This window comes from Telopea speciosissima, chromosome 3, assembly GCF_018873765.1.
Source record: "Telopea speciosissima isolate NSW1024214 ecotype Mountain lineage chromosome 3, Tspe_v1, whole genome shotgun sequence".
In the NCBI taxonomy this organism is placed as follows: Eukaryota; Viridiplantae; Streptophyta; class Magnoliopsida; order Proteales; family Proteaceae; genus Telopea; species Telopea speciosissima.
Genome location: NC_057918.1, coordinates 17622237 through 17742472, shown reverse-complemented (window position 1 = coordinate 17742472; position 120236 = coordinate 17622237). Strand labels below are relative to the sequence as shown.

Here is a 120236-nt window from a genome sequence, read left to right as displayed (position 1 = left end):
TTTGGAGACAGTAAACTAAAACCATAGCATAACAACAGTTTAATTTTTTTGTATGTTTCCTGTTGGGAGAGAGCTCAGCTTCTGCTCTGATTGTTGTGTCCTGCTGCATTTGATACTCAAATCCCAAAAGATGCTTCAAACATGAGGTACTCAGCTTTCACCTGGCCTGCTGTACAGACCTTAGAATAGAATCAAATCTCATCTGTTAAATTTAATATTTAATTTTGGTTCTATTCCAATGATTATTTAAACTATAGGTGCTTGAGCCAATTCGTTTGCCTACTTTTAAAGTTGATTTTTGAAAATAGGTTCTGTGTTCTAGGAGTGTCAACTAGTTGGATTTGGTCAGCCTTAGCCGTTGCACATCTGCCTTAACCGGTTGCACATCTGAGGGTGAAGACCAAATCGGTTAAGAATTACTCAGTAGGCCATTTTTAAATTGATGGTTCTTATTTCAGTCTTAAATAATTGGGTTTGTACCTTCAGTCTTAAATTCCTAATAACCATTTAATAAATTGTTGGTTCGGTTTCTATTTTATTCGGGTGGTCTCGCTCAGGTCTGTTTGTGCAGGCCTAGAAATAACAACCCTACTGTGTTCCGAAGTAGAGCCCAGTTGTAGCAATTTAATTTACTGAGTTAGACAATGATCTCTCAAGTTTCAATTGATTTAAATGCTTATTTTCTACAAATTTCTAATCAGGTGTTGGCTTTATAGAACCAGTTCAGATTAGTTTACTTCTGGGGGTGAATGTTGGTTAACCTGTTGTTGACCAATTGAAGTGACTAGTTTATGTTAATTGGGTTGTTACCAAGTTTAGAATTCCATCTTATAATTCAGCATGTTTTATTATAGTTTACCCTTGAGGGAGAGAAGGGTTTTATCTGTTTCAGCACTTTGCTTCTGCTGCTATGTGTGGAGCATCATTTAATGTCAATTAGGTATTCTTACTTTTAGTTGTGTAGGCCCAGCAGTTTCAATCTTTACATACATGCATGGATGAGTCAACCATTTGATGAATCTCACATCTAGGAGACAAGTCTGTGAACAACTTGATTTAGCGACATAGTTCAATGAAGTTTCTTTTCAATAATCTAATGGAATTTATTTCAGTAACATGTCCTTTTTTTCCCCCTCCTACTGTATGTGTTGGTTTAAAATATGGAAATATAGCTCTTTGTATAACGGAGCATGTGGGAATTTGGATTATCCACCATCTATATCCTTCAACTTGCTACTTGATCTTCCTCATAATTCTATATTATTAATGAACATTGTACAAGAAAATAAATCCAGCCACAACTTACTGCCCACCTTCAAAAAAATAAGTATAAAAGAAAAAGGAAAGGAGAGTCACCCATCAGGTTCAATCTTGACATTGCCGATCACCAATGAGAGGAGCCACCAGACTGTTTTAAGTCATTTCAGCAAACAGTGAGACTATTGGAAGTAATACCTTAAAAAACAAAAAAAACAAAAATATAGAACTTATGCAACAATGTACTATATGAGAGTTTTATATACAAATCAAATCACGAACACTTGATGGGGCTGAGTCATGCCAACGGTCTCTCTCCTTAAGATTATAGTTGCCCATATGGTCCAATATGGGTTCTTACGAATCAACCTTCAAGATGAAACAACTTCATCTTTACGTCAAAAAAACATTATGGTGCAAAAGGCCTTAGAGGCAAAAAGAAAAACCTATCCAATATTAACAAGAAGAAAATCGAATACAAGAAGCCCGGCCACCAACAAAAAGAAATCACACACATACAAAATCCAGGCCACACCACGACCCAGCTTGAAGCACCTAGCGTGTAAAAATAACCCCCAGAACCTTACCCTTGCAATTTCCATTATACTACTTTACTCTCTTTTATTATGCAATATGGGACTAAAGATTTTCCGTTTTACAAGAAACGACATCGAGGAGGTCTTCCGTTCAAACCTCATGGGAGAAAAAAATTAAGGAAAACCGAAAAAAACATTTTGAAGCTTATGTTTAAATAGGAGTCAACTTCAAATTGGATAATGTATCCAAATTCATTCCTTCTTCGTCAGAAGGAATACGAACGCCTTGGAATCCGACGAATGAAGCAAATAAGATCGATACAATTAAAGGCAATACCATAGTATTGTCGGAGGGGAATACTGAAAAGCCTTTTACTCTCAAGATGAGTATTAATAATAAAGGGTCGTGTCATGCTTCTTAAGATCGTAGATTATTTTTTTCTTAGCAGAAATCGGAAAACACATACCTGTGGAGACAAGAGGATTCACAATTCATGTGGAGCGGTGATTGATTGACCTGATTCTTCCTCTCAGACTGAAGATTAAAAATATCACTTAGCCTTGAGTGTAAATTCCCATAGCCAATCAGTGAGCAGGATAAAATAACAAAAGGAAATATTTTACTTATTTACTCTTACTGGAGAGCTTACCTGAGTAAAATAAGAATCCTTATACAACCAAGTGACCAACAGTCCAATACCTCTCAAAACAAGGATTGCAGAAGATCATATCTCTGGGTGTTGATTCTTCACTTTGGTTTGCGGAAGCACGTCCTCTGCCAATTCAACTACAATCATAGAGATATTGGAAATAGCAGGGGGGGGGGGGGGGAGGAGGTTCTCTAGATCATAGGTAAATTTAAAGCTGACCTAATTGGCCATCATAAAATGCTGGCATTTGCAGTGTGGCATATCACTTCTTAAGGGAAGATCAAAATCTTATGAAAGCTGTTTTACTTAATAGAGAGGTAGTCAAATAGCTGTAGGGAAATGTGAAAGAACCTGGCCCCTGGTGCTCAACTGGATCCTCAGTTCTTACTCTGGTAGGGTGCAGCTTTTGGCAGGTTTCTTGAGACGGATTGTTTAGTGTGCAGTAACTAGTTTTGGCGAGTTCTTTAGAAAATGTAAAAGCTTTATATGAAATTTCTACTTTAGCCAAGAACTTGATGGCTACAATAGGATGATTAGAAAGTGTAAGGAAAGCCTGATGGTGTAGTAGGAATTTTCAAATGCTACTCAATCCATCCATCAAACAGCTGACTGGCCATTAAGGGGCAGAAAAATCATTGAGAATCATGTTGATGAATTGTTGGACCTTTTTATTCTACCCTAAGAAAAAAAATTTGGACTTTTTTTGAGGTTGATATGGTGGTGTACGTTTGGAGCATAGTTGTCAAGGCGACTAGGCAACCCAAGGCATTGGAGGGGCATCTAGGCGGCAAGGTGTCTGCCTAAGTGTTGCCTAGGCGTGCAATATGTGACTATATATAATATAACAATGATAACTTTATATAGGGGAAAAGAACACTACCTGGTTGCGTGGCCCGCGTGGCTCCTGCGCCTAGACACAGAATTGTGTGAAAGTACCGCGCTGCCCCCACGGAAAGGTGGAAATCCCACCCAGGGCGATGCTTGCGCGCGCTCTCCTATTGGCCAGTGCATGCGTGCAGGCTCTAGAGACCCAGGCAGCGATCCCTTGCCCTTTTATATAATTATACTAATATGCAACACAGAATCCATATCAATACAATATGATATAACTATGCTGGTAATGACCTAATATGAGAAAATCAACATATAATAAACAAAATAAAGGATATAATATTAACATATTCATTTTAAAACAAAGCAATAAACATAAATAAATGTAAACTCGTGTAGCGTCAACAAGGCGTGTTATCGTCTTGGACCCAAGAAAGAGCCTGGACGCTACCACCTAGGCGATGCCTTGACAACTATGGTTTGGAGAGAAGCAAAGAAAGCTATTAAATTAGTTGTATCTTATTCTAGTTCCAGTGATAATATAAGTCCTAGGTGCTTGAACCAATTGTATGATGGTTTACCAAGTTTAAAGGTGATTTTATGACTGATTTCTGTGTTCGTACAGTACAGGTCAGATATGGGAATTTTCTACAGTTCAATTGAACCTGCAACTTTTGTTTCCTACGAGGGTTACAAGTTAGTCATAATCTCCAAAGTTCAAATTAATACAGAATGTTGGATTTTCAGCAATTGTTCCACTTTTTGGTAGAAAAGAAAATAAAGGATAGCACTAAAACCAAGAAAGAAGATACAAACACCCAAAATGTCAGATAGTCTTAGTACTCCTAACTGTCACAGGTAACCTTTGAGGTGGATCAATATAGGTTCTATCCTTTTTAACAATACATACCTTAATAAAAGACTTCATTACTGATTTGATGTCTAGCAAAACAATAAATACATCCCATGGCCACTGATATGAGCTTTGAGTCACCCAGTTAACCAGCTACTCACAATCAATCCAAATGTCGATATTGTCGACTCCTATAGACCTTGTTTTTTGCAACCCCATGTGCATTCCCCGTGCCTCCTGTGCATTCCCTGCATACCCAAAATCCATACAAGCAGCAATAATATTTTAACTGCAAAATATAATTGATCCCCAACCAGCCCTGTTTGTATCCTTAATAAAAATGCCATCACAAACAACTGTAGTACCAGAGTGTGTAAGCTCAAGGTAATTGGTGAAAAGTTTTTATCCATATGCTGATTGAAATTTGAAATCCACCATAAGTACGGATGAACACATGGTGAAAAGTTTTTAGCCTTATGCTGATGGAAAGTAGAAAGATGAAAGGTTTTGGTCTGATTTCCATAACCATATGGAGCAATTGTTCCATTGGTGCTCCATAATGTTGCAGATTAGTTTTACCTTTTTGACAGCAACTTGGTTGATCTTCATGATCTGATAAATTTTGTGAATGGTGAGCGGAAGTATTGGATGGATAGCTCCACTGGTTGGGTGTAGGAAGTTTACATGAAGGCAGCATCGGTCCATCCTCCATTGACAGCCACAGTGGTTTGTAACTCAGGATTCTGATGGATTTTGTTTGGAAGTTAGGGGAAGTTACATTCAATGCCTCCAGAGATGAAACCTACACTTGGGAATCTGAGCAGGAATCCAGTTCAGAAAGGAGTTAGGCTTACAGTTTTATTTCTGAGACGATTCAATGGGGGCTCTCGACCGTACCTATTCATCCAAGAAATAAAAGAGAGAAGTTCTCAAGGACCTGTATTTGGTCTGGTCTTGGAGTATATACCTATATTACATGATTGCATGGTTCTGTTTAGAACAAAAAATATTCCTTTTGAAGGGAAAAAGAGACAGACAGAAAGGAACTAGTAATTCTGCAAGATTGGGTTGGGACCCAAACTTCTCAAGACGGGCAAAAAGAGAACTCACAACACAAGAAAAATTGTATGTATTTGATTTCTTAGTGAATCTACAATTACCATTGAAAACCAGAAGATAGATTGGTGGTTTGGCCACTCCAGCCTTCAGCATGTTTAAAAAAGAATGCTCTCTACAAGATTTGACATAAGAATACCATCAAACCCCAAACAGTGATGCTGTAATGTTGAAAAGAGAACCCAAGAACAAAATCACGCAAAATGCCACAAAACGAGATATCATCTTCTTATCTTTCTGTTTCTTACTCATAAGCTTTCTCCCAATCATCCACTACTTCAGACAACTCAGCATCATTAAGCACTCCAGGCTGCACTGTGGAACTTGAACCTGACGTGTTTGTTTCCAGTCCTGAAGTGGAAGAACTTGCCACCCAATGGTTACCTGTATCATCAGTTCCAACAGAAGAGGTAGCAGCAGAATTAGAAAATGCATCTGAGTCAAGAATGCCCCATCTGTTCCTTGAAGGAGCAAATGGAGCTTCCTTCCCTTTCCATGCAGACACAAGCACATCAGCTGAGGCACCAGGCGACTCTCTGCCACCCCAAGAGTCATCCCTCCAACTGGATTCCTGTACAACAGACTTTTTCCATGGATTACCCTTATGGGTTGTAACTACACTCCCCTCCTTTGCAGCCCCAGTTCCCCATGCATTGAGACCAGAAGATGTAGGACCACCATTCTGAAGAACTACAGCAGCACCATGATACACCGAACCATGATCTAACCGCCTCAGAGCAGTTGCTGCTCGGGCAGGATCACTAAATACTGCTAAAGCATTCTTGTCATTCAACCAGACCAGTTCACACTCTCCACCAAACCTCAGGACTAAAGCGCTTATATCTGCATCCCTTGGCAAATCCAAAAAAGCCACAACTAGTCGTGGATCCATGTCGACCAATGGATCAAAAACTGGCTGAGACATAGCAACAGTCACAGCACCCTTGGCACCAAGAATTCGAGATGGAGCTTTAGACTTGGGGGTGACATGAACCACAAGGAACCGCTTTGGCTCCCACCCAGCTGCATGAATTGCAAGCTTCCATCTCACTGCAATTTGCCTCACAGCATCTCTCTTCTCCTTAACCATTGGACAGAAAACATGAACCCTGAGACTACTCGAGGTGCCTCCTCTACTCTTTCCAATCACCAGAAACCTGAATCTCTCCTCAATAGATAAGACCCATTTTGGATCTCGCCTATATAGATCAGCAAGCACATCAGAAACTGTAGAATTCTCACCAAAATGAAGGGCATCCAAGTTTGGCGGAGTAATATCAAAAGCATCCGCAAGAACTCGTCTGCGCTCCAATTTCGTGCACTCCTCATCACAGGCGAGCTTTCTCTGTCCAAGCGGGACCTTCTTGCCGGTTGCTTCTACAGGATGAAGTGGAACCGGCAATTTGTGAATAACAGATGCTTCGAAAACAGTATCGACATGACCACTGCCTCCGGCATCACAAGGGACTGTGGCAGTAATCCGACCGCAGGAACATGTGATTGTCACAGGGAAATCACATCTCAGATCAGGACAAGGTGATGATGGATGACAAGTAGCAGTACATGTGTGCCTACAATCTCTCCTAGGAGAACTACATATTTGCCCACAAGAAACCTTCACACCAGAACCAGACCCAGACTCAGACCCACTGTTAGAATCACAAGGTGGAGGATGACAAGTCCTTCCACAAGCATGCATACCACACTGTCGTGTCTTGCCACAGAGCTGATTACATCGAATGTCCCTCGTACCACAAGGTATGTTCCTGAGAACGACATGCTCACCAATGCATTCCTTCGCCACCGGAATTGAACAAGGTGGGCAATCACCAAAATGGCAACTGTGAGATGGTGGATGGCCACAGGGCTGGGGAACTGAACATGGGTGTTGACAAGAAGGAGGAGGGGTACCACAAGGCTGAGGAGGGGGTATTGAAGTTTTCCCACAAGCACAGGCCAGGTCAGTGAAGATGGTTTCAAGGCAAGGTGGGCAATGGCCGCTGTGGCACAGTGACCCACAAGAATGCTGCCCACATCTGAGCTTCTTCCCACATACCATCGAACACAAATGAGGGTCCCAATGGCCCAAAACTTGGTTGCTGGAACCAGAGAGAGGGCAACACCTCTCACTGCACCTGTGCCTCCCACAGCTCTTTTTTCTCCCGCAAGGTTTATCACAGACAAACTTATCCATCTCGTCCACTGTTCTGTAACACTCAACAGTCCGAGAAGAAGAACCACAACGGCATTTCTGGTTGGCCGGAACCAAACAAGTAGGACAGTCCCTAGCATGGCACGACTCCTTACATTGGTGAATCCCACAAGGAAGAAGCTTACCACAAGCCTGCGAGCAGGTCGGAATTGTATCCAAGCAACTCCGTCTTTCATTCTGTATCCTCGTTTTGCCACAGTAGCAGGTCTTAATCCTCCAAGGCGTCAACTCGCAATCCCCACATGGACCAGGATGGCAATCCTCGCCACAGAAATGATTTCCACAAGCAAGCTCCTTGCCACAAGTGGAGTTACACGAGAAAACACCATCCATCTGTCTCACATTCCCTTTAACAACCATCTCTCCACAGAGAAGGATCTCTACCTTCTTCTTGCAGAAACACGACGCTTTGATCATAGCCCCACAAGGGTCACATGGTCCCAGGTGGCAAATTCGCTCACACCTGTGACGCCCACATTCCAGAATCTTCTTACAGGGCTGCCCACAAGTAAACAAGGACTTCCGATCAGAGCATCTCGTCGTAATCGTCTTCTTCCCACAAGGGCACCTGCGAGGGGGAGCAAATGCTTTACAAGGAGGACATGGACCCGGGTGACACTGCAAGACACAGACATGGGGGCACCGATCATCGTCATTGCTATCGCCACCGCCAGCAACCTCCCTATCCAATGGCTTCCCACATGGCTCTCCACAAGAATGCGGTGTCAGATACAAATCAGTAGGAGGGTCTGGTCTCTTCCCACAGAAGCAAAGATATTGAATTTCCTTCGCCGTGAGCAGCTGCACAGACTGGCAACCAGGGCAGCGCCAATTCCCTCTCTGATTCTTTTCCACAGACAAGTCAACAGAAGTCGGTGCCCTAGCCCATTTCTTTATACAATTGAGATGGAAAATGGAGTAACAGCTCGAGCACGACCAGATTGGGGCAGACCTCCCCACCATATCATAACAAATCATGCATTCAACCGCTCTTTTTGCTAGCTTATCTTGAATTTCTTGCACAAGTTGCGGGACATCGAATACCATCGGCTCTAGAATCTCCGGGTCGTTCTTCGGATGCGCAGGCGGCGCCGTGTATCTTCGCCGAGCGAAGCCTCCTCTATGCCGATTCGAAGGAGGGGCGGAACTGTAATTCGAGTCTCCACCATTTCCGTTGGGATTTGAATTGAAGCTCGAAGGTGGATTCACAACAGTGGCAATGGATCCTCTAGGAACCCACTCTTGACGGGCAGTACGAGCAGGAACCCGAGGTCCCTCCCTTCGGTCACTGCGCTGTTGGTAGCTCATTGTCTGAAGGATTCGAAACAACTGAACCCTAAATGAAATGAATCAAAGCCCAATCGAATAGAGTTGAATCGCAAAAGGGGTAAAGGGTGGTTGAAACTGAAACCCTAGCTTTGATTCCTATTTCAGAATTAGAAAGAACAGGCGAAGGCACCAGAGGAAGAGAAAGACTGAGAAGATGAATCAAAGAGAGAGAGATGATTACGGGCAGAGCATGTTACCAAAAAAAAAGATTACGGGCAGAGCAAACATTCAGAGAATCGTACATCACGATAATCGTAATTAGACCGGCAGATATCCCATGACACGTGTGTTCATCTTATAGAACGAATTCTTGATTCCAAATCGGTGTAACGGTACAGATCAAGGGTACAATGGTTAAAAAAGAAAGAAAACTAGGGGCAAAATTGTTCGATCCCATATCGAGACGTCGATCCATTTCCAATCTTGTATCGTATGCCTGTAAGTCATCCACATGGAATCCAGATAATGAGTGGATTCCATGTGTATTGTTGCAGTGTAGCAGAATAGTTCTTGTACGGAAACCTGATCCAGGCTCACACTGGGGGTTCCAAAAACATGAGGTCGGATACTAAAAAAGAAGAAGGGCGTATCCAATGCACGAGGCTCCCGTCACTGTGGGGTCTTAGAAGATAGGGGTGTCAATTTCAGGCTTGGCCGAGCCCACCCTTTTAAAGTTAAGATCGGCCCAGCTCGACACGTTTAGTAATCGAACGGTCCCGATGTGGGGTCCTAGCCCGTCGGGTGCTCGACTAGACCGATCGATTCCAGGCCCGATCTAGACCGCCTGGTTACAACACGACCCTTTAACTTATAAACTTCCCCTCCCCTTACCTCCTAATTTTCCTTTTTTTTGTTTGTTTCTTTGTTGATCTTTGACATTTATTGGCTAGATAGTGCTTCTATTCGGTGTTGTGCTGCTATTTTAGACTTTTAGTGGGAATAAATTTTATTTGACTTTGAGTTGAGGGATATCATGACTGCCCAATGATATGATGGTTTGAAATTAAAATTTTGGTTGCATGTCAATTAGTAAGCCCACACCGTTTAGAGTTAAATGGCTCACTAGCCCGTTTTGGATCCGATTTAGGTCGGTTCAGCCCGAATAAGGTTGCCCCGATTAAAGACCAAACACCAACCAACCGAAATGAAACCGTATCATGTCCGCCCAAGGCAAGCCTGAATGCCTAAACGATCGGACATGATGCAGCCTGTAAAATTGGTGAGGCCCGACTAGCCCCGACCGGTTGACACCTCTATTGGAAGGTCATACTGTAGGCAACCTTGGCCCTTGGGTACTAAAAAGGAAAGTGGCATAAATACGTACATAAATAAATAAAAAGATATTAAACTTTAATATTATGTCAGAAAATTTGGCATAAAAAAATCACGTGGTAATACTATTCTATTTGAAATATGAGGGCATAAATACCGCCATTAAATCGATATGCAATAGATGTATATATCATTTTTTTTTTTGTAAAGATGTATATATCATTCAACAAACACTTAGTATCTATATTCAATGGAAACTTAATGCTGAAGGATTATTTTGATTGCAAAAATTCATACATACGTATATTAAAGATCGTGATAGAAATATCAGATTTTAAGTTAAATTATCTAAACATTTATTAGAAGGCATAGAATTGATTACATTCTTGATAACAATGGACATAAATTGACTTCTACTTTATCCAAAAAAATAAATCACTTTTACTTCAAATATGGCTCTTTTTTTTTTCTTTTTTTTTTTTTTGGTAAATCTTTAAATATGGCTCATGAGTTTGCACAACACCTTCGTTAGATCTACATTATTTCCTACCTACTAGATCCATCGTTTGTTGAAAGTCTGTTCACTCCAATTGTCTAACGGTCATGTTGTTGCTTCGTCTGGGTTACTTAGTGATGATGAGATTAAGAGAGCTTATTGGATTTTTAAATGATGGTTCAAAATATTAGTTTTATTTTTTAATAGGTCTATTAGAGGGTGATGTTTTTTCCTAATAGCTACCTATATGACCAATATTTGTGACTATTGGAAGCCATGTTTAAATGGTTCAGATTTGTCTTGTTAAAAAAAAAAAAATGGTGTTTGGGCATGTCTTTTGGAGACAATCTTTAGTGGTCTTTTTCTCTCTTATATATATAGAGATGAAGTTTAATCAATTTCTCTAACAATTTTGAGTGAATCACAAATTCTATTTTCGTTTGATATTGGTTTCATTATTCCTAGTTTTGTTATATCTAATAGAACACATATTTGAAATATCCCAATATGAAACGATAAGCGACTGCAACGACTATTGAAGGAACTTGATGGTTGTTTTATCTTCAAAGTTGATTCGTAGAAACCTAGTTTGCACAATATGAGACATCTATAATCTTAAGGAGAGGGAATGATGGCACGACTCAGCTCCAACAATTTCTTAAGGCCCCGTTTGTTTGTCGATAAAAAAGGGTAAAAACTTGTGAGGGTGGATCTCACATGTTGTGAGTTGGGTTGACAAGGAAAAGAAATGAAATAATAGAATATGCACTTTGCAGTAAGGTGGGATTTAGTGGGAGAGAGAGGAAATGGACATGTAAGGGATTCCATGGGAAAGAAATGAAATAGGAAGAAGAGAGAGATAGATTCAAAAGTAACTTTTACATAAATAGTGCCAAAGTTCTACCAATTTTGATAGGGCTTTGAAATGAATGAGGTGGGAAAAAGAGGGGTGCTATCTCATCAGACAAGAATAAATGCATTTAATGAGCTTGTCTGGAAGTTTCCCGTCCCATGAATTCAAACACATACATCCTTGGTATTTTGTGAGTAAATAGTACACTTTTTCCACCCCTTTTTGTATATCCCACTTTTATCCGGCAAACAAACGGACCCTTAGTTTCTCCATGTGTTTTCAGATTTGTGATGTTGGATATGATTGTTGAGCTTGCGTCAACAACCACAATTTGATTACAGTTCAGATTAGTATTCTATTTCCCTTGTTAAATGTGTTAGCATATATGTTTTGAATGAACTATATACCTTGCTGAATATTATATTTCCCTTAATGCGTTAGCATTCTATTTACTTCTTTTAGTATTGGTGTATAAGGCCCTGGTTGTTAATGGTTTTCAACTTTTAAGCTTGTTTTTATCAATATTTATTGGATTTGATTAAGTGTTATATAGTTCATTTTGTGGGAGATTACTTTTATTCTCACACATTAGAAAATAATAATTTGATTTGTCTAATACCTAAGATACCAATTTCTATTAATGTAGAGGATTTTTGTCTAATTAGCAATGTCTCTCATAAAATAATTGCAAAAACCTTATCTAACCAACAATTTTTTTTTTTGTTAAATAGTTATATTTCACTATTTTGTTCTAGGTGGACAAATTACGAATAATATTTTAAAGTACAAAAAATTTTCTATTCTTTAGTATAGCAGAAGTGTAAGATTGATTATGTAGCTATTAAACTAGACATGTCTAAAGCTTTATGATCATCTTGAATGGAAGTTTATTATGGCTATTTTTGAGTTTTTAAGATTTAGCTTAGTCTAGAGTGATTTGGTAGTTACTTAGTATCCCCTGGCTTCCTATTCAATTAAGTTAGAGGATAGTTGTTTTGAGAATATTGAGGCTTTTAGGGGAATACGGCAAGGATGTCATTGAGTTCTTTTATATATATATCACTGCAATGGAGGTTCCATATTGATTTTTAGTAGTATATAGAGATTTGTGATTTCTCAGGCCTACATATTAACTAGGAGTGGATTGTATTTTAGTATGACTGTCCCATATGAGGAAAAGAGGAGGTTAAGTAGCATTTCAGGTATAAAGGAAATAGTCAAAGATTCAATGTATCTAGGTACTAATTTATTCCACCCTCATTCTAAGGTTTAGGACATAATAATTTTATTGACAGGGTATGAAAACGATTAGCCTCTTGGAAATCCCACTTGCTACCCTATGTTGGCCGTGCTGTGTTGATTTAGTTTTTGTCTTCCATCCCTTCTTATCTTATGTCATGTTTTCTTTTCCGCAAGCTTGACTCTATTAGTTCTTCGTTTTTCTTTTTTTTTGGGAATGGAGATAAAGATGTTAAAAGGAAATTGAGTCTTATGTGGTTATGCCTAGGGGTACTCTGTGCTCCCTAAGAGTATGGGGGCCTTGGTCTGAGTCTGAGAGATGCTTCTACTCATAATAAAGACCTTTTGATTAAGCTTGGGTGGAGGTTGTTAATGATAATCATACCATATGGGTAGCTGTCCTGAGGACTAAGTATTTTAATAATAAATCTTTTTTTGATCAAAGTATGATGTCAAAGAGGGGCTCTTGGACATGGAATAATATTGTTGGCATTTTTCCACATCTTAAAAATTTCTATGTATTCGTATTGGTGACAGTGAGAATACTTGTATTCGGGGTGATCCATGGATACATCGTTGCATAATTTTTGTGTTCTTATAGCAACTAATAGTCACTCAGAAGGCAACCATCATCATCAAGTTGCAAACTTCATCAATCCGTGGCTGGTAGAATTGTGGAAGCTTCATCAAATCCTTTTTTGGAAGATGCTTGGAGAACAACTCCAGCAATCTTGTCTTTTGGCCCGTGTTTCAGAAGACGACCATTAACATCAAGTTGCAAGCTCCATCAATCCATGGCTGGCAGAGTTGTGGAAGCTTCATCAAATCCGTTTCTTGGGAGATTATGCGATTTGATCGTAGAATAGTTGTAGTGTAAATACCAAGTTGTAAACCTCATCAATGTCGGGTTTCATAAGTTGTACCGACTCCAATAGGATACAGACTGCAAGTAAGCAACTTTGATTTTCAATCTTCTTCCTTCGCTTCGTCCATCGTAATTTTCTTTCACTCAAAAGACCTTAGAGCTACTCAGGCACGGAAAGATCCCATTTTCATACTGATTAGAAGTCATAACAGGCCATTTCCGGCCTCTTAGAACAGGTCTTTTCGCCAGTTAGAACAGGTCGTTTCGTCCTGGCTGAGCAGGCCGTTTCATCTTAGAACAAGCCGTTTAGTCATCTAGAACAAGCCATTTCGTCCTGGTCGAACGTTGGAACAGGTCGTTTCCAGTTCCGTTTGGGCCTGCGTCAAAGGCTCTGGCACTCCCGCGTTACCTCCACTACGTGCGTTGTGCCTCTATGTGTAAGTGTTGGATTTTCTACCAACACATTTTTGGCACGTCCGGTGGGACTTCAGAAAGCGAAATCGCGATGGTTCAAGGAAGAAGAAAGCATGCCGACAATGCAGATGCTCAACAAGGGGCAAATTTTGCAAATCATGCATCACAGGTGCTCAATAAGGGGCAAATCCCTTTGTAAACGACCATTGAGAAGCCGTAATTCACCGGATATTGGTCAATATTGACCAAACCAGGGGGCACGGTTTATTTACTAGTCTTGTCGTTGGTGTTTTGAATGGCCAACAGTTTATTCTTCGGCCATTACTCGACACCAAGCAAGGGGCAAAGGGCGGCAGACAATTGCCGTAAAGCCACTCTCTTCTTGAAGAGAGTGGGCTGTGTGTCAACTTAAAAAAAAAGAGAAAAAAAAAGAAAGAAGAGAAAGAAGTCTGAAATATACTCGGAGCAAAATGCTTATTTGTTCGGTGAAGAAGGGTCTTTGGCAATGAAGAAATTAAAGTCGTCATTCTTTACGGCTAAATTTTTGCAGTAACAAGGTGCCATGCTCGACCACGGCTATCATACATGGTGGAGTACGAGACACAGTGAGGCCAACTTCTTACATGTTGTTTCTGTTCCAATAAGTGGTGTTACCAGCTTGATTTCTTGCCGAATTCATCTTTGTCATTGGATGTGTTCAAGGGGCAAGTGCGTGTGCATGAGGTACGTGAGAGATTGTCGGAATTGCCCAACGACTACTTAGTAGTTTTGGTGGTTGACATGATCATGGAAGTGGCCCTGCCACGTGCCAGTTTTTTTTTCGTTAACCGCTTCGATGGGGATATGGCTGAGTCGCATAATTTTTGAAAAAACCCGTTATTATTTTGGGCGTTTTTCTAATTAGAGTTTTCTCTTGCGGGGATCATCAGTGCTTGTTACCGTGTTTCAGTATCTCTCTGAGTTTATTTTCGTGTTATGTTCCTTCTTTCCTCTCTCATCTCCCCATTATCTTTCTCTCTCTTTCTGTAATTCCCTCCACATGCCACCCATGATTCCCCTCTCTCCTAAAACTCCCTCTTCCCTAAAATCTCTCCCAACTTTCTTTCGTTTCATCTCCCCATTATCTCTTTCTCTAATTCCCTCCACATGCCACCCATGACCCCCCTCTCTCCTAAAACTCCCTCTTCCCTAAAATCTCTCCCAACTTTCTTACGTTTCTCTCTCCCATCTCTCTCCCTAAATTATCTCCCTCTAATTCCCTCCACATGCTACCCTCAACTTCCATAACACTCTCCTATTTATTTGCTTCTCAACAGTCGCCATTCCTCTGCCACAAACAAAGAAAAAGTTGCTGAATGAGTAGATGGTTATCCGTTAATTGCCTATCGATGCCGGTTGCCTCAAAATCGGTGAACTTCACAGTAGTTTCAAATGCAGATGATTCATGGGTATAACTGAAATCTCCATGGTGGCGGCTTGAAAACGAACTCTTTTAATGAAGCGAAGAGAGATATCAAGAGAGTTCTCGAGGAAGCTAAAGAGAGTGCAAAGAAAATCTAGAAGAAGTAGAAGTGGCAGCAGCAGTGGCGAAACTCGTGATCCTTTCACGCTTGTTACTAGCCGACGGCACTCACCTTCGCTTATTGTCTTTGCCGTTGAAAAGGGTAGAGAGGCTTATGGACATGCGAGCAAGCGGGAGCAGCGGCTCATCGGGTCTACCACAATCGTTCTCTACCTACAAAGGACGATCTACGAGAATCATGTCTCTTGGGGTTACTAGAGCGGTGGCCTTCTCCAATAGCCACTTCTTTCTCGTTCCTGATGCATATGCCAAGGAGCCATTTGATTTAGAGGGAGTCGTGGAAATGAACCCCATAATTCAAAGAGAAATCAAGTGGTCTTATTTTAAGTGGAGCATTTGTTTATTAAATGGAGCATTAAAGAGGGCAGATTTGGTGGATTGCATTCATTGGTGCAGCATAAATTGAAAACATGCACCACTCATGATGTTGTTCTCTAGGCTGAATGGTTTTTCAAATTTAGAATTACCCCTTCTGGATCGACCTCATGGTGGTAGTAGTGGCGCACCCGAGGGGCTTAGTAAGGTCTTGATAGAGGAATTCTCTTGTGTAGTGCTGCTTGTTGCTCTTAGCTCGAGCGTTCCAGTAGATCCACCATTTTCTCAATTTGAAAGGCACCCCCGCACTACACTGCTTTAATGGCTTCAGAAGTGAACCTGAGAACCCATTATGGGACAGCTCTCAGACCGAACATTTTTCAGTCAAAAAGATTGAGAACCTCATTGAGGATAACTCCACCCCTCACATGGGCACGGCCCTGGCCTCCCTAACCGAACATGGCCAGTTGGATGTGAAACGTCTATAGGGTAGGATCGGTTTCTCAGTATAAATCGGGATGATGGTGATAGTACGTGAATGAATGAATGGTGATGTTGTTCCAATCGATCTTAAGCCAGAATCAGCGAAAGGGGACCGAGCGAGTAGGGTCAGTGGCACCGAATTTCGATCAACAAACCGAACTTAAGGCTATAAAGGCGTATCCACAATCCCACTCGAACTCGTGTGGCCTCGTTCAAATGGGATTGTGAGGGGCATTGTTGGTTCCCACTTGTAGCCAAGGGTAGACCAGGAAACATGGCCACGTGGCTGAAACGTGAGAGGGGAGGCTGAGATAAATTGCATAGGTAGTTGGTTATTGGAAAGGGGCCCACCACACTAGGAAGCAATCTGAAAAGTAGGAGATGCAATAGCGGGAATTACTTCACGAAGGGGTCTATATGCAAAATCAGGGACACGTGGCGCTAGAACAAGGGGATTGCAGATACATGGGTGCGGCGGTTATGGCAACTACCAAATGGGAGCCTTTATGGGATCCATCTATAAAAGGTAGAAGTCTCCATTGAAGGAGGGACACACAATCAACAACACAACACTCTATTATCTTTATTCCTTTTTTATCTTTCAAGATGTAGTCTTTCATCTTTCCCTGTAATTTTTGCTGGAGTTGGTTTCCAGCCACCAATGCCTCATTGGCTTGTGTTTCAAGGGGTATTCATGTAGGTCTTGCTTGGAGAATAACTCCAGCAACCATGTCTTTTGACCCGTGTTTCAGAAGGCAACCATCATCATCAAGTTACAAACTTCATCAGTCCGTGGCTGACAGAATTGTGGAAGCTTCATCAAATTCATTTTTGGAAGATGTTTGGAGAACAACTCCAGCAATCTTATCTTTTGGCCCGTGTTTCAGAAGACGACCATTAACATCAAGTTGCAAGCTCCATCAATCCATGGCTGGCAGAGTTGTGGAAGCTTCATCAAATCCGTTTCTTGGGAGATTATGCGATTTGATCGTAGAATAGTTGTAGTGTAAATACCAAGTTGTAAACCTCATCAATGTCGGGTTTCATAAGTTGTACCGACTCCAATAGGATACAGACTGCAAGTAAGCAACTTTGATTTTCAATCTTCTTCCTTCGCTTCGTCCATCGTAATTTTCTTTCACCCAAAAGACCTTAGAGCTACTCAGGCACGGAAAGATCCCATTTTCGTATTGATTAGAAGTCATAACAGGCCATTTCCGGCCTCTTAGAACAGGTCTTTTCGCCAGTTAGAACAGGTCGTTTCGTCCTGGTTGAAAATTAAAACAGGCCGTTTCGTCCTGGTCGAAAGTTGGAACAAGCCGTTTCCAGTTCTGTTTGGGCCTGCGTCAAAGGCTCTGGCACGCCCGCGTTACCTCCACCACGTGCATTGTGCCCCTGTGTGTAAGTGTTGGATTTTCCACCAATACCTTGTAGTCCTCCAAGCCCTCAGCGAATTCTCAATAAGTTCATCCGCGACAGTAGATCAGGAAAAACCATTCCCTCTACATTACAATTAAACATGAACTCATCTACTTGATGGGAAACAGATTTACCATCCAATCATCTCCAAATCCAAAAACTAAGCAATTTTGGACTTCTTGATGCAACCAAAAGATGGAACAGACTCATCATCGTTCTTCCCTTGGAAAGTTTTGTAGTCTTTAATTCAATTATTGATGGCTCCTTCGAAAGGAATCCATAAAGTAGTGGCTTTGAGGAGCTAAATGATCCAGCCCTACCTGGAAATGACCCAAACACCCCTATTTTGGCTGGGCTGGATCCTCCAGCTCCCGCCACGGCTGGAGGAGAGCCAAATTGGGAAATTTTATTCATGAATGAAAATCACAAACATCAGTGGGTTGAGTAGTGCCACATGTCACTCTTCTTAAAATTGTAGTCGGTCCCTGTGGTGCAATACGGGTTCTTGTAAATAATTCTACAATATGAAACAACCCCTTAGGCATTATAGTTGTTGTTCTCACTTACTGGGCTACGTTGTTCTCAATTAACAAGAGGAATGAAACTCAAAAAAACTTTCAAAACAATAAAGAAAACGGCAAACAAATAGAGTACATGAATGAAATAAAGGGTCCAAAAGATGTGTTCTCGGAGAGAGAAGACACAAGAAATTAGTTGTTGTCGATGTCCAATGCAATATGGATGACGTACAACAAAACATCTCCGACGTTAACAACGCACCAGACAATGTTCATCTAACATCAGTAGAACTTCATTACACATCAAACAGAATTTCAAGTATGTCGGAATGTTCCTGATAAACACCAATGTAGAACATGCTTTGGCCAATATTTGATCACAATAACCAACGTCGGAAAAAAAAAAAAAAAAAAAAATCCGACGTTGGAAAAACCTTATTGACATCGATAAAGGAAATATGGATATAAGTCCGGTCGCTAGCAAAAAAGGGATCACACACATCAAGGCATAGCCTTGTTTGCCAAGCCATGTGACACCACACCATGACCCCACCCGGCCCAGCCCAGCTCAACGCATGTATGTGAAAACAAACGCCAAACCCCCCCGAAGATAAGAGAGCATACTAAAATTTTCTTTCATGGAACCCTATCCTTGTAGTTCCCATTATACTCTATTCTCTTCCGTAACTAATGTGAAACTAAAGATGTCCCACTACTTTGCTTCATTAAAAATGATATCGGGCGTATAGGGTGTGGATATTGAATTTTGTCACTCCAATATATCCCCTCACTTGATGCTAGTGACTTGCACCCAAAATAGCTCTCATGGATTTTTTTTAGAAAATGACCATTTTGCCTCTAATCTACTTTAATGCTCAAACACTATCGAAATGGACTGAAAAATATATGGACACTATACCTTCATGATATTTAAGCATGTCCTAAAATTTGGTGCAAATCTGACAATGTTTAGCCACCCTTTCATTAAACCCTAATTTTGCAGGTCCCGCCTACTTTGGAATAGATCTGACTGTGTCGTCTCTAGCAAAATATTTGTTGGATATTTCATCATTGATTATAAAATTTTAAAATTCTTTCATTTGATATGTGGATCATCGAAATCTGATTGTCAGATCTCCCAGAATCACTCTCGAAAGTCTACTAGAAAGGGTATCGCACTGCAGGTCCTCTCGCTTCGGGTACAGTCTGACTATATTCCCCCCAAAATATGTGGTGGATCTTTACATCATTATAATTAGACTCAAAATTCTTTTCGAATATGTGGAACACCAAAATCTGACGGTTGGATCTCCCGGAATCAATCCCCAAACATCGTGAAAAATGTAATCAAACATAGGCCCATGGGAGGCCATTTTAAGCCCATATAGGGCTGCCATGTCGCAGCCCCTCCTTCCAAGGTTGGGCAGCACCGCCCGACCTTGGCCATAGGCTTTAGAGCGTCCAATGAAGGATCTGGTTTCTTGACCTTTTTACAATAAATAGGGCCTTAGCCCAGGTTCAAAATGACAAATTTCCTTTCGATATTCAAGTTCTGAGCTCCGTGCTCTCTTTGGCTTAGTCCTTCGATAATCTCTTGGAAAATGGGAAAACCTTGGAGAAGGCCTAAAATGCAAGGGAATCCTGCAAAAACAAAATCCAACGAGAGCCAAAATTCTGCAAAGGAGTCCGAAAAACGGAAAAATCTTCAAGACACCATTGAAACCGGAATTTCGCAAGGATCACAATAATGTATATCAGAATTCTGAAGTTCTGACTTGAAAATGGAATCATATGGAAGATAAACAATGTTATGAGAACTGTGAAGATTAAGAAAGCAAAGCCAATGGCATAAAGACAAACAAAGCTGATAGCAGCGACAATGAATCAGAAAGCAACAATAAAAGTGAGTGTCGTGTACAGAATTTTGATTTTCTTCCAGATTATATGGTCCCAACGCCTATTTTCAAACAAAGTACTTCAGTAGGTGAAACGAAAGATCTCATAGCAAATTGACACCATAAGTAAGTGATCTATTGGAGCTCATGTTTTGGACCATAGAAGAGCTTTTTAGGAGTAAAGTTTATCATTGTAGTTATTACAGAAGGATTCACTAGAATTAGAAAAGGAAACCATATTCAAATTCAACATAGGATACAATTTGAGATCAGAAATTCAATGCAAAATATTCTGAAGAATCACAAAAGGGATCAGATTTAGTTGGTTGAAAAATAATTTGATTTCTTTGAGTCCAGAGAAAGTAAAGGGATATAGCCATAATACCAAAAAGGAAAAAAATTAGATCCAACTGAGATAAAGATCCAGATTCAAAGAACAAAAGGAACAGATTTAGCAAAGAAGCACTCCGCAAAAATTCATTTCTCAACCCCAAGAACTCTGCATCCCATATTCTTTTACAATACTACCCTTCCTTCATCTTCAACATTGGTCAAGGGTAGTTTAGGGATTTAAATTTATTTAACTGGCTGACATCATCACTTAACAACATAAAACTAACGGTAAGGATTAATTTGTCATATTGGGGTCTAAACCAGGGGGTGATTTGAGTTTTTTCAAAAATTAAGGGGTGATTTGAGTTTCGTTTGAAAACCAAGGGGTGACATGTAATTTATCAAAAAGAAATTGAGTCTTATGCCTAGGGGAGTAGGGGTACTGTGTGCTCCCCTTAAGAGTATGGGGACCTTGGTCTAAGGGATGCTTCTACTCATAATAAAGATCTTTTGATTAAGCTTGGGTGGAAGTTGTTAACCGACAATCATAGTATATGGGTAGCTATCCTGAGGGCTAAGTCTTTTAATAATAAATCTTGGTTTGATCGAAATATGATGTCAAAGAGGGGCTCTTGGACATGGAATAATATTGTTGGCATCCTTCCACATCTTAAAATTTTCTATTTATTCGTTAGGGGTGTCAATACCCAACCCGATCCGATGAAACCGGCCCGAACCAGCCCGAACGAGCCCAGACCACACCGGACCGAACTCTTAATGGTTCGGTTCGGTTTGTGGATCTAGAGAGGCAAACGGTTTGGTTTGGTTTGGGCTAGCCCGACGGTGCACCGGTAGCCCGAACCGTTAGGCCCGAACCCAAACCGAACCGACCTAACCCGATAAATGAGTAAATCAGTAAATGCCTAATGCCCCATTGCCCCCTAAATGTGTTGTGATAGTTTCTCACTTTATCTCATATCCTTTGTTAGTGATTACCCAACCAATTGTATCCATAGGCCATAGGACATAGGATACAAAGATGCATTGTATTTGAAATATTTTATGTACTTAAAAGAGAAAGAGAAGAAAAATTAGTACTAACCGGACCTTACTAGTTATATAAAACCGATACCAAACCGAATCCAAACCTATATCAACCCGTTATCATAAACCGAAACAGACACGAAACCAAACCGCACCAAAATCGAACATTTCTTAATGGTTTGGTTTCGGTTTCTATAAAAGTCACACCGAAACCGAAAGCCCGAACCGAAACTGGCCCGAACCGGCCCGTTGACACCCCTATTATTCGTATTGGTGATAGTGAGAATACTTGTATTTGGGGTGATCCATGGATACATCATTGCATAATTTTTGTGTTCTTGTAGCAACTAATAGACACCCTATGAATAAAAAGGTCAGTGATATTGTAAAACGAAGCTAGAATATAAGCTTGATTTCTAGTTCTTATATTGCTCATGCCGTTATGAAGATCCATCTTTCTACCATACCATCCTCTTGTCAATGTTAGTTTTTTATCTAAATCTGATTCTTTGACCACTAAAATTGATGTTGTTTCTCTTAGGAGTGTTTTTAGACCCCACTCTTCTAGCTCTAGGGCTCCTATTAGGGGGTGGAAATTCATGTGAAAACTAAAATATCCATCCAAATTTCTTGGCTTTCCTTTGGAGATTTTGGCATAAGGGCCTCCCTTTTAGAGATCGTATGTCCAAATAGTTTAACATGGAGGATCATTGTGTCATTTGTAACCGCATTAGTGAGACCTTATGACATTCATTTTCTTTTGTGAATTCTCTAAAAGAATTTGGGCTATAGGGCCTCTTGGGTTGAGGATTGAGACTATGTCCAGTGCTTCCTTAGGCTACGTTTGGTAAATGTCTGAACGACGTTCAAAACCGTTTTTCCGTACTTTGAGAACAAAAAAACATGAATTTATGTTTGGTTTGACGGTTCGTTTTTCTGGTCTTTTAGAATAGACCGGAGGAATCTTTCATGTAAAGAACAAGAACGAAAAGTTGTCGCGATCAATCGTCAAAACCCGTGAGCACTGCGGTTAGAAGGCAAGCTTGCGATAGATCTGGGGAAGAGAAGTAGCAGGCGAAAAAGGTAAACCAGGTCGATCTCATCTCTCTCTCTCTCTCTCTCTCTCTCTCTCTATCCCTCTCTCTCTTGCTTCCTCTCTCTGTCTCTCTACCGCTCACTCTCTCTGTCTCGCTCTCTCTCACTCTCTCTGTCTCTCTCTCTCTCGGTCGTTGTTGGGATGAAGATCTGACTAGATCTGAATTTTTTTTCTCCCATGTGTCTCAGGAATTGGAGCAACATCCCTAAAATTTGAAGGTTTCTGCCGAGCTCCGCACAACCCTCTGCTACATCAGCTTTCCTCTCTAGCACGACCCCTCTGCAACTGAACTTGACAACAACGAAGGTGACTCTCTCTCTCTCTCTCTCTCTCTCTCAAGTAGAATCTCTAAACCCTGAGATTTCAGGGAGTTTTGGGTTTCTTCCACGGAAAAGAAAAAGAAATCCAAAACCTGCGATCTTTCTTTTTTTTCTCTCTGGAAAAGAAAAAGAAATCCCTAAAAGAAACTCCCTTGCGTTCTTTCTTTATTTCTATCTGAAAACCGCTACCTGAAATTTTCCAAAAAAACTCTATTGAAACTGGAAAATCCATAACCCAAGAAAAGAAACGAAGAAGAAAACCCTGCCAAACTTTCTGATTCTATCTCTCTTTCTCTCTACATAAAAAATAGAAGATCGCAAGGTTGCAGGGGAACCCTAAAAACCCAAGAAATACCATACGATTCCTTGCAATGTCATATGATTTCTTGCAATTATTTTCCTAACTTGAACTTATGGGATTTGATTTTGCAGGAAAAACTAGAGAGAAAGTTGGATCAGCAGTGAACCAAGTTTAGTTCATACCTGCAATCTCCAAAAAGTGAGTCGATTTTGGTGTTTACCTTTGTGCATTTTTTTCTTATCTTCTTTCATGTTGCTTGGTTTCCATTCGACCTTCATAGTTAAAATAATATCTATTGATTTCTGGTCTTAAGCCTGAGGTTAATCTTTCATATATTACAAGTTCAAACAACTGCTCTGTTACTTGAAATATTCAGTTGCAGGCCTATTGCACCAACTAGAGTTACAGGAAACATAATATTTTTAGGTTTGAAAAAGTCGCCAGGGCGGGACTATACTGTTGTTGAAGTCCCTGTCTAGTTTACTTAATCTTTGAGAAGTTACAGCTCTTGTTTCAGCCTTCTAGTTCACCATCAGTTATCCTTTTTAATTTCTGAAAGTGTTTGGTAAATCCAGAATAATCCAATTTCTGGAAACTACATTAAATTTATGGAATCTGTTAAACTTCTCAGTCTTCCTCATTCCACCCAATTGATCCAGGTTACTACTGTGGTTTCAGAACTTCATTGTGATTCTAAATTCCATCAACAGTTAGATTCAATGATCTTTGTTCAGTGTTGTGATAAAGTCATGCAGTTGTATAATCCCTTATTTTGACACAACTGTGGTGCATCTCTGTCATTTGTTACATGCATATAAGAGCTTCATCGAATTGGATTCAGTTTTGTGTTTATTGTCTTCTGTATATCATCTTTGTGTTTATAAATCGCTAACTGTAGTGTTGAGCAAACATAATAGCAATACCATTTTAATGCTTGCCACTGGATGAGTAATGTTATCAATATCCCAGGACTGTATAATCTAATAATAGTCCGACGTATTATTTGTGGCACTGCTATGCAAATTTTTTGGTGATTGGGAGTTTAGGTATGTGGTTTTGCTTGTAAGGGATGTCAATAAACCTCTGGTCTAGTGTGTTTTTTTTTTCACTGAGTTAATAAACTGCCCAGAATGGATGAGGTTTGGTGTACCACTCTCAAGCCATGGCTGCAAGGATGCCTGAATTTAGGAGGGGAAGGGTTGGTGTACCACTGTGGGTATAATGACAGCATAGCTTGAGGTTCCCTTCCTCCTATTTATCTTTCCCATTTCCATTGGTCTTCATTGAGATTGAGGCAGTACAAAGTTCAGTCATGAATTACAGACCTGTTGTGTGATATTTGGCGGGTGGGAAAAGTGTGTTAAAGGTGGAAATGAGTTTACTTGCTGTTGTTTTTCCTTGATTGTATTGCTTCAATAGGGAGAAATACCCTTTTGTCTCCACTGATTGAATACTACTTGATGGGTCTTTAGCTCAAATTGGTAGAGCACTTGGAACATGAGCATGGTCCAAGAGGATGGTGGTTCGAATCCACCAAGGCCCTCTTTATTCAACTGTTCATAGCATAGTCAATTATGCCACTAATCCACACAAGAACCCAATTTTAATGACATCTTTGAAATTTGACATATTTTTATACTTACTTTGGTTATGTTAATGAGATATTTTAATTTTATGCTAAGGTTGGTAAGCGAAAAAGATTTTACAAGTCTTTTTTTGGTATAATTGACAAAGAAATGGCATTATTGTCATTAATATCAAATAGGGAAGAATATGTTTTACCAAATACCATTTTCGTTCTGAACGGCGTTCTTGAGACCGTTACCAAACGGTCATTCTCGATCTCAGAACGCCGTTCCAGACCAGAAACACCAAAAAACGTTTCTAGTCAAGAACGGACGTTCTTTGTTCAGACATTTATCAAACGTAGCTTTAATTTATTCTTATTCTAAACCCAAACTGTTATATCTTCCCTTCCCACCCACCTTTCCTTCTAAAAAAAGAAAAAAATACTTTAGTACGAGACATGCATCTTCATGATGAAAATTTGTTGTTAGAAACCCCACATGTTTTTGTGAGTTTTATAAGTGAATACAATATTTCTATTTACGAGCTCTCACCAATATGAATAAATACCTATTTACCAAAAAAAATATTTCTATAATTTTACTCGTTTTTTTTTTATATTTTTATGAGATATAATTATACTCGTTAACAAAGAAAAGAAGTGTATCCACCATACAAGTATTTATGGCTTTAATTACTTGACAAACAATCAGCCGGAGGCAGCAAAGCCAGCGAAGAAAGCCGGAGTAGAGGGTTAAAAGTTGCATTTAGTTTAGGATGGATAATATTCATATTTGGAATACTTCATAGGATTTACAGGACAAGATTCTAGTATTCTCTCACAAATTGCTTATTTTACTCAAAATAGTAATATTTTGTAAGGATGGGGACAATATGATTTGCTCTTTTTTAAATATGTTAGCGTTAAAGGCAGTGAGAACTAGTCATCTGTTTCTGTATCTGGAGCTTTGGGCAATTTAATTTCCATCCAATTTACGTTTGAACATGACCCTGATCAGACTTTTTCCTTTCAAATTATATTATATGGTCCCCCACCTTCTTTGAGCATTTAGTATGCAAAAAACTCTTGACATACGCGTTCTATTGAGGGGCCCATATTGAAAGATGGAAAAGGAAAGATACCATGGCGAATTAGCAAATAACACCATACGCGTTCTATTGGGGCCCATGTTTTGGGGCCTATGTTTTGAAAGATGGAAAAGGAAAGATACCATGGCGAATTAGCAAATAACACCATACGCGTTCTATTGGGGCCCATGTTTTGGGGCCTATGTTTTGAAAGATGGAAAAGGAAAGATACCATGGCGAATTAGCAAATAACACCATACGCGTTCTATTGGGGCCCATGTTTTGAACCAAAAGTAATAATTTTTTAGGAGAAAGGTGGCTATTTTAGAGTCCATGAAGGGGAATTTTCAGATCCTCATTGAGTTTTTGCTAGTTTCTGATATGTTTATGAAACTTTTCTTTCATGTTATATGATTAAGGGAAAAAAATCTCTACTTATGTGACATGGTCTCTACACTCTCTCACAAGGCACTGTAAGATGATGCCTCTGTCCCCTGGGTAGATACCCAGGCGTGCTCACCCATTGGTTCAGACGCTTGTGTAGAGACCATGCGACCAAGTAGAGATCTCTTGCCTATCGATTAATTACATGACTTCCTAAATAATTAACTGAAAAGCCAGCTCTTTCATAGGCCCTTACTCCTTATGAATGCAAAAGAGAGAACTTGATCCAGGAATCCCTCTCAATCTATCAATGGAATTGCGGTCCGACCCAAGGGAATTTAATTAAAACGGTCAGCTCGAGACTCAGCCCTTAAACTAGATCGATGGCAGTTCCGGTTTCGATTAGTCCTTAAAAAAACATATTTGCATTCCACACACTTGATTAGAGCAATTTTTATATGCTCATCCGCTAATTCCCTTGTAAGTTGTAACACCTTGTAGAAGTGTAATGTTACTTTAGATACAGAAAGGATAAAAAATTCATCCTCCAGTGTGTCGTGCTTTGAACTCAGGATAAAATACAATTATAGATGGAAGTATTGGTATTTCTAATCAATCACATGAATAGATCCCATATGGATTGAGGAACACAATGAAGAAATAAACATAAACAACATACCTTTTTTTATCTGATAGCTGTAGTTGATCCACAAGCTCTAAAAACCTTCTCCAAACTCTTCCATAGTCTTTCTCTTGGAACTCCCGTGAACAGAAAAATTAATAATAATCCAGTGACGACTGTGGGGACCTTGGGTTGAATATATATATAATATTCACTTAATCCTAACACACTCCCATAATATGTTAGGATAGAAATACCTTTGACTTAAAACCTAAAGTGGATATCTTTTATTATTATGGATCCAATAATTAATGTACATTAATGAAGCCCAAAACCCAGGAAGACCCCAAAAAGTTATTGGGTCAACCGCGTCAACACACCTTCTGTGAAACCACCAAGAAAGATTGAAGACTAATCAATCAATTCCTCAGTAGTCATGGAAGAAAGCACCCTCGAAGCTGAAGAGAAGCGTCTCCTCCTACTTCAATCAACTACTCTTTCTATTGCAATTTAAATACCCAGAATAGAAAGAGACCTGATCAACAAACACCTCAAACCATGGAATCTCTCAATTTGAAGATGAAGAAATGCTTCTCCTCACTTACCAACTCGCAGTTGCAGCCATGCCAACAAGAAGAAGAGCCACGTTTGGGCATGTTCAATTTCTCTTCATTTGATTCATTTGAAGTAAGAAAAGCATGGGATCTTGTCCAGACAAGAACTACCGGAGCTGATGCAATGGCAACCCGCAACAAATACATAGAAGCAGTGAAAAAAGTAGAGGAACAAGCTCGAAAAATCTATAGAGACGACACCCGCGCTCCAGTCCCTAGTGGCGACGATTTCGTGGCAAAAATGATCGATCAAGGCTGCTTCGTACTTCAAGTGGCCTTGTTATCATTAGGTGGTGCTTCAGAGAAGTTGAATCAGAATTGGAACAAGGCTTTGGTTGAAGGTTGGGTCCCCTCTCTATTTAGAATCTCAAGCCAGCTTCCCCTTGTAATCCTCAAGAAGTTGATGAAACAGAGTTTCTTCCAAGAGGTATTGAAATCAAGAAAGCAGTGGAATCGGCCCAAAGACATGGCGAGGATGATTTTGTATGAGCAATTGGTGGAACCTATGCTTGAAGGCTCAGGTCAGAAAGTGGATTTCATGAACCAATTCGTCAATGGCCTTATCAACAAAAGCATGGGTTTTTCAGATCAAGAACCGCCTACCCTTCTCCATGCTCTTTGGCTTCATCAGACTGGGCCAGGCGCCATCATCGGCTGCAACGTAGGAGATGAAGATGAAGATGAGAGTAGCAATTCGTGGAACACGGTGCGTAGTGCGACAGAGTTGCAGATGGTGGGGATTACCTTCAAGAGTAACCAGGGGAAATTTAGCAGAGGAATAAAATTTAAAGAGAAAATGATCGATGCAGTTATCTGTTTTCCTCCCATCACAATTGACTCCAACACAAAGACCTTGTTCGATTACTTGATCGATTATGAGGTGGATATTGAATTGGGGAAGACCCAGCGTGAGGTTTGTTCCTATTTGAAGCTGATGGGTGAGCTCGTCCGTACACCTAATGATGCCAAAGTGCTTGCAATGCAAGGGATTGTGAATGCAGATCCTGAGGGAGAAGAAGGTGTACCTGTAATGTTACAGAGTCTGATCTCGAGACTGCCAGATGAGGTGGGAGACAACCAGCACATGATCGATGTCCGGGGTAAGATTCGTAGCTATGTGAAGCCAAGCAATTGGGGGAAGGTTATGAATCTTATCGTCATAACGGTTTTCCTCACATTTCTGCAGACCTTCTACGCCATGCTTAGGCAGCTTAGCTACCATTATCCTAAAAAGTGAAACTTTTATTCTTAGACATTAGTTGATTTGATATTCCATAGTGTTATGGTATCAGTCTCATTATTTCACCAATTGCTTAGCTTTTTGGGAATGAATTTCTTCTTCTGTTCCATTTCTGGATCTCTTAACGAAATCTCTTCATTCTTATTCTGATCACTAAACTTCTCAAGAGTGCCCTTTTGTTTTAGTTTTGCCTTGTAGTCCTCCAAGTCCTCAGCGAATTCTCAATAAGTTCACCCGCGACAGTAGATCAGTTAAAACCATTCCCTCTACTTTACAATTAAACATGAACTCATCTACTTGATGGAAACAGATTTACCATCAATCATCTCCAAATCCAACAACTAAACAATTTTGGACTTCTTGATGCAACCAAAAGATGGAACAGACTCATCATCATTCTTCCTTTGGAAAGTTTTGTAATTTTCAATTCAATTATTGATGGCTCCTTCCAAAGGAATCCATGAATAAAATTTTCGAATTCGACTCTTCTCCAGCCAAGCCATGGCGGGAGCTGGAGGATCCAGCCCAGCCAAAACAGGGTGGGGCCTACCTGAAAATGACTCAAACACCCTTGTTTTTGCTGGGCTGGATCCTTCGGATCCCGCCATGGCTGGAGAAGAGTCGAATTCGAAAAATTTATTCATGAATGAAAATCACAAACACTAGTGGGGTTGAGGAGTGCCACATGTCACTCTTCTTAAAATCGTAGTCGGCCCCCTATGATGCAGCACGGGTTCTTGTAAATCATTCTACAATATCAAACAACCCCTTAGGCATTACACTTGTTGCGCTCACTTACTGGGCTACATCAGAATACAGCTGTTCTCAATTAACAAAAGGAATGGAACTCAAAAAAACTTTCAAAGCAATAAAGAAAAAGGCAAACAAATAGAGTACATGAGTGAAATAAAGGGTCCAAAAGATGTGTTCTTGGAGAGAGAAGACACAAGAAACTAGTTTTTCTTGACGTACAACAAAAATTCTCCGGTGTTAACAACGCATCGGACAATGTTCATCTAACATCAGTGGAACTTCATTACACATCAGACAGAGTTTCAAGTATGTCGGAATGTCCCTAATAAACACCAATGTAGAACATGCTTTGTCCAATATTTGATCACAATAACCAACATCGGAAGAAAGAAAGAAAAAAAAAAAAAAAAACATCCGATGTTGAAAAAACCTTATTGACATCAATAAAGGAAATATGGATACAAGTCCGGCCGCTTGCAAAAAAGGGACTACACGCATCAAGGCATAGCCTCGTTCACCACGCCATGTGACACCACACCATGACCCCACCCGGCCCAGCCCAGCTCAACGTATGTATGTGAAAATAAACGCCAAACCCCCCTCCCCAGAAGGCAAGAGAGCATAGTGAGATTTTCTTTCATGGAACCCTATCCTTGTAGTTCCCATTCTACTCTATTCTCTTCTGTAACTAATGTGAAACCAAAGATGTCCCACTACTTCGCTTTATTAAAAGCAATATCGGGGCGTGTAGATACTGAATTTTGTCACTTCAATATATCCCCTCACTTGATGCTTGTGACTTGCACCCAAAATAGCTCTCATAGATTTTTTTTAGAAAGTGACCATTTTGCCTCTAATCTACTTTAATGCTCAAACACTATCGGAATGGACTGAAAAATATATGGATAGTATATCTTCATGATATTTAAGCATGTCCTAAAATTTGGTGCAAATCTGACAATGTTTAGCCACCCTTTCATTAAACCCTAATTTTATAGGTCTCGCCTACTTTGGAATACAGATCTGACTGTGTCTGTAGCAAAATATATGTTGGATATTTCATCATTGATTATAAAATTTTAAAATTCTTTCAATTGATATGTGGATCCTCGAAATCTGATTGTCAGATCTCCCAGAATCACTCTCGGAAGTCTACTAGAAAGGCTATCGCACTGCAGGGCCTCTTGCCTCGGGCAAAGATCTGAATATATTCCTGCCAAAATATGTGGTGGATCTTTACATCATTATAAATTAGACTCAGAATTCTTTTCGAATATATGGAACGCCAAAATCTCACGGTTGGATCTCTCGGAATCAATCCCCAAACATCGTGAAAATGTGATCAAACACAGGCCCATGGGGGGCCATTTTAAGCCCGTAAAGGGCTTGCCATGTGGCAGCCCCTCCATCAAGGTTGGGCAGCACCGCCCGACATTGGCCATAGGCTTTAGAGCCTCCAATGAAATTTACAATAAATAGGGCCTTAGCCCAGGTTCAAAATGACAAATTTCCTTTCGATTTTCAAGTTATGAGCTATGTGTTCTCTTTGGCTTAGTCCCTCGATAGTCCCTTGAAAAATTGGAAAACCCTAGAGAAGGCCCCAAATGCAATGGAATCCTGCAAAAAAAAAATCCAACTAGGGTCGAGAGTCCAAAAAACTGAAAAATCTTCAAGACACCATTGAAACTGGAATTTCGCACAGATCACAATAATGTATATCAGAATTCTGAAGTTCTGACTTGAAAGGTCGGAAATCGCACAACAAACCCATTTTGGATCCCAAAAAGGTCTTTTTCTCTCACTTTTTTTTTTTTTTAACATACATTTACTTAGTCATCGACAGGGACACTTCCCCATCGTGATTCAACTCCTAAGACATCTTAACAAAACCCATTGACTTGGGTCATCACAATCTATCTAATGAACATAAAACCGTTTTAAAAACAAACAAAGAAAGCATTCATTGCAGAAAACAATATATATATATATATATATATATTAGATAGGATTTCCATCCATTGCTCCTACGCTTTTGTCATTGCTAGCTAAACCGGTCTCTCAGTGGAGAGGGTGATGATAGCTAAGGGCAGTGTATATGGTCTGCACCAAGGTAAGAAAAACACCTATGGCAACAAGATTCACTATCTTTGTCCGGTTGCTTGGCTTCACAATCTGACACCAAATGGCAATAAGATTGTGGCTGTTTCCTGAGTTTCAGAATATTTTGGAAGAAGCTCTGTTTCATCAACACCTTGAGGACTAAAAGGGGGATTTGCTAGTGTCTGGTCAATTCCTTGTGTCATCTGTTCTCACTGAAAATGGAATCATATGGAAGATAAACAATGTCATCAGAACTGTGAAGATAAAGAAAGCAAAGCCAATGGCATAAAGACAAATAGAGCTGATAGCAGCGACAACAATGAATCAGAAAGCAACAACAGCATGCATGAGTCACCCAAACCCAAGTTCCTCCACTGAGACGAAGTGAGTGTCGTATATAGAATTTTTATTTTGTTCCAGATTATATATATGGTCCCAACCCCTGTTTTCAAACAAAGTACTTCGGTAGGTGAAACGAAAGATCTCATAACAAAATGACACCATAAGTGAATCTATTGGAGCTCATGTTTTGGACCATAGAAGAGCTTTTTAGGAGTAAAGTTTATCATTGTAGAATTTATCAAGGGAATGGTACTATGGTATATATATATTCTGTTACATGACTTCCTAATTAGCTGACTAAACAAGTTCCTTCATTGGCTTTAAGAATGCAAAAGAGAGAGCACTTGATCAAGGAAACCCCTCAAACCTATTGATGAAATTGCAGTCCAACCCCAAAGAATCCATGTTCATGCCCAATTGTTGAACCAGTCAGCTCGAAGCCCCACTCTTAAACCGGGTCGATGGCTGTTGCGGTTTCGATTAGTCTTCAAAAAAACAATCTTTACATTTCACACTTGATTATAGGAATTTTTGTATGATCATCTAACAACTGATAATCTGTTCAAGCTTCTTCTATTTGGCATCCTACTCGGTGTGCTGCTTTGAGTCCCTGTAAAAGCGCCTTGGCCTCTGCTTCAGCTTTGCTCCTTGTCATTCCATAATCCATCCCCATAAAAATAAACCGAGCTTGACATAAAATACTAGAAGCCTATCCAGCTTCATTAGTAAGGGGATTAAAACAACCAGCGAAGATAAGGACCGGATGATTAACAGTGGGCAGTATGGGAAATCAAAGTTATTACAGAAGGATTCATTAGCAATAGAAAGTGAAACCATATTCAAATTCAACATAGGAGATAATTTGAGATCAGAAATCCAATGCAAAATATTGTGAAGAATCACAAAAGGAATCAAATTTAGTTGGTTGAAAAATAATTTGATTTCTATGAGTCCAGAGAAAGTAGAGGGATATAGCCATAACACCAAAAAGGAAAAAAATTAGATCCAACTGAGATAAAGATTCAGATTCAAAGAACAAAAGGAACGGATTTAGTAAGGAAGCACTCGGCAAAAATTCATTTCTCAATCCTAAGGACCCTGCATCCCATATTCTTTTAGAGCAGTCACAAGAGAAAACCATATGCCAAACTGATTTGTTATGAATAAATACAAACATTCTCTGCGGCTAACCATTTTGCCTGGCAATCCTTAACCGGATTACCATTATGCAAAAAAACTCCACAGAAACATTTTAAATTATCCATAAAAACTTCCACCATCTAGAAAGCCTCCTGGAATGGGATTGATGAACAAAATTATAAAGTCGCATGCTTCCTCTGCACCCAAAAAATGAATTTAGCAGTTATCTTGGTGGTCAGCCTCCCAGTTTTAGAAATGGGGCAAAACCACCGGTCTGCAGAGGGTAACCTGGGTATTGGGATCTTCAGAATTGTTGGGAAAACAGACTGAGGTAAGCAACTAGAGATCAAACTTATATTTCAACTACCACCAACCATTAAATCACTAAACTTCGAGATCAGTGGATGTCTATTTAGTCCTTCAGGAACACAATAGTGAGGTATATGAGGCCCTTTTTTTGTTTTTTATTTTACTTTAGACACACTTGTATCTCAAATGTAACAGTTCAAACCTTGATACTACCAATGCTATGTAAAGCATTGTCGGTAGCTTAAAATATAAGAAAATTTATAAAATAAAAGATTAGGCTACAGGTTGAATTAGGACTCCAAATTTCATGGTATCAGATTAGACATCCATCACAATGTGGGGGCAAGGTCTCATTTTGTTACAGAAGATTCAGAGGTTTCTCTAGCTAAATCTAGGAAATGGTGGAGCAGAAGGCAAGTGTACACTTTCTCTCAACCCATTTGGCCTCAGACAGGATGTTTGATTGAGCACACTATGGGAAGGGTGACATAGCTTCAAGATGTCTTTCCAATTAAGATGGTTAAGCTGTATTAATTGGGGTTGTATTAATTAAACCCCCTACCAAATGTTTACTATAACCAATTGACTTGGTCACATTCTATCCAATGTACATAAGCCATTTTAAAAACAAGCAAAGAAACATTCAGTGCAGGGAGGAATAAACAGAGAAGAAGAGTGGAACATATATAACAAATATATAGGATTCCATCCATTGTTCCTTTGCTTTGTCATTGCTAGCTAAACTAATATCAATTAGTGGAGAGAGTGATGATAACTAAGGACAGTGTATATGGTTTGCACCATGGTAAGAAAAACACCTATGACAACGAGATTCACCATCTTTGCTCGGATGCTTGGTCTCACATACCTACGAATCTGACGTCGAATGGCAACAAGATTGTGGCTGTTTCCCACCTCAAATGTGTCCAAGCTCCATAATTTACCAGGCAATTCATTTTCAAAGTCAGGATTAGTATCGATGATTCCCTGTGTGACAAGGACTTTGACATCGTCACGACTACGGATGAGCTCTTTCATGAAGCTTATATATGCAGAAATCTCACGCCCGTTTGTGTCCAAATCAACAGCAGTTTCATAATCTATCAGATTCTGGAACAAAGCCATAGTGTCATGTTCTATGTAGATGCAGGGGAGGTAAAGATGGGCATCTAACATTCTTTTCTTGAACTTTATCTGTCTCGTGCCCAATCCTTCGGCGCTCTTGAAAGCGATTCCCGCTGCTTGCAACTCCATAATACTTCGTACTGAGGACAAAGTGGTATATAGGTGATCATCCTCATCTTCCTCGATATGGTTGGCTTTACCTCGAGAACCCACTGGTCCAGTCAACAGCAACCAAAGAGCATGGAGTGGAGTAATGGGTTCTTGATGGAAACGACGGCTCCTCCTGTTGAAGAAAAAACCCAGAAGTCTCCTTATAGAGCTTCTTTGGTTCACTGGTTCATCTAGCATTGGTTCTACCACGAAGTCATACAAAGCCATCCTGGCCAAGTCCTTGGGCCGCTTCCATTTTCCAGATTTCAGTACCTTTTGGAAGAAGCTCTCTTTCATCAACTCCTTGAGGATTACAAGGGGGATTTGACTCTTGATATAAAAGATAGACGTGACCCAGTATTTGATCTGTTCCTTGTCCCATCCTCTCTCGCCAAAACATGGATCATCTGGAGGATAACCCAAAGGTTTTGGACCACCCAAGGAGCATAAGGCTACTTGTAGTATGAAACAACCTTGCTGTGTCATTATTCGCAAGAATTCATCCTTACTGCGTGAGTCTCCTTCCACATACACAGCTCGGGCTTGTGTCTCCACTCTTGCCACCGCATCCTCATATAATCTTCTGGTGTTCGATTCCTTACCGCCGGTTTCTTTTAACACATATTTCCAGGCCCGATCTACCACATCCTCAGTTTTATCTTCCAAATCAGGAAAAATCCTCCCATGATCAAAGTAACCAGAAAAACTGTAATTCGGCAGGTGCTTTGATTCAACTTTTGGCTGCAATGAATCGTCACGAGGACAGCATATCCCCAACATTTGGGTGAAACAAGCACAGATCGATCGAGAGGATATTCAAATTTTGATGTTTGTTCTCCCTCATGTACTTAATTGTTGAAGCTCGATCCTTCTCTCTGCTTGTATAGATAAATAATGATAAAGACTTTTCTTGATAAACAGATAAATAATGGTAGACACAGATAAGGTTGTGTGGCTCAAAAAAATCCATGTCCTCCCTCTTTCTCCACATACAGATAATACATCAAGCACGGTTAATTAACTTTTTGACAGGCGGGTCACGGGTGTGAAAACAGTTTTTTAACGGTTGACACCTTTACAGTAAGAAACACCCATGTCCTTTATCGTATACAGAATTATGATTTTCGTTCTCCAGTGAGATGAGTGTCGTAACAGAATTATGAAATTTGCTTCCTCCACTGCGACTTATTTGTGTCGTATACAGAATTTATGATTTTCTTTCAGACTATAAGTTCAGACTATAATAAGTGATCTGTTGGGGCCCATGTTCTGGACTTTTCATTGTAAACTCTTTGAAGGGTATGGAAATATGGCATATGCTGCTTCTTGGTCATTATGATACAGGAATTTTCAGGTCCCAATTGAGTTTGATTCTAGTTTTTGGTATCAAGTGTTGGAATTGTTATTTGCTATAATTTCAATTTATAAGCTTATGATTATGAAAATTATCTTTCATGTTACATGATTAATTAGCTGAATAAACAAGCTTCTTCAATGGCTTTAGGAATGCAAAAGATAAAGAGTACTTGATCAAGGAAGCCCCTCAACCTGTTGATGAAATTGCAGTCCGACCCCAAGGAATCTATGTTCATGCCCAATTGTTGAACCGGTCAGTTCGAAGCCCAGCTCTTAAACCAGGTCAATGGCAGTACCAGTTTTGATTAGTCCTTAAAACACATCTTTGCATCCCAGATTATAGGAATTTTTGTATGATCATCTGCTAATACCCATGTAACACTATAATGTTACTTTAGACAAATTTATTGATGAGAAAAGAAAATAAAATTAAACAAGAAAATAAATTAAAGACATTGTTCATCACATCCTTAGTAGCTACCCTAAGCAGCTTCTCCATCCTGGCTCTACCAGCCAACCAGTAACACATTCTTACAACCAATTCTTCAGACTTAAAAAAATACAAACTTGTAATTTTGTTAGAAACTAAAAGAAAAATATTAAGCTGTATAGGAAAAAAAATCCCATGGCCACGCACTGAACTTCGATTTAGGAATCAAGTCAACCAACATCACTGCTGCAGCTTTGCTCCTTGTCAATCCACAATCCATCCCCATAAAAATAAACCTATCTTGACATAGAGTACCAGAAGCCCATCCATTTTCATTAGTAAGGGGATTAAAACAACCAGCGAAGATAAGGACCGGCTGATTAACAATGGGCAGTACTGGGAAGTTAAAGTTATTACTTGAAGGCTTCATTAGAAGTAGAAAGTGAAACCATATTCAAATTCAATATAGGAGATAATTTGAGGTCAGAAATCCAATGTAAAATATTCTGAATTATCACAAAGCGATCAGGATTAGTTTGTCGAAAAATAATTTAATTTCTATGAGCTCAGAGAAAGTACAGGAATATAGCCATAACACCAAAAAAAACAATTTAGATCCAACTATGATAAAAATCCAGATTCAAAAAAACGGAAGGAACAGATTCAGTAAAGAAGCACTAAACAAAGATTCAGTTCTCTAATCCCAAGGGCTCTACAGCCTATATTCTTTTAGAAGTTACAAGAAAAAAATAGACACCAAACTGATTTGTTATGGTTAATAACAAACACATAATATTCCCTATGGTTAACCATTTTGCTAGGCAACCCTTAACCGGAATACTATTATGCAAAAAACACCATAGAAACATATTAAATTTGGGATGGATCTTAAGCTTCCATAAAAACTTCCACCATCTAGAAACCCTCCTAGAATGGGATTGAGGGATTATAAAATCGCATACTTCCTCTACACCCAAAAATGAATTTGGCAGCTATCTTGGTGTCAGCCTACCAGTTTTAGAAATGGGGCAAAACCACCAGTCTGCAGAGGGTAACCTGGGTATTGGGATCTTCAGAATTGTTGGGACAATAGAGTGAGGTAAGCAACTAGAGATCAATCTTATATTCCAACTACTACCAACCATTAAATCACTAACCTCAGAGATCAGTGGATGTCTATTTAGTCCTTCAGGAACACAATAGTGAGGTGGAGAAGGTGTCCGGCGGTCGGTCCAAATGCAGGTATTCCTACCATTACCAATACTGATACAAACCAATTTTTTGAGATGACGTAAAATACTGGATATACTATTCCAAGACCAGAAACCCATTTTTACGATTACCTTTTTATCAAACAAAGACATATTAGCCAAATATCTGGCCCTTTTTTACTTTAGACACTTGAATCTGAATGTCACAGTTCAAACCTTGATCCCACCAATGCTATCTAAAGCATTCTGTATGTAACTTAAATATAAAAAAATTATAAAATAGAAGATTGAGCTATAAATTGAATTAGGGCTCCAAATTTCACACTTAACCAGAACAGGGTATCTCTTCCAATAAAATGTTTCAGATTTGTTCAATTGCTATGCCACATGGTCAGCATTAGGATGCAGCTTGCTTGGTAGCATGCTTCATGGCCCTATGCTTTCTTTGAAAACCAGAGCAGATCATATGTTTGTACCATTGGAATGGTCAAGCTGTCTTAATAGGGATTGGTGTTAATTAAACCCCCCTACCATATGTTTACAATAACCTATTGACTTGGTTACATTCTATCCAATGTACATGAGCCATTTTAAAGACAGGCAAAGAAGCATTCATTGCTGAAAGAAAAAAAAAAAAGAAGAATGAAACATATATACCAGATAGAATTTCCATCCATTGTTCCTTTGCTTTGTCAGTGCTAGCTAAACCATTCTCTATCAGACGTGTGGGTGATGATAGCTAAGTGCAGTGTATATGGTCTGCACCAAGGTAAGAAAAACACCTATGACAACGAGATTCACCATCTTTGCTCGGATGCTTGGCCTCACATATCTACGAATCTGACGCCGAATGGAAACAAGATTGTGGCTGTTTCCCACCTCCAATGTGTCCAAGCTCCATAATTTACCAGGCAATTCATTTTCAAAGTCAGGATTAGTATCGATGATTCCCTGTTGGACAAGGACTTTGACATCGTCACGACTACGGATGAGTTCTTTCATGAAGCTTATATATGCAGAAATCTCACGCCCGTTTATGTCCATACCAACAGCAGCTTCATAATCAATCAGATTCTGGAACAAAGCCATAGTGTCATGTTCCATGTAGATGCAGGGGAGGTAAAGATGGGCATCTAACATTCTTTTCGTGAATGTTATCTGTCTCGTGCCCAATCCTTCGTCGCTCTTGAAAGCGATTCCCGATGATTGTAGTTCCATAATACTTCGTACGGAGGACAAGGTGGTATATAGGTGATCAGCCTCATCTTCCTCAATATGGTTTGCACCACCACCACGACGGGAGCCCACTGGTCCAGTCAGCAACAACCAAAGAGCATGGAGTGGAGTAACGGGTTCTTGATGGAAACGACGGCTCCTCCTCTTGTTGAATAAAAAGCCCAGAAGTCTCCTTATAGAGCTTCTGTGGTTCACTGGTTCATCTAGCATTGGTTCTACAACAAAATCATACAAAGCCATCCTGGCCAAGTCCTTTGGCCTCTTCCATTTTCCAGATTTTAATACCTTTTGGAAGAAGCTTTGTTTCATCAACACCTTGAGGACTACAAGGGGGATTTGACTCTTGATATAAAAGATAGACGTAACCCAATATTTGATCTTTTCCTTGTCCCATCTTTTCTCACCGAAAAATGGATCATCTGGAGGATAACCCAATGGCTTTGGACCACCCAAGGAACATAAAGCTACTTGTAGTATGAAACAACCTTGCTCTGTCATCACTCGCACAAATTCATCCTTACTGCGTAAATCTCCTTCCACATACACAGCTCTGGCTTGTGTCTCCACTCTTGCTACCGCTTCCTTGTATAATTGGCTGGTGTTCGATTCGTTACCACCAGTTTCTTTTAGCACAAATTTCCAGGACCGATCTACTACATCCTCAGTCACATCTTCCAATTCCCTTCTATGATCAAAGTAACCAGAAAAACTGTAATTCGGAAGATGCTTTGATTCATCTTTTGGCTGAAATGAAGCGTGACGATGACAGCATAACCCCAACATTTTGATGAAGCAAGCAGATCGATCGAGAGGGTACTCAAGTTTTAGTGTTTGTTCTCTCACAGGTACTTAGGAAATAAGCAACTTTCATATCCTTTTCACAAAGTGGGGTATTTAGTTGTTGGTGCTCCTTCTCTCTGCTTGTATCGATAAATAAAGATAGAGACAGATACCTTGTGTGGCTGCAAAAAATATCTGTCTTCTTTCTCTTCTCCACCTACAGGTAAAATGCGTCAATCACGGTTAAATCACGGTTAAATCAACTTTTAGGACAGGCTGGGTCACGGCTGTGAAACACAGTTTTTTTTTTTGTTTTTTTTGATAGGTAGAGGGATGCAGTATCAGGAGGCTTGAAGTCAAGCCCTCTTGATGATAGCAATGGGCCATTACGCACCACTAGCTATTAAATGCTCTAGGCACTTGACCGCAGCAAATTGAATTATCACTAGGCTAGGTTACTAATTGAAACACAGTTTTTTAACGGTTGCTACTGGATAACTTCTATTATAATAAGAAACATCCATGTCCTTTTTATACTAACTGGTAATCGAATTCGATTCGATTATCCGTTAAGAGAGCACTTTCGAATTTAATTGGATTACTTAATCGAATATTCGAATATTATCCAATTCGAAATCGAAAACATTCTGCTCATCTGATAACCAAATGGATGTCCACTGTTGGCGTTAATTATACTAACTGTTATGGTGCGATACCAGAGATCTGAGGATCACCTTCTTCCGGTTCGATCCGTAGATTCCCTCTATTTTATTTGCAGATACCGGTGAAATCTGTGTCTAAGATCAGAAACAGAGATTTTAATCTCCATAAATGGTGGTGCTTCGGTTACTCAAAGACAAACAAGGGAGAATGAAAGAGAAGAGACGGCAAGATAGGGAGGGAGTGACAGATCTGAGAGGGCGTGTGTAAAGAAAGAACGAGAGAGAGAGAGAGAGAGAACTTACCTACGCTCAGCCATATCTCGGTTGCAGTGGCAGGGTTGGTGAGGAAATGATTTTGAAATCCAAAATAATGAAACAAGTACCGAAACAAAGCAATCCCAAGCAAAGGAAAACTGTAATCGTCTCTCCTCTCCATCTCCACCTCCGTTCTACGGACACCACTGACTGACGACGGGCCAGCGGTTGTCGGTTCCCCCCTTCGTCTCACTCACTCTCTGTTCCTCTTTATTCTCTTTTGTTTTTTTTATTATTTTTGGTAAAGTCCTCTTTGTTCTCGAAAACCCTGAAAGGCAAATCCTGTTGATTGCTTGAGAGTTGAGACAACTTTAGTCATACGGGGCGCTGCCCCTGCGCTTGTACACAAGGGAAACGCAAAATGACCGCCGGATCCTTGGAGTTTTCTACCTTTTCATGTGGTGTGACGGTCATTTCATGTACAAATCCATATGTCTGGCACGGGGCATCACACAGCATGTATACGCCCAATTAACATTTTTCTTGTTTTTTTTTTTTTTTCTTTCGGTAAAGAGGTATTTATTCCTCGCATTGGGGTAGAGTTTTGTTGTTTCCAGGAGATTCTCCAGGGAGCCTTCTTTTAATGAAAGTTTTATCCTTTTGATCCAAAAAAAGATCAATTGGTCAGTAAGGATAGCAGTTTTGTGAGATCCTTAAATATAAGATGCCACCTCTTTGCAGTCTGACTCGATCATGATATTATAGTCCACATATGGTTTTAAGTATCAGTATTGTATCGTCTATTTAATTAGTCAATAATATCGATATATAATATGGATAAGAGGTAAAATGATCAAAAAAATTATTTTTTAAAAAAACTACAGGATAGTTTTGTTCAATACAGCCAATCTAAGACGATATTGTATCGATATCATATTGATTTTACGTGTTGGCAATACCCATTCGGATATCATGCACTAAAACCATGAGTCCACACGCTCTAAGCGAGCCTCCAGAATGCCCAAACGAATAGCAATGGTTTCTCCTTGGATAATGGACTGGAACTTCCCTAACCTCAAATTTAGCAATAATAGAACGACCACTGTGGTTCATTTCTTGTGATGAGTAGACCAAGAAGCGTCGCAATTCAGCTTTTGGTCACAAGGATAAGGAGGTGGGTGATTGGTGTTGGACGCCAAGTTGAATTCATCACAAGAATATTATTGCCAAGAGAAAGTCTTTTCTGGTTTCCATTAAGAGCATGCAATGAAACAAGAATGGCTTACAGCTTCTGTTTTCTGACTTTCACCTCCCTGTTCAAAACGATGTCAGTCGTTGACAACTTTATTTATTTGCCTTTCATTGTTTTTCAAGTGCAGCTCGGGCTCTTATGAGAACCATTCTTTTACGGCCAGAGCTGCACAGATGGAATCCAAGAGAGGTGTGCATACAGGGTGTGTCATGTGTGTTTTGTCCTTTGTTTTTTTTTGAAAAATGGATTTTTTTGGTCTGTTTTACTTCTATTACGTATCGTTTCACTGATAATATACAATATCGGAATAGGTGGCTAGCGATACTGATAGTTTGATATAGATATCTCAAATCATGAGGGTGTCAAAACCAATCCGAAATTCGTTTTCTAAAATCGAATTTAGGCGTTTACACCAGAACCGCAAAACTTTTAAGTAAATGGTTTGATTTTGATTTAAAAAATGAAATCGATAAATTTTTATTTATGTATTAAACAAATAACACTTTCCCAAACCTTTGATATCCCATGGTCACTTTTCCACATTGACGAAATTGTAAAGCAATCATTCAAAATTCAAAAAGATAGATTATATTTATATTTGATACATCATATTTTATCTATCCAATTCGTGCTGGACACGTGGAACGATTTGGATTACAAGTAACTTGGTCTACAACCAGAAAAGGTAAGACCATAATCGAAACGGTTATACTGGTCTAGACACATCAACAAGATCAGTTGAGAACTTCCAAGTGGATGAAGGTTGATAACCGTAATTTACGTGCAAGAAGATTCAGGATCCCGAGATCTGAGGAGAAGATCCCTCTTCTTGGTAGGGTTTTCTAATCCGAGCACAAGGGAACCACCTTACCAGGAACAAAAGCCCTCTGGCGAATCCAAGGAGGATTAGAAAAAGGGGGATAGGAAGAAACTTATATAAATAAGGGTCTATGCACCCCTGTAATCTCATTTTTTTATCAATAGAGAAATCAAGAAACACTAAAGAGTAGTCTTCGTTCTCCATAATCTCTTCTTGCCCAGGTTAACTTGAAAGTTGCAGTGTTTGAAGACCTTTCCTCGCGCATCATGCTTTGTGCAACAATATTAAATAATTACTTTTACATTTTTCTATGAGAGCATGTTTGTCTTTTCTATGAAAGTATGTTTTTTGGTGTGACAGTTTCTATCAAATCATTTAGAAACCTTATGATTGTTTAATAATTGGTTCAATTTTATTGCATGGAACCATTTAATAGACGGTTCAATTTTGGTTTCTACCTCTTACATCATCAACCATACCATTAACCCAAACCGCACTATTTAAAACCCTTACTAGGGTCTATTGTCTCACTAATGTTGTTTTGTTTTCAATATTTCAATGAAAGATGCATCTTGTTGTCACTACAGTGATAAATGAAAAAATATTAAACTTTCTCTAATTAAATGCCCCACAAATTATTAATATAAGGGTAAAGAAGAGTTCTCAAAATTATATTAAAGTGACTTCTAATCATGTTATTATTAAAAATACACATTTTTTAAATAAACAATTGAAACAACAGGATCTACAATCATTGGAAAAAAAAAAATGTATTGTATCAAAGGGAAAAATAGTAAAAAATTATGATTTTTTCTTTAATCTTAATTACAACAAGATTTTCCTTTTTATCAAATACATATATTTAAACGAATCAAATAATATTCAATTCAAAACAATAATATTTATATTTGTAATTTTGTATTCAAATACATATACCTCTAAATAGATACAAATATGAATCAAATTCAGATTTTCAACTATCCGTTCATGTACTTATCTTAGTCATTTTTTTCTACATATTTTGTTCTCTTCAACATTTTGCTATGAAGATGTGACCCATACTAGTCTAAGTCAGAAGTGAAGGTATGTTTGTATAATCACATACTCAAGTTGTCGGTCTTACTTCTTACCAAAAAAAAAAGAAAAAGTTGTCAGTCTCACTTATTCATAATCATCGAACCTAAATCTTCTTAATTTGATGACGTTGTGGCGTTGTAGCCGCATTCCTTCTTAGTTGCATAACTCCCCTAATTACTTACACCGCCATCATACGTAATTTACCATAATTTATCCTTTTCCATTGTTTCATATAACTTAACTAGTGCATGAATGAATAGCCTTATTTCTATCAAAAAAACATCAAAAACTTCTACGTGAATGTGCATTCTAACACCTCATGCATACGTAACGGCAACCTCATGCCTACCCGTAACACAATCATGAAAATCCACCAATTTTCCTATTTGTCATCGAGCACAATCCTGGGGTGAACCGTGACATATCAAATTATATGGTCCCCCACCCTCTTTTCCCCGTTTAGAGAATGCGTTTAGTATGCAAACTCAATGATTCACAAAGAGACTTCTGAGTTCTGTCCAAGAAGCAAAGTCACACCATGTGTTGTCGTTGGGGCCCATTGATTTGGACAATTAAACGACCTAATTCTGAGGAGAAAAGCTAGCCATTGGTTTTTCTCGTCTCACGTTCTCTCTGTAAGTTTTTGTAAGTACTCCTTAAAAATGTGACATCTGTCCATCTTCACAAGTAAAGATATTTTAAAACCCACCCGGTCTCTCCACCATGTTATCTTTAAAACCCACCCAACTCATGGTCTCTCCACCATGTGATGAGAGAGAGAGAGAGAGAGAGAGAGAGAGAGAGAGAAAAGACAACCATGGGTTGGGTTGGGTTGGATTTTAAAGTGTCTTTATTTTTTTACCGTTGAATTATAGATGGACAGATGTCACATTTTTAAAGGGATACTTACAAGAACTTAGATGAGGGAACCTAATCCCTAACGATTCCACAATCTATGAAGGGATGGATGGTTCGTTCTTTCTTGGTCAAATCAGAGATGTCATGAAAACACTAGAATTTTTAGGGTTCAATTGTTTTTTTTTTTTTGGGTAATTGATAATCTATTGATTAGCAAGTATATGACATTATGACACTAAACTAATTGGGTACAAAAATTCACCAGTCATTCAGTGGATTTTGATTAAACTCTCGGTACACTACATTGACAGAGCCTTCCTAACTAAACATTGATTGAAATTCTGTGAAAGGAACATAAAAGCAAATAAGAGGAAAGATGCATCTCTATAGATATCTCAGCCCATATAGAATTAACATTGATTGAAAGCGATAAGATGACCAAATTGCTTGCAATGAAATATGTGTGTGTCGTGAGTCGTAATTAGGAGGTCATTGACATTGAAATATTTGGCCTTTAGAATCTTTGTTCATAAATGATTAGGATTTGGTAAAACTCACTAACTTGATTTGATTAATTAAAGTCAAGGAAGTTTGGGTTTCAACAAAGGAGATCCTTCAGCATATTCCACAACCATCGGTAAGCCCTTGGTTGTGGGATATGGTGCCTTTGTTGATTGATCTTAATGCTTTTGTGGATAACATGTATTTCTGGAAAACTCTGATAGCACTGTACTAGGATGGTTGAACAACTTTGTTCGAAAAGCTGTGTTATACCATCGGCACTTTTTGTATGATCGAGATGCTATAAATTTCTTATTTATTCCTTAATTTTAATATATATTTTCTTTCATAAAAAAAATAAATTAAATGGGCTTCATTGTGGATTAGATTGGATCAAATACCCAAACCACCTAAATTTTTTTTGACAGACGATTGACCAGGATGTAAGTGAGAGTTTCTTTTCAGGATGGGTCTTACACTCTTACCTTACCTGAAACTAGGTCAGATAGAATCTAGATGAGTACCACTTGAGTTTGTTACTAATTTTGGTATCTGAGGGGTGGAGCTGTTATTTTCTATGATTTCGGATTAGAAGTTGCTTATTGTTCAATGGAAATTTTCTTTCAATATTACATGATTAGTTACATGACTTCCAAATTAGCTTAAATGGCAGCTCCTTCATTTGCGTTAGGAATGCAAAAAAGATCACTTCATCAAGGAAGCCCCTCAACCTGTTAATGGAATTGCAGTCCGGCCCCTAGGGAATACATGTTCATGTCCAATCGTTGAACAGATCAGCTCAAGGCTAAACCCTTAAACCAAGTCGATAGCTATTCCGGTTTCGACTAATCCATAAAAAACATACAGGGAAGTGTTTCTTGTAGGGGATTGGTTTTTGCGTTTGCAAGGGCCAATGGGAGAGTGCACAATGGCATCAATAGAGATGTCATTTTACACTTTATAGGAGTGGAGCGGTCATTTTACCCCTCTCTATGTGTTTGGGGCCTCTGGGGGCGGGCGCTAATCTCCTCTGCCCGAAACATTTATCCAAAACATATTTGCATTCCACACACTTGACTAGAGGAATTTTTGTATGAACATCTCCTAATTCCCCATGTAACAACAGTATAATGTTACTTCAGACACACAAAAGGATAAAAATTTCATCCTCCACTGGGTCATGCACTTTATACGCTTACAAAATTATAGATATTTTAGATGATTCAAAATGTTGGGTCAACGGCATCACCTTCTCTGATTTTTGTTTATTTATTTATTTATTTTTTTCTTCTTATGAACTCAACTTCTGTGAAGTGAAACCACCGTGGAAAGAGAGAATCTACGCGTGAAAATTCACCATTAATTCCTCAGTAGTAGCTCCTGGAAGTTCCTGAATGTGAAGAAATTGCTCTTTCTACCTCACGGGACTACGATTTCTACTTCTTTAACTGTGAATTTGAAATCATCTAGGAAACACAAATTTACCACCAATCATCTTAAAATCCAAAAACTTACCAATTGTCGACTTGTTGCAACAAAAAAAAAAAAAAAGAAATAGACTCATCGATCTTGATGCCTCCTTTGAAAGAAACCCATTAAAAAGTGGTGTTCCAGCTTGTTTTAGATCTCACCTAGCTAATCTTTATTTCCATTAATTATGGGTGCCATCTCTTCCGGAGGTGCAGCTTTGCCAACCATAGAATTTCAAATTTAATGACAAATATTTCTCATCCTCCTCTTTAACCATAAAAACGTTAACCCTGAAAGCGTAACTCTTCACGATAACCTCTCTAAGCCACAAGAGGAGTCCTTACACAATACAAACTCTCAAGAGTCATCGTTAATTAAACTCTAAACTGTAACAGCTCTTATCCTTATCTCATCTTGAGTGATCCTCAAGTTACTTCTTAATGTAAACCTCTTGTACAAATACAATATAAATGCAAGCCTCACATACCAAATAGGTACTGAGGAATTCAAGCTTATATCAAACTTTACAAACCCTACCCCCTGCCCAAAAACACTGCCCAAGGTAGGGTCCACTTCCTCCTATTAGATCGAGGAATTGAAGGTGCCCGCGAATTGGAGGTGATAATTATTCTAAGGGTAGCACCTCATCTCCATCATTCTTGGTGAAGCAAGCATAGAGAGAGAAAGGGTGGTACTCACTCGAGTTCTTTTGATGTTGGGTCTCAGCCTCTGAGGTAATAAATAAATAGGCAACCAACTTACATATTCGGATTCTAATCCTCTACGGCCGGGCAGGTAGCGGCCTTGGTGCTGCCCACACCCAGACAAGTATATTCATACTTTAACTTGACATTCCATAAGTCTTTTTAATTTGTTGATGTGAACAAAAATGTTTGAATGAGTCAATTTGGTTGCAAGAGAAATTGAAGGGAAGAAAAATGAATTTTTTCAAATTTATAAATGAGACTTTTGTAATCATTACCCTGCTGATTATATAAATTAATTACTTAAATTTCAAGTATAGTGAAATTTGATAACCAAATATGGAATGAATTGGTGTTAATTGTATAATACCGTGTGATAATGATTACAGATTTTCTATTTTAGATTAGAAAAATTCACTTTCCGTCCTTTTAATTTTCTTTGCAATCAAAGAGTGCATATAATTTTAAGAAGGTAGCACAACCATAGAAATCCACCTAGTTTCCTTTGGCGAATGAGCATATTCCTGTACGAGGTGATCACAATGTCAGATCAAAACTTACAATATTATGATTTTCTTTTCAAATTATATGGTCGAAACCTATGATATCAACTTTTATTCACAAAGAGACTTCTGCAAGGTGAAATGAAATACACCATGGGCTGCCCATTGGAGCCCATGGTTTGGATAATAAAAGGACTTCTGAGATAAAAATCAAGCAATTGCACAATCTCTGAAGGAGATGGTATGTTCTTTCTTGGCCAGAGAATGGCCCTTCTCTCAGGTGGATGTTAAATCATGTTAAATTTTTCGTGTTGTGTGTGATTGTTTGTTTGATTTCTTTCTCGTGATTGCACAATGGTCCCCAACAAATTCTTTCATAAATGATTTTGATTCTCATTGGTAAGTTGAGCTTCCACAAGGTTTTTCCAAAACTATTTCTCATGGGGTTCAGATCTAAAGTTGTGATCAACAATTAGTGCAGTTGGATATGTACCCTGCTTACTGAATGCATGGTCCCAGGAGATTGAAGTTTGACTCGATCTCCTGAGTCACACAATGCCTTATAGCAGCCCCATATCCGTGACCTTTTTTGTATGTTGTGACTAGAAGCATATTGGCATTGAAATATTTGGCCTTTAAAATCCCTTCCTATAATTGATTAGGGTTTCATAATAAACTCTAATCTAATCTAATTATAAAGATTCTATTGTGGATTAGACTGGATCAGCTAAATTTTTTGGATAGCAAATAACTGACCAGGATGTGAGGGAGAGTTTAGTTTTTTTTTTGTCAGAATGAGTCTCACCTCTCACCCCGCAAGAAACAGATAGAATCTAGATGATCCCCAATTGAGTTTGATACTAGTTTTGGTATTGAGTGGTGGAGCTGTTATTTGCTATGATTTCAGATTAGAAGCTTATTGTTCAATAAAAATTCTTTCAATGTTACATGATTAGTTACATGACTTCCAAAATAGCTTAAATGGCAGCTCCTTCATTATTGGCATTAGGAATGCAAAAAAGATCACTTCATCAAGGAAGCCCCTCAACTTGTTAATGGAATTGCAGTCCGGCCCTAGGGAATCCATGTTCATGCCCAATTGTTGAACCGATCAGTTCAAGGCCCAACCCTTAAACCAAGTCGATAGCTAGCTGTTCCGCTTTCGATTAATCCATAAAAAACATACATGGAAGTGTTTTCTGTGGAGGAGTGTGGTTTTTGCACTAGCGAGTGTCAATGGGAGAGTGCACATTGGCATCAATAGAGACTTCATTTTACATTTCATAGGGGTGGAGTGGTCATTTTGTCCCCCTCTGGGCCTCTCGAGCCAAGCGCTACACTCCTTTGCAGGAAACATTTATCCAAAACATATTTGCATTCCACACACTTGACTAGAGGAATTTTTGTATGATCATCTCTTAATTCCCCACCCCATGTAACGCTATACTGTTTTACTTCAGACAAAAAAGGATACAAATTTCATCCTCCACTGGGTCATGCACTTTGGCTAACAAAATTCTAGATATTTTAGAAGACCCAAAAGGTTGGGTCAACACCTTCTCTGATTGCTCTGAATTTCCTTTATTTTTTAATTTTTTTTTTCCTCTTCTTATGAACTCACCTTCTGTGAAACCACCGTGGAAAGAGAGAATCCACGAAGTGAAAATTCAGCATCAATTCCCCAGTAGTCATGGACGAAAGCTCCTTGAAGTTCCTGAATGTGAAGAAATTGCTCCTCCTACCTCACTGAACTACGGCTTCTACTTCAATTTTAAATAGCCCAAAATACAAAGAAAGCTGAGCAACAACACCTCCTCAAACCAAGGACTACCACCTCACACTGTGAAGATGAAGAAATGCTCCTACTACCTTAGCAAATCGAATTTGCAGCCATGCCAACAACAAGAGCCACGTTTGGGTATGTTCTTTGTCGGATCATTTTCCCAACCCGATGTTCGCAGAGCATGGGAGATTGTCCGGGAAAGAACCGGAACTGATGAAATCGCCGGAATCACAAAAGCGGTGGAAGCAGTAGAGGAACAAGCTCGAAAAATATGTAAAGAGGACCGCTTCAATCCTGTCCCCTGTGGCGACGAATTCGTGCGCAGAATGGTCGATCATGGCTGCTTCATACTTCAAGTTGCCTTGATCTCTTTAGGTGGTGCTCCAGAGAAGCTAAATAAGGATTGGAGCACGGATCTGGTTAAAGCTTGGGTCCCCTCTCTGTTTGGCATCAGAAGCCAGCTTCCCCTTGTAGTCCTCAAGGTATTGATGAAACAGAGCTTCTTCCAGGAGGTATTGAAATCAAGAAAAAAGTGGTTTCGGCCCAAAGACATGGCGAGGATGGTTTTGTATGATCAATTGGTGGAACCTATGCTTGAAGGCTCAGGTCACAAAAGGAATTCCATGAAACACCTCTTCCATGGTCTTATCAACAAAAGCATGGGTTTTTCAGACCATGAACCACCTACCCTTCTCCATGCTCTCTGGCTTCATCAGACCGGTCCAGGCCCCATTATCGGCAACGTCGACGAAGACAGAGATGAAAATGACGACAGTAACAGTTCCTGGTACACGGTTCGGAGTGCGACGGAATTGCAGAAGGTGGAGATTACCTTCAAGAATAACAAGGGGAAGGGCAGCAGAGGAATAGAATTTAAAGAGAAAATGATCAATGCAGTTCTATCTCTTCCTTCCATCACAATTGAACCCAACACAGAGACATTGTTCAAGCACTTGATCGATTACGAGGTCGAGATTGAATTGGGGAAGACCCAGCGTGAGGTTTGTTCCTATTTGAAGCTGATGGGTGAGCTCGTCCGTACACCTGATGATGCCAAAGTGCTTGCGATGCAGGGGATTGTGAATGCAGATCCTAAAGGAGAGGAAGATCTACCGGGAATGTTACAGAGTCTAAATCTGCCAGATGAGGTGGGAGACAACCAGCACATGGTCGATGTCCGGCGTAAGATTCGTAGCTATGTGAAGCCAAGCAATTGGGGTAAGGTTATGAATCTCATCGTCATTACGGTTATCCTCACATTTCTACAGACCTTCTGCGCCATGCTTAGCTACCATTATCCTAAAAAGTGAAAGAAATTGTAAACTTTTTCTCAGAAAATGGGTGATTTGATGTTCCATAGTGTAATGTGGGAGTGTATAGTCATGATTTGATCAAATGTAGCTAAAAATATCGGAGGTCATGGCCCTGAAGCCAGATTCAGGTTTTTGGGGATCTCTTCTTGGGGTCCGCAGAACTCACCATAACTAAAGGGTTTATGTTAATCTTTTCAAATAACCGTGGTGAGAAGGGAAATTAATTTCAAGTTCGATCCAGTTACTCTCAATCACTTCAGTAGGAGCCAACACATTACACTTTTGCACACAACAAACTGCAATATTTGTGGTGGATGGATTGTTAGATAGATTGTAATAAGACGAGAGATTAAATAAATATTTTGTTATTTGGGTAAAGTGTTTTAGTGCCTCATCGAAAAACTACAAGAGTTATAAATGATATTTATTATGTTACCTTCTTTATCTCTTTAGTTAAATCGGAAAAGGGAGACATTCGACGGTGTATATGCAAGGACGGTGTAGCCGTCCGCACACGCGCATGCGCGGCGTGGGCTGTAGCCGTTAGATCGGATGGCAATCGATCTAATGGTCTAAATACAAAATGAATAAATATGAATAGATATGTTTATTCAGAAGAGGTGCTCCGGAGTTCTGTGTTTTTTATTTTTATTGCTTTGTTGAGTCCTAAAGGTGAATTTGTCGTGTGGGGCAAATATCTCCTTTAAGATAGCGAGATCGCGTTCAAAGCAGTTTGAAGTTTCTTTCTCCAAACAGAGTTTTCTAACATGGATATCTAACAAATTTTAGAGGTAACTTTTTATTTTATTTTATGGAAGAGATGTAACTTTGTTGCTATTGAAGGGGAGTTGCTCATAACAGGAGAAAGGCCGAAGGAGAAACAAATGACATTCCTTGTGTGTTGTAGTTGAGCAAGATGTCTAGTGGCTTGGCTTGGTTGGAAATGCAAAGGAGCTACTTTATGTCCGGTCCTGTACCTAGCCGAGAACTGTTTTGGGTGAAAATCCATGGAACAACTTACAAGCCTAATAAAAATGCATGTCATACGTAAAAAGAAATAAACATTTTATTATTAAACCGGGTTTGATCGATACATATCCAACATTAGCAACACGAAGAGACAACATTTCTAAGATCTCTGAGGCAGATCTTCAGAAGCACACTTATTATCTGTGCCTCCTCGATGAAACTAAGCATTGCTTTGATTCTCTGTGTGTACTAGAGAGCTCACCCAAATGGTCATTATTAACATTCCATACTGATCCAAAATCTTGCAGTTAAAGGCAATGCCAATTTGTCAAGCGTGGCCTGCACTAGTGAGAATACCACAATCTCTGCTCTTAGGGCCATGCTTTATCCTTTTTAGCAAGGAAGAAGAAATAAAACTATCTATAGAGGATAATGTTTGGGATGAAACCAAAATTCAAAAGATAAATTGACTCAATCTGTGTGTATGCTTTGACCATCGATATGCTGATCCTATTTATAATTATTAGTTTAGGAGGTACAGCAAAGTTTGAAGTTCAATCTGTGTCAATATAAATAAAAATATAATTGCAAACTCAAATATGAAAAAACACAAACTTTTGAATAATTATGAACTGTTTAAAAATGTTTCTTCAAACCCAGTGTTGATGTCCATATGAGCATTTTTAGGCATACTCTCTCATTATGTCCAAGAATCCTTACTAGGGATGTCAATCAGTTGGTTTGGACGGTTTCGGTTGGGCTAACTTACTTGGCGGTTTGATTTCAGTTGGCCCAGTACCAACCCAAAACCAGTTCAACCCAACTGAAACTGGGCCCAACCGACTAATTGACACCCCTAACTTAGGAGAAAGTGAGAAACATTGGACTGAATCTCAATATAACGCTTCAAACTTGGATATCTCTAGCATTCTGTTGGTAGCCTAAAATATAAGACAAACAACAAAATAGAAGGTGCGCTATAGATTGAATTGGAGCTCCAATTTTCACCACTTGACCAGTACATGGTGCATGCTTGCTAGCATGATGCTTTTTCTGAAAACCAGACCAGACGATATGGTTGAACCATTATAAACCATCCTAATTTGGGTTGTATTAGTTAAACCACCCCCTATTTGCTGAAAACCAATGACTCTCGTCGCATACTATCCAATGTAAATAAGCCATTTTAAATACAAAAAATGGCACCAAACAAGAGAAGAAATAACAAACAATAAAACAAAATCAATGAAAAATAGCAGATAGGATTTCCATCCATTATTCCTTTGCTTTTTCATTGCTGAACCATTCTCTATCAGTTTTGATCAGTTGAGAGAGTGATGATAGTTAAGGACAGTGTATATGGTCTGCACCAAGGTAAGAACAACACCTATAACAGCAAGATACATTACCTTTGGCCGAATGCTTGGCTTCACATACCTACGAATCTGACGCCGAATGGCACCAAGATTGTGCCTGTTTCCCACCTCTAATGGGTTCAACTTCGATAATATATACGGCAATAGTTCTTCATATTCAGGATCAGTATCGATGATACCTTGTGTAACAAGGACTTTGACATCATCACGACTGCGAATGAGGTCTTTCATGAAGCTTATATATGCAGAAACCTCACACCGGTTTCTCTCCAAATCAACTGCAGCTTCGTAAAAGATCAAACTTTGGAACAAAGCCATAGTGTCAGGTTCCATGTAGATGCAGGGGAGGTAAAGATGAGCCTCTAACATCCTTTCTTCGAACTTTATCTGTCTAGTGCCCATTCCCTCTTCACTCCTGAAAGTGATTCCTGCTGCTTGCAGCTCCATAGCACTGCGTACCGTGGTGAAGTTTTTATATGGGTCACCCTGATCATCTGCTTGAACATGGTTGGCACCACGAGAGCCTGGTCCTGCCAGCAGCAACCAAAGAGCATGGAGGGGAGTAGTGGGATGTTCTTGATGCCAATGGCTCCTCTTGTCGAAAAAGCCAAGAAATCTCCTCTTAGAGTTTCCTTGGTTCTTCACTGGGTTATCTAGCATTGGTTCTACTAGGAAATCATACAAAGCCATTCTGGCCAAGTCATTGTGCCGTTTCCAATTCCCCTGTTTCAGTACATTTTGAAAGAAACTCTGTTTCATCAACACCTTGAGGACTACAAGTGGGATTTGCTTCTTGACAGAAAATATAGATGTGACCCAGCGTCTGATCTGTTCCTTGTTCCATCTGTTCTCACCGAAAAATGGATCATTTGGAGGATAACCCAATAGCTTTGGACCACCCAAGGAGCATAAGACTACTTGTAGTATGAAACAACCTTGTTCTATCATTATTTGCACGAATTCATCCTTACTGGTTGTGTCTTCTTCCACATAGACAGCTCTGGCTTTTTTCTCCACTCTTCCCACAGCTTCCTTGTACAATCGGCTGGTGTGTGATTCGTTGCCGCCGGTGCTTCTTAGAACATGTTTCCAGGATCGATAAGCCATAGTCCCAGTCCACTCCGAATCCGCATAAGCCCGCCGCAAATCATCATCAAAGCAACTCGAAAATCTGTGTTTCAGAAGCTTCTCTTCATCTTTTGAATGCATCTCCAAAATTTTGATGAAGCAAGCAGGAGAAGAGTGAGAGGGGGAGAGGGGGGGACTCAAGTTTTGATGTTAGTGCTCAGGTAATCAGGCAAGTAAAGTTTCATCTCCAGTCTCAGAGTAAGGTATTAATTGTTAAGGCCCCTTGTTCTTCCCTCTTCTTGTGTGAATAACTAATGACAGAGACTTATAGGTTTGTGTGGCTAAGAAACTTCCATGTCCTTCTTGTCTACCCAGAGATAACGGTCAACCAAGGTTAACTGACTTTTTCACAGGCGTGTTTTGAAAGATAGAATTTTAATGATTTATGCTGCCATTACAGAATAAGAAACCATTCAACCCATCTTTAAACCCATAAGAATGCCAAAAGGAAAAACACAGAAACAAAGCTCAAACATGGAACTCCAACTCCCATCTACAATCTCCTTCTCATCATATCCTAACTCTGCAAAATCTCTTAAAATTTGGCCAAAAATTGATGTCTTGAAATCATTTTGGTTTCTTGAGATTCCAAAGTCCAATCCCTGAACCTGAAACCCACATCCTTACTTATCAACCAAACTGAATTTCTTTTGCCTTAAAAGTCCTGATTCTTCCCCCTTCCTTGGTTTTTTATGTATCATCATTTTTGACTGGTTGAAGGCTGGCGTTTTGACTTCAATTTTGTAGTTTGCTCTTTCGCTTTAATAAATTCCCCCTTTCCTTAAAAATTTATAACATGGTCATAAGGTAATCCAATCCTTGATTTACGAAGGCATATCTCAGTCCATATCCAATAGTTTAAGAAAAATACTTCATACCTGCATTGCAAATCTGCTACAGATTAATAAATGAATAGCAGATTCCACACCTGAATTGCAGAGAACACAGTCTGAGATTGCAATGCTTCATGACTCAACAACTTATCTTGTACTAGAATCCACATAAAGACTTCAAATCATGCAGCACTTTATACTGTCAATTGTTGTGAGCCCACATGGATGGATGTTTAGCTAATGGAGGAAATATAACAATTATGAATTTCACCAAGTTTGGGCAAAATGCTAGTGGCAGATACACCTCTAGGAGTGTCTTGCTCCAATATTTTTCTAAGTCATGGAACATTACCTACCGACACATTATAGAAGGTAAAATCAAAATTTATAAGATTTTCCCCCTAAAAAATGACCAAACTGGGTAAAATCAGAAAGAACTAGCAAATTTTAAGTATTTTATTGTGCTTCTTTTGCATTGTTAGGGTTTATACACTTTGAAGGGTATTTATGTAGTTTGCATGCTTTGAAAAATTCAATTTCCAAGTTATTTTTATTTCTGTTATTCTCTGTTTAGATGTTCTGATGTTAGTTGAGGATGTTTGTGCTCGTAATGACCCAGATGGTGAAGCTATGGCCACTGCTTTATGAGGAAAAATGCTATTCATGGAGGATGCATGGATTTAATGAAGAAAGAATGGCCACTCTTCATTGTTTGACCTTTTGACCTAATAAAGTTTCAAAACAATCGATCTGATATCATGAACCATGGTTTCAGAAACCAAATTGAAATTGACCAATTTGAATTGGAATTGATTGAACCCAATTCTGTTTAGGGGCCATGTATGCTCTTTGATCATCATTTTGGGCTGTTTTTTCTTCTTTGAAGTTAGTAAGACAGCAGAAAATTAATGAAACTTCTTGTTGCAAGATCTACAAATCTTTGAATAAAAGAACAAAAAGAGAAGAATAAAAAATCTTTGAAATTTAACACTCCTCAAGCATGGCATCTATAGTATTCTAACAAGAGTTATGATTCTTTATCCATGGGGAAATCTGGGTTTCAGTTATATAAACAACATGACAAGAAAATTAATATAAGTAGTGTAGTAGGTATGAAAGAGGGCAGGCTTTGGCACAAGATTAAGGTTGCTCCATTGTGACAAAGTGGTCGCAGATTTGAATTTGGAAACAGCCTCTCTGAGTCTCTGCTCCAAACTTCTCAACAACATGGTTCAAAGAATCGGTATCGGATAATCCTCCTTAAAGATTTTATACAACTCGGCCTCCGTAGCAATGGAAAGAAGGGTGCCATCATGAGGAGCCCTTGGGCACCCTCCTATGGAGGACGAGTTGTATAAAATCTTTAAGGAGGGTTTTTTTTTTTTTTTGGGAAATTACCAGGGACACCCCTTCCGATAGACTGTCAAATTAATGCAACCCCACTAAACACGGAAATATCAATTTTGGCCCAAAAACTAATGGAAAAAGCCTTTTAACTGTTAATGATCTACATATTGCCGGTATCATATGTACTTAGACAGATTCTCTCTCCTTCCAGACATGTGAGCCCTTCTTTATCCGAACCATGAGATGTTCCTCTCAATTTAACAGATTAGGACGTGTTTCAAGTAAATGATTTCATTTCTCTAATTGGTTTAGTATGTATAATCGGTTCAATAGCATATCGGTTTTAATTGATTCAAAATCGAACCGTACCACACCTTTTAAAACCAGAATAAAGCCAATTATCAAATAATTTATCAATTCCGGTTCAAATGAGTTTGCATTTCTATGTTTGGCAAAACCAGCTACTGCATGTCAAATGACGAAAACACACATTCTTTAGTTAATCCCTATATCAGTTTGCAGCTTTTCATATGGGCCTACACAACCACGTTTCTGGGCCAATCCAGCCCATACAATATCACAAGACTCAGCCCCAAACTTGAGCGAGACCATTAAAATTATGCCATGTTATTGAATCTGATATGGATTATCCATTTAGGCCTGTGTACAGATATTAGATTTTTTTTTTTCTCTTTTTTGATGGTAAGGAAGTATAAATTACAGATCACATAACCATAGTATCCAACATACTCTCTGTGAAAGGGCCACAAAATTTGTTAACTCTGGTATGGTTGGTCAGATAATGAGCTATACTAATATGAATTCTATCCTGTTTCAAAAGTTTCAGATACTGAAATTGTTTCAGAGAAGTAAAAATATCCTTCCCAAGGCCATGTTCCCTTGATAGCCACTGCACAAGTTCCTTTGGATTTGTCCAAAGTCCAAACCTCATTGGAGCCATTTCCCACCAATATTACCATCCAGATTCTTTGTTGAAGTCCTCTTGCCTCGGCTTCTTGTGGACTATCTGTGTACCAATAGTTTGCACAAGTACCAATAATCTTGTTTTTACAATAAATGACATAAGCTAACTTGCCTCATTAGAAACTAAATTAAAACTACCATTAGAAGTAATAATTGGATAATCCAAGGTATGTAATACTGGGTCGATGGGAATTCTACATGGACTGATGGTAGGGGTGTAAGTTTGGTCCTGTCTGCCCAAGCCCAAACAGGTCATGGGCTGGATTTTTCAACCCTGAGGGCGGATTAGGGTTGAAATTTTCAAGCCTGGGGTCAGGGTCGGGCTGGGCAAAGGTAAAGGCTTCAGGCTAAGCCCAGCCCGACCCTATGTAAGGTTATGCTTTACATTTATTGATTAAATTTTACAATTTTTGTTTAGTATGTAATTACCTATTGGTTTACCCAAAAAGGTTAATTATCTATTGAACCAAAGTATTTAAAATTTTAAGATTGTGCTAAGTTTTTTCTGCCAAAGAAAACTCTAATAGCCAATTGAGTATGAAACAAATCAATACCCAATCACATGAGACTGATCAATCAGGGCCAACCAGGCCCTAGCAAGTATCAGGGTCAATCATTGTCAACCCAGTCCGATCAAGGTCAATTAGAGACGGGCTGGGCTGGGCTGGGCTGGACTGAGCCCAACAAAGTTCGGCTTGATTTCAAGAATTTCTTCAAAAGATGATAAAAAAGGCAAAAATACTTCTAAAGAAAAAATAAATTGGGGGCTGAGTTATCTCAACCTGACCTATCCGACTCAGGGTTGGACTAGGATTATAAAGTTTTTTAGAAAACAATGGAAAATCTCTGATTCTCTCATGCAAGAAGATCAACTACTATAACAAAGAATCTTGTTGCTTCATATAACTGCTGGTAGTCTATGTAAGATTCTCAACCTCCACGATGGAAGCGGAAGCCATTCGTGACAAGAAGTCTACAACTTCGACACTTTTTGGTCTTAACTTGTCTCTGATTTCTACGCTCTTAATTGCTCTGTAGATTCACTGGATTAGGCTATGAAAGGAAGTTACTTTGACTTTTTTTATCATTTTTGAATGGTCTCTAGAAACTTCAACAAGGCCCATTTTTCTTGCCCCAGGTGCCTCTAAATTAAAGTCTCTGTCTCGTGTTTGATGGATTCAACCAGCTACTTTCCTGGTAAACACTGCTGTATTTTCTTTCCCATGATCGGAACTTTTCCCTCGCCCTTTTCTCTTGAATATTATCCATTCTTTTGACTAAAACAATATCTCTCCATACAGAAAATAAGATCTTCCTCATCCGATACTGATATTATCTTCACAGGTGGGACCCAAGTTTTGCTAGACTGGTCCGTTGGACCTTCCAACTCTCGCCACGACTGAAGGAAAACCAAATTATAAAATGATCAAAACCCCTTTTGTTTCGCTGGGTCTGACCCTCTAGCCCCCATGTCACGGCTGAAGGAAAGCCAAATCCCCCCCCCCCTCCCACCTCCCACCTCCCACCTCCCACCTCCTCCTAAAAGAATCCACCTTTAATAGGTGGTAAAAGTAAACAATTACCTTGTTACCCAAAAAAAAAACCTAAACAATTACCAGGATGAGTTGTATCAATCAAAAGCACCTTGGTTGGGTTATAGTGTCGAATAATCATGGTCAAATGTCATCCAGGATAACTTGTATTAATCAAAAGATTCTGCTGATCTCGATGCTTAATTACTATGTTGAAGTCTGGTCCTCCTTGCAACCAAAATTTTTTGTTCTTTAAAAAAAAAAACTCTGGTTCTTGGGTCCAATCATTGGACCGTATAGGCCTAGAAATTTCAGAATGAATGTGTTATCGGATCTTCATTGTCATTTGACTTGAGATTATTACACTCCTCAAATGTGTATTTCCTGAAGAGAAGATTATTTATGCAACCCTGTTGTTGTATTTTAAAAGTAATAAAACTAAAAATAAAGATTCAAATATTACATAGTATATATAGATGGGTGAGTGATCGACCGGTTCAACTAGCCGGTTGAGTTTGAAACGATGTTGTAAGGGCTTGGTTTTTTGGAACCATTGAAGAGCCAGTTGATCAGTTGGATATAAGCCCAAAGCTGAGACGTTCCCTCATACTTAACCCAAATAATTATGTCCATAACTTTATGTCATGTGAAAAATGGTTTGATAATTCTTATTATTATATTGATGTATAGTTATTTGGATTAGCTACATGTCACAAACATATGTGACTTCTCCCCGTTCCTTTTAAAAGCCTTATATTAAAGATGTTTGACAAGACTAGATTGAGTAAAGATAAAATTTTGATGTGGACAATATGTCCTAAGACTACCATGTGACAAGGAGGGAAAAGATGACCTAGATGTAATGGCTCCCACTCTTATGAAAGTGAATCCCGCCTCCCATCAATTAGTTTCAAGACAGACATTTTTGTTTCATCAAAAAAAGAAAAAAAAAAATGATGGACATTTTTGTGGAGAGAGATCTACACGCTGCCCATTTATATGAGTTTCTTATATGCCAAATCCATAGTGGACAGAATATTTAATGAGAAAAGAGAAGGAAAAGAGGTGAGAGATTATGAGAGAAAAATACACATTAACATCATGCACTTTCTTTCTTTCTTTTATTTCTATCATTTAGGAGATTTTGGGTTGGAGTTAGCTTACCTTGCCATTTATTATTATTATTATCATTATTATTATTGTTATTGTTATTAGGTTAAGAAAACGCCACCCGATCACGCATGATGTTAGTTGCACCCAGACACAAGAACACTCAAAATGACTGCGGTACCTTTGATCATTTCCATCTTTTCAGGGATACAGCGGTCATTAATTACCCATTCTGTCTATGTGTAAGCGTGGCATGCGTTACGCAACCAGGTGGAATTCTTTCTCCTTTATTATTTTATTATTATTATTGGCTTGATGTCACATGGTCAAAGTTAACGGTAAACCATTTAATGTATCTGAGAAAAAAAATGAAGGTTAAATTGATTGCTCTGTCAGTGTTCATAATAAGACTATTAAGAATCAGTGGTTTGACTTCTTTCTCTCTCTCTCTCTCAAATCTGACCAATTTTAACCGAACCCGGTTCTCTTGAGAATACATCCATGAAGTTGCATAATTGTGGTCAATCCAGTACAACCTACTAGTCAATTTTCTGTTAAAAAAACCAAAACTATAAGTCCATGCCCAATCCTAACTCTAGCCCAATTTTGCTCCAACTATTCTTTTTATTATTAAAAATGGTAGGAGGATCTGCAAAGAACATGGATTACTCCATGTCCCTATAAAGTGCATTGATGTTGTCAAGAATGTGCACCAAAGTTTTCAATGGCTCATCAAACAATGACCAGATTTGGAAGTACTTATCCATCCTTCCTCTTGAGACCAAGTAAGTTATCATGTGGTGCACCACCCAATTCATTCCCCATTGTTACCAAAGAGGAAATAATACATCATTTCTATCTTTGAAGTTCAAACCCAAAACAGAAGCAAAGCAAACATGGACCCCATAAAAAAAGTTTTTTGTCCATTGATCAATTTTTTTTTTAAATCTTAATTAATTTATTAATTACCTTATTTTAACTATTTTTTGTTTAGAGAAAAGAAGGTCCCACCATAAATTTACTTAATTATAAGCACTTAAACTAGAAAAGTACTCACTCCGTATGAATCTTGGCATTGCATTGGACCCACTTCTCCTTCTAAATGGATCATTTTTACTTGAGTCTAAAATTTGATACATGGTCAATAAAGTTTTAACAATTAGGATTAAATTGGTTAGGTCAGTTGATTTCGATTCACACTGGATTTCTAGAGTTAGTGCCCATTTTTGTCAAGTCCATACCGATCTCAATAGAATCAGCAAAGACTAATCTAAATCACAATTCTATTCTTTTAAATTTTGACGAAATTTAGACTTTAGAATATAAACCATTCCCTAAATATCCAACCGTGAAAGTAAGCACAAGTAACTAGACCAACCTTACTGAATGTACCTCCAAGTGAACTTTTACCTAAGTTGTATTATGGATTTATTTAGTGACCATGGTAAATAATCCATGTCAAGCCAAATTATCACTTGATTGCATAATTCAATCAGAAAAGGTAAATCCCTATAACCCTATCAATTTGTAATTGGATTTAATGTAATATTAAAAATAAAAAAAAAAGCATGCAAACCAACCCCACAAGTCACTATTTTGATTGATGGGATTGGGGGTTGCAAATCTTTCTCCTTTTTTTCCTTCTTTTTGATTTAAATAAATGAAAAAAGCCTGCAAACCAAATGAAACTTCCTTTCCAAATAGAAAGGTTAGTTAATGAGGTCTTGCCATAGTAAGAAAAGACACGTCAATAAGGAATCACCTTCTGTCACTCATAACTTCACATTCTGGTATCAATGGCTGATAAAGAGATCTGACTAATATAAAATTTTAGTGGGAACCACTTAAATCCCATTTTCCCAAAAGAAAGGGAGTTTGGACCATGGTTTTAAGAATCCGAATCGGATTGGTTGATTCCCACCGGTTCTACTCTATTTTCGACCGATTTGGTCCCCAATTCTGCCCTTTGAAACCATGTTCTGGAGTACATCAAGCCGACAAGAGGTCCAGTCTGGTTTTTGTTGGTTTAATTTCCTGATTCTTATGAGAGTGTGTGATCGGTTTTGGCAGATCCGGGTAGACCATTGGTTTTGTATGGTTCAAAAGCATGCTGGCCCTTGGGAAGGAAGGGTACTTTCGTCATTTAAGTTTAGAAGGGCGGGAACCGGTTTCCTGGGTTTAAAACGTATCACGCAAGCTGACGGTTATGACTTATGAGCCTTACGACTTCAGAGGTTCTAACCAGTAGGTGATAAGAAGGGCATTTTCGTCATTATAAGGTTCAAAAGAAGTGGCAGTTTCCGTAAATACAAACCGTCCTATGACTTCCTGAGTTTAAACGCGGTGGACGAGACGTCAGACGACTAACGGTAAACGCAGCGACGGTGATAAGCCAAAAAAGAAAGAAGGAGAAGAAAGAGAGAACGAAAGAAAGAAAGAAAAAATAATAAAACAACCAGAAAAACAGAAGGTCTTCACGATAAATAGAGAGACGGATTGGAAGATGGAGGGAGAGATAGGGACGAAGAGAGCAAAGTAGGGTTTTTGATTCACTCTTTCGATCTGGTATTCTGTAATTGCGATCTGTTTTTCAGAAACTTAGATTGGATCACGTTGAATGACGTTATTGATTGCCGATCTGGTTTAAAAATATATGCAAATGTTCCGATACGGAGAAGAGAAAATTCGTAAACGAAGTTGAGTTTTTGGAAACAATATTGGGTGCCATGTCGGACGGTGTGTCGGTAATTCCGACATTTGTCCTTCGGAACCTTGCGGACAAACTATATGAGAAGCGCAAGAATGCTGCACTGGAGGTTTTTGTTTCTCATCCAACAATTTCGTTTGCTTCTGCTTATTCTGAATATCTTAGGGTTTTGATTGGTCTGAAGTTCCTGAATTTGTTGTATCTAAACATGAAATGAATGCTTTAGGTCGAAGGGATTGTGAAGCAACTTGCGGTTGCCGGAGATCATGACAAAATATCGACCGTTATCAAAGTATTGACCACAGAGTTCACTTACTCGCCACAGGCGAACCACCGTAAGGTTCGTGGATGGAGATGTGCACTTTGCTTATCTGCGATGAGTCTTTTTCTTGTTTGGTTTGACTTAAAATTTATATTTTTTTGTAAATTATACTGAAAATCATAATAATCTCTTTAATTTGAATTGTCTGGCAACATTGTTTTCTTCAGGGAGGTTTAATAGGACTTGCTGCTGCAACAGTTGGTTTGACAACAGAAGCCGCTCAGCATCTTGAGGTAAGATTAGGGCCTCTAGCTTGTCTATTTGATCGGAACAACTTTACATCTCCTGTAGTTGTGTCATACATTCTGCATTTCTATACTCCATCAACAACAGCTTCTGTGAAGAAGTTCAAAGCAGTCTTCTTAACTGACTGTATAAATACCAGTAGTCTCAAACATCAATGCAAGCATAAAAAAATCACCCAGGGAGACTGCCACATGCTAACAAATCATGTAACTGTCTAATATTGGTTGAGTTATTGTTTTGCAATATCAGTACTACATTTAGAAATATTAGAACCAGTGTTGTTAAAAAGAAATATACAGGATCCATCTATTTAGTTACAGTTATTTCCTTAAGTACCTAAGGACAGGGTATGTTTGCCTGAGTTTAAACGGTTGGGATGAGATTGTAGATGATAGTGATGACTACTAGCCATGTGTGTGGGATGGTTTAAGAAGCTGAATTTGTTAATAGCATCATAAAAACTGAAAGATTGACGCCTTGGCTATCAAGATCTATGACATAAGTAATTGTTGGTTAGTGCTAAATGGTATGAGGTTTTCTGTGGGTTCGAATGGTTGTCCCAGGTTTTTGTGGTGTGGCTTGTGCGTTTGCAATGCATTATAGTGGTGATTTTTGGGTGAAATACTCGGAACATGTCAGCTCTTGAAAGTTTTGACTCATGCAATCTCATGTAAAACACTACTTTCCATGGTGTCACTGTTTCTAGCCTTTGATGACCCCTTTTTCTGAATCCACGTGACGAACACTTGATGGTTGCATTTGAAGGGCCTTCTGTTGACCTTAGGTTATAGATGTTAGGGTACTTGTGTGGCAGTGCAATTTGATGGTATTGATCCTTCTCAGTCAATCTCAAAGATATGAAAATTGGGGTACATCTTGGTGAAGAACAGTGGTGCATTAGAAGAGCTCACCTGGTGAATGGATTAGACTGGGGTGTTTGTTTCTCAATTGAGGTTCTTGTTAAGTACAAAGTTGTGTTGCAAGAGGCAAAATGATCTGGTGTTTCTTCTGTAATGTGGTGCACTTTGGAGTGCAACAGATAGGAATTCTGAAAGTCTATTATAGCCTGCTGGAAGGGTGCCCAGTAGAGGCTAGAGCTTAATAACTTCTGGGCTCTGAATTGTTTATAGTTGAAGGTTCAAACAGTGTAGAAATTATTATTACTTTTTATTTTGATGTATTCCTGCATTATGATTATTGCTTTCCTGTTCGGTGATGGATTTTTATCAACTGGAAAAAGGACAAATACAATTTGAGGGCAGATATTGGTCCAAAGAACTTGATCTTTGATATCTGGAAGATATGGGCCAAGTTTAAGTTGGTCATGTATTTGAAGGATAAAATAATAGATTTCAAACATCAATATGTTTTACCAAGTTACCATACCACCCTTATTTTTGTTGGCATATGAGTTGTTTAATCATGCCAGGTTCTGCCTTTATCTTTGTTTCACTTTTCTTGGATAGTGTTTTTATTGCTTTATTCTTTTTGATTTCAATGACAGCAAATTGTACCACCTGTGCTCAATTCCTTTTCTGACCAAGATAGCAGAGTTCGCTATTATGCTTGTGAAGCTTTGTATAACATTGCAAAGGTGAGAATGGATGAATTTTTTAATAAATTTTATTCCCCAATTTTCTATTTATTTTGTTAGTTAGATTTCATCACCATTATTCTAGTTGAATCTCATTCTTGATGGCTGCTGTGCAGGTTGTAAGAGGTGATTTCATTGTGTTCTTTAATCAAATCTTTGATGCACTATGTAAGCTCTCAGCAGACTCAGATGCCAATGTACAAAGTGCTGCACATCTTTTAGATCGGCTTGTCAAGGTAAACCCAAGCTTTCTCCCATCATATTTTGGCTTTGCTAATTTTATCATGTAAAGTTTAATAGTTTTTCTTTTGATGTGCAGGACATTGTAACTGAAAGTGATCAATTCAGGTATGCAGTATCCTGTTGAAGTTTGAGTAATTTGATATTGAATATCAGAAATTTTGACATACTAGTTTTGAATTATCAATTGGTTGTATGGCCTTATTTTGTGATTGCATGATTCTTCTCAGCATTGAAGAATTTATACCATTGCTAAGGGAGCGTATGAATGTCTTAAATCCTTATGTCCGCCAATTTTTGGTAGGATGGATCACTGTACTTGATAGTGTTCCAGATATTGATATGCTTGGCTTTCTTCCAGATTTTCTTGATGGTAAATATTGATTGCAAACTTTTCATTCAAATAAACGTTTGGTTTTGTTGTTGGTAATTGAATGCTAGCTCAGAGCACTTGTTAAATTGCAGGATTATTCAACATGTTAAGCGATTCTAGCCATGAAATTCGGCAACAAGCTGATTCGGCACTTTCTGAATTTCTTCAAGAGATCAAGAATTCTCCAGTAAGACTTGTGTTAAAGTAGCTGGTTCAGATATTTCTGCTTGTATTAATCAATTTTATCTAGCTACCTGGGCACTTACCAATAATGGGTTTCTAGAAGCCTAAGAGATTAGTTTCAGAATTGAAGAATGAATAATAAGATCAAATCAGAATATTATATGCATTTCAGAGCTTAATAGAATACTCTATTATGTGAAGAGAACAGAATATCAGAATCTGGAATCAATCCAAATGTCAGATTCTAAGTTATAGAAGAATGCTAGTTAGACTAGGACTGTTCTAGAACCCTGAACCAATAGCAGGATTTGGATTGATCTCAAAACAGTATTAAAAGATGATCAAACAGAAACAGAGTCAAGTATTCAAAGTTCAAACTGAAACATAACCAGAAACTGTAACCGAGAATAAAAGTCTAATCTGAGAATTCCAGCAAGTTGAGTAGCAATAGGACTCTATCAAAACAGCAGCAAGTTCAGATTTGGAGCTAGGTCCTATGGTTATCTCTGAAAACAGATTTCAAATATCAGGTCTTATGAAAGCAAAACTCAAATTTTCTACTTGTAATATGAAACTCAGGAGACAGCCAAAGGCTTGATCTTTAATGAACAAAACTCAACTCAGCCTTATCCCAACTAAATGGGGTTTGGCTACATGGATCCTTTTTCTTCAATCAGATCTATTCAATGCCATACTTGATACTAGTCCTAAGCTATGCACGTCTTTCCTCACTTCTCCTGGAGTCATTTTAGGCCTAGCCCGGGCTAGTTTAGCTCCTTCAATCTGAATCAAAACACCCCATCGTACTGGAGCATCCAAAGGTCTCCCTTGCACATAACAATAGCAGAAATTCAGACCTGATTAGAGTAAGAGATTACCAATCAGAAACTCGATTTCAGCAATCAAATTTAACCAAGCCTCTGTTTAGTCCTGCTTGCCGGAAGGGCTGTTTCAAGCTGGGCATGGGTGATTTATATGCTCCAGCTTGAGGGGGAGTATTAAGTTATGTATATAGTACCACAGAGGTATTATTGTCAGAACCATGCGGTGTTGGTATTCTGTTCCTGTTTTAGTTGCTTTAGACTAGTTATGTTGGTTGTTTAGTCTTATCAGTATAATTTTTACCGCAAGGACAGAAGAGCCTTTGATGCAGGAGCAATTCCTTGGACCGGCCCACACCTGTTGGATAATCCATGTGAAGATGAACCAGGTCCAATTGGGTTTTTGGGTTTAATAGGATATTTAATTAATTATTTATTTTAGATTTATTCATTGGGTTTATCTTGTAATTTTTGTTTTAGTTTTAGTCGGCTAAGCATTAAAAGAGTTAGAGTCCCGTTTTAGTTAATGATTAGGATTATTTGGGTTAGGAGTCCCCTCTTACTTTTATCTTTAGATACTCTTGTAATCATCGTTTATTTTAAGATTTTGACGAATGAATTTTTGAGTTGTTTGTTTGCAGAGTGGTACGAATGAATCAGGTTGTGTGACCTTTTCTTTCCTCCCTATTCTATTCTCCTTCTTTGATTACTTCTTCTTCTTCCGTTATATTTTCTTTTAAGTTTCTGGACTTCCCCATATGCTGTTCTGTTCCAGCATAACTGGGTTCAGATTTTGAGAGTCAATCTCCCTCTTTCCTTCCTCCTTTTCTCCCCATCTTCCTGGCATAGGATCCTCTCCTCTGGGCGACCAAAAATCCATGAGTTTCAGTCCCTAATCCCAGACCTGCAACTAGGTGGCTCATGCACCTGTCCGCCAACAGTGACTTAACCCTTACAATCTCAGTAATATGACGGTCGATAGGGTTTCTATTGGTATGTAATCCAGAGGTCTATCCATCACCTACCTCTCCTTAAAATCCTAGGTCAAACAGAGAAGTACTGAAGGAGTGCTATCGTTTGAAAGCCTGCTGGTTCTTCTGCCATTGACTGTTGCAGGAGGTTGAAGAACCCCAAACCCAAATCGAGGGTTTTGTTTAAAAGCCTTACTTATTGTTTTCCAAAATTACCCCCTTCTTATTCCTTTATTCTAGTTAGTCCATATTTTACAGTCCCTTCTAAGATTGTCCCTGGACAATAAATGGTAAATCCTCTCAAGTCCCATTGCTTCTTAGTTACCAATAGCCCTTGAAACTTCTGGTATATTACCAGATTGCCACTAGTTATTAGATTTGAGTTATTTGTTGATCGGGCGGGCCCACAAGCAATCCGAGTCGGGTTTTGGAACCCCGGATCCGCATCAGTCTTCTAGTCCTTGCTGTGTTGTAACTCTTCATATTATATATAATGATAAAGGAGCAGAAAAGGGTAATGCTCTAAACCTCTCACCTGGACCTAGATTGGAGTCCAACCAACCTGTTTTGGCTTCCCACCAAAGCTTCTGTTTCCCACAGCAGTATTCTGAGTCTCACAGAATTTGAGGTAAAAGCCTGATATATTCAACTGAAGACATGGGTTGGGTTTACTCCTTTACATTCTTTTATAGAATTGAGTTATTAGTTCTCATACTCTAAAAAGGAAAATAAAACAGTGTAGGAAACTAAAACAAAGTTTCAAACTAACTTAAAACTCACCGTGAGCTGTGTGGAGTGTTATGAACGAAATAAACTCTTGTGATCAAGGATTTAAGTATCGGTATCGGTTATCGTATCGGTCGGGCGATTTTAAGAGACGTATCATATCGTATCGTATCGGATCGGAGATACGTATCGACCGGTGCAGAAACGCATGAAAATGATCAAAATACACATGGAAATACACTTGTGGACAATAAAAACAATATAAACAAGCAATTTGTGTCATATATCATGCATATATACTAAGAATTGTGAATAATCAATAACTAGACAAGTGCGGCACATTGAAATTGTTATAAAAGATTAAAAGATGAAATTTCTTACATGTAGAGTCACTCTATTGCCATGAAGAATGTCGGGGTGGATCAAAGTCATGTCTGTAAGGGTCTTCAACAATAGGAGCGACTAGGATGATGTTGTGTACTGACCGAACACATACATTAGCATTTGTTTTAAATTTTAGAAGAAAATAAAAAAAAATCTTTTTAAAGAAGCAATTTTCGGTTTTGGGTAAAAAATGCAAAGAAACATGGATTTTGAACTCAAATCTTTGTAAATATATACAAAGAATGCAATACTAAGTTAGTTTAACATATTCCCTTTGAATCATAGCAAAAAAAATACCAAAAATCAAAGATTTAAACAAAAGAATCAAGTTTTTTTCAAAAAACCTACCTTTCCCTTCAAGAACACCTTTTGATTTCGAATGTGGGCTGTTTGATGCAGCAAATGATGAGATTTCACCTCCTTTAGGTTCGTTTTTGGCAAAGGAATCAAAGCCCTCAACAAATCTTTGGCAAAAACCAAGTTTAAAGATGTTTTTTGATGGGTTTCTCAAAGCTGGAACTGTTTTTTTTTCCGCCAGCCTGCTCCTGCTCGAGTTTTCTGTTCTGAGAAGACTTGGGCCCATGTGGTTTTTAAGTTGCCGATACGTATCGAGACGTCTCGATATTTATCGATATGTATCGGTCGATACATATTGATACATACCGAGACGTCTCGATACGTATCGTTATTTCAAAAATAATAAAATAATGGTTTAAATCATGTCTTGTCTGTATCGATACGTATCGACCGTATCGTATCGTATCGTATCGATATGTATCGGTCGATACATACCGATACATTCGAGACATTTACATTTAAAAAAAAAAAAAGATACGTCTCGACCTGTCTCGTCTCGGCCACGACCGATACCGAGACGTATCGGCCGAGATGATACGATACGCTCCGATACTTAAATCCTTCCTTGTGATAATATGGGCTTGGACTTATATAACCTATTCCATCCCACTACTTACAATATAAAAAACAGAAAGATCTAGACCATAAAACCCCACCCAAAATCTGATTTATGGCTGAACCAGAAACCTGGAACAGACCAGCTAAATTGGTTCAAGGAGACCCAAACCAGAACCAGAAAAAGACTGAGTTAACTCAGAACCGCAAGTCTGAGTTACGAAGCCAGGTTCTTCCTCCTTTGGTACTTTTGAGAGTAACTTTCTTGATGCTGATCTGCGTCAACCCATCTCTTAGAAGACTGGTAGCAGTTTTTCCCTCTTTTAAAGTAGGAATTTGGAGGATGGATATATTTTAGTTTGAACCTATGTTGGAATATGCAAATTGATTCTTTGATGGCTCATTTGTCTTTGATTTTCTGATTTGCAAAATGCTACTTTTAAGTCTGTAGATTATGGTCGCATGGCTGAAATATTGGTACAAAGAGCAGCTTCTCCGGATGAATTCACTCGGCTGACAGCTGTCACATGGGTAAGGAGATTGGCTCATTTTATCATGGAAAATTTTCAAGTTGCCTGTCTGGTGTTGTCTTTCCTTGTTGATATAATTTTTTTATTCAAATCTTTTAGTGGTAGAGGATGGGATCTAAATGCTTGTTATTTGGCAGACTTATCCACTGAGGGTTGTAATCAGTCTGAAAATCATTTTTGATACATCTTGATCATGCAGATAAATGAATTTGTAAAACTTGGTGGAGACCAGCTTATTCCTTACTATGCTGATATTTTGGGAGCCATCTTGCCCTGCATTTCTGATAAAGAGGAGAAAATTAGAGTGGTAATGGATTTTTCTATTATTATCTAAAATAATGATTTTGCTTATTCTATCCATTTATGGACTGTCAAGCTTCTTCCATGGCTGAAGTTACACTGTTCTAACTACAGGTTGCTCGTGAGACCAACGATGAGCTTCGTGCAATCAGGGCTGATCCGGCCGAGGGATTTGATATTGGAGCTATCCTCTCCATTGCAAGGAGGTGCAGTTTTTGTCACCTGGGAAAACAGCTAGGTTTTAAAGGTTACTGATGCCTCTGTATCTATGGGTTTATAAAGCTCTTGTGCTTCTAGAAGAGCTGCAGGGGAAAACTCCATGGGAGGGTTCCATATTATAATTTAGTTCACTGGCAATGTTCATCCGGAATTAATAAGCCCTATATATATTGACTGGTAGTGATTGTTAGGTCTTATTTTTTATCAGGCAACTATCTAGTGAATGGGAGGCCACTCGGATTGAGGCATTGCATTGGATTGCAACCCTCTTAGCCAGACACCGTTCTGAGGTAATCTATGGATCTTTCAACTAATTTAGGGATTCATTGATGTTTACAGATTTTTTGTGTGCCGTCTTGCTGCAGAATTTCAGTAAGAAGAGACGATGGGTTTGTTGTTTGGGGGTTGGTTTAGCATTTTGGGTGCAACTGAACCGATGGTTTGAGTTAAAGCTTAATATGAGTGACTATTGGGCTATATAGGCCATGGGCTTAATGTTTTTGGGTATGACATTGTAATGGGCCAATTCTATAAGCTCAAATATTGGGGATTTAAGTCCTATAATTGGATTAAATAGTTAGTTTCTATTTTGCAATGTTCTAGAATATTCTATTCTGAAGAGAACTTAAGTTGTAAGGGATCCCTCCTACCGTACATAGGGGTTTTCCTACTTTAATGATTGCTCTGGAGTTATACATAAAGGAGAAGGGCCTAGACCCTCCAACGATTTGACAATTTGTGAGGTTTCGTATTCGATCTCGTTTTGGTCAGACTGAAATGGCTGAAATCTATCAAAATAGGCAAAATTTCGCCGAAACAGTGCATTTTTTGCTAGTATGTTTCGGTTGGCCATTTTGGAGGGAAAAGGACCATTATAAGCTTTGATACTTCAGGGAATCCTTATTTTAGCCTATATAAACATATATAACCTTCATATTGCAAGAAAAGTTACACAAAGTGGTGGTTTGGATTTGCACCCTTGGTTGGCGGTATATGCTGAACCCTATTGTATACCTTGTGTAATATTGCCTATTCTACACATTGTTTTAGTACTAGAAGACAGAAAAGGCAAGTAAAACAAGTAAATTATAGATCGGTCTTTGTTGTCTGACATATAAAAATTTCATCACCAACTTTCAGGTATTTATCATATATAAATTTTTTTTTGCAAAAAAATATTTTTGGGAAGTTCATTACCTGGAACTGTTTGATTTGGCCAAATCTTATAATCAATATGCAGCAAACGATGTCATTGGAGTGGTGTGGCAACCCCCAACACCGTATTCCAGCATTGTATAGAGGTGAGGTGGCAATAATGAGCAAAAAAATGGGTTTTCCCCTTCCTGCAGTAGAAACAGCTGAAACAGACCAGAACTCGCAAAACAGTGTATTGTATGTATAAACCCCAAAAAGTCGTATCACCGAAACGATACGCCATTAGGTTAAAATTTCTGTGTTTGATGTCAATCCCCTGATTCTCCTTGCATTTCATCTTGGTAGTTTCGAAATTAGCCAACTTCCGCTGAAATATCAACGAGTTTTTGAACCATGATTTGCTGTGAGATGCAGTCTACCATTGTGAGAAGCAATGCTACCTTGGTAGGAGACCAAGAGGCCTGTGAAATGCTGGTCAAGACCTAGGTGAGAAGCCTGGTCATATCCCTTTTCCTATTCTTCCTTCCAAAAGTTAATTTTTGTCCTCTTTCATGCACATCCGCTCTCTGTTCTGATTTTTCTTACTGTAAGGTAGTTTGCTTCAATTGTTTCTTCAGTTTTCAGAACTGGAACTTGTTATTAATATTTCCCTCTTCTCTCACTTCGATTTCCTATACTTGATAGCCGTAATCTGCCATTATTGAAGCCCTGCGATAGCACCATACCTTATTTGGATTTTATTGTTCTACTAGTTTCTATTTTGCATGGCACTTGCTGATTTATTTTCACTACTTTCTTATTCCACCTCCAGTTTCTATTTGGATTTTAGTTGCTAATCTGTGAGTTATTTGCTGCTGTTCTACAGTTGCTAATTCTGTTTGTGGTAGTTTCTATTTCTCTATTCACTTTCTATGTTGATTCACTAGTTACTAAATCCATTTTGTCACTGGCTATTTTGATTTCTTTTTCTATTTCGTTCTAGTTGTTGTTTCCTGGATGTTACTAATTCTGGATTCCAACTTTGGCAAGTTACTAATTTTGGATTCCAACTTTGGCAAGTTTCTAATTTGATAACCTTCTAATAGATCCCAATCTGGCCATTAGATGGTCATCAAACTTGGATGAAACACTCGTTCTATCTTAGAGGCTGCTCAATTAGAATTGTAAGCAATTCTGATCATCCTAAACCATGTTGCAGGTTATTTCTATTTTATGGGGTTATTAAAAACCTGCGGTACTAGGTCTTGTAGGCTAGACATTATTTAGTACCAAAGCCATGGTTGAACATGGATCTAATAACCCTAATTCTGAAGATATGCAAGACTCACATAAGCAATTCACAGATTTGCTCAAACAATTGCCTGATCGTATGGATGCCATTGAGCACCTATTTGACTCTTCTTTGCCTTATCTGAACACTCGAATGCCCATAGAATTGACCATGTTCCAGTGCAGTCTGCTACAAATAATCCTCCTAGATTCCTTGGTGGAGGGCTCAGAGGGTTCCCACACCCCAACCTTCCTTTGAGGACTTCGTGAGAGCATATCTCGATGGTAATATTGGTGCATCTAATAGGCATTTTGATGACTCCCAAAAGGTTAGGTTCGAACTGAAATGGTACAATGGAAAGTCTGACCCACAAGATTTCTATGATTGGCTAGTTGCTTTGGATGACTACTTTGAGTGGCATGAGTGGTACAAGGAAAATGAAGTTAGCTCATGCAAAGCTTATTGGACCAGCAAGGGAGTGGTGGAATAATCAAGAGTGGAGGTTGCAAATATGAGGTACGAGTACGACACCCACTACTTGGGATGAGATGAAAGAAGAACTAAAAGGCAAGTAACTTTTGTAAACCTTCCGGTCATGATTACATGATCAATTAAGCTCCCTATTGCAAGGCACCATTTCTGTAGCTGACTATATGTAGCAATTTGATTCCCATGTTTCGTAGATGGAAATACACCACATGAAACTAATCCTTTGACTTTACAAAATTCGAGGTCGAGTTTTTTTTTTTTAAAAGCCGGGAAGACTTGATGCAGAATTCCAACAAGAAGAGAAGATGGGCCTGTTGTTTTGAGTTTGGTTTAGTATTTTGGTTCCAACTAAATCTATGGTTAAAAGTTTGGTTTAAGTTAGGCTTAATTTGAGTGGACAATGGGTTATTATGGGCGGGCTTAATAATTTTGGATTTACTATTGTTGTGGGTCAATTCTATAAGCCCAAATATTGGGGGTTTAAGTTCTACGTGAATTAAGTAGTTAGTTTCTATTTTTTTTATGCTCTAATAACTTATATTTTTAAGGGAGACTTAAGTTGTGAGGGATCCCTCCTAAGTCCTACCATACATAGGGTTTTCCTGTATTAGTGATTGCTATTGAGTTATAAAGGAGAAGGGGCTAGATCCCCCAATGATTTTGACACTTTGTGAGCTTTATGCTTGTTATTTGCTGTACGGCACAGTCTACTATTGTGAGAAGTGATGCTCTACCTTGGTGGGAAGCCAAGAAGGCTGGTGAGATGCTGCTCAAGGCCTAAGTGAGAAGCGTGGTCATGTCCATTTACCTATTCTTCTTCTGCCTTCTCTTCTTCCTTCAAAAGTCAGTTTTTTCCCCCTCTTTCATGTGCATCCACTTTCTGTTCTGATTTGTCTTACTGTAACTTTAGTTTCCCTCAGTCGTTTCTTCAGTTTTCAGATTTGGAACTTGGTATTAATATTACCCTCTTCTCTCCCTTCGATTCCCTAAATTTGATAGCAGTAATCTGTCATTATTGAAGCCACCGTACATTATTTGGATTTTTATTAATCTACTAGTTTTTATTTTGCATGGCACTTGCTGATTTGTTTTCACTACTTCCTAATTCCATTTCCAATTTCTTTTTGGGTTTTAGTTGCTAATATGAGAGTTATTTATGGCTGTTTAATAGTTTCTAATTCTGTTTTGGTAGTTTCTATTTCCCATATTCACTTTCTATGTTGATTCACTAGTTATTAAATCCATTTTCTCACTTTCTATTTTGATTTCTTTTGCTATTTCATTCTAGTTGCTGTTTCCTGGATGTTTCAAATCTGGATTCCAACTTCGACAAATTACTAATTTGAAAACCTTCTAAGACATTCCAATCTGGCCATCGATGGTCACCAAACTTGGCTGAAACACTCATTCTATCTTAGCTACTCGACCAGAGTTGTAAACTTGTAATCAGCTCTGATCATCCTAAACCAGGTTGCTGGTTGTTTCTATTTTATGGGGTAATTAAAGGCCTGTGGTACTAGGTCTTGACGTCTTGTACACTGTTGGTCCCCAGCCTTGGGTAATTATTTAACCATTACTTCTATCTTGATATCCTCTTGGCTTGGCCACTTGGGGCCTTTGAATTTATCTTTTATTGTTTGGTAATGAATGGGAGGCCATTATATATATAATATATGATTACTTTGATAGTATTTTTTTCCCTATTTGTTAGCTTCTCCTAGCTTGCCATGAATCCTGTAGTAATATACATCTTGTTTTGTTTTCCACGAGGGAATCAAGTATTTGCTGATGAGTGTTAGCCTTGTTTTTTTTTTTTTCCTTTTGGCTTTTATGTTTTTTAACGGTGGGGGATGGGGGAGGGTGTGTGTGACAGGCAGTCTAGTGGGTTAGACAGAAGAGCCTGATTGTGGACCTTAGAAGAGAACTCTGTTTTCTGGAGTGTAGGGAATGTCGCTGATGTGTAAAGCTAGCAAATCCAGGTTTAACAGTAATGCAAGCTTTCCTGGTTTCCCTCCTTTAGAAACGAGAGCACATAAGATTTGGTGGCTATGCAAACCATGAAAGAATCAATATGATCACATTTCTCTGTATGATATGCAGTATATAGCTGCCAAACGTATTAAGAAACTTGTTTTATGGGACGTTCAGTTCTTTATTAACTTCCTATCTCGAGTCCGTCAGCTCAATCTTCCATGCTGCTAGTAGATTCTCCATTGCCTCATTCTTGGTCTTCATGGCTACTTAATGATTGATTTAATTTTCTACTAAGATTTGGTTCTTTTAAAATAAATTACCAGTAACTTATTCGTGTTTCTGTTTATTAGTATACTCCTTTTGTTTTTTATCAAGCTTGGAACTCTTTTTCATATGGAATTGTTTTATTTCTGTGCTTGCACTGTAACAGGTTTTATCTTTCTTGGATGACATATTTGACACCCTTCTTAGAGTGCTATCAGATCCTTCTGATGAGGTAATCTCTTCCTCCTGGTTCTCTTTTTTTTTTTTTTTTTTGGTATGCATTGGAATGCTTTCTATAATCGTTATAAATACGTATTCGTCGAAGCTATAGAAGATTTGCAAATGGTAAAAAATCATCATTTTCTTTTTACAATGTTGAAATTCACTTTCCTGATCATTACCCCCAAAAAAAAAAACTTCATTTTCTTGATCATCTAAAAACATACTTGTATAATTGTTACATATTAATGTAGTACTGGTTTGAGAGTTCAAATCAGTAGCCAAAACCAAGATGAATATTCAAAGGATAGGTTCAGATTAAGGTGATTTGTAATAACAGTGATGCACGAGCAATTTCTTGGCCCAGGCTAAACCCGCTGGGGGACCCATATGAAGACGAACCGGGTCCAAGTGGGTTTATACATTCAGTAGGATATTTAGGAATTATTTTATTTTGGGGTAGCCACTAGGCATGCAGGGAAGTTTCCAATTTGAGTTTTATTTAGTTTCTATTTTTATTAGTCTAGGTTTTAGTAAATAATTAGGAGTCTTTATTTTCTGGGTCTTATAAATAGATGTGTAACCAACGATTGAAGCAGATTTGAGAATGAAATTTGATTGAGTTGTTTATGGTGCCGGTTGGTACATAGCAATGGTCGTGTGACCTCTCTCTCCCTTCCTCTGAAATCTCTTATTTACTTCTCTCTTCTCTTTCTTCTCGCCCCTTCTTATTCCTGGTATTCTGTTATTTTTTCTTTCTTTTATGTTATTTTCTGCTACTACCGAACCAGCAAGACTAATAGAGATTGATCCATCTCTGTCATCCCTAAACCTTTCTGTCCCAAATTTGGTGTAGTGGTATCTATCCTTTGGGCAACCCAAAGTCTGCAATATTGGCCCCAAACCTTCCCCTGTAGTGGAGCATTCAACCTAAGATCAGATCTGATCTCTGCTCTATCGCCCAGATCTGATTTCAGAGGGTAAACTTCCTCTCTTCACTTACTGTTTTAGATGAACTTCAGTTGTATTCAAGAATGCTGTCCATCGTCTACCCACCATTAAAATCTGAAGCCAAACAAAGAAGTATCGAAGGAGATCTCTCCTTTGAGGTTCCGCTGGTCTGCAACTCTTTTCCAAGGTTGAGGATGAAGTCCTTCCCCTCTCTTCTCCAATAATTCTATCTTGTCCCTTACCTTAACTTTGCTTCCAAGTATGTCCTTGGACTATAAATCTAATTCCTATTAGGTCCTATCTTCTTTACCTACCAATTTAACCCTTGGGAAATTCTGATTATTACAAGATTGCCATTACCCTTCTATTATTTGGACTTATGTTAATTAGGTGGGCCCATAAGTTTGATCCGAATAAGGTTTTAGGAATCCGGATCCGCATAAAAAAGACAATCAGATGGATGGATGGATCTAGGTTTACCATTGAGTGGAGCTAATATGGAGGGGAAATTATGCTGAAAATCTCAGTCCAATCGGTTGGTTAGATGTGTGGTAATGAGGTAGTCCTAGTGGTAATAGGAATGAGGGTATTATGGTAATTTTGGGTACTGGTTTAGGGCTTAGAATATGGAATCAAGTGACTGATATCAGATATGTTGTAGTCTGATTTCAGTAGGTTAATCAAGTTAAGAAATCAGATTCGGGTATGGGGTTTTGAAGTTCTAAGTTGCAGGTTTAATGGAGGTAGGGGTAGAATAGAGAAAACAAAATATATTCAACTTCAGCCGTCAGACAAGGCTCAAATTTGAATTGAATTCTGTTTAGGGTTTATGATTATATGGTAGAAATTTCAGAATGATTGGATGGCTAGTTTGCTTAATTTAGAAAAAACCCTGTATATAATCTACTAGAAGCCTAGGTTATAGTTGCAGAAATCTAAGAATAAAGCTTACTTGTAATGGCAGATATCTGAAACTAGGGTTCCAAACCAGCAGATCAGCAATAGAACTTGAGCAAAAATAGTAGACAATCTACCCGGGCTTCACACTGCACGGTATCGATTGGATCACACACCAATCCATTCACCTTGATCAATCACAAGGAACTTCTCAATGGAGAAGAGCAGTTGCAGTAGCAAGCAAGCTTGAAGTATCTAAATCGTGAGGTAAAGAATGAGACCCCCACACATGTTTATTATATAAAGCATAAAACAGACTCAGAGTTGGACTAGGACAGCCCCCAGCCGAATCAACTTACAAGACACAACCACCTGACATGCTTGTAAGTAGTGTGGACCCAAGCAACTAAATAATTAATTAGAAAACTTAAAAATAAAGTCACTTAAATTGACCCAACAATGAACTAGAATTGGACCATAGTTCAATTGACAAAACAAGGACAAAAAAACATAAGAATTAAACCAAGTATAAAAGCAAGTAAAACAGTAGCAAATTAGGCCATGGTTTGGCCTCCTCTATTGGACTTCTTCCTACATGAGTAGGTCTTCAGATCATCACATATGCTCTACTTTTGAACCCCACACAACTTCTACCATCATAGGGGTGCACTTTGTCAATATCAAGTTTCATGCTTTTTGCCAGGATATAATGACTCTGAATCTATGCTCATGTGGGTAAAAATGTTTGGAAGGCATATGATGGTGAAAAATTAGGGTAGCCCAAGATAGTTCATAAGCTTTATGCTCCTCTTCCCCCTTATTTCTCTTTATGGTAAGATGAATTCATTAGGATGGAGAGGAAAACCAAAGAAGTAGGGGACTAAGATATTGGACAAAACCACCAAGGAACAAGAAAAAGTGTGCTGTATCCCCTCAACATATAAACGCCCTCCAAACATCTTAGTTTGCTGGCCAGAACGTCTACCTTTTTAGCTGATATCAGAGCCTAAGAGAATGTTCAAGGTGGCAAAAGCCCAAAAATTCTTTTTATAGCCATGAGATCCACCACAAACTTATTTTTCTTTTTAAGCTAATGTAACAGCTTGGCGTGAGGGCAATGCAATAAGGAACCACCCCACCCCCTCTTTTTCAGTTGGCAAGGATTCTGCAAATTATTGGTTCTCATCTGCTTTGGATATAAGCTCTGGCTTGGTATCAAGTACTGATGCGATATGGATCGAGGTTGGCCATGTCGATATTTTACAAAAGACATAAAAAATTTATGTGCAAAAATGATATGGACCAAAACAGTATTGATATGGGCCGATATGGTACCACCAATACAGACTGATACAGACCAATATGGATCGATACACAGGCTGCCAAAAAAAATTCGTTTTTGAAAGAAAACTTCTTGCTGCTCAAAAGCGATATAGGCGAAGTGATTAAACAAGCAAAAAAGTTGAATTAAAACTCGTCAAAGTGAAGATTGAACATCAAATCCACTGATTGAAATATGTTAAAAAAATTGATATTTTTTCTTGAATTTTGGTTTTGTCTTGTTTGTTTTTGCCAAGTATTACATTTAAACTGGAAAACTGACAGATTTGGATAATCTTGAATAATTTGTGGTCTATAATTTATAATTATATTTGTTGCTAAGTACTTATAATTGCGAGATGAGGTTGTTGAGATGAATGAGTGTTAAAACTAGAAATTAGAAAAGATAAAATAAGGAATGTATTTGAGGAGACTCTTCGCCAGCTCACTGGCTTCTCCATTGGCACCCTTCTTGTCATCTATCTAGGCGTCCCCCTGATCATTGCCAGGCTCTCTAGCCACCATTGCACTCCTATGCTCGATAACATTCGCAAGCGCCTCCAGCTCTGGAAAGGTATGCTCCTCTCCTATGTTGGAAGACTCGAATGCATTCGTTCGGTCCTCCAAGCCTCTTACATCTACTGGACCGGCATATTCTGCATCCCTATTTCTACCATAAGGGCCAATGAACGCACCTTATGTGCCTTCCTTTGGAAAGGGAAAGACACCCCCAGATTTCTCCACCCAGCCAGTTGGAAGTCCATGTCTCCCTAAATCGGAGGGCGGTCTGGGCCTCCGTCTCATTTGTGATTCTAACACCGCAGGCATTCTCAAACTCCTCTGGAAAATCTCTTCCCACCAGGATTCAATTTGGGTCACCTGGGTCCAATCTTATCTCCTTAAGTCCGATACCATTTGAACTGTCAAAACCCCTGCTGACTCCTCTTGGATCTGGCGCAAGATCCTCTCCCTCCGTCCCCTTACTCTCCAGGGTATCTCCTTCTCTATAGCTGATGGCACCTCCACCTCCCTCTGGCTTGACCCGTGGCACCCTCTAGGGATCCTCTATAACCTGCTTGGCCCCAGAGCAATTTATTCCTCTGGCCTCCCAAAGAACACCACTGTTTCCACCCTCATTTCTGCTGGATCCTGGTCTCCTCCTCCTTCCCTTAACCCAACCATCATCTCTCAGATCTGGGCAACTCTTCCCCCCCCTCCAGTCCAACACTTCACACCAAGTGGATCGGGTTATCTGGCTCCCCTCCCCCAAAGGAAATTTCACCTCCTCTTCTGCCTGGAACCTCACTTGAGACCCCAGTCCTCCTGCTCCCTGGCACAACCTTGTCTGGTTTACCAGCCACATTCCCCGCCACAGCTTCACTGTTTGGAGAGCCCTCAGACTATGCTTGCCAACTCAAGCCTTCCTCATCCACCGCACCATCCCAGCCCCCCCTCTTGTAACCTTTGTTGGATTGGCCGAGAAGACATCACCCACCTCTTTTTTGACTGCCCCTTCACCTCCACCATCTGGAACAAGGCCTTGTCATCTATTTGGCTGCGGACTAGAAGGGCCCGGAGTTTTGACCGGGAATGGCTTTGGTTGCTCAAGACTTTTCCAGGAAACTCAATGTGTGACACAATTGGGAAGCTTGTTTTTAGCGCTGCAATTCACCATATCTGGTTGGAAAGGAATATTAGGAGATGGACTTCCAAATCTAGATCCTTCGACATCATTTGGAAAGCCATCTCCTCTGATGTATCTTCCAAGCTTAGATGTATCCGTCAGAGGCACTGTAAGGATAACTCTAGAAACAAGCATATTTTGACTTTTTGGGGGCTTGATATTACCCTCTTGCGGCCCCCCTCCTCTGCGTAGGCTGGCTGCCCCCCCCTCCTCCCTCCCCTTCTCCTCCCCGGTTTCCTCTTCTCTTGTATATTGGTTCCCTTTCCCTTCCCCCTCTTGGGGTTCGGTGATATATTCATTTACCAAAAAAAAAAAAAAAAAGGAATGTATAAATTAGAGCTAATTTAGGAGTACCTCTAATACATGATAAGTTGCGAGAAAATCATTTGAGGTGGCATGGACATGTGCAACGGAAGCCTTTGAATGCTCCAGTACTTAGGGTTGATTTGATTCAGATTGAAGGGATGCAATTCGGGTCAGATTAACCCTTATTGAATCGCTTTTTGTACACTTAAACAAAGAAACACTCAAGTTCAAAGTTAAGTGGCAAAACAGTAAATAACTCAATGCTTACAAAGGGGGTGGTGGCAATTTGGTAAACTAAATAGAATCTTTAGGGAGAAATCTGGTAGACAAAGCAGGAAGGATATGATGGGGATTAAGAATTAAAGAATAAGGGTACTCTTGACCTTAGGATAAAATAAGAATTAACAATAAAGGAAAGGGTATATTTGGAAACCAAACAAACAGGAAGAAATAACAACTTATGATTCTTCTTCAATCTTGGATTCACGATAGGCAGCAAAGCAGCAGTAACAAACTCCATGTGGTCGATCCAGCTTCTCAACCACAACTCTAATTCAAAAGAGGAATTGAGAGTATGTTCATATACCCTACACCTGTTGAATCAAATCTTCAAAATCCCCAAACCACAAGCATAATTGAATAAAGAGACCCTGAAAGAGCTCCAGGTGGAAAAACAGGTTCAGCAAAAGTTCTGGAATTAGTTCTCTAAGGAGGAAGACTTGTAGGAGGTAAAACCTTAGGATTGATGTTGCTTAGGGTAGGAGAATCTACAACCAAGATAGGAGGAAGGACAAAGGAAAGGTATGAGGAATTGAACCAGCTTGTTATGGTTCGACAGTACTGTTAGACAGGGTAAGAGTAAATAATTTCAGAAATTCAAGATGAAAAAAGATGTGGAAGGAATAAGAACAAGTGAAGAAGAAAAAGGAGGAAGAAAAATAACAGAAGAAGAAGAACGGGAGACGATGGGTTCAGTTACGTACAGCAAGTGTACCCAGAGATAGAAGGTTTACCAGCAAGAAGGGAGAAACATAGAAAGAACAGATGTCGAATCTGGGAACGGGAAAGGAGAAGGCATAGAGAAAGGGAAGAACATGCAATCAGTCTATTCATTTAAATCTAATCTCTACCGATTACTCTGTCAAATTTAAAGATAACTCCCTTACATCAAAATAGAAACCCAACTAAAATAAGAGACTAAATAATCTAGGAAATATATCAAATATGGAACTACCACAAGAAATCCTATGTGATCTCTACCCACCCAAATAAAATAAAATAAACTAAAGATTTTATGTCAACTACCAAACATCTACCATCCCTTGCCAGACCAGAAAACTGGTTTAGGCCTTCAAAGAGGGTCGTTCTGGTCCAGCCAAACCAAGGCAACTGCATCAAGAAGCTAAAAGAGCCGGGGGTACGCCTAAAATGATTCTAGCAGAAGTGGTGAGGAAAGACATGCATAGCTCAGGAATAGTAACAAATATGTCTGTGAATAGAGCTGATTGGAGAAAAAAGGATCCATGTAGCCAACCCCATTTGGTTGGGATAAGACTGAGTTGAGTTGAATTGAGTTGCTAAGTACTTCTTATTTAAGTGACGTACTGGTTCAGGATTCTTTAATATGTTACTAGTAGGGTGTAGTTTGTTTATGTATATACTATAATAAATGGTATGTTTATACTTACATATTGCTTACTTGGTCTGGACCTTTAATGGTTACTTTAAGCCAGTATCCTAATACTTAAATATATTTTTCTTTTTCATATCTTCTTACTTAATTGCTTAAAAAGGGCGTACCCAATGCACGAGGCTCCCGCCACTGCGGGGTCTGGGGAGGGTCATAATGTACGCAGCCTTACCCCTGCTTTTGCAGAGAGGCTGTTTCCAGACTCGAACCCGTGACCTCTTACTTAATTGCTTCTTATTACTTATTAGTAGGTTATATTGCACTTGGCAATGAATATTTTAATGACATAGATGCTGTGAAGACAAAGATAACCTAACATTGGTTGGATATCATTATTTATTGCTTATTATGATGCACAATGATTAAAACACTTGTTTTGCATGTATCATAAGCATATCTATGCGTATCAAAGTGTATCCAGCATCTCTTAGCGTCTCTACAATACATCTCTTAAAGTTATCTTTCTGATATGCTGCCTGATACTGATACTTGACACCTTGCTAGTACAGCTTTTTGGCAATATTGAAGCTATTGAATGGTTATATACGTTCTTGTTTTGTCTGCTTGTGCCATTTCCCCCCCCCCCCTGTTCTCAACTAAATCAGTTAAGTTTTCTGGGTGCTGCTGTAGTTAGGACAGTTTTGCATCTAAATGGTGGTGGTCATTTGATAGTTAGAAATTTAGAGGGAAAATGATTTTGATACAAAATTAGTTGAGTTTGATGTTGATAATGGTTGTACTGATGCAAATCTTCATTGCCTAGGGCTTTGTGGTGTTTGTGGTATGATAGTAACTACATACACTGTAACTAGAATTATCCAGTTCTTAGGCTCTTGGCTTGATGTTGATAATGGTTGTACGTATGCAAATCTTCAGTCCCTGGGGCTTTGTGGTGTTTGTGGTATGATTGTAATTACCATACACTGTAACTAGAATTATCCAGTTCTGTATCTTCTTCCTATTGATGTCCTTATTTGCAACTTTTCCAACTATCTATAGCTTCACATGCCTATGCAAACCTTGCTTGCTGAGACTACTATGAATTAATATAAAGCGTGTTTTTTTTTTTTCTCATTCTGTTGCTATAGTTTATATCTATTCTGCAATTGATGCATATTAATTTTTTACTGGTGTATGAGCATTGCAACTATCAAGCTCTTGTTCTTTTGTTTCCTTGTTTATGAATATCTAGTTGTGACAATTCCCCCATATTTTCCCTAAAATCCATCCAAAGAGGCTTCATTCTTTGTTATCCACAGGTAGTGCTCCTGGTACTTGAAGTCCATGCATGTATAGCAAGAGATGCGCCTCATTTTCGACATCTTGTTGTTTTCCTAGTGCACAACTTCCGGGTTGATCACTCACTTCTTGAGAAGTGAGTTTCTTCTTTGATATCCTAGAATCCATCTTTAATGAGTAATGAATCTTGGTATTTGGAAGGAAGTTTCATAATTTAATGTTTTTATCAGGCGTGGTGCTTTAATAATCCGCCGTCTTTGTGTGCTTTTGGATGCTGAACTGGTTTACCGGGAGCTCTCAACAATCCTTGAGGGAGAAGCAGACTTGGATTTTGCATCTATGATGGTTCAGGCCCTGAATTTGATTTTACTTACATCATCTGAATTATCTGACCTGAGAGATCTCCTAAAACAATCTCTACTGAATGCTGCTGGGAAGGACTTATTTGTGTCCTTGTATTCTTCCTGGTGCCATTCACCAATGGCAACAATAAGTCTTTGCTTAGTAGCTCAGGTACATATTTTATCATGGCAATTGTACAATCTTTGCATGGATATTATTTTGCAGTTCTTTTTAATTGTAGTCTTTCCTGACAGGCATACCAGCATGCAAGTTCTGTCATTCAGTCTATGGGGGAGGAAGATATCAATGTCAAATTCCTGGTCCAGCTTGACAAATTGATCCGCTTGCTGGAGACGCCAATATTTGCTTATCTAAGATTGCAGGTCTGTAGCTTCTCTGCAGTATATCCAGTTTCATCACAGAGATTTAGGTTTTGCTCTAGTTTTGTCTCCATATAAACTCTCAACGGTTAGTAGAATTGGCTTTCCGATTTTCTGTTTGGAAAAAGAGGGGTGTTAAGAAAGGAGAACACTTGAAAGCATATGCATTTCAGGACGATAATGCCACGGTGATTTGATCTAGGGATTGGATGCTCTCCTTGCCATGCCTGTACCTAGTGAAGGATTATTGACCTTCGTAATATATATTTTTTTCTTAATCCTAGTAAAACCTTCTATTTTAGAGTTTTTCGGCAGCAATAATACACCATTTATGATTGTTGCAATCGATCTCACCTTCCAGTTGTGATGATTACTAATTAGTGGTGCTTACTCAAGAGTCAAGATGCCTGTCTCTTCTGTTTATCTTGATGGTGAAATTCAGAATTAAGTATAATCATGGAAGAACTAGCTTGACAAAGTACAATCATCATTGTCAGATCCGAACGGATGCTGATTTTATTGGAGTGGGCGAGCCTTGGCTCAACAGTTAAGTTGTGCTATTGCAACCATCAGGTTGTGGGTTCGAAACATGGACACAGCCTCTCCATGAAGTGGGGGTAAGGCTGCGTACATTTGCCCCTCCCAGACCCTGCAGTAGCAAGAGCCTTGTGCGCTGGGACGCTCTTTGGTCACACATGATTTAAACATAATTGTAAAAATCAGTGGTAGGTATGTAATTATGGCTGTCAACTGCTGAGTCATTGTAGTGGAGATGCTCACACATGATTTAAACTTAACTTTTGCATGAACCTTTAGACTGAGGGGGTCAGGCCATTTTAGACTGTCAACTGTTGAGTCATCGTAGTGGAGATGCTCACACATGATTTAAACTTAACTTTTGCATGATGTCAGGGTTGTGCATGAACCTTTAGATTGAGGGGTCAAACCATTTTAGACTGTCAACTGCTGATAGCCAACAATCTTTTTTAGGTCAAGACCACTTGTGAGTTCAAACCATTGGGTGGTCAATAGTCATTTGGGTTCCAAGGGTTGTATCATTTGCTCCATTCAGACCATCGAAATTATGATAAAATAACTGATAATGGGTGAGTGAAAAGTTACTCATGACTTCTCATATCCAATGCAACCAACTTACTACTATACCGAGTCTTGGCTTTGTTAGTTTATATTACAATGTTTCTTTCTTTTGTTGTTTATTGTGTCATGGTCCTGATTGTTTGGACATCTGAGTGCTCAGCCAGAGTGATCTGGCTTCTGATCTATTTGTGAAACATTAGATGTACTTTGTCTATCAACTGGTCCATATTGAATGGGACATTAGGATCTCTTCTTTGGTCCATATGGAAAGAGATATTATTAATATCTCTTCTTTGAAGGTGATGATTGCTCTCCAGTGGGTACAGTTGGGGTACTTTTTGGAGATTTTTAAGAATACTGTGGGGGGGGGGGGGGGAACCTGAGAGAAAAAGCTTAAAATATCCTGTTTAGTAAGCCAGACTTCATTATTTCAAGAATGTGTTCTTCGTGAGCTCCATCTAGTTTGGTCAGGTGGTACATGAAGTGAAAAGTATTGAGGAACAACTGCTCAGTTCTTAGGGGAATTCCTTAATGTGACCCGTTTGGTTATCATTAATCACTCTGGACTACTCACATGCTCGGTATTGGCCCTTGGATTGGTCATTCCTCGGGTTTATGCTATCCCAGCTGTATTAGCAACCTGATGAACTTAGTGCTGACCACTTAATTGGGTCTTTGTGATCCTATTTGATTGAAAATTTTTCTTTTGGGTGCATAGGATAATCCATACTACTATTTTGAACAAATACACCATCTTACTTTTCATGGAGGAAGCTGAACCCCTAAGTCTAAATTAGCTTACAAGTATTCTTGATAAGTAGTAGGCGCTTGACGTGTGAGGAACAAGGATCAAGATGTCATGTACTTTTGAAGGAACTTATTCAAGGATTTAAATCGTTTATCAGATCAATGAGATTGTGTTATCTAGTGTTTCCCCTTGGTGGACTTATGAGAGGACTGAAGTTCCTTCTGAACCTGTTTTTGATTTCTTCAGTTTAAACAGTGTTAACTTTTTAAGCATTCGAGTAAAGTTGCTCATGCAGGTTGTCATGCAGTATTCGTTGTAAATCATATTTTAAAATGTGGTCCAGGGAATGCTCATTGAATTCCCTTGCTAGTGTTCTTATTAGAGGTGTCCTGATATTGAGAAATTTTTACCTTTTCTTCATAGATTAGGATTTTCTTTTGGTCAGCTTACCTGATCCTATGAATTTTGCAGCTTCTTGAACCTGGAAGATACATATGGTTGTTGAAAGCATTGTATGGTCTACTGATGTTGCTACCCCAGGTAAGTTTGAATAGCTCTTTCTCCCCCCCACCCCCACCCCCCTCTTTTTTTCATTTCTCTCATGTTCTCCTTTGTGTAATAATTCAGTAGATTTTGAGTGTTAATTTGAGATGAGGAAAACTTGGCTTGGGATATGTTAATTAATCTCAGTGGCACAGTGCATGTTTGGCTAAGCTTCTTGGCTTCTGGAAGCCAACTTCTGGTGATAATGGGAATTAAAAATGCCACAATAAGATTATTTTGCTTGGAATCTTGACCGCCATAAGCTATTGAAGCTTAAGAAGCACCCTTTTCCCCCTGCTTCTGGAGGTTATGTTGCTTTTGTCAGAGAAGATTCCAAAGGAAATAACCTTATTGAGCCAGCCATAAGCTAGATTCAAAGAGTCCTGTAAGCAAAAGTGACAGAGTCCCATCCAAAGATCTAATTCTAGATTTACACAAAAACTGTTAGATCTCTTTTTCAGAAGGGTGCTTTGAAATTCTGATGAACAGGCTCTTGATTGGTTTTAATGACAAGATTGATGCGGAAGCAACATAGAGAAGAATTCCTATGGTGTGACAAACCATTGGATCAGTTTTGGTATTTGGTAGCACTACATTATAGGAAACTGGGTTATTTCCATCACTTTTCTTAGAGCTTATTTTGGATAGTCAATACTTCTCTGTTTAACATGAAATCGATGTCATTTGAAAAGGTTTTGAGTTAACCATCCCACGAGACTGAGATCTTGTGACTTCGACTTGTATCGGGAGAGTTATGGCTACTTTACTGATGAGGTATTTACCAATGACATGAATCTTTATTTAGGAAGTGTAGTCAGATTAGGATATCTATTTCAGGTCCAGTTTAATTAGGAAAAGGGTTGAGCACTCATTGCAGTTGCGATATCGTAATTAGATTCATGTGAGGCTTTTTGTTAAAGAGATTTATTAAAGAGAGTCTATTCCTAGATGTTTGTTTCAAGTCTAATTCCATTTTTAAGAAGGGTAATCTATATAGGGCTGTAAACAATTTTATCTGTGGTGCTAATGGAATTGAGCCATAGGGTATTGGTATTGGTTTGGAGTATGAACTGTTGGTCATTTTTCCTTATTGTTGTTAACTTGTTATCCTGGGGCAAGGGCCTGGCAATCTTTCTGATTTGGATTCCTAGCTTCGTTCTTATTTAAAATCCAGTAACTTTATTTTCTCCATTAAATCATCTTTTTTAGTTCAATTTTGTGGTTTTCTCCTTCAATTTCCTTTGAATGCATTACCCGCAAGTGTAATAGATTTTTGCTCCCTTGCCTACGTCAAAGATCCAATCATAATTTCAGTGGTTTTAGAGATTTTATAATGTTTTTTTTAATTTTTTTTGATGAATTATTGGGGTTTTAGAGATGCTTGACTGTGTTCATTATTATTCCAAAATTTCAAATACATAGCTTTTGGTATTATTCCTTGCTTACATACCCCCGGGCCCCTAAATAATAATGATGATGATGGTTTCACCCGATGCAGCAAAGTTCAGCCTTCAAAATATTACGGACTCGACTGAGGACCGTACCTTCTTACTCCTTTGGTGGTGATCAATTCAAGCGAACATCATCAGGAAATCCATACCAGAGTTTACATCAGATACCAAGTGGATCACAGATCATGGAGGATGTTGACAGAAAGCAGGATACAGGGAATGCACATAATGGGATTAACTTTGCTTCACGACTGCAACAGTTTGAGCACATGCAGCGCCAACATCGAATGCACTCAAAATCAGAGATGCAGTCCCGGAATTCCACTTCGTCTTCCTTATCACAGGTCTCTTTTGGAATCATGTATTGCCACCATGTCGCATGCTATATAATCCTTCATGACCCATATTGTTGATTGCATATTTTCATCTGAAATAGAATTTTTACTCTTTAAGGTAAACATGTACTTGGATTTTTCTGGGCAGCCCCTTAGATTTTTGACAATTTAATGTGCAGGAGGGGCAAAGATCAGAAGAAAACCGTAGACCTTCATCAGTGCCAGAAATGAACCGTCCTCCTTCAAGATCATCATGGAGAGGCTCAGGACAGTCGCAATATTGATTATGTTGGTTTTTCTTGGCTCCGATTAGGTTTCTATTCCACCGATCTCAGTGTTCCTGTGGAATATTATTTATCAGATCCAATTTTTTGCGAGCCATGAGTGAGATCTGGTGTAATTGTAAAATTGTATATCATAGAGGTTTGTTGTGTTGTGTTTTTGGAGGGTTGGGGTGGGTGGGAATTGGGGTTACTCGAGATTGAGCTTTGGCTATTGCCAAGCCTATTCTTTTCCACTTGCAAACTGGGGCATGCTCATGTGGTTCTGTTATTTTTTCAATTGAAGACCATGTGAGCAGCAAGGGAAAATTCGATATTTAGGGTCTGCAGTTAACAGAAATCTGAGAAAAATAAGTCATTCAAGGAATTATGTACATTGTTGTCTTTTGCTAATGTTCATAAGTAAATTATCATTATTTTTTTGTTTGCTGATCATTATGTACATGTTCATTTACACTTAAGTGATAAACTTCATACTCTCCAAATCATTTTTATTTGTTACTAAGGTCTGATTTGGTATGATAAATATTTCAATTTCATGGAGTGAATTCAATTTCGGAAATTGTTTGATGAGTATGCGATTAATTTGATGGGCAAAGTAGTAATTTCATGTTAAAAATAGAACACCGTTAGTCTCCTCTCATTACAAAGGGTGCCAATTGGTTCGGTTCCATTGCAGTTTACATTTTGACAAATTGAAATCAAAATCGAAGTGGATAAGAATAAACTAAAATCAGAATTGTTTTGCATTCGGTCCAGTTATATTGGTTTCTAATCTGATTTTGTTATCTAGTCCACAACCGGTTTATAGATAGTTTGTATTGCTGGTTTTGGAAACGATAATGAAGACAATCTCAGCTTTATATTCTCGTATTTCATCAATCTCTCCTAGTCTCCCCCACTTATCTTGTTTCTCATGCCTATGTGATAAAGTAAAAAACCATCACATCGTCACCCATCATTTTCTTTTCTTGTTCCTTGTTTTTGTTCTTTTTTTTTCCTTCTCCAGTATCACATGATAAACAAACTATTTCTTCCATCAGTAAATAGGGTTTTGTTAATCCATTTTAATATAATCCATCATTTTCAATCCATACTTTTAACATATATATCATATAGTTAGGTCCAAGACATTTTACTTATTTTATATTTCAAGAATGATGCAACAATTGTTGTTTATTAAATTAATGATTGTAACCCAATTGATGCGTGGGATAGTATTCAAGTGAGAGGTACCGGTTTCTATACAATTTTATTTTTGCGGTTGGATTCGTAATGATCGGTTCCGATTCCAATTCCATTTTGACACCCTTCCTACCACCACCACCACCACCACCACCCCCTTCCCGAGGACGGGATTGAACTACCGAATGGATTTCTAATTCTCAAAATGTTTTAGATTGATTTAGACTAGATTTGGTATGATTTCTATTTTAGATTGATTTCAATCAAGAAATCAATCTTTGACCGGTTTGGTCATCCATTTGGCATATCATGCCATTTTCATCCTCTATTGGCTACTTTGAGAAATGGCTAGTTAGAAACAAGGTTTTGACTTGTGTAAATCACTGAGTCAATTATTAGGTCCAACTTTGGTCGAGGATCTTATTACTCAAGGCTTACTTGAATCGTGAGAAGGTGGAGTCCATAATAATCCACCGTGCCTTTGGAAGGATTAGCGGATGACAAAAACAAATAAAAATGGAACTGAGTATTGCGGAAAGTTTTTGAGACAGTGACTTAAATAACTAAGGGAAAAGGATTTGCCCTAACATCAGTTCGAAAATGAAATTGCATATTCCTTCACATATCATTGTTCTTGTAAAAGAGTGATATGTCATAAATGCCCCTCCCTCTTCCAAAAGGGGTTTCCTTTGCCCAAACTGCATTCGGGGCAGTGTTGGGAACCCTCACACAGAAAATATCATTATTTAATCATTAATTTAGCTTTACTTCTGATAACTTTCCATGATGAAGAGGGATAAAAGTAAGCATTATGGTACACTTTTTATGACCTTAACTCTCTTGCCATCAGTGCAGATGGCTTTGATACTGCTCTGCTGGTAGTAAAAACCTTGAGAGGCCATGTTCAGTTGGTTTGAGCTCTTGTTTCTCACTTCAACATTAAACCCCAACCCCTCTTCCCTCCCCATCCCCCAAAGGATCCTGTACAGCACCCTGCCAGGGCTGCACGTGCAGTGCCGGACACAGTGAGGCGTGAAAAGACCGCCTCACACCTGCTCGGGCAGGGGTAAGGGGGTCTCTTCACGCCTCACTGTGTCTGGTGCTGCACGTGCAGCCCGGGCAGGATGCTGCACAGGAGCCGAGTCCCCCCGCCCCTCCCCCACCAAAAAAAAAAAAAAGGGCTCAACTTTCTTTCTCATCACTCAACCATTCTTACTAATAAAGGTTGCTTAGTTTCTGTACATTTTCTGTTAACCTGACGTATGAACAACAGATTTTGTCCTAAGCATAGCAACCAAATCAAAAAAGTAAACAAGATTATGAAATTTACCATTGTTTCAAGTCTTGAATGTGGATTATTGATTAGCAAAGAGGAGGACACATAAGGTTTAGATAAATAATTAATGGATGAAATACAGAGATACAAATAATGAAATTTTTGGAGAGCACTCTAAAGTAGGGAATTTCTAAAACCACAAAGAAATGAATTAACCCCATGTTGGAACAATTTTCTTTCTTCAACTAAATGGTATACTCTCCGGTCACTGTAATCTGTTTCTATTTTCTTATGATCCTGCCAGTGGAATCAAAAGTCAAAACCCCAGAAATCAGACCCTTTGAACTTGTCTTGCTGGAACTACATCACCAAGATTCTTTAAGTTAATTGCAATTTGGAATAATAAATGAGACTGTATTGGTAAAACTAGGGAATCTTCTATAAAACTATAATACCAAAAGCTAGCTCCAATGTGCATTCATTTGTTCTCCTATCTTGCTCATCACAATCTGACAAAGGTTCCCCTGGTGCCTGGTATAGTATCCCCTGTAATTTTTTTTCCAAGTCCCAGAACCAGTGGTTTTCTGCTTCCATTACCCTTTGCAAGGCTTCTTCTATTCAAGGGAGTTCCTTCAGCTTCAATCCCCTCAATAATACAGCAGCATCTGGCTTCATTGGTGAAGACTCAGATGCCTAGCATGTGAGAGGTGGCTTTATTTTGTAAGATCTTCCATAGGTTGAGGCATTCACAACCCCACATGAATAGGTAAGCTGGTTCATGGCTTTCTTTTGGCTGACTGAGAATCTTTCCTTGTGCCAATTTTGAGACCTCTAAGACAATTTGCATTCATTCTCACTCTTTATGATCAACTAAAAAATCAATTGCCAACGGCCAGCCGGTCTCTTATAGGTCAGTCATGCCAAAAGGAACAAACCATTCGTTTTTTGAAGCCTTAAAAAGGTTAAAACAAATCAACAATCACTGAGAGCTGCATAATCAAAACTTACTACTTGCATATACATAAATCCACATAATGTTCCTGTAAATATACATAAATGGGACCCTTCCCACAAAAAAGGAAGAATCCCCTCGCATATATATAAAACCAAAACTGCATTCTCTGATGGTTGAGACTCATAATAGTAGCATCAAAGCTACTGCTCCTGAACTCCCAAAACTAGCTATATTTACAACTTAAACCGGCTTCTTACGTGCTTTACACTTTTGAATACTTAGTTACAAAGCATAGATCTTCTCCAGGTCTGATTCATAAGCATCTGGATCTGAAAAGCCAGAGTGTCGAGACCATGAAAAGGATTTGCTACCACCAGCCCTTCTAATGCGTCTCTGAGAATCATCACCAAATATTCTAAAATGTTGACGGAAAACACAGTAACACATGCTAGCAAGAGTCCCAACAAGGATTGGTGTACCCAAAACCGTTATGGTAACAGCCATCCAAGAGCTGTCTTTTCCCACAACAATGAAAGCTAATGACAGAAAAGACCCACATGTGCTAATGCAGGCTGCCCACATTAGTTTGTTCACTACCGAAACAACCTGTTTCTGAGCCCTGGTATCCCAGGCAATCAAACTGATCTGAATCACAACAACAGCTAGAGAGATGAACAGAGATGTAGCATTCAAAAGGCAGAACACACGAAACCCAACAAAATCAGCTATTTGACCCTTCCCAACATCTGGCCCATTCCGAAAATATTGACCAGGTAAGTTAAATATAGCCATGAAAGCAATGGAGGCAAACAAAACAGCAACGACTGTCACAGAATTGGTAGTGTTCTGAACAGCTTCTCTGTGCAGTTTCCGCAGCTCTTTTTTAATCCCGGAGACTCTTCTGTCGGTCTTTGCATTCTGTTGGAGCTGTGATTCTACCTCATACTTTATATCACTTACAGTTCTTTTCAGCTCCATTGCCTCAGCCACTTGGCCTACATTCCTAGCATGTTTTGCCCCAGCTTCTACTAGAGCTTCCGCAATTACCAACGCAGGTTCTCCATACTGGAGTTTCTCTGCCAAGTCCATTGCAGTTTCATTCTGACAATTAATAGCATTGACCTCTATACAATGATATCCCAGTAGAAGGATCACTATCTGAAGGAAAGGAGAACATCAACTAAGACATGATGAAAAACAAAATAAGATTTTATGAGTTCTATACAGTTTTCAAAATCCAGTAAATTAATGTGGCAAATCTACTAGTTTTCAGAACAGTGTTTATACAGAGAGATCAGATCTTAAAATTGATGACATTCATTTTTGGATGCAACTAAATAAAACATTTGGCAAACAAATAACACAAAAGGCTCCGATTATGAGTAAAACAAGGCCGAATCTGATTTTCTTTCATATTATGCATGTCTTTCTATCTAGAAAAGGAACTAAATCGACGGAAGAAAACAATGAACTGACCTGACACCTCTACAAAGGAAAGTCAAACATAACAAAAGAAGAAAAAAGATGCCTATGAATCAGGGGGAGAAGCTACGGTCAGCCATAGACCCCCTGTTACTGGATCTAATCCTCCACAAAAAGTAAGAGGTTAGCTGGATTTATTGGGTTCAACTCAAGCTCAACCAGATGAATAGACCGCCAACACAGTGTGTGACAAGCCGAAGGATAATACCAAAGTGCCCAACCATAAAACAACCTGAGCCTTGAATCAAGTTGCTACAAGTTGGATCAAGCAGGTTAGGTCAGGTTCACACCTGATGCATGAGATTAGGTGTGACTAATATTATACAACCTACAATAACCTTGAGTAAAGGTTATGAATTGAACTCGAAACACCTCTAACACAAAGCAGTGCTCCAAAAACTAAGCTAGACATTTGTGATAAATCATAAATTAAAAATGTAATAATTACTAACTAGAACTAGGAAATGTTTTTGGGCTCTGGATGGGTTGCCTGAGAACTCTATGAAGCCAAATTGAGGTTTTAAAATGACAGCCTGCCAAAGTAGACTTCAGGTTGAGTCAGTAAGGTTCCCAAATGAAACTGACCAAAGTTGCAACCTCCTACATGAATCAAAAAGGCTTTTCGAGTCCTTGCAAATCCATCTACTGGATCCAAGAATCTGAAGAACCAAAGAACCAAAGGCCAGAGATGAACAAGAGTGCATGGGGAATGCTGAACATTCTCCACATTGAGTCATAGGAAATTATTTGTTATTGTTTTCATTCGGTAGCTCTTATAATTTCTGTTATTCATTTTTAAAGCCTGGTCCTGTGGGAACAGTAGTTTTTTGTTTTTTGTTTTTAGAGTCAAAGAGTCAAGTCCTGGTTGGAGTAGGAGCCCTGACATTTCAAGTATGTTAGTTTTCCTCGTTTTTTATTAAAAAAAAAAAGATCTGCACTACATTCTTATTCTTAATCCTAGAAGTAGGAATTATTAGGGAGTAAATATATACAGGTTCTGTGGCTTATGTATTCAGTTTTTGTAAGGCATGTTTTGGTACTCTTCTTGCTGCTATTGTTCATCATATTAAAAAATTCCACATTGTCATTTTCCTTCTTAACTGACAATCAGGTTATTATCATACATTCCATAGCTATGTCAAGATCTACTTGCCATCTACAAGTTCTGGATGTTTATTATTATTATTATTTTTTGCTTCAATCTTTGCGTTCCGATCGGGTTACCAACAGAGTCTTTGATCATATCTTCTAATCAAGAAATCTTACAGAGGTTGTTCACAACAATTGTTTGGATATCATCATTCTAGCAAGTTTCCAACCAATTGAAGTATATTATCTTTCTTGCCAATCAGTTCTTTGTCAGCTACCTATTTTGTGAGTTAAATGAATCTCTCAACCAGTTCATTTAATTTGCTTTCTACTGTCATAAAGTTTCATGAGATCCAGACTTGATTTGGTAGAATTTCCACATTTAATTCTTTCAATTCTCTTTATGTATTTTGCTTTAAAAAGAAAGCGGTAATGTGATATTGAGACATCTAACAGTCAGACACCAAAGCCTGACTGTTACCACCTGAGCATGAGGATTTGGTCTGGGATCTGGGCTGCTAACCACTGAATTTTACCACCTGAGCATGAGTGCTCTAAGTTCTTTTCTTTTCATCCCCTAGCTGGTTAGCCAGCCAAGATATCACGTAGTGATACTTTTGGGCCCTTAAACCTGCAGGGATATTACTTTTTCTCTTGTTGTGCTTAGCTTCCTGCAGAACCAAACCGCAAACACATTTCTGTGCTCCTTCTTTAACTATTTTTCTATTGACTTCATTCACTGAAAATTAAGATTTTATGTAATAGAAGGATGAAGTTAGCTACGAAATCAAGAAACTAAGTTACAGATGCCAAGTTTTCAAGAACCTCAAACCCAAATAAATCACACAACCCAAATCTCTACATCCAGAACTCTATATCCTAATACCAGAACTCTATATCCTAATATCATTTTTAGCCATCTGCAAGATATTTTACCTTTTGAATGAGCATTTCTCCTACTAAGGTAGAAGGTAGGATGTGATACATGTCCATGATCAAGGATTTGCACGACTGATAATACTGTCGTTCCTTCCCCCAACTCCAAACATGCTTGCCTGAGCAAATTAAAATCTACCAGAATGTTGAAAAGAACTACTTCGAGTAATGTAGTCCTGATCTATCTACCACAGCATACTATGAGCATAGCTACTGTCCAAAATTCCTAATTTCCTACTGCCCCTCACAAAAGAATACGTGTACAGAACTGGAAAAAAAAATCTCTTTGATAAATAGTAGTGAATGTTGTTCATCAAAAAGGGAAAATAGAACGGACTGTTATGACAGTCATCACCAAATGCTTGCTTATTAATTTGCCTTGAAATTCATAAAAAATAAAAAAGGAAAAAAAATCAGCAAGAAAATTATTATAGCTTGTCAAAATAAATAAAAAATTTTAATTTACATTAAAATTGTCAAATTAAAAAGTAATAGAAAATAATAAATGATATATAATGACAAAATTTATCCTAAAAACAGGTCAAAGTATGAGAAATACCTGTGAACGGCATTTCCTTGTGGCTACATGCAGAGCTGTATTTCCCTTCTTATCGTGTGCATTAAGTATAGACATATCAGTACATAATATCTCCTCTACTATAGAAGGATCCTGACCTTTCACAGCCATGTGAAGTGCAGTCTGGCCCTTCTTGTCTTTAATAGAAACAATTTCTGGATCTGTGTCTATGAGAGCTTTTACTATTCGATGAAGGCCATACCTAACAGCATTGTGCAGTGCAGTTTTCCCATTTTTTCTCACAATCCTAATTGAGCTTTCATCAACATCTAATATGGCATGCACCACCTCCAAGTGGTCCCGGCGAGCAGCTGAATAAAGAGGGCTTGTGTTTGTGGCATCACAAAATTTACAAAGCTCAGGCCACCTGCTTAAAAGCTCTTTCACAACCCCTGGACACACACACACACAAAAAAAAAAAAAAAAAAACCCACTGTTTAAATGCTCTACTACGGTACTACCTCAAATATGTCTTCATAATAACTAAATAATCAAATATCAATTTAACAGTAATTTTTGTTATTTGTACTCATAACAGTACATTTGCAGAAAACCACCATCACATAGAAGTCCAATTCCTTAAGTTCCTAAAGTGATTTATATGCTATATCATTCCAGTGTTCCAATATTTGACAATAATAAAGGACTGTAATCCAGTGCAAATTCCACTTTTATGAGATCCTGGGAGGAGTAGACTGAAACAGTCCTTAGTAGTTTGCTGTTAAGTGTAAAAAATAATTAGGCACAGCTGTAAGTTGACATCTGTGAAGGTTTGTAAAATTGATTCCAAAACTCAGTTTTAGAAAAAAAATTCTAGCTATGGTCACAGCAGAAATAAAATCCCAAATCTCTTATGTTTTGTTAATACAGTGGAATTCAAGGATTTACATGGATCAAACCACAAAACAGGCCCTGCTCAGTTTTCGTAACAATTTGATTAAGGTTTTCTTGATGTAATTGAACATTTAAGCTCTACTCTGTATGTGAGATCCCTGTGACTGTTCTACAAACCCCAGTACAATCCAACCACCTTCAGTGTATACCAAATGGCTCAATGATATTGAACTTCATGGGGCTGAAATCCATAATGAGAAGAGATAAGCCATAAGAATACTATTTGAAGGTGCCAGAGGCTTTGACATGACATGTATAAATCCATGGCAAAAAAAATCTGAAATTGAGAATTTTATACTATATGTGCACCATGGAATTGCATTAGAGAAGTTACATGCTCAAGGATTTCAATCTCATATTACTGAGTCTCTAAATTTTTAAATGCCCATTACTGTACCCAAGAAGAAAATAAGCTTTACTGGCTTTCCATATAGTGTGCAAGTTTATCCGTCCAAAACATCCAATTACTAACACAAAATAATATTTAGAATTTTGATGACGCAATAGATAAGTAGCTATATAAATTATAAATTCCAAGTCTCTCAATTCAACAAAATAAACAGTAATTTGAAAGCAAATCACAACATTATTCAATAACAACAGAACCAAGGAGAGAGACAGAGAGAGGGTATGCAGGGAGGGAAGCATACCCAAGTTCCCGCGCGAGGCGGCGACATGAAATGCGTCCATACCGGACTTGGATCTGATCATCACGGTCTGAAGGTCACAAAATTTTACCAAATACTTGAAGGCCTTTTCTAGATTGTTTTCAGCAGCGATATACAGAGGCGTCTCACCGGCGTCGTTACACAACGCCATTGAGGTAGAGATTGAAGCTGGATCTTCTCCGTCACCCCCTTTTGATCCTTCAAGGACGAGCTTCAGGGAATCGATATTGTCGGATCGAACGGCTGAGAAGAAGGACTGGTGAGAGATGAGTCGAAGACATTTGGGCTCCATTAGAGGAGAAAGTTAGGATTGGGTAGGGGTAAGGCCCCTCTGGGTTGTGCTCTCTCTCTTTTCTCTCAGGTCTAATGGGTTTGAGGAGAGAAGGAGACAAATTTGGAGATGGGTATCTCTGGTTATCTCCATTCTCGTTGATTTGAAGGTCAAAAAGCAATTGTTGAGTTAATTGTGATCCCTCCACCCTGGAATCGCAGAAACTGCTTTCATATTTTTGATGTTGTAACATGATTAACAAAGCAAACGCTGACTCTGTTGCTCATCGTTACTATAAGAGTATTTCCTAAGGTATAAATGTAACGATAATGATAAACGTTGCAACGGTTGATAACGGTTAGAAAGAGGGCAAAATGAGATTATGACTTATGAGAGAGGGAGTCAATTTTTTGCGAGGAAAGAAAAAAATCCCTGGCAGCATTTAAAACCACACATGGGTTGCCGCCATGGTATCATAGACAACAATAACCCCATTGGTTGGGTAGTAAACGGGCGGGTCAAAACGGATCCATATTGACCCGTCCTTTTGACCCGCCCCTAACTACCTTATTATAGGTAAGACTTGGTCCTCTCAAGTGCGGCCCGGTGCACCACACTTAAAGAATTCAATTGTCACCTAACATTTGAAAAGTTAAAAAGACATCACTGCCCATATTTTTATGATTGGATTCTTAAGTGTGGTGCACTGTGACGATGAAAATCTAAAAATCCCACCTGTCTTCTTTTCAAAATGGGCAAAACCTCTAGCTAGCTGGAGACTGGAGAGGGACTCATACACTCTCTCTCTCTCTCTGAAACCCAATGCCCTGTTTTTCTGGGGGAATGTGACCTTGTGTGCACGCGGGGGCCAATGAGACACTTAGGCTGCGTTTGGTAACGGTCTGAACAAAGAACGCCCGTTCTTGATTAGAAACGTTCTTTTGCGTTCTTGGTTTAGAACGGCGTTCTGAGACCGAAAATGACCGTTTGGTAACGTTCTCAAGAACACTGTTCAGAACGAAAATGGTGTTTGGTACAATCTGTTATTCCCTATTTGATGTTAATTATAATATTGCCATTTCTTTGTCAATTATACCAAAAAAGACTTGTAAAATCCTTTTCTCTTACCAACCTTAGCATAAAATTAAAATATCTCATTAACATAACCAAAGTAAGTATAAAAATATGTCAAATTTCAAAGATGCTATTAAAATTGGGTTTTTGAGTGGATTAGTGGCATAACTAACTATGCTATGAACAGTTAAATAAAGAGGGCCTTGGTGGACTCGAACCACCATCCTCTTGGAACATGCTCATGTTCCAAGTGCTCTACCAATTTGAGCTAAAGGCCCATCAAGTTGTCAATGAATTAACACAACAGATTAAACCAAATTATATTCTCCATTCTTTTGGATTCTAGAAAACCAGGAGATTCCATAGACTGAATGATCTTAACTAACTGAAGCACTTGGTTATTTTGGACATGAGAAGTAAAGAAATTTTTTGTATTTCAAAGAAAAGGCAATTAGTACAAACTAAAAAACTTAGGCTCACTGTGCCTAGTTTATTAGATTCAACCACATTAATTAGATACTTAACACAAGTTTGCTACCTTGTATTGTTCAATCCGTTTTTTCACAGCTACCCTGTGCTAACCTCATCTTCTGGAAGCTAGCTTTTGGTTCAAATGTTCCATCCAGCATATTTAGTTTTAAAAATTCTGCTCCTACTGTCTATCAACAGAAATATGATTTTTCAAACATTCTTCATTGATACTCCAGACTCAAACAAATTTTATTAAGCTAGAGACGATACTGAAAGTAAACAAAAAAAAAAGGGGGGGGGGGAGGAAAGAAAGAAAGAAGGAACATATATAATGGTCAGCATGAAATCACAATTTCCTAGTTGTGGAATAATGCAGGAAACAATAGGAGACTGATTCTGGAAACATCTTGATTTGTCTACAGTATTCTGGTGTAGGCAGATTTCACATGAAGATGACGACTGCAAAGAATCTATCTTAAAGCTACTATTCTGGCTTTGTGTTTGCTTTGATTACAGATGACAAAACAATATCTGGTTTTGTGTTTGCTTTGATTTTGTTGTTTTTCTTTTGGTTTATCTATTGAAAGAGAGCTGCAAAATTCAGAGCTACACAGGCATGTAAATGGTTTTGGGAGAAGGTTAACAAGCGCCATATGAAAAAACATATTACATTACAATGGAAGGCAGTGGGAAGATACACAGACAACTGCTAGTTTATCCTATAGCAGAGATCGGGAAAACCTTTTCCCAATAGTTTTATGACCTTCAAGGGATGGTATATATATATTTGCAGTAAAAAGAACTGTCCTGGATATGTTAAAAACATATTTCCGATTGAGAAGGTTTGGTTCATCTGTTGGGATTGAGTATGCCTTTCAGGATGAGGTGAGACCTGGGTCTTTTTCATGTGCAGTACAACTATGTCCATACAGGTAGTTCAACCCAGTTCCTCTTCATGCTGACATAATATGCTCGTGTCATAGTCGAATTTCCAAAGATTCCATGAAAAAAATCCAATTATTTCACATAACCACCGTTACAATAGAGCTTCTTAAGCTGGAAGATGATTACTCATTCCTCTTATTTCCCTGGGATTAGTTTATTGAAGCAGGGATAGAAAAAGATCCCAAATTATGCCTATGATTTGTAGGCCCAACATAATTAATGGCACAAACAACCAGACAACTAAGAGAAAAGAAGGGTTCTACCAAAAAATTAAAAAGAGAGAAAAGAAGGGATCATGTCTGTAAATTGAATAACAACCCAAGACAGACCTTGTGCAGATGTAATAAAAGGGAAAAAAGAGAAACCAAGTGCAATGTGTTGATAAATCGGAAGAGATGGAGAAAAAAATGCATAACACAGAACGGAAATGGAGAAGAAGTACCTACAAAAAAAATGGAGAAGAAGTTCGGTAAGCGATCTGTTGTGAGAGATGAATATCTCACAACAATCGGCCAAGAAACTTCAAAAAACATTACGATTTCGGGAAAAATCGGCCAGCAATCACAAATTTTAAACATTACACCATAAATCATACATCAACGCATGAAAAACATTACAGGAAAAAATCGGAAAGAAAAACGAAGAACAAAGACGAGATTTTCTAAAACCGAGCGGATCAAAATGCCTCTTGGAAAACCTAATCTTGAAAAACTAAATCGAAAACCCAATTGGGAACCACACAGACCAGAAACGAAAGTCACAAGAATGATAACCTAATTAGAGAGAGAGAGAGTCACCTTCTTGTTGTCAACTTCAGTTGCAGAGGGGATCGTGCTAGAGAGGACCACTGTAGCAGAAACCTTCAAATGTTAGGGATGTTGCTCCAAATCCTGAGACACAAGGGAGAAAAATCGATAGAGCCCTAATCAGATCTTCGTCCCAACAAACGACCGAGAGAGAGAGAAACAGAGAGAGCGAGAGAGCGAGAGAGAGAGAGAGAGAGAGAGAACGAGACAGAGAGAGTGAGAGCTAGAGAGAGCAGAGAGAGGAAGCGAGAGAGAGAGGGATAGAGAGCGAGAGAGAGAGAGTATCGACCTGCAAGTTTCGCCTGCTCTTCCTTCCCCAGATGTCTCTTCCTTTTTTTTTTTTTTTTTTTTTTTTTTTTTGTCTTCAAGGCTTGCTCACAGGTTTTGCTCGTGGATCGCGCAATCGATCGTTCTTTGTTCTTTGCAGTCTCTGAGACGGTCTGCAAAGAACGTTCTTTTGGTGCTCAAGACCTCCGGTTCGTTCTAAAAGAACGAAAAAACGAACCGCAAAGCCAAACACTTTTTCATGTTTTTTTGTTCTTTTTGAACAAAAGAACTGTTCAGAACACTATTCTGAACGTTACTAAACGCACTCTTAGCCCAAGCAAGACTCAAGAACCAGAATTGTATACGGGATCAGTCTCCATTGAATTTGATTCGATTCGGGTTGAAATTATTGAATCCTAAAAATTGAACTTGAAATATGCAACAAAGATTTCACAAATATGTAATTTTTGAAGTTTTAATTCAAAAGTTTGTAGACTTACCACAAGAGATACGTTCGTTGCACCCGATTCAAAATAAAAGACTTAAAAAATTGGGCATAATTGGAATCGGGATTAGAGATTTTGATTCCAACCCCAATTCGATTAAGGTCGACAAATCATCTGATTCTTACCCATTCCGACCCCGATTCAAAGGAGGATTAATGTGTTAGCTCGGCAGTTGGCAATTTGGCATACTGAAGACCTATTGTTAGACATGTTACCATCGTATGGGTCCTCAACATATTTATTGCGTTTACGTAGCTAACTCCATTTAAGGGATTGATTACAAACAATTTATAATTTGATTTTGGGAGAGGGTTCTAATCGGCATACCACATAGAGGATTGCACCAATAAGATACGATTGAATAGTTTTGTATATAGGAAAGCAGCAAGGTCATTTTATGTGAGAGAGATGGTAACAACTAACATCTAAAAGTTTAGAAAGGTGGCACTCGATGGGAATCCCTTCTCTCACCATGCCATCAAAAGTGCGGATTCAAAAATTGAAATCGGATTGGTTGATCGATTCAGATCAAAATCGAATTGATTAAATCAATCGATGCACATCAAAATTTGCCAAGATTGATCTTGATTCTGGGTGATTCACATCCAATATTTTGGATTAGGGTATATTATGGTCGATTCCAATCAATCCTGAGTGGAATTAAATTGGAATCAATTCAGTTCATGATATATTTTTTTTAATAACCCTGATCAAGACATCAGAGGCATTGATATTAAAGAGTGGGAGAGAGAATAAGAGGGAGGACCTCAAGGACATCGGTCTTGGACTGATGGTTAGGACCACTAGTCATAGTTGTGTCTGGATTATATTGGTCTTGAGTTTGAGGCCCCTCCTCCTCTATTGTCTGTAACAAGTCGTTGATATTTTTTGGAATAAGTGTTGGTCTTTCGTTTTCGTTTTCGTTTGCGTGTCATCCCTAGCATCAAAAAAAAAAAAAAAAAAAAAAAGGGACGTCTGTACAACCCTACATTGATTTTAGGGTTTTAGAACATTCTTCATGTAACTATGAATAGTTATATTGAATTTGTCATCATCCACGATGTGAATTGTGGAACCTATGAGATAAGAAGTAATCGTGATTGTATAGTGCAGAAACTTTTGCATTATCTTGTCCCTTATATGATATAAAGAAGAAGATTGTATGATCACAAGTTCAATGTAACCAATCATCATTACACAGAATATAAATATATCTGCAATCAAAAGGAGAAAAAATATGAAGTCTGACAGTAATTTCCACCACCACCACCTCCTTGTGTCTTCCTCAACTGGTTCATTAATTTGGCTTCACGGTTTAAAAAAAAACTGGAATTGGATCGGTTGAATCGGCCGATTGATCAGGTCTATCGATGTGAGTCAACTTTTGACATCCCTAACTATTAAAAGGAGAATTTTTTTCTGTACCCATGGTGAAGGAGACACCTGCGAATTTATCGATTCTATTACTTTCCCCTATTTATTGGAAGTCTGAAATGCCCCTCATTATTCCTTGACAACATATCCAAGCGCAATGATGATCATCAGTGAAGGAATTCCTCCTTCGCCGTGGCTAGAGAAAAACTTAATCCTAAAAGAAAATTCTAATTTTGTACCCGGAAACAAATTAAGCCTTTAAATATGTAGTTCCATTATGGTATTGACATCTTTGGTGGCCTGAGAGGTCCACTTGCAATTTTCAAAGCCCATCACAATTTGGGCCGAATTGGGCTTGTTTCTCCAGCTTGAATAGAGAGCCAGGCCAGGTCCAAACCATCCCATTACCCTCAGTACAGTCCTGGCTTTTCCCCAATAACCAGTCCAACAAATTCCTGAGCTTAAGGCTTAGTTTTGAATGAGTTTGGACCTATAATGATAGTAGGAGATCTAGGTGTTGTTGGAATCCCTAAAAGTCACACAACTCAACCCACATGGGCTGTGGCCGCTGTGCCAGTCACATGGACGCTTGAAGCTAGCTGCTGTAAAACAGAGTAGAGCTATATTTTCAATCCATGGGCCTTTCATAAGGCTCATAAATTAGATGAACCAGAATTATGATAAACTGCAATCAGATATAAGAAGAAATTATTTTGGAGAATTCCATCGCATTGGATGGGCTTGATATTGAAGATGTTAATTTGATGGACCATATCCAAATTAGGATGGCCCAAAACAAGCCCAGCAATGCAGACTAGAATGGCCCTACAAGGGAAATGCCCATAGGGGCTCAAGTTGAAGCCCAACCCATCCCATGTCATCTTGATTTAAAGCAGACCTTAGTTCAAACCTTAATCCTATGGGCATGGAAGCAATCAATGGATCTAATGGGTGAGCCATAAAATTGTCCAAATTAGAGACCTACACATTTGGTTGTCAAAAATGGGGCTGAAAACTTCTTAAATATTTTCCATAAAATGCAAATTGGGACAATTCAACAAGAAAATTGCTAGTATGAATCAAATGTGCATATTTTCTACATGTGAGCCCATTAGAGAGAGATTTTTCAAACTAGATAATGAAAGTTGTTTATAAGCCTCTTCCTTTTTGAATGGAGCTTTAGGGGATAGTTTTCTTCAAGCCATGATGTAAGAGGAATTCCTTCACCAATGGTCTTTCACTGCATATTATGGGTGTCAGGGAATAGTCATAAGTATTTCGGACGCCTTACAAATAAGGGGGAACAATAATGACCCTAGATTCTTGGGTGCTTTTTTCACCCATGGTGAAAGAAAACTTCCTATGGAGATTTATTTCAAGGGAAAAGAATTGATACGATGCCAGTGTGCAGATTTCTGTGCATGCACTCTCACATCCTGCCTGTGGATCGCACACTCTCTCTCTTCTCAGTAAACACCATATTGGACGATTCGATTTCCCACCCACTCATTGATGGGAATCCCTTATTCCAAAGGGAGGGGAATAGAAGGAAAGATAAACAAATAGGAAAAGAAGCCTTATAAGTATGGGGCCAAGAATCAAGCTGGACCACTTACCCAATATGTTGGCTATCTTGTTCTTCAAGGTAGATAAATAAGTCATAAATCCCATATACACAAGCAAAGAAGACTCTTTATTAAGTTTGAAAATAAGAGAGGAAAGTGGCCTAGGCCAAGCTTGTCATGGAGTAATGGGAAGTTCAGCTTTTGGAAAGTTTGCATGGTTCCTTTGACAAGGACTCTGTACTTCACTCTCTCCATCACAAGTGCACAAATCTTCCAAATACATACCTAAACCATGTATTGTCTTCTTTAAGTAAATGTTTTTTTTAAGTTCCCTAGCCACAAAGTGGAGGTTAAAGTGAGTAACCCTATGGGAAACATTGTAATTCCACTCTATCTCTAGTGCTCAACAGGAAAGAAAGCACTAAGATAAAATCTCATACAAGACCTTATTAGAAAGAAGAAGAGAATAATTGAGAAAATTGCAAGGAAAAAAAAACCCCCCAAAACCCTAGGGTTATAGGCTATTTTAACTCCTTCCATTCCTTTTGGTTGATGGATTTAACAGAAGCCAATCTTCCTAATTAAATATTTTCTTTTTTTCTTGATAACTAGGCATCTAAGAAAGTCAAGCAACTCAATTGGCTTTTAAGGGAATTCTGAAGAAATTCTTTTTCATACAGATGGATAAGGGATAGTAAAATGGACAAGTAACTAATTTAGACCCAAAAACTCCCCACCCAAAACCCAGTGCTCAACAACTTTGACATAAGCAGAACAAGCATTACCTTACCTGTAACAACCATTAATTGATGCAAGTCTAGTTGGTCCACTAAACAGAAAATCACATTTTGTGACTTTCGTGTCACAATTCACAAAAAGAAGAATGACTAACACTGCACCCATGGATTTAAAATTAGAATTGGATCGGATGAATCGGCTGATTTGAAGCCCGATCTCAATTCCTGTCATGCTGCATGGACCCAACGATCCAATCTGATTTTTTACGGTTCAGGCCGAATCCGGCCAATTTCAACCAATCCAGAATGAATCTGAATCGGTTGTGACTTTCGTGTTACATAGGGCTTCAAAATTAAAATAGGGCTTTCAGAAATCCCTATCCTTTAAACTGAAAAATAAAAAAGAGAATAGGAATGGAGGAAGACCGAGAAAGCATATTATCACGTGATACAAATTCCCAACTCCCAACCCATTTCAATCTCCACCAAACCCACATCTCAACCACTCCCATTTCGCAATCAAAGGGTCACTTTCCAACTCTGCATCGCACACAGACACAGAAGTTGGGCAGGCCGGTTCAACCTGGTCGGAACAGTGGTCTGAACTCTGAAAAGAGTCAACCAGGTAAACCTGAAAATTAGCCCTAAAGTAGGATTACCCAGTTCTAGATTTAGCCTCAAAGTTTGGTCAAATGTTCAACAGCCAAAATTGGTATTTCAAATTAGAAAGATGGGTATTCTTGGTCATGAATTGAACCAAACCATTTATAGGCATGGGTATCACATCGCCAGCTCCAACCGGGCTGGTCTGATCTTGGTTTCAAACTTCAACCACCCAATGCTAGCAAAAGACCATCCTCACAAATAACTGAATTTTAATGGGTTTCCCAAAATCCAATCTAAAATCACTGATTGATGCCATGGAAAGCTCTAATTTGGTTGGTGCAATGAACCGGATTTACCAGATACATTGTCACTCTATAGAAAGCTAGTTATATGCTTCTTTATGATTTTGGGTTGATCCTTTGTTCTTATTCTTCAAAGAAGGATGGAGGAAAAGGAAAGGAGTCATGGAATTCCTATAACTTAGTTTATCCGTACTGGATATAAACACTATTATCACATCCAAACATCTTCTGTGAATATATTCTTGTTCTTATTCTTCCAAGGAGAAAAGGAGAAAAGGAGGAAAAGGAAGGAATCAAGACATGCCTAAAACTAATCTCATCCTTACAGGATAAAAATACTCTTTACCAGATTCTATCATCTTATGTGAATATATTCTTTGGGAATAAAATATTTGTGGGACTTTAATCGAGCATATCATCCACAAATGTTAAAGAGTGTCACCATCTCCATGAGATCGATCAGCAAAAGGAAGGGAAAAATAAGTTTGTCCAAAGGAACAAATTCTTTAGCAAGTAACCCATAAGGTACAATGTCAAGTTTTGGTTGATTTGGTCCATATATCTATTTATGTTTGATTACGATTTATAACAGATTTTTCTCATGACAAAGAATGACTTAGATGTGATTGAGATCTATTTATTTTCCTACAATGAGCTAGTCAAGAATTGGAAAGCCCAAATGATTTAAATTTGTCATGTTAGATGTGATTAAGAGCTATTAATTGTTCATGTAAAGTCAGCACTTTAGGTAATAACATGTATTGCTGAATGGGTTCCACATGAAAGTTTTTTTTTGGTGGGGGAGGGCACCTCTCTCTCTCTCTCTCTCTTCATTTAATGAGATAGTCCCTCTGATATTTATCTAAAATTCTTTCTCTAGGCGTGTATGATGCCAATATAAAGAAGTATTATGGCAATCCCAGTCACTGAATTTATTTTGTCTTTTTATCTTGTTTATATATTAAACCAGAGACCATAAACAAATTTTGAGATGTCATAATTTATGAGACCCCAAAAATTATTTTGTAAATGTTGGGTGACTAGAATTGAAGGAATAATTCAAAAAATACAACAACAACTCGGTCTTATCTCAACTAAATGGGGTCGGCTACATGGGTCATAACCATGGTTCGTTATCTCGGTATCGGTTGGATCGGATCGATAGGCTGATATGGATCGGGATCGCCCAAACTCGGGCAAGTATGACACTTTTGTCCTTGTTTTCTTATAAATAAATATAAAAAAAAAACTAATTTTTTTACATTTTTACCCCTATCTGTACAGCTAGATCGGATCGGTATCGGGATTGGTCTCGGCCGATACCAATCTGATCCGGCCAAAATCGATCGATCCGATCCGATACCTCAAACTATGGTCCTAACCTTCCAATCAACTCTATTCGAGGTCATACTTGGTACATGACCTTAGCTATGCATGTCTTTCTTCACCACTTCTCCTAGAGTCATTTTAGGTTTGATCCTAACGCTTTTAGCTTGTTCAATCTAAATCAAATCAATCCTCCATACTGGTGCATCCAAAGGCCTCCATTGAACATGATCATGCCACCTTAAACAATTTTCTCGTAGCTTATCATGAATCAAAGATGTACTCCCAAATCAGTTATAATATGATCATTATATACTTTATCCTTTCTAGTTTTGTCACACATCCATATTAACGTCCTCATCTCCGTTATATCGAGTTTATCCATATGATGGTTTTTAACTACCCAACATTTTGCACCATACATCATAACCGATCGGATGACTGTCTCATTTTGCCACACATCCATCTCAACATCCTTATCTCAATTACATTGAATTTATCTACATGATGTTTCTTCTTCTTTTTTTAATCAAAAAGAGAAATATTTATGTTAAGAAGCAAGAGATGTACAACTATCATCTAGCCAAGTTACATTAGTAAGAAGAGTTTGTTGAGCTAAGGATTTAAGCCAAGAAAAAAGAGAGAGGTCAGGTATATGTTTAAACAAAATGCCTGATGAGCAATACAAAATCTGCAAAAAATATTCCAGAGCTTCTAACGGCCAAGGAGAAAGGGATGGAGTTGGAAGAAGTCCAGATAGCACCTTATTAGAGCACAAAATTTCTTTCAACTTCAAACCTCTCGATTTAGCCAGATCAAAACCATTGAAAATAGCTAACAGTTCTGGTTTCAACTCATGTTGACTTTGTACTCTTCCTACATTTAACAAAATGAAATTCCCATCTAACAAGATGCCAAGGGTCCATCCAGAACAACCTATGTCTGTGGGATCAAGCCTTGCGCAAACCAAAATAGAAAAGTCCAAAGTAGGTAAATGAGGCTTAAAATGATCACAAATATCTTGATTATTAGATAATACACAACAATGGGCTTAAGGGAGGGGGGGGGCAATATTAAGATCCTGCAACCAAAGCTCAATCATATAGACAATTTTATTTTCGGCTCTGTCTACATGATGCTTCTTAACTTCCCAACATGCTAGACCATTCATCATAGCCGGTTGTATGATTGTCCTATAAAATTTCTCTTCAAGTAAATAAAAAAATTAATGTTTTGTGATGAAATCTATTTATGATTAGGGTTCTTTGAATTGTGGGGCATGGTTTAAGGAATCGGTATTGGATCGACCGTATCAATAGAGACCTATACAATATCGATCCATTGGTACTAAACAAGGGTAAAATTTTAAATAAATCGTTTTTTATCAAAATTTAGGGCTAAAATCGTCTGATCCAAATCAATACGAGTCGATCCAGATCAACATCGTATCAATATCAATCGAGACCTATATCGACCATGATACCGAAGACCTATATTCGACCTTGATACCGATTACTAAAACTCTGTTGTCATCAATAGAAGTTGTGGGATGGGGAAGCAGATCATATTCATTTACATCCCTAGGAAGAGAGAGAGTTGGGGGGGGGTGGGGGAGTGGGTACTTAACCTACAAAGAGGGGTGGGGAGGTGCAAGTGTGCAACGGAGTAGGTGAGCCAGACTCGGCAACGGGTTAGGTGGATGAAATATGAACTCATCCGTGCTAACGTCAAAGAGGGCAAGGGATTTGGTTGGTGAAATATGACCCATCCGTACTATGCTAACGTTTGTGTTCCTTTTCCCTTCACATTGTCTTGGCTCACCTTAATGTTTTCTCTCTCTTCCTCTCTCCATTTTTTTTCTAGGTAAGATACTAAGATCTCTCTCAATTATAGATTTATGAAATTGGGGAATGCCAGAAGGGAGAGGTTGCATAATCATAATAAAGTTGAGAGTGGCTCAACAAATCCTTGTATTAGAAATTAATCACCAATCAATAATTTTATTTATTTATTTATTTTGTTGGGGTAAGTAATCAATCAATAAACAATCCTTGGAGGCAGGTACAAGAAGGACGTACCATGACCAATAGTCCAAACTTAAAGTCTTAAATCCGTAAATAAAAGAACTTTAGAATTGAAAAAAGATGGTCACGAGTTTCATCACCAGAAGAACGAAAAGGACACTAAGGCAAGCTGGCAAGGTCTCTAAGAAAAGGCTGGTCCCTTACTATTAAAGGCTACATGGGTAGAACCTGAAGAGCTGTTGATCACATGGTTTTAGTGCACGGTATAAGAACGGATATCGACAACACGCAAAACCAATAGAATATCGATGGATTTTTATCGTCTCAATTACATCTTCGTCAATTACACTTCAAGTGCATAGCTTGATGAACGACACATGGCAAAAGTGAATCGAATGGTTGAAATTGGAAAACGAAATTCACTTATCCTCAACAGTAATACCCGATGGATAGTTTCTTTCTCCTCTTTGGGTCTTTCCCTCACATCGATCGCCTCTCATTCACTTGCCGGAGAAGTCGTCGGAGAGGGCAACCAGAAGACGTCTTTATCTGCAGATTACTAAAACCTTGTGAAGATGGGCGTGGAGGAACTGCTTTTACTAAAGAAAGAATAAAGATCACCAAAGAAGAGGCTATCAATGTGTTTCTACAAGAAGTATTTCTGCAATTGTTTTCCTCTCTCCCCAAGAGCTTTTCTGCAATTCATATTTCCACAAAGTAAACCGTTTATGCTCTAAGGTCATAAAAACAAAGAAATTCACGGCATTGTGAAAATGAAGAACCATTCTGAAATTTAAAAAAAAAAAAAAAATTTTTGCGATCTGCACTCACAAAACAGAGGATTATTAAATAAACGGAAAATCATAAGGCAAACCCACAAAGATCCTTTTATTTGATGAAGCAGACGAAGACAAAGCCATACAATAACAAAGATATGGGAATGGGAATGGGAATGCAAGCATTGCTTCTTGCCCATTTCCCTAGCATAAGCAAAAGACCCAAATTGAAATGACATACATCGCTACCGCACTGTGTATTACTAACATCAATTTCTTAAGAACAAATCTAAATGGGTACTTCAGCCCAACGCCTTTCCCCTTTATTCAACCACCGGAACCACCGATTTGGTTAAGAAATTTGCAATTAGATCGCTAGAACAAGACCCTGAACATCCTTAGGAAGCTTGCACTTAAACGACGATACTACAGAAGGAGAAGCAGATGATAGTGACGATTGGTTTGAGTTCTCAATGAATCGAGTAACATTGAGGGATATATTAAAGTACTCTTTGACTTGGGTGATTATCCCATCGGTAGTTACCGTCCAAGAGTGAACCCACGAAACTGAATGATTCTGATCGGTGCCTTCAACGAGGACCGTAGAGACAATAACAGTGAAGGTAAGAGGAGCAAAAACGAAAGCTTGTCTGAAGAAGCTTCAGTGAGTAATCGCATCATATGCTGGTGAGAAGGAGGATAGAGATGGCTTCTGGTTGCCGTCTCCGGCAGCTTCTCCAGAAATCGAATGAGAGGCACGCGAGGGAAAGATCCAACGAGGAGAGAGAAACTATCCATCGGGCATTAGGGTTGAGGAGAAGTGAATTTCGTTTTTCAATTTCAACCATTCGATTCACTTTTGCCACGTGTCGTTCATCAAGCTATGCACTTGAAGTGTAATTGATGAAGATGTAATTGAGACGATAAAAATCCGCTATCGATACGGTATCGATCTGGATCGGTTGTATCGGACAAAATTATCTCTGAAATTCCTTAAAAAAATGAGTTTTCTGACTATTTTACCCCTTGTCCGTACTGTGTTACCAATAAGGTATCGGTATCGGTGACTAATAAAACTGATACGTATCATTTGATACGGGCAATCTGATACCAATACTTAGAACCATGGTTTTATTGCATGGTATTGGAATAGGTATCAGTCAACCTGGAAACTGATACTCTATCGAATTAGTATTGGCATGGAACGTATCGGACAAATTTACCTCTTATTCTCCTTTAAAAATAGGTTTTCTAAACATTTTACCCCTTGTTCATACCGTGTCATTGATACGATATCAGGATCGGTCACTTGCAAAACCAGTACATATTGCCCACGGGTGATACAATACCGATACCTCAAGCCATGATTGGAACTAATCAGAAAAGTGAAAAAAATATATATGGGAAAGAGAGCGCCACCCATTTGCGCAGCCCATGCCGTCTATCGCCTATGGGTCCAGACATAGGGGTGTGTGAAATGACCGTCACATCCCTCTTCATTTCCATTTTCTAGGGGATGCAACTGTCTTTACGTGCCCCTGTGTCTGGGCGTAGGGGCAGCGTGCACTGCAGGACCGGGTGACATCTTTCTCCCAAAATATATATATTCATAAAAATACTATGATTTTTCGGTATATACTATTAGGCTCGATCAAAACTCAGCAGAATCGACCAATTAATACCCCTAAACCCTAACTTTTTGCTCACATGTCAGGTTACAATCCTAATGAAATTTGCCAAGTAATAAAATAATAAAGCTTTGCAAAATCAAAGACTACAAAAAAAGGTCCATAGACATACAAGGGACAACATCTTAAAAGGTAAGATAAACAATTGAGTTTAGCTATGAAATTTTATATGCGACTAATTCACACCTTTTCCTACATATTTAATCGTAAGAATTATCTAATCATCCTTTCACTTGGCAAAAACTAATCATAACCTTATAAAAGACTAGAGATACTTTTACTTAAAATAATTCTAACAATTGTAGAAAATAAATGAAAAAAAAAATAAAATTTGGGCACAGTAGACATCCATTTAGGGGGATTTTTGAACCACGAAATAGCTAGTTCTAGACAAGTACAAGTGTACAACACGCGTTGTATTAATTAACATTACCTGCCACCAAAAAAAAAAATTTAACATTACCGGGAAAAACCTTTAAAGGACCCTAATGCCTTCTAGGTAGCCCCCACCAAATTGAGTAATTAATTATACTTGGATTTGATTTTTATCTTTTTTTTTTTTTAATACACATAAACTAGGGATGAAGGAGTTCGGATCGTGTCCTTGTACAAGTACCGTTCAAGGCCCTTCACGTTCAATCGCATGAAATACAATGTGAAAAAAGTGGATTCCATGTGATTGGCCTTGGAGGGCCTTGGATGATACTTGTACAAGGACACGATCCGATCTCGTGATGAAGTGCTAGCTATAGAAATCATGGTATCATTCAAATCCTATAGCATTTTCAGTAAGGAATCACAAAAATATTAATATGGATCCATTTTCCCTGACATTGCTTAATTAATAGAATGAAAAGATACAATTTTTTTTTGGGTAAGGGAATGAGAAGATACAATATGACAAAAGAATTCCTCAAATACATCAGAAGATAAAAGATGAGATAAGAAGGGGGGAGGAGAGGAATCCCAAATAACAAAATTATGTTGTTAAAACCGAATAAGGGTATAGCATCAGCTACAAAATTGTCTTCCCGTATATTTCAAAAAATAACTAACTAAAAGTGAGCATGAAGATTAAAGCGGTCAGAAACTATATGGGAAATCCGCCAAAGAGGATCAAGAAGAGCCCGATTAAGTAGATTGACCACCAACTGATTGTCACTTTCCACCATGATCTTCCTGTATCCTTTAGAGGCAGCAATAACCAAAGCTTCACGTATTTTTCTATCGTCTAATTGGAATACTCTACACCCTATACCATTCTTGATTGGCATGGAACCAGTTCCATAAAATCCAATGGTCATGAGAACAGCATGAAATAAAATCCACCCCACCCCCACATCAAACATGCAAAACGAATCAGCTTATTAATTTTCTGATCACATTCACCTTTGGAAGCAAATGGAGATGATCAAAACCATGGTTTCAACGATCTTAATCGACTAGGTTGAATATCGATTCAGAACGGAATCAGCTGTGATTGATTTGGCCGATTCTCATCAGTTATGATTTTCTCATTGTGAGTGATTTTGCTGATTTTCACCGATTCTGCTTTGTTTTCGATTGATCTGACCAATTTTAGCCAATTCAGATCAGAATCAGCACTGACCGATTCCATCCCGATTCTACTTTTCAAAACCTTGATATAAAGTGAAGGTTTAGTGGGCTATCAAAGTGTTGCTTAGAATTGCTTTCCAAGTCAAAAATTATGTCGTGACATACAATAAGCCGGTCCATTCCCATAAAAGCCAAAACCAAGTTTTCTTCTCGGAGAATAATTGTGGGCCCTAAACCCGTTAGTCTCACTTAGATTATCACCGGTAGAAATGGTGAGGAGTTTAGGATTAATAACAAGTATGTCTTTGAATCAAAGTTTTAGTTCTGTACTGATATCGATATCAAAATTTTAATTTGTATACTAAAAATCCAGGTTTATAGCCGAATCACCGGTACTGTATAGGTCAAGTATCGATATCGGGCACAACCGATGCTGATATGCCAATCCGATACCAATTCTTAAAGCCCTGCTGTGAATAGAACTGATTGGAAAAAAAAGATGCATATAATTTGTCTATCTAGCTGGGATAAGGCTGAGTAAGTTTTATTTTATTCATATTAACCTTCAAGTTCAATAAATTTTCAATTCTCCAGAACTCTAGCAAGACCCTGTTTGTTTCGACGTAAAATTTTACCTGAAAAATTCCCAAACTTGATTGATTTCATGAGATTCAAAAAAATTTCTGTTAGGTATCAAATAATCCTTTTAATCCTGTCCTCTCTTTTGGAATTTGGAGGGCCTGGGGGCACCCCTCATGCTCATGTATGCAAATTTTGCTTTAAAATGCACATCCCTCATTATTTATGATGTGATCTGTCTTGTGGCTCCAGCCTTAAGTAGACAACTCAATGAAATATTTTTTTTATTTATCTTAATTTAGTTTATTTGATGGGTAACAATCCTGATGTCTGTATCTGATGTAATAGGTTGTGGGGTTGGAATTTGAGAATGATACAAAAGAATCTAAACTAAGCAACTAAACAAATAATATGATTTAATTAAAGCAAATTGACCTTTCAAATGTTCAAATTAATTAATTAAGATTCAATCTTTTAGCAAAAATTCTTATTCATGCCAACGCATGCTATCAATTCAGCCTTATTCTTGCAAATATTTTTGAAATGTATGAGTGTACAATCATATCCCTCAGATTATGGAGGCAATCATGCCACCAGATCCTTAGAATTTTATGTATAAATACTCTATTATTTCTCAATGGAAAGTAAGCTAATTTAGCTTCAAATCTTCTTATTATCAAATTAACAAAAATAATTAGTTAGGGGGAAATGAGGACATCACTTGGTTAGATTGTTTCCCAATTGATTGGATTTAGTACAAAAAAAAATTTGAAAACAAGGTGTGTCAATCGGATTGAATCAGATATTTCATCAGTTTTCAATAATTTAACCAAAGTTTTTAATTAAGTGCAAATGCACATAAATTATACCTCTACTTTATTAATTAAATAAATACAATGAATCTTATAACATTTTTGTACTTATCCAAGTATGTTGTGATGAGTTCTAATGCTGACTTTGATTTGGCTTATTCTAAACTCAAAAACCCAAAGAAAAGGCCTTAATCTGAATAAATTTGACAACAACATTAATTTATTTTTTAAAAAAAAAAAAAAACCATTCAGACCACCCTTTCAAAGATAATTAAATTATTCTTTTGTGGCCTTTGTGATTCCTAAGTTACAGTTTGCAGCTAAGATCGACATCATGCATAAAGCATACACACAAACTATGGCCTCATGATAGTTGCTTCCATTTTCTTGGAAGGTCAAGCTAACACTTAGGAAATACCTTACAAAGTAAGTGGTATGGGGAAAATGGGGAAATCTTATTGTAATCGAAGTAGTGAGTTAAGATAACATATATTTTTTGCAATGAGAGTAAATTCTACGCCATTTCACATAAATATTGTTGTAAATAAGTTTTCAGACTAAGACAAAGGATAACGTTACAACTTCTTAGCCCTGATTTGCTATGATTTCTATTTTAATTTCAGGGGGTGACTTCTATTCCGGAAATTGTATGATTTGATTTTTGCACTTTTTTTCAATGAAATAGAAATCAAATGGAATAGAACTTTTGAAATAGCTGAGGAGCAGTTTCAGAAATTTCTATTTCATTTGACTTCATTTTACTCTTTAATGGTCACATGGTTAATTTAATGGGTAAAGTAGTAATTGCATGTTAAAAATAAAATATCATCATTCTTCTCCTCTTAATGATCTCATCACCACCGCCGCCACTAAAACTCTATTTGTTGAGTATTTCATGAAATCAATCCAAAATTAAAATAGAAATCATATCAAATCTAACTTTAGTTCACCACTTTTTTTATATTTTTTGATAGTGACATCACACAAACCATGTACACATTTTAAGACTGTGGAAAGACGGATCTATATATCACAAACCACACTCACATACCCGATGTGAGACTAAACTCACACATCCAACACACTTAGTTCACCACTTTTGTTATAACAAATTGCACCCTAAAAAAATAAGCAAAGAATAAATAAATAAGGGAGGGTTCTTTGAACAAGTACCATAGAGGAGCACGCCAATGAGGTTCAATGGAATGGTTTTGTATGTAAATATTAATATAGTAAGGTCATTTCATGTTACAAGGAGAAAGATATATATAATCATAAAGGTTTTGAAACTACGAGTGTACTTCTCTTTGGGGGTTTGAGAATTTTTTTTCCAATAAATAATAATCATAAAGGTTTTGAAACTACATGTCATTGATCTTGCGACCTAATACCTAACTTGGATTAAGTTTCATCTAAAAAGAGCAGTGCGAATCGAAACAGTGTTTGATTGACTTTGGATTAATTATTAAGATATTGACCATAAAAAATTATATCATACAACATTTCTATCAAATAAATTCTTTGATAAAATGAGCAAAAGTTGTAATCTTTTGATTTATTCCTTGTGCCAAATTCATTATACAATGACATGATTTAATTTGCATCATCTTAAAGTATAATTGAAATAAATAAATAAAATGCGAAATCCATTAGCAAAACCATTACATTTCATAGAGAGAGTAAACGAAACGGCAAAACAAGAGGAAAGGAAAAAAAACAAATAATTTAGATAAATCTACCAACCACTTGTTTATTATCTCAAATATACAAGCACAATTTAGATTTCCATCCTCTCACCTTACTTACATGGAAATTTATCAAGTAAACGATGCTGAAAAGTCAAAGACTCTCTAGATGGAAGTGGAATATTGTGTGATTAAAAAAAAAAAGTCAAGAATGATGTTAGGTAACTTCTGTCCCATGTACTGGTAAGTCTGGTTGACCATTAATTGAGGAAGACTTGGGAGGATAGAATCTTAAGGTGCTTATGTCCAATCGAACAAACCCATCCTCTCTCTCAATGGCTGTGGATTTGTTTGGATCATTAGTTATAGATTATTAGATTAAAATTACACAAGGGAGCTTAAAAGCTTTGAGTGGGAAAAAAAAAAATGGGTCAAGGACTCTAGGGTCCCGCTCACCGGTCACCCGGTTCCAATAATCAGTGAAGGTCTACTATTACGGTGATATACGAATCTGCGGTTGAGAATGAGCCACGTCAATGATGTCATCAGGATTCCATTCAGGGATAACAAAAAAAAAAATAAAAAATAAATAATAAGAAATTTACACAATAGTCCTTACCCTAACACTCCGTCTTACTCCATACTCTGATCTCCTTAAGAACTCCAATGTCTCGGGAAGTAGGCCAGGTGGCATTCACATTCAATTTCCATAGAAACAAAACAATGCTTGGACTTGACACGTGTCATTACATCAGACGTCCAACCCATCCTCTCTTATTTCATCGTATGCTTAGGACTTAGGTGCCTCTTTTCCTGCTTTTGAGGGAAACCAATCATAAGCGGGATTTTTCTACATCGTAATCTTATTGTTTCCTTACCAAACATTGCCCTTTTTATTATATTCTATCACAGTCTTATTTAAGAATGTCAACGGATATTTAAAAATTCATGTTCGATTTGTGTTTGCATCTATTTAGGAGAATTCGAATCCGTTCGAAGACTGATCAGATACGAATATGATAATCCCCTTATCCGATTCGTTTAGCAATCTGACAGTAATAAAATGTTTGAAATATATCTTTGTGTCCATCTATCCATTTAAGTTTTTTTTTTTAAAATAATTTATAAGATAATGTGATTCTTTTTCTAAATTGTCTATTGGTATATATATATATATATATATATATATATATATATTATATGTATTGTGATACATTGAATCACATAGCTATTAAAATAAATACAAGATAAAATCAAAATAGAAAACGTAAGAAATCAAAGACTAAGAAGAACAGAAGCAAGAGTAGTTGTTCAACTCTCAAGTTTCAACCATAACCCTCATCAACAAAACGGTAAAGATGTTAGTAGATAAGATATTATCCAAATCCATCAGAAAACTAATAGGATATTATCCCAATCAATTCGATTATAATTGAATACGAATAAAATAAGGCTACTATCCGACTGAATTCGATCCGTTTATATCCTTATTGTCTCACTTGGCGTAATTACTTGAACACCCCCCTCCTCTTTTAAAAAAAAATTGTATGGTTGAACCATTTAGCCATAAAAGCCTAAAAAATGGGTGAATTAGTATGAGAACAATTATTCTTGTCTTTGCTTACAATTTAACAATATTGATTGATTTTGGGGTGATTTTCTTTATAACCAAGGAACTCAACTCATGAGTCATGACTTATGTAGGCCTTGTTTGTTTTCCTTGTAGAATTTTTGGTGTCAAAGCTATTTTACATGAAATTTTTTCTTCATATAAAATTTTCAATATTTTTTTTATCATTTACATTACAATAAATAATGAAAAATTCTATTTTATAAAAAAAAATTCATTTTCATCTTTTAACATGGACACAAACGGTGACTATATAAATAGATCAAGAGCCAGCTTACGAACAACTAGCAATGAGTGGAAATGGATTCTAAAAATTGGCTTTGGGGGATTGTGGAGTGAATTGTGAATACATAAGCCATCTTATGGAATTGCCATGGAGAACATGTATCTCTTTGGAGGAATATATATATATATATTTTGGGGGTGGGGGGTTGTCATTCCTCTCAAGGGCTCATAGACCACTAGGATGGCAACTCAAGAGGGCAGCCTGGGGTGGCGTCCCAACTCCAAGAGGATACCGTGGCTAGGGGTAAGAGTATGACGAGGAGGGGGGGGGGCAAGGGGGATTACAAGATGTCAAGCATCCAATGGAGGTAGACAAACAAGGGACCCCTCCCTAGGACTTAGGCCTACGGTCTACTATAGAGATCTACCCCCCCCCCCTCTCCAGAGGATTCCGTCTACACTCAAATCTTGTTTGGGGACTAAAGCTTGCATCACTTGTAACCAGTTAAGAGAAGAAGTTTCGTATGAAAGTTACTCAAATATCTCAAAGAAACTAAAAGCGACCTCTCCCTAGGATTTAGGCCAACGGTCTACTATGACTAGCAACCACCACCATGCCAAGGGAGGCTTA

General features: G+C 38.4%; 5 protein-coding genes and 1 long non-coding RNA gene across 10 annotated transcripts; 2 read left to right on the top strand and 4 right to left on the bottom strand.

The window, feature by feature from the left end:
* Positions 1-5227: 5227 nt before the first annotated feature.
* On the bottom strand, positions 5228-8789 carry LOC122655976 (NF-X1-type zinc finger protein NFXL1-like). Its single transcript, XM_043850381.1, has one exon. The coding sequence runs from the start codon at positions 8761-8763 to the stop codon at positions 5488-5490; it is 3276 nt and encodes a 1091-aa protein (XP_043706316.1). The 5' UTR covers positions 8764-8789; the 3' UTR covers positions 5228-5487.
* A 9-nt stretch (positions 8790-8798) lies between these two features.
* Positions 8799-26861, bottom strand: LOC122655980. The gene is made up of 3 exons (XR_006332028.1): positions 26851-26861; positions 25184-25188; positions 8799-8880 (listed from the first exon to the last, which is right to left on the bottom strand). It is a non-coding gene; the product is annotated as an uncharacterized LOC122655980 (long non-coding RNA).
* A 456-nt stretch (positions 26862-27317) lies between these two features.
* LOC122655979 lies at positions 27318-50917 on the top strand. 2 transcript variants are annotated; one of them, XM_043850388.1, is made up of 2 exons: positions 27318-28710; positions 50850-50917. In XM_043850388.1, the coding sequence occupies exons 1-2, from the start codon at positions 27449-27451 to the stop codon at positions 50869-50871; spliced, it is 1284 nt and encodes a 427-aa protein (XP_043706323.1). In that variant the 5' UTR covers positions 27318-27448; the 3' UTR covers positions 50872-50917. The 2 variants fall into 2 exon arrangements, with proteins under 2 accessions (XP_043706323.1, XP_043706324.1); XM_043850389.1 differs by having other exon boundaries at positions 27384-28145; positions 50288-50917.
* Positions 31540-54517, bottom strand: LOC122655978. 4 transcript variants are annotated; one of them, XM_043850386.1, is made up of 2 exons: positions 53253-54517; positions 31540-31642 (listed from the first exon to the last, which is right to left on the bottom strand). In XM_043850386.1, the coding sequence occupies exons 1-2, from the start codon at positions 54426-54428 to the stop codon at positions 31556-31558; spliced, it is 1263 nt and encodes a 420-aa protein (XP_043706321.1). In that variant the 5' UTR covers positions 54429-54517; the 3' UTR covers positions 31540-31555. The 4 variants fall into 4 exon arrangements, with proteins under 4 accessions (XP_043706321.1, XP_043706318.1, XP_043706322.1 ...); XM_043850383.1 differs by lacking the exon at positions 53253-54517 and adding an exon at positions 34207-35487 and having other exon boundaries at positions 31540-31620; XM_043850387.1 differs by lacking the exon at positions 31540-31642 and adding an exon at positions 38293-38539 and having other exon boundaries at positions 53328-54516.
* Positions 54518-62500: 7983 nt separating this feature from the next.
* On the top strand, positions 62501-89752 carry LOC122655977 (protein VAC14 homolog). Its single transcript, XM_043850382.1, has 19 exons — positions 62501-62969; positions 63087-63200; positions 63350-63415; positions 64933-65022; positions 65139-65258; positions 65342-65370; positions 65493-65635; positions 65728-65822; positions 70077-70163; positions 70362-70469; positions 70577-70668; positions 70890-70971; positions 76000-76065; positions 84160-84275; positions 84370-84652; positions 84736-84864; positions 87179-87247; positions 88749-89045; positions 89216-89752. The coding sequence occupies exons 1-19, from the start codon at positions 62880-62882 to the stop codon at positions 89318-89320; spliced, it is 2181 nt and encodes a 726-aa protein (XP_043706317.1). The 5' UTR covers positions 62501-62879; the 3' UTR covers positions 89321-89752.
* A 3020-nt stretch (positions 89753-92772) lies between these two features.
* LOC122653494 (ankyrin repeat-containing protein At2g01680-like) lies at positions 92773-98833 on the bottom strand. The gene is made up of 3 exons (XM_043847342.1): positions 98362-98833; positions 96800-97209; positions 92773-93891 (listed from the first exon to the last, which is right to left on the bottom strand). Exons 1-3 carry the CDS (start codon positions 98669-98671, stop codon positions 93016-93018), a joined length of 1596 nt encoding a protein of 531 aa, XP_043703277.1. The 5' UTR covers positions 98672-98833; the 3' UTR covers positions 92773-93015.
* Positions 98834-120236: the final 21403 nt, after the last annotated feature.

Excerpts from the sequence above, each read along its gene's own strand:
- LOC122653494 (XM_043847342.1), bottom strand. The coding sequence starts at position 98,671 with ATGGAGCCCAAATGTCTTCGACTCATCTCTCACCAGTCCTTCTTCTCA. Across the intron at positions 97,210-98,361 it reads CGCCTCGCGCGGGAACTTGG|GGGTTGTGAAAGAGCTTTTA; the intron begins GTATGCTTCCCT and ends GTGTGTGTCCAG. Across the intron at positions 93,892-96,799 it reads CAAGGAAATGCCGTTCACAG|ATAGTGATCCTTCTACTGGG; the intron begins GTATTTCTCATA and ends CCTTTCCTTCAG.
- LOC122655977 (XM_043850382.1), top strand. The coding sequence starts at position 62,880 with ATGTCGGACGGTGTGTCGGTAATTCCGACATTTGTCCTTCGGAACCTT. Across the intron at positions 65,259-65,341 it reads TTTTAGATCGGCTTGTCAAG|GACATTGTAACTGAAAGTGA; the intron begins GTAAACCCAAGC and ends TTTGATGTGCAG. Across the intron at positions 70,470-70,576 it reads AAGAGGAGAAAATTAGAGTG|GTTGCTCGTGAGACCAACGA; the intron begins GTAATGGATTTT and ends TTCTAACTACAG.
- LOC122655978 (XM_043850383.1), bottom strand. The coding sequence starts at position 35,443 with ATGTTGGGGATATGCTGTCCTCGTGACGATTCATTGCAGCCAAAAGTT. Across the intron at positions 31,621-34,206 it reads GGTGAATCTCGTTGTCATAG|GTGTTTTTCTTACCTTGGTG; the intron begins GTGTTTTTCTTA and ends TTGTTGCCATAG.
- LOC122655979 (XM_043850388.1), top strand. The coding sequence starts at position 27,449 with ATGGAATCTCTCAATTTGAAGATGAAGAAATGCTTCTCCTCACTTACC. Across the intron at positions 28,711-50,849 it reads ACCTTCTACGCCATGCTTAG|CTACCATTATCCTAAAAAGT; the intron begins GCAGCTTAGCTA and ends CGCCATGCTTAG.
- LOC122655976 (XM_043850381.1), bottom strand. The coding sequence starts at position 8,763 with ATGAGCTACCAACAGCGCAGTGACCGAAGGGAGGGACCTCGGGTTCCT.